A 142,441-nucleotide genomic window follows, 5' to 3' on the forward strand; every position below is an offset into this window, starting at 1 on the left:
TCGAACAAGACTTCGCCTCAAATAAACTTTGATATTTCAAATGTAATTAAAAACTATAGTATTCATATAGTAGATGAAGTACAAGATAAAGAGAGCGAGAAACCGCTTAGAGAGCAACCTCCCAAGAACGATGCCAGGCTCAGAGTCCTTCAGGAGTTCCAAGAGAATTTCAGTAAAGACAGTGAGCAAAAGCAAAGGCAACTGCAAACGGTTCATGGTGGCCAATTGCAAAGTAATATTAGTAAGAACCAGAATACAACAACAACTTTGAACAGTGAAATTTCCTCAGTTCTTTCTCCCAAGGACGAAGAGACAAGTAACACAATTTCTGAAATTCTCAATACTTCTTCCGTTACCTCAGCATCGTCTGATTGTGTATCAGGTAATAACGCTCCTCAAGACACTCAATTTTCATCCTCAATGCGGATAAATAGTTTTGATAAAGGATCTTCAAGTTCGTTCCAAAATCCGTCATGTTCATCGGTACAGACCATTACTTCTAGTCCAAGCTTTGAAGAACAGTTTTATTCATCATTGAAAGTAGAGCCTGATGAAAATGAAACTCATTCGACTAATGATATAGATGAGGAAGAGACAAAGATACAAATGGAGTCTCAATGCTCCATTAATTTGAAAAATGAAGGTATTTATCTATATAATACGCTTCAGATAGTTTCAGCTTTCATATTCTTTGAAGGTTTTCAATAGATATGTGTTTTTTCCTTTATTAGATGATTGTGAATGCAAACATTGTCACAGTGAAATTAAACAGAACAACGCAATACTTCAGGAAATAAACAAAAAGTTGGATTTAATGCTAATGAACCAGGCAATAATTCTTCGGTCTGTCAATCCAGATTACGCTACATCCATGGTAGCTCCTAATATTCCACTTATTCCACTGAACACAAAGGAGGACTTTCAAAAGATGGAAAAATTTGTGGCAGCTAATCCTATTAATTATGAAACTGTAGTAAGTTCCATATGATGTTAATTAATATATGTATATTACATATAAAAAATGTATTAAACAATCAAGATAATCATCCTATATTTTTCGTGCTCTGACAGCGAGATTTGCTTTATTCTAAATGCGCCAGTGCTTTTGGCGCATCATGTGTTCCCTCAGAACGCACCATTACAGGGAACATTTTATCCAAGTTGATTTCAAACGGTCTTGCCAAATTGATAAGTTGGAGTGGGTCGGAAGGTGATAAAATCAAATTCTCTGATACAAAACTGTGTGAGGTTGTATTTGGTAAGATGTGATCTCAAATGTTTTTTTTTAAATTCGTAATATATGTTCCATAGTTCTCATTCCACTTGCATTCAGTTGTTTCCTTAGTATCCATTTGATACATGAAATATACATTAGTGAGTTTCTTTAGTTGATAATATCATTTTATTACAATTGCTTCGTTTTTTGTGTACAGGTGCAGTAAAACAACGATTTCCTGATAGCTTTCTTACTGATGCTGAAGCCAAAATCAAACGTTGGTTTCAGACTGCTAATGGAAGGAGAGTTCCTTCTGTTACTGATGTTTAAAATATATTAGCTTTTCATTACCTATATTTTGATTGCACAGTTATTGCTGTTTTGTCTGTATATTTGTACTCCTTGACAGAGCTGAGCAGCTTAGGATTAGAGAGACTTTCATAATTTGTTATATGGATATTTTACGCAATATACGTAATAGTTTATTTTTATCACAAGGCTTGTGAATTTTTGTTATATAACTAATATTATTCCATTGTGCAAATAGTATAGCCCTAAAAAGCCTGATCTACAATGCTCTTTGCGTCTTGTTCCTTGCTCTTTTCGCCTTCTTTGATTTCTTGACACTATTTTAAGATAAAAGTTGAACTTTGGAATAGACGAGAAACACGCAACAAGAAACACAATTGTTATCAAAACAGATACGTCGAGAAAGCACCAGATAAGAGAAAAAGTTCAAGAAACAAAACGCAACGAGTATATTGTAGATCAAGTTTAAAATATAGAGAAGCGCGAACTTGTTTCCTCTTTCTAATTGGTCGCCATGTTAGATCCGCAATGACCCGCGTTGTTCAAATGTGATTCAAATATGGTATTGATATGAAGTTTAAACGAATATATTATTATTTCTTTTGACCACGTAAGTAGAAATATTTTTTCTGTGTTATTGAGTAAAGTGCCTATTTATTCAAAATGAGAATAATATCGAATCGAGAGAATTGGAATCGAGCAATAATAATCGGATTCTACAAAATGCTTACTGCATATACGAAGTGATGTATATTTTTCATACTTCTTTATTAAATGTTTTGGAATATGGTCTACAGGTGGAAATCTAAAAGATAAATTTTTATAAGTACCATTATTGTGATTAATTATACGAATTATTTCATTTGTACATATACCGATGAAAAGTTAAAGCAGTGTTCGGGGTCCATATGGATTTACAATTGTTTATTACACAATAGCGCACCATTTCTTAATTTTTAATTAACAAATGTTTTCAAAAACTTCTATCTCGTAGAAATAGGAAGTTACACTGCATGACATTACCGATGTCTTTGGTAAAGTTTTTACATCGCTAGAGAGAGACGAAGATTCACCCACCAACACAGCGTGTCATATCACAGGATTAATAGACAGATAGCCAAAGGCCCGGGTTAAGGCGAGACCAGCATTTCCGTACTTCGATTATCGACACACTTTGCCCTTTACCGACAGACTCAGTGAGAAATGCTGGTCTCGCCTTAACCCGGGCCTTTGGCTATCTGTCTATTAATTTGTGGTCATACACTCACTGATTTTACACTACACATACAACAATTGTCTCATTGGTCGCTACCAAAAAAATGACAATGCGCAGAAGGGATCGACGCAAAGTCAAACAAATGACAGAGTGCCCATACTAGTTATACTATGCTGTCAACTGTTCTGAATTGCAGTTGGCAGCAATACGCTTGCTCTAGAGAAAAGAAGCATATATCACTATACGGATACAGTGGGATACAGGTTCCATGATTGACGCAGACGGATAAAATAAACGCTGTTGAGAAATCAAATCAACGAACCAAAGAAGTGCAAAACGAAGACTTCAAAATACTGTGCAAAACTAATCGTCAAAAATGATTGCCAGGGACTGTCATATCGGAATATGTGCGCTTCTGGTCATACTTTCATTGTTTGTAGAAACAGGTGAGGTTTAAAGCACATTACATTTTTCACAATGTGAGGACTGGAACATTGTTGTTTTATGTTCTGGGCGGGGCATGTGCACTACTGTTCCTTAATTTGACATTTTTTAGACCAGACAAATGCCGAGAAAATATTAATTATTCCGAAGGATCATAATGAAACGTTAGTGAAACAACTAAACGAACAATGTACTCTTTTTAACGATAAACGAGAAACGTGAAATTGTCTTACATGGATGTTCAAAAAGTTGCTCATTGCGTTTCTGTGAACATAAAAACGTGATATTTTGATTTGAATTTAATGTGCAATATGAACAGAGATGGTTAGGAATCGCTGAATGTTTTTCCCTGAAATTGAATACAAAAGTTTTAAAATTCTGATCTCTGATATTGGAAACTGCAATTTTATTGCCAAATATTTTGGCACCATATTTGTCACGAGAATTAGTATACATTAGTAGAATATATGATATGCATCGGATATTACATTTGTTACACGTATTGGAATTGTGTTTCAGGTAGCACAAATAGTCTCAATGTGTGCATATTATGAATCATGATACTTCATCATCTTGTTGCAATTATATCTTTAACAAAATATCAAATATAGAAAATAATGCAGGGTTTTTGACGAGATTTGATACTTTATAGCGTTAGGTATTTGTGAAATATGATTAGTAGTAATTATCGATCAACAATGAAGCCAGTAATATGTGTATATTTCTGCTATATCGAAAATACACAAGTGAGAGATGTGTAAAATACTCGAGATTCTGATAATTACAAAATAATATCTTTATCAGAATAGTAAAACTAGGGAATAAAAGATGATGACTCGGAAATACGTAAACACGATGCAAATGTATTAACTTTATGTACAGTAAATAGTAATACCAATAGATATCTATCAAAAATTTCGGTAAGACTGCATAAAAGGTTACACTTTGCGGATCTTTCTCATTTTGACATAATGTTATGAAGGGTAAAGTTCTAAACTTACTTCACTGCAACTTCAATGCGTCAACTGAAATAGACGTGCTGCAGAAGTCAAATATCTTGCGCGGCTTTCAGTTAAATGCTAAAACAAGAGCAAGACACTAATGTATGATTGAATAATAAAATTGTCAGGCGATTTGACAAATGATATTTATATTTAGGTCATAGCATTCGTTGCTACCAGTGTAACAGCACCAGCAACGAGTATCCTTTTCAGTGTAATGAATTTCTAACGGGCGATGAACATCTTCAACCAGAGTCGTGCGATTATGTTTATGGGGCGCAATATTGCGTTAAACATATAGGCCGTTTCGAGGGTAAATAATGATCAAAACATTTTACAGCTTGAAAATCTAACATAGCGGTACTAGGGGGAAAGGCTATTAATCTCATTGGTGATCATGCTTCAGATCCCAGTCATTCCGGCATGTCGGTAGCCTTATACTAAACCGAATAATTTTTTCAGATCTCTTCGACAACTCCTGAAACATGCTTTCCTGTGTGTATGCATGATATCTTATATTTATAAAGGCAAATCTCGTCTTTTAACATATTTTTAACATATTAAATTGTTGCGAAATATTTGTTGAATTTTTGTTTGTTGCGAGATGATTGTATGAAATGTTTGTTCTACATTATTCGAAATTTTCCATTTTTTCAATAATTTGTTCTGTTAAATATTCTATCATGCAGTTGTTACTTATTTTTATGATATGTGAAAAATTCTGTTCTTTAAGAACTGTGAATGTTTATAAATTTTCTTACGCATTACACGCGTTTTATTAATATTTAAAATAGATAACAAATAACAAAAAAATTGATGAATTTTTTGTACGAATTCAAATTCATTTCATTAATAAAATGTTTCATACTATCGTGAAACTAATCTGAAACAATAATAAGACGTTTGAGGAAACCGATATGAACGGACGAAGTATTCGACGTTATTGCGAAAATTTCAATCGCGCAAATAAATCTTAAAAATATATTTTATGGTCACATGCAGGAATTTGAAAAGTTACTAAATTAAATATTGCTCATGACATTGTAAAAAAGATGGGTGTACATTTTGTTACTATTTCTCGGTACCTTAAAAGGGATTCTGTGTAGAGAGTATAGAGAACTTAAAACAAGATGTTTTTTAGATGAATTGTCTTTTTTAAATTGGATATTACCGGGTTGCAAGCATTGTATTTATGAATATTTTGAGAGTTCTGAATAATTCTTTTCTATGCAAAAATCAAAACTAACCGGTCCAGAATGCTTTTATTTTAGCCAATTAAAAAAAAACATAAAATATAAAAAAGTGAGAATTTATTTAAAGTTTAAATAATAATATCAGAACGCTGATAAAAGACTAAAACTTTTGCATATATAATAATACAATACGAATCTGATGACATTCAATTGAAAATATATTAAATATAAATAATCTATTAAATATTAAATAAAATATATTAAATTAATTTCAATGGATTATTGTAACTACTAAATATGTGAGAAAACAAATATAAAAAAATATCTTCTTATCTCTAATTTATCCTACAACATATTCAAGACGTACTGAAGTTAATAAGAGACAGTTTCTTGGTAAGAGACTGTCTTTATTAATTTCACATAGACTAAACACGTTTAACATTTCTTTTTCTATGTTTCCATCCATATAGAGTTCATTATTACATTATTACATATTTAATATAATTATTTAAATTAATATAAACAAATTACATAAATTTGTTCGATAATTAATCAGATTAAGGAACACCTCGTCAATAATTTTGACTTTCTTCAGATATATTGTGTTTTATATCGTCATTTATAAGTAAAATGTGAAAATCACTTTCACAAACATATATTTAAGACAGCTATCGTAAACTTATTATTTTATGATGTATGATTTGAATACTTGTGCAATACGAGAAATATACGATCTGTTCAGGCTTTGGTGCGACTAACACTGAGAAAAATACAAGACGTCAATTATTTTCTTTTTTTTATTTTGTTTTTTTCTTCAACATAGACTGTTGACTGTTGACTCAATACAACGTTGGAAGTGATTAAAAAATTTTCCGAGACTATAATCACTATATCATCATTTTCGGAATCGCCTCTAAAACCGTGATCGAAGCCCTTTGTATGTCCTGAATAGCGTCATAACGCTTTCCTTTTATCGCCAATTTGAGTTTTGGGAATAGCCAAAAGTCACACCAGGAACAAAATCAGACAGCAGATGAATACGAAAGGTGCGATGCTTTTTCTGATCAAGAAATCGTGTAAAATCTTGGATTTTGTGCTGATTATCGTGCAGAAGCTATCAAAATCCTTGTGCTCGATATTTAGACTGAATTCTGTCCCACAAACATCCGAGGAATCTGTTCCACAGACGAACACCCAAATAATAATCAACATTCACTGTTTGGTTTATTAATTTCTTATGAACAATTCCTTTCGAACCGAAGAAAGCCATAAACAATACCTTTTGATTCAGCTCTTCTGCACGAGCACTTTCTTCGGTTTTGGTTCTTCTGGACTCTGCCGTTTTGCAAGTGGCAAATATTCAAAACATGTTTCTTCATGAGTTAGATGTTTTTCATAAAATCCGGATCAATATCGACCGATCTTAACATGTCTTTGCAGTGCTTTATTCTGGTATCTGTTTGATCCTCCATCAGCGTGTGCGGTACGTGGCCGTACATTTTTTCGACGAGCTTTAATAAGATTTTATTTATTATTAAATTAAATTTATTAATTATTAGTAGTAGATTTAATTTATTAATTTATTATATCACATTTAATGTCAAAACTAATGACGCAGATATGTTAGCGCCTCAACAAGTGATTATAGCTGAAACGTGAAGCTTTATAACGAAACCACTTATCAAGAAATAGCGCTGAAGGAAAAAATTAAAGAAAAGCAGTTGCACCAGAGCCTTGACAGACTATATATTACATGCATATCAAATATCTAATAATTACAATTATAATTATAAATTTAATTATTACATTTTTAATTAATTAAGCGGTGACCTTGGATTGCTATCAATGCTCATCAGAAACTGAATGGAAATGTATGGACGGTGAATTGGTTGAAAGTTTTTTGATGCCAACTAATTGTAGTCATATTTATGACGCGCGTTATTGCGTCAAATCGATTGGCCGCTATGGAGGTTCTTACTTCAGTGTTTCTATCGTTGTGTGTGCACGAGTATTTTTCCTATCGTTGTGTGTGTATGTGAATGTTTTTTCCTAAATCACTTTATGCGGAAATGATTACAAAAAAATAAAGATTGTTTGCTTATAGATATGTATATATAAATTTTTAAATTATTAAGTATTTTAAAAGTTATTTTATAATATTTGGTATACGTGTTATTTTTTTAAATAAATACAAGCCGAAAAAATATTGAGAGACGTACGCGAGATACGTAATATTTTTGAAATTACGTGATCTTGGATTTTTTAATCTTTTTTTCTTGTCTTCTGTATGCTATATACATTGTTTGCTTAAAAAATTTGAGAACTAAAGCTGTAAAAAGCACAGTATCCGTATTGATAAAACTTTTATTTTACTCGAAGAATGTTTCTCCAACATTGATACTAGAGATGTCGATATCGAGAAAAAATATCGAATATTACATATACAGGGTGTCCCGGGTTTTAACCGACAAACTGCGGGAGCATATTCTACTAGTGGAAATAATAAAAAATTCTTATATCGAGTTTGCTTAGAAATGCTTTATTACAAAGTTATAAACCAATATTGAAAAGAAATATGAGATAAGTAACAACGGATTACGTAATTGCAAATGGGTATTACTAAACACAGAACTATCTGGCACTCTCCTGTTAGGAAATCTACGTTGATACTCTCGTACGGCAGCTCGTGCATTTCCGTCACAGAATCCGTACACGAAATGAATATCAGTGTATTCCTCATTTGAAAACACTTTTGGCATTCTGATAGTAATTGCTAGTTGACACGACGATTGAAATCTAACAGCTACTGTTGTGAAAGTAACAATCATACTGAATCGTTTCAACATAGTGAACATGAATACATGTGAATACACATAACATAAACATCTTCGACCTTCCAAATTCTACACTATGTTCCGTTGTTACTTATCTCATATTTCTTTTCAATATTGGTTTATAACTTTGTAATAAAGCATTTCTAAGCAAACTCGATATAAGAATTTTTTATTATTTCCACTAGTAGAATATGCTCCCGCAGTTTGTCGGTTAAAACCCGGGACACCCTGTATATTCATCAATTTTAAAAGTATTTATATTAATATCGAATGAATAGTCAATATATCGAATAAAATATCGAATAATCAATATCTTTTCATAAAAGCTATAAAAACTTACATAATAATTATATATTAATTATATAAAATTATAAAATATTTTTACAACACTGTGCCTTATTGTTATACTTATTAAAAATTTTCTTATGAAAACAGTCATAGCCGTCAGTTTAGTATTTTAAGCATTTCAGTTTTACAAGTAAAGTCTTACCGAGTTTAAAATAAAATTCGATGCCTTTTTTGCGTTTTTCTGATAACATTATCATGCTACTGACATATAAATGCCATATTTCGATAATATTTATAACTATTTTGTTTTTAATTGACAACTGTAAAATGATTTGTTCGGCAGACATAAATGTGTAAAATAGATCGCTCATAGTAAGAAAATATGCTACAGCCAGTTCTCACACTTTTCGAACAAACATGTATATACATACTACATTTACAAGAATATAATTGCATTGATACTATATTAATTGAAATACCAATCATACATGAAAAAATTATTTATTTTATTTGAAATGTAAATCTATTCAGCATTAATATAACTTAAACACAACAATCCATGAATAAATTTCTAAATATATATAATATATTTATATTTATAAAATGTGTACACATCATGGAATATTTAAAACAAATTGAGAATTTTTATAATTTTTATAATTTTATTTATCATAATGAGTTTTCATAATTTTTATGATATAACATTAAAATGTGAAAAATATGTAATAGGAAAAAAGATAAGTTGAAATAATACAATAATATAACATAGTTTATAATCTTCTTATCACTATTATGAAATAATAAACGATATTCAAACATCTTATTCAAAGTAATATGGCAAGCAAAAATATAAACAGTGCAATAAAATAAAGAATAAGACTAACATTGTTTTTATCAAGGCTATTAAGACACATTTTAAAACTTGCAGTAGTAATGTCGTTTACAATTTTACTTTACTAACACTAACCGCAATAGTTTTGTCATTGTATCATGTCATGAAACTGTTTTATTTCACTAAACTTTATTTTAGTTTACATTTGCATGCATATCGATTAAGTGATGGAACTTTTATGGTAGAACTTTCATTATCCAAACTAAGATTAACCCAAGGATTAACCCTTTGATTGCAGCACACACGAATATCTTTTATGCATTCTATTCGTTGTTTATCACCCACTAAATATTCCATATTTTCAATTTTGATATTCATCCACAAATGAGTCAATAGTATTTTCAAATATAACAAATGGCGATTGCTAAAAAATGCTTAAGCAATTTATAATCAAATTAATTTAATTTATACTAAGAAATATATTAATTTTATCGAATATATCATATTCATTATATACATCTGAAACTATTTCTGACCGACAATAGAAACACGATAAAAATATTCACAAACAGTGTTTAGAAAACTTAATTATTTGAATAAACGAATTAATAATTAGTAGTTTTTTCCACATTAGTTTAATATATTTCAAGAATAATAATAGTAATAATAGATATATAAAAAATTATGTAAAAGCTCCTATTAGAAATTCATAAATCTTGTATCTGTTAAATCTTATATCGGCATATAAATGTTTTTTGAGCATTTTATCTAATTGTGTAAAGTAACAAAAACATTTTTTTCGAGTCACTTTTTTATCTAATGACACAAATCTTTTAAATTGAAAAGATTTATTGTACAAAATGTTCTGTGCTTTAAAAAAAGGAAACCAAACATTATTTATACGGGATCTTTGTGGATGATAAGATGCTTGAGTAATAGAAAATTCGGATAGTAAAACGTTTGGATAATGGAGGTACACAAATAATGTAAATTTTAAAAATAGCTTATTAAATTTGATAAAGATTTTTGTACCACCATCTACATTTTAAGCATTGTAGCACCATTTACATTTTAAGAAACAATATACAGATGTTCCAGGAGAGTAGGTCAATATTCTGGGAAGTGATAATGTCGATCATTTTAAGCAAAAAAATATTCGTATGAACTTGCGTCCTATTCTCAACAGTTTCCGAGATGGAGCTATTTGAATACGCAGTTTTAAAATTCTTGAAATTGCACTGGGAAGCATATTTTCACAAAATCTATTGAAAACTTCGAGAAACACTACGATTCGGAATTCTGTGCGCAGAAAAGCATCAGGATATTCTTCAAGAACAGTAGAAGCATTACGATCGAAGAAATCATATACACATATAGCATATCTGCATTATTCAACTGCAATTTGTGAAGACTTGCGGCATTTTTAACAACTTCCACAATGTCATTATCAATAGCCACAACAGTAGACTGATGATTCACATCGATTCATACAACAGTGTTGCAGTGGGAGGGAAGGCAAAAACAACCAGCAGGCGCAGTGGCAATATTGCTCGCCAAATTCAAATTATCTCGGAATAGGACACATTTTGCTTATAATAACTGATACTATCACCTCTCAGAATATTGATCTTTCCTCCTGAGACACCTTGTAGGTAGTGGGATAGTTTAAAATATGAAGACCTAATTTTTATGTCTTTATCTGTAATAAGAAACATACACATCTTTAAATAAAACTTATTTTATTTAAGATGGAATCCTTCTATGAAGCATCTTTTTTAAATGGAGTAGAATCTTTATATAATATCAATATATATTTTATAATATTTTAAGAACTATTTTTATTATAATCGTGCGATATATATTGAATTACTGGAATTGCTCAAATTTGCTTGCATATTGTTAAAATTATTTTAAAATCATTGTGGCTAAATAAATGCATTAATATTAAAGAAGAAAATCATAAAGTTAACTTTGCTGTGTGAAGAAATGTTCTAAGTCTCTCTATTAGGTAAAGAAATAATTATATGGTCTTGCTTATAAATCATAACTATACAAATTGTATGATTATACATTAAATTAGGTGGTATCGGTACAAAACGATTTTGCTCGCCTGTGCATATGGGAAACTACTGCGACTACGTGAAGCAGCCAGGTGACAAGCTGACTTATCGTACCTGCGTGTTTACATGTTCCGGCGATGGATGTAACTTGGCCATATCTTCTTTGCCAAATACAATTTATACATGGATCATGCCCATGAGCTCATTGATAATCTGGAGAAGCCTGTTTTACACGTAGACAATTTTTTATGGTTTCGATAGACTTACCAATTGTTTGAAAGCCTGCCGAATTTTTAATGTACATTTATTGTTGCAGTGAGTCTCATGTATAATTCTTCCTTTTCAGTCAATTCATTCTCAATAACAAATTATGTTGTACTTTAATTACGTTTAATATCTTTAGTTTTACTCGGCTAATAGTATTCCAAATATCACACAGTACGATGCTCAGATGGATGTTCAATTTGAGCAATTCGTTGCCTGAATCTCGAATCACATTTTTATATTAATTTTCTTGTTGTAACTAAATAAGTAATTTTCTTTTGACGATTTATTATACTTAGTAATTCTCTTATATGATTCCTTAGATAGATTTATATAAATAATTTACAAATACAAGATATCTCTTATCGATATATGACAATACGTAATCTCGATATATGCAGACTTCTTATGGAACCTTATATGTATTTATTTTACTTTGGACATTATAATGACACATTGTTTTACTTTTGTAAACTACAATATTTTAATTATTTTTTGAGTTATGAAATGATTGACCCATAATAAATTTTTATTACTTTGTGCAATTTTTATGCGATTAAATTATATCAAGCTATATTGGACTGAACGTAAAGTCTTTTACATTCAAAAATCAAATCATTGATTTCAGAAAATTGTTAAGTGTTTTATAACTTTTCATATGATGATGATAATATACATATTAAAATATGTTTATTATTTTAAGATTAAGATCCCATAATTTTGTAGAACTATAATATATCTGCATATGCATTTTTATTAAATATATTCTAATACATGTATACAGGGAGTCCCAGACCTACCGTATCACCGGTTAATGGTAGATTCTTGAGGTGATTCTGAGACGAATGTTCCTCTTGCAAAATGTCGAGGGTGGCATAGTTTCGGCACTACGAAGGGTTGTAGTTATCCTATCCTTGTGTAGAATTTTCCCGCGTTCAGTGATGGTAGATTGAAGGGGTCCCGCGCATCGCGCACACTTTAATTTGATCTTAATTTTTCGCGGCTGTTCAAATTGAAGTGTGCGCGATGCGCGGGACCCCTTCAATCTACCATCACTGAACGCGGGAAAATTCTACACAAGGATAGGATAACTACAACCCTTCGTAGTGCCGAAACTATGCCACCCTCGACATTTTGCAAGAGGAACATTCGTCTCAGAATCACCTCAGGAATCTACCATTAACCGGTGATACGGTAGGTCTGGGACACCCTGTATATATGTACAGGGTGTCTGGTAATCTCCGTGCAACCGATTAATGGCATATAGTTCAGGCCTAACTGAGTCGAAAAGTCCTTTACCATTTTGCAATTTGCGCAATAGTTAACGAGTTATTAATTGTTAAAAATCGTTGTATTAGTCCGGCCTACCGCCGAATGCAGAGCGCGCGGCGAGATGCGACCGCCTAGCGATCGAGTGCCTAGCGATCGCAGTGGCAATGGCTAGGCATGCCATTTGTAATAAACGATTCTCGCGCCTAGCAACTTCGATCGCTAGGTAGTCGCATCTCGTCGCGCGCTTGCATTCGGCGGTAGGCCGGACTAATACAGCGATTTTTAACAATTAATAACTCGTTAACTATTGCGCAAATTGCAAAATGGTAGAGGACTTTTTAACTCAGTTAGGCCTGAACTATATGCCATTAATCGGTTGCACGGAGATTACCAGACACCCTGTATATATATTGATAAAAATTAGTAAAAAAAATAATGTACACTAAGATTAAGCTAAAGATTAAAATACATGTCCGTCCATTTTATCCGTCCAAGACACTAAAAGTACACTATGCTTATGATTCAATTAATTTATCAGAAAAATGTATAATTTGCTACTGATAAAATGTATGAAAGTAAATCGATTATAGATTTATACCTACACACGTAAATTTCGATTATTTTTGTTTCTTATGTTAGTAATAAAACACTTATGACAAAATGTTATTCTATTTCATTGTCGAAGATTTCTGCTTATTATGTATCATACATATACAATGTCTATCGATATCTTTGTATATAGATTTAAGAGATGCTTTTATACTGAAATAAATTTATAAAATGATATAAAACGATATAACACTGTTTGATCATTTTTATTATAATTTAGATATATTTTATTTCATATATGAAATATATAATAATCTCGCTTAATGTATAATTATTACACATAAATTACATATCAAATTATCAAAACTATTTTATTATATTAATGACTATTACAAAAATTATTATTTTATAAATATGTATAAAAAAAGTAAATATACGTACTATACTGTATTGTATTCGAAATATAAATGCCAAAAATATGTACGTATTACTATTATTACTACTATTTCACGCAACATATATCTTACTATAATAATATACAGAGTGTAACAAAAGTCTGGAAACGGTCGAATATTTCATAAACTATGCATTTTAGAAAGAAATGTTTCAGACAAAAGTTGTTTGGTTCGAAGAGGCACATAAGATGGTGTCATCGGTTTGACCTTGAGTGAACATGCCAAAGTCAGAAAGAGTTCAGCTTTGTTTTTTTAAATTGAACACCCTATTTATTATTGCATATCCTTGTAGTTTACCTCGAGAGCTTTCCAAAACACTATATGAAAGTATTTTTTCGCTCATTACTCTGTGAGTTATGAGGCTTGAAAGTTATTAGTACCGCCGGCATTAGCATTACCCAATGAATCAATGAAAAAAAGACTAGACTCGTTACGTCAAAAAAAGGTACTGCTGTATCTGTAAGTTCCAGTTTACTTTTGTTATATTGTATTATTATATTATTATTATTGCGAATAATGAAATCTTAGTCTCACCTTGACATGCGCGAAATGTGTAACATCCAGATAGAGTATTTATCAAACCATTACATCATTATACACAGTATGAAAAAGAATGTTTGTGTATGTATGTAAAAACATAGAAATTGCTACATTTAATAAATTTAAATCAGTCTAACGCATTTTTCGTTTGCAGCGACCGACTTGTGAATATTATTTTATTTTTATTTGCATATCGAAGGGATTAAAGCACGCGGCAGCTAAGAATTAAGGATAAACTTATATTTTTTTTATGTTTCTTAATTACGAGATTAATATAAAGTTGTTTTAGTGTATTCATTACATAGTTCCTTTGAATTAAATCAATAAAACCAAATAAACATTATACATATAATAGATACGTATGTTCATAAAAATATATGTAAAATACATAAACATATATAGTATAATATATTCGCAGCACTTTAGTTGTACGATATTTAATTCTTTTATTACGAATAATTCAGAAGCGACATATAAGGTATGTGCGTTCTTATTTAACTATTTGTTCTTATATTTGTGTAAATATATAAGTTTAATCAAAGCTATTCTCACATTCGCATGAATTAATTATTTTTTTCTCTCGATTGTATTTCTATAGCAAATATCTAACAATGCAATAAATCAAAACAGAGGTTGAATAAAAGATATACAGCAAAAAACGTTTTATAGAGAAAAATATAATAAAAATATAAAAATTAAATTTTATTTTGACATGAAATTTTGTCGTCATTGAAAATTCTTATGCGCTTGAAATTTCAGTCAGAAAACTGTATTACGTCACAAAACTCGCTATGCTGATTACGCTGATTGCATTTATGATTCGTAATTGATTTTGATAATTAATGTTGATAGATATTATAACTTAAGTTGTTATAAAAATTGTTTTTATAGGCATAGGTAATGTTATATATAAAAGGAAATCCGTGAATATTTGCCGATTAATATATGTGCCGATTATTCCAAGATCCAAAAGTTAAAAATAATTGTTGGATATATTTTCTGGATATTTAACGATAATAATTTGTTGTAGTAATTAATTACAAAGCAGCTGATTTACTTTCTGAGATAGGTTTGAAGAGTTTAGTAATATTTATCATTTTTTCATAAATTTGTAATTAGGTGCATGCAAAATTTTTAGTCTTTTCTTGTAAGTTTTACTTTATTTTTATATTATATATAATGTAATACCTTGTATTATTATCTATAACTCTGTCATTTTTCGGGTAAGTTCTGGATTCCGCCATGAAAGAAAAAAACATCAGTTTGAGAACTGAGTTTTGAATGATTGGAAAGAGGGGAAGCAAATTATGCTAAAAAACTAAACTTGCTGCATAAACTAAACACTATTCTTCCTAAACAATATAGTCAAATTTTGGAGTCGTATATAACAGATTCTTCAGAGTTAAGCAAGAAGATGAATATTCTGAGCTTAAGGAAATAACAGCAGGAGTTCCTCGAGGAAGTGTATTAGGACCGCTCTTATATTTGCTATGTACACATCATATTCCAACTCTAAAAACAGGAAACAGCATGGTTGCTATCATGGACAAATTCTCTAGATAATTTTTACATTTTTTCTTGATTAAATAAGATAGATTAGAGTTCTACTGATCTAGATATTGCTGACAATGAGATATGATATGCTCTCAAAAACAGTATACTTGGAATTATTTATTTCATTCCATTCATCTCGATCGTTAACATTTACTAAAAAGGCATGGTATCTGTAAAAGATCTTTTTTTTTTCAAGAAAACGTAAGAAGAAAAGAGTCAAGTACACAGTGAAATAATTATCTATGAAAATTCATATTAAAAGATTATTTATATTATATTTAAGGAAATTATATTTATTAACAAAATTATCATTAAATTATTTGACTTGCTGTACTTTAAAATGTTTCTTTACTGTGTTACGTAAAATTCTTTTTGCAATTATATCTTATTGAATTATTGAATTTAGAATAGCTAAATATGATTAGCATGATTACATTATTATTAGTATTATTGTATAATATCAGGATTTTTATAGATAATTGTTTCGTGTGTACTTTTTTCAATTAAAAAAAAACAATGAAATAAAAAACAGTTTCGATGCTATAAATGTGAAAATTTATTTTCAAGAAATTATAAAAATATGTTCGAGCACTGACGACAATGTGATCAACAACGTCGCAATGCTCATAAGAGCCGGTAATAAAAAGAGCAATGGTCTTGCTAATTGTTTTTGTACGTTGCTGTATGTATTATATAAAAAAGTAGCTTGTAAATTTAGACACTTCTTAAGCATCATTACAAGTTTCAAAGTCTAGTCGCGTTGACATCGCAGTATAAATGGCAGTGAGAGATATATGCGAATGCGAAATATTCGAAACAGTAATGCTGATTCACTCAACATAAAAGTCGTAGCAGCGTTGTAACTTGAGTTAGAGTTCTGCTGTACTATGAGAGTATGTATATATACAGGGTGGCCCACATAACTCTTAACAGCTAAATATTTCGGAAACTATTTGTCAAATCAAAAAGTTGTTCATAAGAAAGTTTTATGTATTCGAGGGGCCCCTTTCTAACTACACAAATATGAAGTTACCCCCTGCCCCCCTTTGAGGGGGGCAGGGGGTAACTTCACAATTTCAAACGGGACCCCCTATAAAATGTTAGATGGTTGGGTTCTACGGGTAAAAACAAGTAAATTTTGTTAAAAACATTTTTTTGTCAGATGTTTCTGTTAAAAGATATGACGGTGTAAAGTTTCGAAGCTACAGGAAACGTGAGCGTCGCGTATCCTTGTCTTTCGTCGGTGATTCAAACATAAATATACACATTCATACATTCATTGAGGTCAATTTAACTATTCATGAAAATCTTGTCAGTTGTAAGTTACTATTCAAACAGTTAGCACCGTGAAAATCATAGCTATCACTATGTTTGATACGGAAGTGAATATGTTATTAGTGTTAGGTGAATGCCAAAAGAATTATCGGCGTGCAGCAGTAATGTTTTTTGAACGTTATGGGATTAAAAAATCGCACGTGTCATTTTTTAATTTAGAAAAGCGGCTTCGTGAACATGGTAAATTGCGTACAACTCACAATAAACGTAAAAGTATTACTAATGAGAGGAGCAGTGCTGATGTTCTTGGTGCAATTACATTAAATCCTCACGTTAGTCAACGTGAACTTGCCAGAGCATCGGGTATCAGTCGTTCTTCAATTCAACGAATTTTGAAAGAGAATAGATATCCATATCACTTAATTCCATCACAAGAACTTTTGGTGACAGACTACGAACGCCGCATAACATTTTGTGAATAGATACATGATGCTATGGAAAATAATGACTTTCTGTACAAAATACTTTTTTCCGACGAGGCTACTTTTATGAATTCAGGGCATGTGAATAGACATAATATGCATTATTGGGCCGTTGAAAATCCTCATTGGATGCGATCAATTCCATTCCAACATCGGTGGTCTTTAAATGTTTGGTGCGGAATAATAGGAGACCTTGTGATTGGACCATATTTTTTTGAAGAAACTGTAACGAGTAATAGTTATTGTAACTTATTACAAAACCATTTACCTGCGCTTTTGGAAAATGTGCCACTACACATCAGAAGGAAAATGTGGTTTCAGCAAGACGGCGCTCCGCCACATTTTGCAAACATCACCAAATAGTTGTTATACGAAAAATTTGGAGACAAGTGGATAGGTCGTGGTGGACCTGTTCAATGGCCTCCTCGATCTCCCGATCTGACACCATTAGACTTCTTTTTGTGGGGATATGTGAAGGAGAAAGTTATGTTTGAACCGCCAACGACGAAAGAGAATATGAAGCAAAGGATACGCGACGCTTGCGCTTCAGTGACTTCCGAAATGTTAAAAAATGTTAGGAGTAATTTGTTGCTTCAAATAAATACATGTTTACAAGTCCATGGCGGACATTTTGAACATTTAATAAATTGAATAAATAAACAAACAGTGTGTTGTGATTTTGATTTCGTGTAGCTTCGAAACTTTACACCGTCATATCTTTTAACAGAAACATCTGACAAAAAAATGTTTTTAACAAAATTTACTTGTTTTTACCCGTAGAACCCAACCATCTAACATTTTATAGGGGGTCCCGTTTGAAATTGTGAAGTTACCCCCTGCCCCCCTTTGAGGGGGGCAGGGGGTAACTTCATATTTATGTAGTTAGAAAGGGGCCCCTCGAATACATAAAACTTTCTTATGAACAACTTTTTGATTTGACAAATAGTTTCCGAAATATTTAGCTGTTAAGAGTTATGTGGGCCACCCTGTATATGTGTGCATATACACATATACAGAGCCAGATTAAGGGGGCGGGAGACTATAGCCCCGGGTCTCACTTATTAAAGGGCTTCACTCGAGTATCCTTCAAGAATACTTATTTTCCGAATAACTAAAAATATTTTTTAAACGCTAATGCAAGACTTTTAAATAAACTAATTACAATTTTATTAGACTTATTTTATTACTAGCATTTATTTCACAAACTTTGTACCCCCGCCCCCCCCCTCACTTTTTCGTTAAAGAGCTTGTATGGAGCCAATAGCCCCGGGCCTCAAAACCTTAATCCGGACCTGCACATATCTACATATACATTTTTTTGTATTCTGAATGAAATATGCAATTAAGGAGAGATATAAGAATTGAGAGAAAGTACAAGAGATATGCAAATAAGAAAGAAACAGACTGAACTTGTAGATTGTAGAATAACACATGTTCATCCATGTAATAGTTTGTTCATAAAATTTCGTTTATTTGCTGCTAAATCTAATATAAACAAAAAGAAAAAATCTAATAAGGTAAAATATACTGTTCACTTACATAGAGTATAAAGAGTAAGTAATATATTAAATAATATATTAATATCAAATAATCGATAAATATAAATAGTAATCGAAAATTGCAAGCACGTAAAAGCTAATAAACGGTTAACTAACAGACTAGTATCAGCGTATACAATATCGTGTACAAGAAAGCAGGATACGTTTTTTGACGTGTAATTTAATTTTATGTTGTCATTCATATAAAGACGCTATATATATGTTTTTTCAGTTTCTTGATCATATATAATTCTTCATTAAATGTATATACACAAATTCAACTTGTGTATTCATGCATGTATGCGAACAGGTACAATTTTTCTGTAATAAACGCGGCTTTTTCTTTCCTATTCTTTGTGTGAAAAATATCGACGTGATCAATTTTACGTTTCCTTAAGGTAGCTTCTTCTTTGTAAACTAACGGGGAAAAATAGAAAATTGTTGTTAAAATTTGTTCTATGCAAATACGTTTTTGCGGGTAAACTAGCAGCCTCAAGCGTCTCGGTAGAAAATTCTAAAAAGCTTAGGCGCTTCATTACAATTAGCACACACACGCACACAAGTGTACACAAATGCTCTACAAAGTATCAATCGCTTATCATGATTACGTTTAGCGACAAAATTGCAAAAGTTTTGGTTCGAGCTAATATTAAAGCAAATTTGTAAGTAATTATTGATTATAGGTTTATTTTATTGGCGTTGCAGTTTTCGTATTTGGTCCTCTAATTCCTTGACGCGCAGTTGGCTATTAGCGAGCTGCCGTCGTACCAGTCTCAATTCGTCGGTTTGACGAGCGAATGCTACTCGAAGTTCCGCCTCGTTGTTCGGAACATCGATAGTTTCCATAACTTTATTGTCGTTAAGCGGAGATGACAGCATATTTTTCTGAAAAAAGTATCTTCTAAAAAATCTAATAATATTTCAAGTTCAGAATGTACCATTTGCATTAAACTTATCTCTTTCAGATTTAATAATAGAATTAATAGAATTAATAGAACAATGAGTTGAGGCTTTCGCGATGATCACTATTAGTCTATTACTAGGTTTCCGGTCAATTGAAGCTAAGGAACCAAAGTGACCGAAAACACAGCTTCAACTCGAGAACCAGAACTGATAATGAATTTATTGTTAATAACATGTCTACATACCTGTATGACGACATTTCCAAATTTTTGTTGAAGTTGTTGAAACTTCGTGCTCTGATTACTGGATGTTTTCTGACTTTTCTCCGACATGTCGTGCAATTCCACCGGTCTATAATCGGGAATGGTTTCCGTAGATAAGAACGCAAACTTTTTCTTATTATTCAGATCGGTGGTCGGCGGTAATTGCGGCGGCTTGTATATCCGAGGCTTGTGTGTAGAAATGCTTCCACCTAATAATTAATTATGCTATATTAGCATAATCGCGTGGTCTTATCGTGTTAGCATACCAGATCAATAAGTGATGCGAAACCTGTTTTAAGGGAGATCAGAACTGGCGGACTATTCATACCGCTGATCCAATCTTTAGCTGACAATGCAGGACACGTGCCTATTGTGTCGGGATACAGATCTTCTTGAAACTGATCGCTCTGTAAAATAATTTAATTATGATAATTAAATAATTAAATTATTTTATATTATTATATAAAATAATTTAATTATTATAACATCGACAAAAGATTCTGATACGAAGCGCGCTTGCCTTTCGAGGGACTATCATAGAGATTGGCTCGCACATCCCACGCGTTGCATGTAACTTGTAAAATCTATACACCTCACATAGAGCAGTGGTAATGCCTCTTTTTGGCATTATTCCCAACCCTCTCTGAGGATTTCCAGATATGAACTGACTAAGGTAATGCATCCATGGTGCTTCGTTAACTACTTCATAATATCTAATATTACCGTCCCCCTGCAAAAGATAAGACAATGCGTTAATAATAGAGTTTTCTATTCATTATTATTATTTATATGATGAGGGAAAGGATCAATCTGCATATGGAGTTTATTGTAATGACTTTTATTGTTTTAACACAAGTTCATAAATTTGAAATTTATGTATTTTAACGTGACATTTGGTGAAACAAGTATTTTGTATTTAACATCTGGTTAGTGAGCGATTTTTCTAATGAGACTTTTAGAGACTATTACCTCTGTACTAGAAGTTTCAAAAACAGAAGAACATTTTCGAAATCAATTTTAAATTAAAATAAATTTATTTGACTACGATTTCCTACAATAATGTTGTAGCATTAAACATGGTCTTTCTGGGCTCTGGTGCGACTGGTACCGAAAAAATACAAGCCCTCAATTATTTCTCATTTTTACTTTTTTTCGTTCAAAATACCCTCCTTCTGAATCAATATAACGTTGGAAGCAATCGAAAAATTTTTCAAAGCAATCACTGCGTGTGTGTGCAGTTGGCGTAACATTTCGTGGAAACTCATTAATTGTTGAGAGTTCTGGCTTCCTTTTTAAAGGCAGGAGCACAGACTATTGCATAAGCGCATAAACAGATGCATAAGGAATTTGATTGGTCCATTTCCTTATGCACATGCTTATAGACCAATCAAATTCCTTATGCACATGCTTATAGACCAATCAAATTCCTTATGCATCTTTTTATGCGCTTATGCAAAAGTCTGTGCTCCTGCCTTAATAGTTCTAGAGTTCCTGATAGATTAAACGCATAGTTCTGACCATTAAACCGAAAAAATTGCATAGTGCAAAGTGAGACACCAACTTCACGCAGCGTCTCACTTTGTCCTGCGACACTTTCCGCCATCCTTCCGGCTAGATTTTAAAAGATCTACAGTTCAACATGAGTTCTAAGAAGAGTTCTACCTTCTAAAAGCAAAAAAACATAATTAAAGTGAAATAAAGACTAGCGACTTGCTTTATCTATATACATCGAGGTGAGACGCCGGTAGATTTTCAAGAGTTCTGCTTATTCTAAAACAGTTCTCGTATAGTTCGGGACATGTACAATGCCTTTCCAAAGAGTTCTGATAGGAACAACGATTAGAAAATTTTTAAAAAAATTATTTCACCCGAAGAGTGGACGTTTTCGACTTTACCAGTGAGACGCTGGCCGAAATGCCGGAGTTCTGGCTTTCCTAAAATAGTTTTCGTATAGTTCCGAAGGTACTTATGAATTTCCTAAAGAATGCTATGCGCCAGCGACATCGAACAATTTAAAAAAAAATTAAAACTGCTCGAAAAGTGCACTTTAAGACAAAAAAGGGTGAGATGCTGGCCGAACTGTCGGAGTTCTGGCTTTCCTAAAATAGTTTTCGTATAGTTCCGAAGGTACTTATGAATTTCCTAGAGAATGCTATGCGCCAGCGACATCGAACAATTTAAAAAAAAATTAAAACTGCTCGAAAAGTGCACTTTAAGACAGAAAAGGGTGAGACGCTGGCCGAACTGTCGGAGTTCTAGCTTTCCTAAAATATTTTTCGTATGTCCGCTGGTGCATAGAACTCTTTAGGAAATGCATAAGTACCTTCGGAACTATACGAAAAATATTTTAGGAAAGCCAGAACTCCGACAGTTCGGCCAGCATCTCACCCTTTTTTGTCTTAAAATGCACTTTTCGAGCAGTTTTGTTTTTTAAATTATACAATGTTGCTGGTGCATAGAACTCTTTAGGAAAGTCGTAAGTACCTTCGGAACTATACGAAAAATATTTTAGGAAAGCCAGAACTCCGACATTTCGGCCAGCGTCTCACCCTTTTCTGTCTTAAAGTGCACTTTTCGAGCAGTTTTAATTTTTTTAAAAATTGTTCGATGTCGCTGGCGCATAGCATTCTTTAGGAAATTCATAACTACCTTCGGAACTATACGAAAACTATTTTAGGAAAGCCAGAACTCCGACAGTTCGGCCAGCATCTCACCCTTTTTTGTCTTAAAGTGCACTTTTCGAGCAGTTTTAATTTTTTTTTAAATTGTTCGATGTCGCTGGCACATAGCATTCTTTAGGAAATTCATAAGTACCTTCGGAACTATACGAAAACTATTTTAGGAAAGCCAGAACTCCGGCATTTCGGCCAGCGTCTCACTGGTAAAGTCGAAAACGTCCTCTTCGGGTGAAATAATTTTTTTAAAAATTTTCTAATCGTTGTTCCTATCAGAACTCTTTGGAAAGGCATTGTACATGTCCCGAACTATACGAGAACTGTTTTAGAATAAGCAGAACTCTTGAAAATCTACCGGCGTCTCACCTCGATGTATATAGATAAAGCAAGTCGCTAGTCTTTATTTCACTTTAATTATGTTTTTTTGCTTTTAGAAGGTAGAACTCTTCTTAGAACTCATGTTGAACTGTAGATCTTTTAAAATCTAGCCGGAAGGATGGCGGAAAGTGTCGCAGGACAAAGTGAGACGCTGCGTGAAGTTGGTGTCTCACTTTGCACTATACGATTTTTTCGGTTTAATGGCCATAACTATGCGTTTAACCTATCAGGAACTCTAGAACTATTAAAAAGGAAGCCAGAACTCTCAACAATTAATGAGTTTCCACGAAATGTTACGCCAACTTCACACACATAATCAGTGTACTTCATTTTCGGAATCATCTTCAACACGGCAATGCTTTTGAATCTTTCAGTATCTCGGAAGCCTTTTGAATCTCTTGAATGGTCTCGTAATGCATTCCTTTCATCACTAACTTGAGGTTTAGGAATAGCCCGAGGTCACACGGAGTCAAATCAGGCGAATAAAAATCAGGAAGTATCCGAGTACTGATATCTCTTCCAGCCAAGAAATTGCGCAATCTTGAATGTATATGTCTTGTTCCATTTAAAGCTTTAATAACGAAACCATTCATCAAGATGTAGCACTGAAGGAAACGATTCCAAAAAAACCAGTCGTATCAGAGCTTAGACACGCCGTGTAGATTAAATCTCATTTATAACAAATCAATAAATTGAATTTTATTAGTTAAGATGTTTTAAAAATTCCAGGTCCCAGCAAGATTAGAATAAAGAGAATAGAAATAGTAAGAAGAATTCTTTATGTATTCTTTATGTATTGTATGTATCATATGTTTTATGTATCATTTTTTAAAATATATTCTACAATATTTTTAAATAAAATCTGCTTGATTGATTAACCATTTTTCTGATGTAAAAACACTTATATAACATTATTAATTACAGATTCCACTTTTGCTCATATAATTAAATTATTTATATATTGTTTATATACATAATTTACTTCTTTCATAATTTATTTATGAAGTAAATTAAATAAATAAGTTCAAGCAAATAAGAATATAATTTTACGTATTTAGTTTCAGTCATTGTTGTGCGCTATGAAAATTCTTACCTTTCCAGCTAAAAAAACCATATTAGTGTCATTATCAAAAAATGGGAAGACCACTCCGCTCGATGAATCTATCGTTTCGCATATCAAGGGAACAGTTAGGTCATGTTGACTCCATATTGCATATTGTCGATCCGAGTGTCTGCTAAATCCGGTAGTCAAGAGACGCCCAGAGCTGCCAAGGAATACTACTTTACTTGCTTTTGTGCCAGCATGACAAATTCCTTCCTGTAAGGATTTACAAGATATATTGTATAATTAGTTCTAGTGTTAATATACCGGCGAATTAGCAATAAAATTAATCTTTATTGAAAATTAAATATAATTATTGTATAAATGAAATTGTTTTTTTTGTTTTTAATATTTACTTACCGAGACGACAATACCTGATCTGGGTTCAAAAACGCGTAACTTCTTATCCTTACAAGTGGTTGCCAATAAACTGCCATCACGGTTTAGAGACATGCTGTAAATGACATCAGGATGTCTATCGATGACGCTCACTGCCTCGCATTTATTTACATCCCATACAATAACGAGATGATCGAAACCAGCGCTGAAAAGTACATTTTCTGCAACTGGATGCCACTCGATGTAAGCGACGCGTCGTTTGTGCCCTTGTAGCTCCACCAACCACTCGGTTAAATTTCTTGACAATCCGCCATCAGGTATGTGCCAAAGTTTTATCTAAATAAGAATAAAAATCTATATAAAGAATTGTAAAGAAATTTCTACACACAACTTCGCCATAAAAGTTATTTGGAGATTTTTAAATCTTGGTTTTCAAATGTTATTATACAAATTTTTTAAATAAAACAACGTGGAATAATATATATTTTTTTTCATTTACATATACAGGATCAAGCACTTAACTTAACTATCTTGAATAATCCAATAACTTACTTAAAATGGGATAGCTATTCTGCACATGCAGAGTAGATATCTTGGAAATATGTATTGAACTTTTTTTGAAAATGAGATAATTCGGAATTTAAATGCCAGATGATAAATCTAAGACAGAACGAAGACTTACGGTGCAATCATCAGAACAAGATGCGATGATGTTGTCATTGAATGGATTCCATTTGATGTCCAAAACGGGACCAGTATGTCCAGTTACTCGACTAGCATTGAAGTCAAGACGTCCAGTCTGCAAAATTAAAATTGATTTTCAGACTAAATAATGCGACTTTTACACCTATCTTATCTGATTTTCAGAAGAGAGCTTCTCACATTCAATAACCTAATAACCAATTTACTCAAGAGATACAAATGTCGGTAAATCTTTTACTATAGCGGACACCTCGTCCATGACCTTGACCTTGACATATGTTGTCAAGGTCAATGTCCTGAATAACCTTCAAAAGGTTTTAGCCGGCAGTCATTATTTATTAAATATCCATGTTGTTGCACAGAACTTTTCACACTGAAAATTTTCGGGAAACTTTTCTAGAGCACTCGCAACCAACAGTGGTGCTAAACGTTTTTCCGCTTGATTATATGATATCGGTACCATATCTCCGTCTCTTTCCACCCTGCAGCCGAATATCAACCCTTGAGAAATAAACTTCTCTAATACAAGTGACCGCTTATTTCCAAACGTGACGCCTCTCTTTCCGACCGCGTGTCATCACCCTTGAGAAATAAACTTCTCTAAACAGTCCCATTCTTAGATCTGTATATCGCCTCTTCTCAATTGCTCATTGACAGCAGCTGGGTATCGGCGCTAGAAACCAAATATCGCTTCTATAAAACAATCTCATGGTTCCTAGAAATATGTTTAACTAAACATCTCTTTGATAGCAGCCGGCTATCGGCACTTGACAAATTAAGATATAAACAAATGTATTAGACGCGCGGTTTGTTTACATAAACAGGCAACACCCTCGACCGCGGAGGACCCAGAGACCCCCCCCCCCCACGTGATGTCATACCTCCGCGCCCCGGAATATCCCCCCCCCCCCTCGGAGCTTCCGAGTTAGAATTGGTACAGTATACCTACTGTCATTGACGTGTTGAATAACACCAAGGTTTACAACACTTGTAACACTGCATTGTAGAGATGACACGGCTAATAAGAAAAGGACAAAGAGCTCAAATAGAAAAATAATAGCCTGTATAATATTTTCGAAAATAGTAATTGTAATTAATTGTTTATTAGAACCGATATTAATTAGACTTTTTTTATCAATATCTGCTCTCAAAATATGTGACTCTTTTTTTAATACCCTGTATATATATATATATATAATATAACAATAATAATATAATAATAATATAATGGCAGAACAGAGGTTTTTAGAGAAAAGATCTGCTGTATTCACTTATAACTCAGTGAAAAAACGTAGCGTAATAATTAAGGCACACTTTAAAACGTAAATGTTAAGTTTTACGACACGATCGAAAAAGGTTGAAGAAAAACTTTTATTCTTCCCACGCACGTCGTCAAAGGTAAAATGTATTCTTCAATTTTATAAGCTTCACTTTAAATTAGCACCACTTGTAGAAAAATCTTTCTGAAGAAACATACTTCAAAATGCGCATGAAAAAACATCGCTTTTCAAAAATCGCTCTGCGACTATTTTTCGCAAAGATACGCGAGTTTAAATTTTATTCTCTTTAGTTTTAAAATCTCTTTGGTTTTAAAATGATCCTTTAATTTTGTTGAGAAGTGTAATTCTTTAGATAATTGATTGATTTCAATACTTTGAAATAAATCAGAGACGTCAAATAATTTGTTATACAAAACCGGAAAAAGAAATTGACATGCTCTCGCTTACACATTTGGTTGTGACGGCCGCATTAGTTAATAGCTTCATTATTAATAAGCAAGACATCGATAACTTAATGTAATTATAAATAACTCACACGATCCAACGATAGCACTAGGAATGCTCCACCACCTGCGACTTCCGTCACGACAGCCAGAAACTTGGGATTTACGGCGCAGAATTGCGAGTCGTGGGCATTCTTTGTGATCTTGATGTTGTCGTAGCATTTCTCTCTCTTGGCTGGCACACCGTAAACGTGGCGGAATTTGCTGCTGCGGACTCCGCGAAACCACGACTGTGAATATCATAGATATTAGGTAAATTTATTTATGTCAAATACATTTTATTATTTCAATCTCTTTACAGGAATAAAGTGCGAATGAATAATTAAATAAATTATTCAATAAAATAAATATTAAATAAAAAAATAAAAAATGATGCTAAATTTTTAACTCAATAGGCAAAATGTTATCAAATGCCAAAATATGTCAACAGATTCGCTCATATTATTAAATCAAATCCAGTATATCTGTATCTATGTTAAAATTGTATTTTGCCCGCAAAAGTCTGCGGACATAATCCAATATATATTGACAGCATATATAACAGATATATATAATATATAATATACAGGGTGGTCCACTTAAATCGATCATCTTAAATATTTCACTTGTTTTTGATGATACGAAAAAATGTCTAAGGAAAAAGTTGCACCGTTCGAAGGGGCTATCATGATGACAGAACAACAATTTTTTCAAGGCTATTTTTTTCGGAGATTCAAAGATCAAGATAATTTTTTTAAATGGAACTACATATTTTTGTTTGCGCAATTATATAGCCAACATCGAGAGTTCAGCGACCTATGACAACATGACCTTTTAATGATCTCGAACGCGGGAAACAGAAAAATAAAACTTTATGCTCTTCAACACAAAAATTTATTTAAGGAGGTGTTCGAAATGATGTCCTCCGACTTCAATACATTTTCTAAGGCTCCATGGACGTTCTACTCATCGAAGCCACCTTAAATTTTCGACGGTCCAATAGTTCATATTTCTTCTATTTACTTGTCCATGGTTAGTGAACATTGATTCATCGGTAAACACTCTCATGTTCTGGAATTCAATGGAATGTAAGATTGAAATAATTCCATACATGTATTGTGTGCGTGTGTGTATGTGTATGTAAATATTTATGATCGTGAAATGCTTTCGCAGTTCAGTTCATTTCCTGAGCTTCTCGATATCAGAGTTTAAATATGACTGATTATACGAAAGAGGAAAGAATAGAAATGCTTCTTATTTACGGTGAAAGCGGAAGCTCTACAGAGGCGCAGAGAATGTACGGCCAAAGATACCCTGAAAAGCGTTTACCGTCTCGCGCTGCTTTTGACCGTCTTATTAAAACATTTCGTGAAACTGGAAGTGTTTGTTCACGTAAGAAAATGCGACCTCGTTTGCAAACTAATGAACCAGCAGAAGTTACTGTTTTGGCTGCAGTGGCAAATAATCCACGTATCAGTTCTCGACAAATACAAAGAAATACTGGTATTTCCAAGACAAGTGTTTTACGCATTCTTAAACGCCACTCATTTCATCCATATCACATTGCATTGCATCAAGAACTTCATGGAAATGATTTTATTAATCGAATAGAATTTTGTCAATGGGCGCTACAACAGTTGGAGGTCAATGAATTCTTCTTCAACAGAATATTGTTTACCGATGAATCAACTTTCACTAACCATGGACAAGTAAATAGAAGAAATATGCATTATTGGTCCGTTGAAAATCCAAGGTGGCTTCGACAAGTAGAACGTCAACGTCCATGGTCTTAATGTATGGTGTGGTGTTTTACACAATCGAATCATTGGCCCTTTCTTTATTGATGGTACATTAAATAGGCAAAAATATGCTAATTTTTTGTCCCAACAATTATCAAACTTATTGGAAGAGGTGCCGTTAGAAACTCGTTTACAAATGTGGTATCAGCATGATGGTTGTCCGGCTCATAACGCACGTGTTGCACGTACAGTTTTACACGAAATGTTTCCGGAACGCTGGATAGGAAGAGGAGGACATATCAGTTGTCCAGCACGTTCTCCTGATTTGAATCCTTTAGACTTTTTTGTGGGGAATGTTAAAGAACACTGTTTACAATGATGTACCAACTACACAAGAGAACATGAGAGAGCGCATTTTGAATGCATGTGCTAGTATAAATTCAGAAATGATAGAAAGGGTAAGAGTATCATTTGTGCATCGTATTAGAAAATGTATTGAAGTCGGAGGACATCATTTCGAACACCTCCTTAAATAAATTTTTATGTTGAAGAGCATAAAGTTTGATTTTTCTGTTTCCCGCGTTCGAGATCATTAAAAGGTCATGTTGTCATAGGTCGCTGAACTCTCGATGTTGGCTATATAATTGCGCAAACAAAAATATGTAGTTCCATTTAAAAAAATTATCTTGACCTTTGAATCTCCGAAAAAAATAGCCTTGAAAAAATTGTTGTTCTGTCATCATGATAGCCCCTTCGAACGGTGCAACTTTTTCCTTAGACATTTTTTCGTATCATCAAAAACAAGTGAAATATTTAAGATGATCGATTTAAGTGGACCACCCTGTATAATACGTCCAGTGTTGCATTGATACGAAGACGATTTGTGCATTATCTTTAGTAAGACTTTCTCTTGCCCAGAAACCATGAAAAAGAAAGTTGTTAGCGTCATAAAGGAGATAAAAATAGCAATATATCATATTATCAGCTGATAGTTACAAAACTTTTCAAGAAAAACTTCTTAAATTATAATATATTAAATTCTGAAGAGTAAAGATTAGAACAAACAATGTGCGCAAAAAAGCATGATTAAAAATCGAAATATGATTGCATTATAAAAATATAGCATAGGTTTAAATTATTTTAATACAACCTCTTTTGTATTTTTTTTATCTTATTGATTTAATTGATGAGAGATTTATACTACCATATTGATATGTTACTTTAAAATAGTCTCTGCTTTAATAATGTTATGAATATCTTAACTTAGATTTTTATAATACTATTTTTCTGAGAAGTCGTACATACACACCCTAAAAAAATGATGAGTTATTTATAAGGATCACATATTTTATGATGTAAAATATAAAATTGTCAATTTTTCGGCTAATGACAATTGTTCATAATTAGCAAAGTTAATATCAGGTATACTTCCAGTTGTATTACTAATAATATTTAAAGATATTGTATTGCTTTTCTTTGAAGCGAAATGTTTTTGTTGTTATTAATTATTTTTCATAAGAATAGACAATATGATTTTGACGAAAGAATAAATACTTTTGTTCTACGAAGTCAAAGTGGATTACAATGCAAATGGGATAGCTGGAAACATTAAATTGGCCTTTGGTAAGGCCCCTATTAACACATTGCGGACGGATAACAAGATATCTTACATTTCATATTGCGCATATAATAATTTTAAAATTTGTTGAATATAAATATGACAATAATTTCTAATTATTAACAAATCATAAATAATTTTAAAATACTTGACGCAAAAAAATAGCTGGCTGCTGATTATATTTAGCTAAAATGTCTGATCCGTAATATGTTAATAAAAGGATTATTCAGTGGTGATTCGAAAAATTTTGTTTCCGAAATTTGAGTAAGATGAATCTTTTGAGTAAGAGGAATTCAGTTTTAAACAAGAACTAATTGAAAGTCACACTAAAAATTGACTCAACAGTTCGAGAACTTGCAATAGAACTAGGAGTTCCCGCTATGATATTTTCCAATATCTGGCTACAGGAGACGAAGTATCACAATTAGATAAATGAGTTGATAGAAGAAAAAATTCAGATTATTCGAAAAGTGTCCACTACTTAAAATTCGAAATAGTAGAGATCCACTTTCAAAGAGGATCATAAATTATGACGAAAAATAGATTCTTTATGACAATCGGAAGCGATCGGAAGCGATAGATGATGATAGTTGATAAGGCTCCTAAACATATGTATGTGAACCGAAATTAAAGTAGCAACCCGCATTAATTAATAGATGTAGATCCATAATTACTTACATAATTACTTACATAACTTTACATGATAATGTTCGTTTGCACATATCATAAACCAATAGGAAAACTAACTAAATTAAGATATGAAATTTTGCAGCATCCAGTATATTCACCAGAATCATCTTACACACATTTCTGCTTTTTGACAAATATACGATGCTAAATAAATGACAGTGACTAAAAATACATACAACTACCTCTTTTGAAATAATTTTATACAAAACAATTATTATAAATTGTATAACAGAAATACATTCTTCTCATTTGTATCATATACTAACATTATTGCAAGAAAAGTATTTCGTAACAAAATTTATTTATTTTTAAAAAACCGATCCAAAAGAATAGAGAGAGTAAAGCATTATTCTTATTTCATAAATTCAACAGTGTATCAGTTCTTTTCACTTTTATATATATTATGGTTTAATTAATATTTCTCATTATGCCTCTATATTTGTATAATTATCTGTAACAAACATGTAATGATAATTTAAGTAATAATTAAATCATACAAACACAAAAATTATACTCTGTAAGCATCATTTATTCTTTCTATTATTTCGGGACTCAAAAATGCTTCCAAAATTAAAAGCAACATATTTAAATATGTTTCTTCTTTCCTTCTATTTCTAGCACATAAAGACTTCATTACAAAAGAAAAATAAAGATTTTTAGTACGCTCTATATACACTTTTGTGCTATCATGCTGCTATCATGCATCTAGAAAAAGAATAATGAGTCATACGTGATTGAAATAAATTGACGAACACGAATGTGAAATCTTCTACATCCTCGCGAATTAACGTGAAACAACGTAATTTCATTGCCGAGTGCAGTGTAGTGTAGTAAGACAGATCAAATTATGCGACTTTTTCCTATAGAAAGCAATTAAATGTTTTACAAGAACTAAAAACAACGGGCAAAAAAATATCGATATATTTCTTTGCTCTAAAAATAGAAGTGTATAGGATATTCCAAATCTTACGAATTACTTTTTGTTTATTTAATTCTTTTATTAATTTAATTTATTTTTATTAATTTAAATTTTAACCTGTTTTTCAAATAAATATCCCGATAGGACTTACCATAACAAACCATAATATTCTACATTCAGTATCTTTCGAAATAATTCTGGCATTATTAACCTGTTCACATAAAGTTTATTTGATCTTAATTTGAAAATTTAAATTTTTCCAATTTATAAAAAAACTGTTAAATTTTTGGAATTTTTGAAATTTATGGAGGAATTAAAGGAAGTATGTTCCCTTTCCAATTTAATGAACTTAAATATATTAGAACACAGCTTAAAATAAGGAATATGAATTTTTTATACGTGTTTAATTTCATAAATAAAAGTTCAAACAGTCTAGATCTTTTGAACAGTATGTCTTCTTCTTCTAAACAATTAGCGAGTCGAAACGATCAGAAATGTGATCAAATATTCTCAACAAAAGTTTTATTGCTTCTAATGCGTTTTATTGGGCTGATCGATAAGTCCGTGCGAATTCTTGTCAAAATTTAAACACAAAACTTTGTATTAAGAATTAATTTTATTGAGCAAAATATGTACCTTTTTACCGATGACCTGTTGCCATTCCTCAACTGTATTATATGTACACCACACTCTAAAATGCTTGATTTTTATAAAAGAAATTGGATCAAATGATTTTTGAGATCCTTTAAAGAATGAAACTACAAATCATTGAGGAAGTTCTACAGAGACCGGAGTAAGTGGAAATCAGATGGTGCAAGATCGAGTAAATACAGTGGATTTGGCAAGACATCTTAGCCAAGTTATTATAATTTTCATTGAGTCTGTAAAAAAAACTTGTGGTCTAGCATTGTTGTCTAGGAACGCAATAGTTTTTCTATTGACTAATTCTGGACGCTTTTCATCGATTGTTGCCTTTAATTTGTTTAAATAGGAACAGTATTTGTTTGAATTGTTTGATTGTTCGGTTGTCCTCTTCTATATTTCCTCTTCCCCACTTCCATTCTGTTCTTTTTGTGTATCTTCTTCCCGTCTCGAATACCAATATTTTGATTTGCTGGCAAAAAGTGAGGAAAAGATTGAACAAATTTTGAATCCAGAAAAATTTCTGGATTCAAAATTTGTTCAATCTTTTCCTCACTTTTTGCCAGCAAAACTATACATCCGTGTGTATGATCGACCACAATTTTTCTTTTCCTATTTCCGTCTATTCCTTCCTCATCTCTATCTCCAAATTCTTGATATACATTGAGCACATTGAGCAATGTACATGACTCATAGGACATCCCTGTCTAACTCCGCTCCTTATCGAAACCTCGTCCAATCTTCTGTTTCCTATTTTTATCATTATTTTCACCTTATGTTTCCATATTCCTTCTCAGCCGTTCCCCTATTTCTGTTTTTCTCAGCATTTTCTCAACTTTACTCTATCTATCTTTAAATGCTACCTTGAAGTCTACGAAGAATGCAAAGATTTGTTTTTCTTCTTCATTATCTTTCCGTTTATCACGTAGTTCAGCATGTATGCTGCATCCAAATCATCTCTCTTTCCGCTCAAAAGCCGAACTCTGTCTTTCCTCCAATTTACTCTCCATTTAATTCTTCAGTTTCTCATTCAAAACATTCGCATGTGTCTATCAAAGTCTCTTCCCTATGGTTCTTTACACTTTTCCCTCCTTTCTTGTGTATTGGGCCAATTAGTCTTCTATTTTATTCTTATTTTTCCTCCTCTCCATATCTTATTTAATAATTTGAAGAAAACCTCTTTTATCTCTCTTGGCATTAATCTCCAGCTTCTTTCCCGGTGCTTTTCCTTTTTCCAATTTTTTTCAGTTATTTTATTAATTCTTCCCTCGTTATTTCCTCTTCCTCTTTTCCATTCTCCTCTGTCTTTTCTTTTTCTTCTTTTCCATCCTCCTTCTTTTCCTTGTCAGTTTTTTCTTGATTTCTCCTAGTGACTTCATGAAGTAAACGCTTTCCAAAGCATTCTCATCCATTTTCTCTCTCATATATTTCCATGTATTTTACTCTGTTTTTATTAATCTTCTTTCGTCTTCTTCTTTTTTTACGCTTTCTCCTTTTATTGTCACACCATATTCTAAACTCTTTTCTTCTTTTAATATATTCTTCCTTCTCCGACTTACCTTTCTTTATCCTTCTGAATTTTCTTCTCAATTCTTTTTTTCTTACTTTATTCTATGTTATGCCATTCCTTCTTTCCTAGTTTCCAAAGTATCTTTTTCTTAATTTTCATAATTAATTCCTTTATTTTTTTGTTTTTTTACTTCTCTCCAAATCTCTCCGTTTCCCATCTGTGTACACGACCAATTATTATTATATCATCATATAAATCCATCTCGAATCAACAATGTGGGAAAAAACTACAATTGATGGAAACTGAAACATGATGCAGTATCAACAATTTTTGGATTTCTCGCCATGACTATTTTAATAAAACCATGATGTCGCCAACCTAATCTCTTTTCATGACTCTAATTAAAGAGTCATTCTTTTTTATTAAATATAATTGGTAGCCAATAGGTACAAGCCTATTTGACTATTAAGGGATTTACTGTTTCCCCGTCATTGGCGCTGTCATCCCTCTTCTCCACTATCCTCTCGCCACCTTTTCCGTCTGCTTCTTGCTGTTTCCTAATGCATTCTCTTCTTTCTTGCCTCTTTTGCTACTGTTTTTTCTTATATTTGCTTTGCCTTTTTCTTCCTCTCTATCACTCTCGCGTTTCGCCCACTTCCACGTCTGTTGCTCACCTTTCTCTTTCATTTTTCTAACTTTTTTCTTTCTACTTGCCCCGCCTATGCACACTCTGCTCTCGCCCAACTGGTTGAGGTTTTTGAGGTTGAGAATTTTGAGATTGAGAATTGTTTTATAATATTTGAAAAAGAGTATAATAATCCGTGCTAAAGGAGCGCGAGTGGCGTGTGGCATAGTGGATGATCTGCTATGCCGAACGTCCCGGGTTCGATTCCCGGCGGAGCCGAAAAATTTTCATACGCTCATCGTCTCCTCCTCGATGGATTGGCAGTCCATCAGGAGTATCCTTGCTTAGAAATTCCCCATCCTAGCAGTTCGGAACCGGCATTAAACTGTAGGTGTATAATCCACGTGCGCCACGAGTATATGTTATTGAGAGAAAGGCCCTGGTCCGACTTGGACTGTAGCGCCATTGGAAGAAGAATCCGTGCTAAAGATTATCATTACGAATATCACGCAAATTAAATACATCGAAGATGATTCATACCGCATTGGATTAAGTTTTCACGAACATCAAAGGATTATTTTCATTATGAATTAAATTTCGTTTTTTTAACTTTTTGATATATTCTACACATATAGGTAACAGTCTACTATAAGTACTTTCGGAAGGCTGTCATGTTTCAGCCATTTGACCAATTCTTGCGAAACTTGGAGAAAGTATTAAGAATAAAATTTTTATTTGGCACCACTGGTGATAATCATGAGCCGTTGAAGAAATTTTATAACTTTTGAACCGCTTGTCGGAAAATTATGAAACTTGGTACAAATTGATAACGATTGAGGAGTAAAAGAATAGCACACCAAAGATAATTTTGCGCATATTCACATCAAAAATTTTACATTCTTTTAGTTTGTGGCCTGATAAAACTATCAACGACGCTCAACGATGATTATTCCCAGTAATGGCAAATAAAAATTTCATTCTTCCTTGATACTTTTTCCAAGTAAGAATTAGTTAAGTGGTTGAAAAATGGCAGAAAGTATTTATAGTTGATTGTTACATCTTATAAAAATAACGTTTAAATTATTAACAATAATTACATGATTTTTCCGATTTATATACAAACGTACAATAATAAAAGATACAATAATAAAAATGAATAAAAAATTTTGATAAAAATAATATTTTACTTGCAACATGTATTGCGAACATATTACAAAGAATTAAGAAATAACGTATTTCCACTTCTATGTCCGTCTCAATACTGTAATTAATATATGTTATTTTATTAAATATTAAGTTAATTAATATATTAAACCGAAAAACAAAATAAGGGTGTCAGTTTTATAGTCATTGTTAAAGTTCGCAATAGTACCAAAAAATGCGGAAAATTATTTTTTGCTAAAGTATTATTACATATTCATTCTTCTCATTCCTTTCGGAACAGTAAAAGTTTAATACATTCCTAAAACGTCTAAAGAATTTTTTCCGATCTCTTTTAATCATTGTGTTCTTCAATTTACATCTCGCGTTTGTATCTATTTCATTAGATATAAATAGAGATATAGATATAAATATATAGATATCTATTTCTAAGAAAACTTAAACACTTTAAACACATATGTCCACAGTCAGTTTGACAAAGTACGTATTGGATCCACTCTTGTTGCAGACGCTGCGCACTATCGTCTTGATAATTTTAATTTCTACGTACACATAAAGCTATATAAAAGCTATATAACTCACCTGTTTATCATTCGTCATGTCCGACGTTAATCAGGATCTTCACGTCTGAGATAATCGGTGCTCGATGAATACACGTGCGCGATGAGACGACCGTTGCTAGTGCACAACGGAGACGCGGTAACTGATAAGTTAGGTCCCATGCATGTCAGGTAGTTGGCAAGAGAGAGAGAGAGAGAGAGAGAGACAGAGAGAAAGGGGGAGGGGAAGAGATAGAGAAGGGAAAGAAAGAGACAGAAGGACACAGATGTGGATAATATTGCAACCAACTACACAAGTCGTTCTCTCACGGTGTGCTCACGCTTACTAAAAGAAACAAAAGGAAATGATGTACGCGTCTAATTAGCAACTCATAAAATTGTATAAAATAAGCAGGACATTAAAGCGCATTGCAATTCCCAATCACATCCACTAACTGAACGCTTGAGAAACAAAAAACAAAAAAAGACTGATTAACCCTTTCAGGGACACTGGCACATGTATGTACCACTTACATTGCCGCAGTTTTATTATTGTTGCTCTTATAATTTGGCCATAATAATCGTATCTTTTTATTTTTCTGACTTCTAAATACTTGTCCTCCAAGTTTCATTGATATTTTTATTTATTATAATAATTAACAATTATTATGAACAAATGAAGTTTAGAAAATAGCGTTTTTTTCATTTTAATTCGTCCCTGACAACACAAATGAAGATGGGAAGCTAAAGATTACTCCTACTATCATATATAATTTTTGCAAATTTTTTCGCAGGTACAATTTTTTTTATAAATAAATAAACAATTATATATTTTTGCGAAATAAGCGAGAAACATGACCTTTTGCTCAAAATATTATATATTGAAATTATATATTGAAAAAATATTACAAGTTGAGGTTTTTACTTTGAAAATCATGATACATATAAATAATATTGAGATAAATATAATAATGTAAATATGTAACAATGTAAAACATTTGGAATCCTTTATCTTGCTTCTAAAAGTGTGATAGGTCATTTCAATAGTATTTTTTCCATCGATTACGAATCTGAAAACAGAAATGTTTTATCACGTTTTTGAAAAAAACGGACTCCAGAAGTAAAAAAGCGGCGGCCATATTGGATCCGCCATATTGAATTTTGTAAATCCGACTTCAGATTCGTAATCAGCGATCAGAAAAACATAAAACTACATATTTTCGCAAAAATCCACTGAGTCGTTTAATTGTGCCCCTGAAAGGGTTAATTAATAGCGCGCATATAATCGGATTCGAGCGAAATTATTAAAACGAGCTTCGAGACTGTTTCTGTCAATTATGCATGCGATTGGTTTATGCGTCGAATGTGTAACGTTCAGTTAAGTTAAAAACAATTAAAGCGTTATTTTGAAAAATTTATCAAAGTCACAGGTAGCTTGCCACAGAAAAAGCACAACACGTACATCGACGCAAATTGTACTCTATTCTGCATCGTTTATAGTTTCATAAAAGAATCAATCTAAAGTTCCGTTTAATTTGATGCTTTACCAGAATCAGAAGGATCCAAAACATTTGCATGGAAACATTAAATTTGTGTTAAAAACATGTCATAATGTATAAGATGTAATGTGGTTTACTTCTGTTACACTTCTATTCTGTTAAAATATCATTCAACTGCAAAACAGTCCATCCCTTATAAACATATAAATCAAACGAACTATTCATTAATAATTATTATTTAATTATTATTAAATTATTATTATGTACAGTAAATACAAAGCGAACAAGTTTGTGAGAATAGTGGTGCTGCATGCAAAACTACATTGTACTGTACAACAACCACATACACATATCATAATCTTTACGTACGGTTTTGTTATATACTGTTAAGTAATCATAAATCATGTAAATACGTTTAATTACTCGTTTACCTTGCCGCTAGGTTTGTAACAGGCCCTCCCATCTACCATGTTGTTCATGATCACGTATTGATTCTCAGCACCATCCAAGCTCAATTTCTCTATCAATTCCTCCTTTGTGCGTATCATCTCCCAGTTGACGACGTTGTATCCCATAGACCTAACTTCATCCACGCAAAATTTTCTTTCCCAACTCACTCTCACACCAAACACTTTGTTCTTTTTGTCGGCAAACTACAAATTTCGTTGCCCCCGTTCAACGCGTTATCTTGCTCGCCTTTACCTTTATTGTTTATTAATTATACGATGAAAGTACACGCGCAATGGCAAACCAGGCACGTATGTACACTTATGTGCCTAACCAGTAATTAGTAAATCATTACAATTTATTCACATGTATATGTACACAGTATTGATCTGACGTTACAGATGTAAACACTGCAGCCATGATGGTGATCCTGGAATGACTAGTGAAACAGTGTTGCCATTTGCACGTACGCACAAAATTGAGACGGTCCCATATCGGAATAAAATAAAGATATGGACCGCCGCAATTTTGGGGAGCGCTTTATTGGACACGGTGCAATTGGACACAAGCCAATCAACTTGCTTAGTTTGGTTAGGTTAGGTTAGATTCCAATCGAAAAGTAGGCAATCGACACCCACCCCGCAATTTTGTGCGTACAAACAGAGAGAAGCCTGAGAGCGGTCACGCTCGCATTTTAACTGTAACGCCTCAAACGTGGACATTGAAGTGATTGAAGTGATTCTGTCTTTATTGCTCACTGAATATTGAATAAAGATAGAATGACGCCGCGAGCGTTGGGAGCGTCAAGTGGAACGCGTATGTCCACGTTTGAGGCGTTACAGTTAAAACGCGTGCGTGACCGCTCTCAGGCTTCTCTCTGGTACAAATTACGAAATTTTTATAAAACATTTTTGTGCAAATGGCAACACTGTTTCACTAGTCACTCCAGGATCACTAATGGCTCATGCCCACAGGACGCGGTAATGCGGCAACGCGGTGGCCAATCACCGTCTTGCATTTCTGGTAATACCGAAGTTATATATTTAGTATTACCAGAAATGCTGGTGCATTGCCGCGTTACCGCGTCCTGTGGGCATGAAGGTGCCTTTTCATGCAGCAAATTTTTCCCTGCGAATGATTTTTAGCGAGTAGCGAATAATTCGCCACGAATAGTTACCTCAATAAAGTTAGCCGGACAATTTCAACTTTAAACATTTTTGTTTATATGAATCGTTTGTTAGTGGTTTGTTGTTGATTGTTAGATTAATTAAAACATTTGTTAGACAATATTTTCTATGTAAATACGAAAACAATTTTTAATGTCAAGATAGCCGGTAAATTACAATTTTTGTTTCAAAATAGGTTTAATCGATGCGGAATCGTTTGTTGTTTCCGAATAAACTAATTAAAACGTTTGTTTCATAATGAAAAAAGATCATGTGCATGGTAAATGGAATGCAAGTTCACATTCGGTGTTGTATTTCTCAAATTTCTCAATGCAAAAATATGGGCGTAAACGGCGGCCTGGCCGCTCTCAGGTTCCTCTCTGGTTCGGCAAAAAGTACAAGAAGGTATTGTTGTTCTTAATATTGACGGAATATATTGCTGGATTTATAGTAAAATAATTAAAGAGAACGATAACGTGTATCATATGTGCAAAATATTTGGAGGCAAATGATACTACAAACTTATTGCTACTAAAAACAAGTAGAGGTATGTTGATTAAGCTATCAAAAGATGTTCATTATATTTGTACATGGGCAGAAAAAATTATTAGACAAAATCAAAATGACATTTTCAAAAAAATATGAAATGTAATTTGAAACAGTATTATACAACGTGTATTACCTCATGTATTTTAAAATATGGATTATCATATTCTTTCTCAGGAACCGTTTAATAATCATAAAAAACAACTAATTGTATCTATTGCAGAATATTATATTAAAATATAAATTTCATTATTTGGGAAAAATATATAACAAAGAAAAAAAAGATAGACAGAAATTAACAAACCTAATTTTATTTCAACACGAATAACAAATAAATAGTATATAAAGTATAATTTTTGTATTTTTATTTCTATCCATAAATCTCTTTAGTGAATTATTTTTATTATATCGTTGTTATCGTGGATAAACCTTCTATTAAGCATCTCGTAATCACGTGTTTATAAATTGAATAATGCGTGAAAGATGATTGTAGCTACATAGTAAAATAGATGTAAGGATATATTGATTTGTATTTCAAATTTATTTCCATTACGCTTTAAAGATTTAAATCAATTCCATATGTCATCGAGAAAGAAGAAAGCATAGTTTCACTAAAGTTTCCAAAGGAGATGCTTACGGAAGTAATTCAGGAGCAATCCGGCATTTCAATAAACCACGTAATGCGAGAGGACGAGATGCCACCAAGCACAAAAAGTCGATTATCAATTAAAATTAGTTAAAAATAAAATCAAATTATCCTTTGCGACAACAACCGTGAATAAGTAAATTATTCGATTTCAGGAATTAAGCTTTTAATGGACAACAGCGAGTGCGCTGCAACGAGGGAGGTATCCGCAGAAAAGAAAGCGATTTTCGAGTTTCTACTCTATCAATTGGGAGCCATGTCTCTTGATAGTTCCCCGTTGCAATGGTGGCTTCGAACGTCCACGAAGTGCCCGAACTTGACGAAGTTGGCGAACAAATATTCCTGCGTGCCCGCGTGTTGCGCACCGCCAACACGAATTCCGCAAATGCAATACTATACGAGGCGAGCGGCATTACCTCATCATTTGATTGACAAATTACTCTTCTTGCACGGCAATTATACATAAAATTAATATTTTTATTTAGTATACCTATACTGTAATACAAAGCAAATATACATATACATGATACATGGTACATATTTAAATTTTATGAAATAACGTAAGTTAATAGATTTCCACATCGTATATATCTTAATATACGTATCCCATTTTACTTAAAACCAAGTAAAAAATAGTTTGTTATATACAGTATGTAAAAAATTTCTATTAACAAGTATTTTTGTACTATCACTAAGATAGAATATATGAATAGAAGATATGATAGAAAAGATTTAATAAAAATTGAAATATATAATACTTAACCCTTAATCCGAAGGGTAATCTGTCGTTTGTGTCCGAAATCGACTATCTTCGGTACCTCACCTAAAAACAAACAAATTGTTTAAATACTGTTTACTTCCGTAAGCATCTCCTTTGGAAACTTTAGTGAAACTATGCTTTCTTCTTTCTCGATGACATATGGAATTGATTTAAATCTTTAAAGCATAATGGAAATAAACAGTCTAATCAGTATACGCAAATACGATACGCGAAATTCAACATGTTTAAAGGGATTTCTTCACCAATATACCTGGGATCCAAAGTAGCTGTCATTTGTAGAAGTAGCATAACGTTGCCGTCCACATATCACTCGCATAACATATCCAACAGAGATTTCTTGAATGACTTGGCAGTCTCGCTGTTGGATTCTTGCACTGTGAGATGTGAGGACACAAGTTGCTCAAGTAGTGGCTTCAATAATGACACCTGCGGTATTCTTTCCTCACTGAGTGCTATAATGGTGTCTTGAAATGGTTGAAGGACACTCACAAGATCCTCGATAACTGTCCACTGGTCGTTGGTAATCTCGAGCAGTTTTTGATCTATTCCTTCTGTTTTCTACTATAGTTGTGATACTCCTGCGATGTAGCACCATTTGTTCCAGCATGTTGTACGTAGAGATCCATACGCCAGGATAATCCAGCAACATAGCATTTTCTTTCAACTGTAATAAGAAGGATAAATTATGAAGCACAGAATATAATTTTTGTTACGCATATTAAATTATGCATGTACGGACTAAAAAGCAATTTATTAATATTAATTTGTTTAAAGTTTATTAACGACCCAACTGGCAATATAAATTAATTGGTTTAACGCAACGTTTCGGCCGTAGTTTACGGTCGAAACGTTGCGAACGTGCCACGAAGGCTAAAGGGAAAAAAAAACATTTCTGCGATCTCACGCTTTGTTTTTCATAATAATGTTATCAATTCGCAGAGAGACACGGGAAACTTGCCTGATACATATGTAAGGAGAGTCGGGAATGGCCGTAATAACACGTATAACTGCTTTTGAAAATCTCTTTTATTCGCGATGTGTCTCGGAAGACGACTGCGGAAGTGCGGACAGACTGCTCGACGAGCTCGCTCGCTCGCGAATGTTAGAAAAACAAAAGACATTCGTCGCTATATGAAGAAAGAATAAACGCTATGCTGCAATACCGCCAAAGGATAGCGGTCCCTCATACTGATTACAAACGGGCGGCATCGTCGCGCCGTTAATCGTTCGGTCGGTTCTAATATCTCGTGCATATATATCTCACATATACCTCACACATACGATAATATTTTGACACTAGCTTAACTTTCACTAGCTTGTTTTTCGACCGAAAAGTCCTTTCGTATCTGTTCAGAAGCCATTTAGCATTTGTACTAACTTTAAACATTTAATTACTGGCAAATTACATATTTCTTTTGGAATATTAACTTGTGTCATAAAAATAACTTACCACTGACGATTGTTCCTGCAGTGATGCAGGACAACGACGCTGCCACAGACACGCAGAAAGTCTCTTATATCTTTGGTATTATCTCCTCCTCTAATTTTTTCTTGCTGGGGATTGCACAGGGTGGGCGCAAGGTAGTTACAAGCCTCTAAAATTCGCGATCCTCTGGTAAATGGAGACCCATTATGATGAACTCTGCAACAGCGTCCGACAGGGTTTTGCCATCGATCTCCGATTGATTCGTCGTGTTGTCATCTGACTCATCATCACTCATCACTATCAACGGCTGGCCAATAGTGATATCGTCTTCTATGTTCGACAATGGTATTTTAGGATTCATGACGAATTGTATGTCACCATCTATCTGGACCGTGTCGTCCACATTGGTGGTGTAGATGTATTTCGTTGAGCTCAAACCTGCCTTGAGCAATCTCTTCTGTGCCTTGCGCTCCTTGTGATCCTGCGAGACGATCTGTCTGCAAGGTGCGTGCGTGGAGCACAAACAAAAAAAAAATTAAACACGCATGCAAATCAAGAGACGAACATGCACCTCTGTGCAGAACACGAATTTACACAAGTATTCGTCGCAAAACACGTGTTCTTTTGCACGAATATTGTCCGTTGAAATATTCCGAGCAATATGTGATACACTTACACGAGTCTATCCTCACTGAACGGCGTTTTTGCCACTTCCGACGTTCTGACGAATTTACCCGCGAACACGCGCGGCACGTGTTTGCGGGCAGTGTTTCAGCCGGGCCGCGGTTTTCGGTCATGTGCAGTGGAAATGGCCGTAACCAACATCGTATGATGCTGACAGTATTTCTTATACCTTAAATCATTCAATAACATAGAAGGGAAACTACTGATGGAATTTCGGTCTCTTCTTTTGAATAAAATTTCACTTTTTTAAGCGAAACCGTGATCCAACAAACGTTTTAATTAGTTTATTCGGAAACAACAAACGATTCCGCATCGATTAAACCTATTTTGAAACAAAAATTGTAATTTACCGGCTATCTTGGCATTAAAAATTGTTTTCGTATTTACATAGAAAATATTGTCTAACAAATGTTTTAATTAATCTAACAATCAACAACAAACCACTAACAAACGATTCGTATAAACAAAAATGTTTAAAGTCGAAGTTGTCCGGCTAACATTATTGAGGTCGAATAGTTTGTGAGCGTCACATCTGTATGGTTGCATGTCAACAATAGTAAGAAAATATTATACATAGTTATTTTGAAATGCTTTTAAATATTATATTTAATAAATATAGATTAAATTATTACTTTGTAGGAAAATCTTGAAATCTTTGTAATGGACGACGAGTCGGTTATAAACTGGACTTGGTATAACCACCAACTGCAGTGGTTATTGCAATATGTACAAGCAAATTATTATTATATTGTACAGAAAAGGAAAGCTACTGCAGTTGCAGCTACACTTTTACATTTGAGAAAAAGTGGAAAAAAAGATATTGTAAAAAGAAATATTGGATAGCACCCATTTTTCAAGAAAGGAAAGTGCAAGGTCGGTAGATGGAGGAACTGGCGAAGTAAGGTCCTCACATGACCGCCATTTTCGGGACAGCGCGTATGTGTGTATGTATGTATGTACACCATAGACTTATACAAATGGAAGGGGAATAGCATATACTTTCCGTAGCCGAAACTGTGTCTAACATCTGTGCGACAAGGATAGATAGAACATGACTTTGGTTCGCTATGCGCACGCGCTAAATAGTTGACGCATGCTCATAACCTGTCGTGTAGCAATGTATATAGAACAGTTGTATGATATGTATAATGTATGTGAGCACTTTATTATATATTATCTTTGGAAGGAACATACATATTGAGAATGAAGAGATACGAATAATGTTTTAATTTTTACCATAAATGTGTAATAAATGAAATATGTATTGTTTCTTATTATAATACAATACTTGTATTGTCTATTACATAAATAAATAGAACATTAAACAATAAAAACATAAAATAAAACATTAAAGCACAACTGAGATTAATACGAATGCCATATAATAATAATAACAATAACAATAGTAACGATACAATAATACTAATTATTCATTATGTTTTCATTGATGTGAATTCCATAAATTATTTACAATTGATGTTATATTATAAATTCGTAACAATTACAATTATATTTCATTTACAATTGCAGTCATCAGTATATTTGCAACGCAAACTTACCATAAAATTGTCAAAAGCACTTTCAGAAATTAAATTCTTTCGATTCAACTCGGTTAATAAGTCTTTTATGCTTTTTATGCGCGCACGTAATCTGTTTCGTGACTGCTGCAATGGTCCTCGTATGTTGACTGATAACTCGTCGTGTCAGAGCTATAGCTCGTTTTGCTCGTCGAGGTGTAGCTAAATGTGACGTTCGAATGTCACCAACGTATCGAGGTTCGAGAACAGGTGTTGTCCTTGGAGGTGTTCTTGGAGATGTTTGACAGTTCACTGAAGAAGTGTATAATTATTAATATTGCTACAATGTGTAACTTTATTATTTATAATTATATAAATTATTACAAAGATATAAACATAAAATGGCTGAACTTCCGAAAAAAATCCATAAAATAATTATTACCTTCGATCAATGTAGATACGGTATTAGCTGCTGTCTGAGAATTGTCAGAGGATGTACAAGCAACGGCATAAATGCCTTCCTTCGGTTATGAGTAACGGTCGGTAACGGCAAATGGCACGACTATGATGTGGACGGAGGCGGCGCGGCGCACACAGGCGAATTCTCACAAATTCAAAACCTAAAATATAAAATTAAGGTGTTTTCGAAATCTAGTTTAATAAATAATGTATTGACTATCAAAGAATCATTTGCAGTTATGAACAAAAATTAACCATTGTTTTTAAAAAATACCACTTTTAATCTGACGAGTTCGTAAGTTTTGCAAAAATTAAAAACTAAGTTATTGTTTGTATTTTAATAACATTAAGAACTTATCGATTAAAATGATAAGAACGTGCTAATAACATAAGCATCGCCAGCGTAAACATAGTATGTATACATACTAATATATTTTTATGTATATATACTATATATTGTTAAAGCTAAATAATAAATAATAATAATATAAAATTTATTAAGAATATTTTTTAAAATATCTATTTAATATATATAAGATATATATATATATATTTAATATATGATATATGGAAAGTTATTCAAGAAATATGTTTGAGACTGTTTCGACGTTATTAAATCTTTGGTGGCCCTGCAAAGGACCGATTTTTGGCCCTGAAAAGGACCGATTTTTTCCGGTAAAGAGGTCGATAGTGAATAGTCCGTCAGTCAGTAATCAGTCCAGTATCCGTCACGATCGATAACTTGATTGAGTTGATCAGGAATCGAATCAATCAAATTTGCGAGGAAGTCGGGTTGAAAGTTTCACTTGAAACATGACTTAACGCGCACTTGCAATAAGTCACAAGATAAAACGGGAAGTGCTGCGGCTCATTTTCAGATTGTGCATTGTTTTTCCGTCAAATCGTAACATTGGACTCGCTAATTAATCGCCAATAGGAATTGAAGAATTTGTTATATGCATTTCATTGGTTCGCATCGACACACCCCGTTGGGTATATAAACGATGCGCGAGTCCAGTGATGTTATAAACAAAACGTCTTCGTCGAGAGAAGACGGAACTCTCCCTGCTTATTTCTTCTTTTCGAGGCTGCGTAAAGGTTGTTCTATATTAGTTGCAAGCGATTGACCACATGCACATTAATTGCAAGTCGCACGAGTCTTATCCCAGCAAACACAAAGTAACAGGTAATATACATGTTACTTTGTGGGAAATTATAACTAACAGGTAATATACATGTTAGTTATAATTTCCCACTCATTAATATAAATACAATATAACATACGTGTTATGTAACAATTACATTGTTGAGTGGGAAATTATAACTAACATGTATATTACCTGTTACTTTGTGTTTGCTGGGAATATATCATATAGTTGCCATGATAACAAAGCTCGACACTCAGGTTATTGCAAATCGCAGAGACACAAATGTCAAATTTGACCAAACTTTGCGACTGCTGCTTGCGAGCAGTTTACGATCGGAAATAGTGCAGCTTACGTTCATGCGATTGCTTGCTTGCGTCTAATGTAGAACGACCTTTACTCGCAAACAATGAGGCTGTCATCACTGTATGCAACTAACTCGCATTATCTGCAGTAATATATATTATTTTTCAGGGCCAAAAATCGGTCCTTTTCAGGGCCACCAAAGATTTAATAACGTCGAAACAGTCTCAAACATATTTCTTGAATAACTTTCCATATATCATATATTAAATATATATATATATATATCTTATATATATTAAATAGATATTTTGAAAAATATTCTTAATAAATTTTATATTATTATTATTTATTATTTAGCTTTAACAATATATAGTATATATACATAAAAATATATTAGTATGTATACATACTATGTTTACGCTGGCGATGCTTATGTTATTAGCACGTTCTTATCATTTTAATCGATAAGTTCTTAATGTTATTAAAATACAAACAATAACTTAGTTTTTAATTTTTGCAAAACTTACGAACTCGTCAGATTAAAAATGGCATTTTTTAAAAACAATGGTTAATTTTTGTTCATAACTGCAAATGATTCTTTGATAGTCAATACATTATTTATTAAACTAGATTTCGAAAACACCTTAATTTTATATTTTAGGTTTTGAATTTGTAAGAATTCGCCTGTGTGCGCCGCGCCGCCTCCGTCCACATCACAGTCGTGCCATCTGCCGTTACCGACCGTTACTCATAACCGAAGGAAGGCATTTATGCCGTTGCTTGTACTAGCTTCCACAACGGACATTTCATCCAAATTGTGTTTTTTCATTAGTGGCTGATATTTGTCATCTGTTGTATTTGATCTGCAATATATTTTTGTTTTATAATTGTACATTCGTGACACCCTCAAGAATCACAAAGTTAGACACACAAACAATTACCACATTATTTTTATTAAATAGTACCTTTTCTTTCTTTTTTGTGTCTTGATGGATGGTATTGCTCCACGATTTATAATAACACAATTTATTCTCTTCGTTAAATCCTCTTCCTTAAAATAATTAGAACATAGGAAGGTAGCGGTATTGAGATCCTTCTCTCCGATTCCACAGAAAGATAACCATTTTTCTCTACTATGCCTATCTTTCGGAAACCTGTAAAGCACATATGAGCATTTTAATTTTCAATGCCAAAACTATTAAATTTCACAGTAAATAAACATATATATTCTGAAACATATACATAACCTATACAAAAATAATTTTTAATTTCTTTACCGGTGATATGAAACGATTTTATTCCAATTGCCGCACAGCACACAATAAACTCCTATTTCTTCTTCTCTGACAATAGTACACAACCTATAATCACAAACTGACACGTGGTACACAACCTACAATCACAAATACAATTTCACACTCTCGCTTCGGCCGCTCATGTGCATTGCGAGGAAAAGTAATGAAACGAAACAGGACTATAGTTTTCTGTCTCACTTCTTGGACACAGTTGTGCGGGTCCTTTTCCCCTTCCATATGTTAAGTGCTATGATGTACACGTAGTATCATGTATATACATGTGTATTGATGTGTATGTCAGTCAGCAGGCAAAGTCGACAACAAAGTGAACAGAGTGTTGTGAAACAAAAATGCCAGGTTGTTTTGCCAAAACCTGCATTTATGCAAAAATACTTCACCGTTCTTATTCATGTATCCCGCATAAAACGAGAATAACCTACATTTCGCCGCCATTTTCGGGTCAAATCGTGTGAAGTGGATGCGAGGACCTTACTTCGCCAGTTCCTCCATCTATCGACCTTGGGAAAGTGCATGGATTCTTTCATGCTGTGCTACCTAAACTCGTTTTAGAAGATTTGAGATTTAATAATTACATACGCATGTCTGCAACTCAATTTGAAAAGTTAACATTCTTAGTTGGAGCAGACATATTCATTCCTTACGAATATTCGCTACAAGCTGAAACTTTTCAGCGAACAGCGATTACTCGCTAGCGAACAGCGAATGATCACGTGACCTTCATTCGCGGCGATTATTTCGTTGCATGAAACGGCACCTTGAGCCCATAAAAAGTGTGACGATTTGTATCAGAAAGAAACTTGAGAGCGGTCACGCTCGCGTTTTAACTGTAACGCCTCAAACGTGGAGATTGAAGTGATTCTGTCTTTATTGCTCACTGAATATTGAATAAAGATAGAATGACGCCGCGAACGTTGGGAGCGTCAAGTGGAACGCATATGTCCACGTTTGAGGCGTTAGGGTGAATTCACACCTTGGCAGAATAGCAGAAAACAGAAAAGCAGAAGCCAATCAGAACTCGCGCTGGTAGTCGACAGTACATTCTGCTTTTCTGCTTCTATCTTTCCGCCAACTGTCGACTATCCGCGCGAGTTCTGATTGGCTTCTGTTTTTCTGCTTTCTGCTATTCTGCCAAGGTGTGAATCCGCCTTTACAGTTAAAACGCGAACGTGACCGCTCTCAGGCTTCTCTCTGTTTGTATCCAGACTCTTATTATAATGTCTCTAGATTCACCTAGAGACTTACAAGTGCCTTGCTGCTAAGGTCTCTAGATTCACTTAATTTGCCAACCTGACGATTTTCAGACTTCATTCTGTTGAGTGTTGACCATCAACGGTACAACGTAGCAACCGACAAATGAAAGCGTGACGTGATCTGTGGCACGCGCGTCACTGTAGAATTATACGTCGCGAGAGGAGGATAATGTTTTCGCAGCGCATAGAAATCGAGAAAAATCGTCTGTAGGACATCGATATCGAATCGCACCCTGTGCGGCATCGTTCCGTACGCTAGACGACGAGAAATATGGAAGCTGATTGCCAGTCAACGCTGAGTCCGTCGCGGACACTGACAGGTGAGCTGATGATGTTATTGTTGACGGTCGTCAACATGAAATTTCTGTAGAACAAATTGCTTGTCCAAAATTAATAGAATCGTTGCATTCCGGGAAAGCCACTTCGTCGTTCCTCGTAGTCATTGCATTGTTCCTTCAATGTAAATCTGTTAGGCTGTAATCTTCATTAACAGAAAACGTAAACGTCACAATACAATGCGGATACTCTCTAAACTATTTCCGTTAAATCTGTACCAGTATCATCGATTTGTTTCACGTTTATGTTTGTGCTTATGTGTTATCAATTAATTTATATCGTTGCAAATGTTCAGGGATAGGCAATGATTGTGAGGACCCATACCCCAGCTTGTCAGATTACCATGATTATGAGCCGAACTTGGAATTCGATGATACCGAATTGCAAACCACTTCGAACAACGGTGAGACGTCTATTCTGCCTTAAAATGGAGGAATTCCTTTTTTTATTGTTAATTTCCTTTACATTCACTATCTATAATTATAGATAAGGATATACATAATTACACATGTCGCAAGCTTAATCATGCTAGTTTCTGTTCTGTTATATTGAATAAAGTACCAATAAAATAAATTTTATTTCATCTTATTGATTTACATTCATTAATTAAAATTATATTAGGAAATATATAATTTTAATATTATTATGTAATAAAAATCTGATAAACATGGTTATCAGTATATATATTTTTGCCATTTATTATTTTTCATAACTGTAAAATATAAACATACTAGGGTTCTACTTGTCCATGTAGTCTCAATTAATAAAATAGAATCTTTAATTAACAATATTTTATTTTTATGTAGGTGAAGAGGTAATGCAGTGCATTGAAATTAACAATTATTTTGAAAGAAGAAAGATATCAGCAACAATTAGTCTTTTTTGCATAAGAATATTTAATAATCTTTGTAAAAATATTTATACTTATGGCAACTAATTTTATAACAATCAACTTTATCCTTTTGTCCTTTTTACGATTATGAGCAGTATCACGCATATAATCTAATTATTTTTAAAACTGTTATGAAAATTACACTATTATTGCAATAATTACAATAATATTAACTTAGAAATTATCTTATAAATCAATAATGATATTTTAAAGTTTCTTATGCTCTACTTAATATAATGTGCAGTATAACGTACCATATTATATTCAAATCTTAGCGAACTTGATTGAGAATTTATAATAATATTATATATTATATTTACACAAAACTTAATCCATATTAGATAGTTAGATACTGTAGCAATGTAACTGTTTTTGATCCAAGAATGCATTTTGTGTGCAGCTGTACAACTCCTAGAAGCAAAATTGGATTTGGTGAGCAGCAGTGCGGGTACTGGCTTGGATTATTTGGAAAGCCCAGTGAGCGATGGGACGATCGAGGAGAACTTTGAGGAGGCTTTAGTAGACGCTCCGGTTATCGAATCTGGTGTGTGACCTTTTACCTTCTGTTAGTAGCCACTAAATGTCATGGCATTCTTGGGGCATAGCAGGTGAATTATATAGAACCTTGTATAGTTTGTTTTATATTGCATGATGTAAAAAGATGGAGGAGGAAAAGTAATGTAACAAATGGATTTTTTGCCTTTTTAATCCTTTTTGCGATAATGTTGCATATAATTCGAGCCCTTGAAGCGGAATGGTAATCGACAGCGGTGATAGTGATCCTACATTTACCTTGTTTTGTGGAATTTATAATTTTTGTTTTATAAGACAAGATTGCTCCAAGGGATCGAACTATTTCTCTGCTCGATTTTTTGGTATTTTTGAGTTGAAGGAAGTTTTTATTGCGAGTATGCCTGAAACGTGCCGATCTTGAGATCTTGTTACATTGAGCATTAATGAATTCTTTTTGTTAACGAATAGCGGAAGATTTAGCTGCTTTAGATCAAGAACTCGCCGATGAGGAGGATTATCTCGACATATCTAGATACGGTATCGTGGAAGTGGTCGGTGATGACAGTGCTGGTCGCAAGATAATTGTTGTATCAGCTTGCAAATTACCTCCCATCGGGAGGGAAACCTTCAATCATGCGAAACTCCTTAGGTGAGTTCGCGATACCTTGTAAGATGACATGCATCGTAGGATGACATTCGCATCCAACTGCCAACAATGAGTTACAATCTATCCATGTATTATTTAAAGATCGCGTAACGCTGTTATATCTAGTAGTTTCTAGTAGTATTCTTACATTCCCTGTCCAATCTCTTGACATTACGACTGAATTCAATTTTTTCTATCGTATTCTTCTTTTCTTTATTGAAGTATTTATTTGTTAAAGTAAATTTCATATTCTGCTGTAGGTATCTCACGCATACTTTAGACACGTTCGTGGAGCAAGATTACAGCCTCGTTTATTTCCATTATGGCCTTACGTCGAAAAACAAACCACCATTATCATGGCTGTGGCAGGCGTACAAGGCGTTCGACAGGAAGTACAAAAAGAATCTCAAAGCTCTTTATCTAGTACATCCAACGAACTTTATTAGGATCGTATGGCAAATATTTAAACCTGCTATTAGGTATGCAATTAATGTTTTCTCTTTTTTTTTCTCATATTGTAATATTATATAGAGTGTCCCAAAATAAGCGCAAAGTACACCAGAAGATTTCTGATGCCAAACAACACAACTCTTTCCTTTACTAAAATTCAGAATAGTTTTCAAATGAGAGTTATTTCAAGTTTCCTAATTAACGTACTAGATTGCATCAAGAAGCAAGGAATCAAGAGCTGCACAAGCCGCGCGCCTTGTCGCATCATAAAATATCATGTCGGTCATATAGATTATTTTTTTCTATCTTATTAAAGATTTTATTATAAATATTTACTATAAATAATATCTGATTGTATAAAATTATTTTGAATATAAATATCTGTTATGAAAACATTTCTCACGGATATTGAAAAACAAACAAAATAAAATAATATGCTTAAACGATACATAAAAATATTTTATGCAAAGAATAATTTCAACCTTTTTTGAAATACTTGTAACCTTGTAAAGGACTGATTGAATATTATTTATCTTTTTTCTGGCGTACCACTTCATAATAGTAGACTTGTCAGACACAAGGTTTCCAAATTCTTGGATTGGTTGAGGTAGTCAACCAATTTAAAAAGTTTTATTTATAAGAGTCCTGTGAGAAAAAAGAACGACTTTTCTGTGCAATTGCAACTATTACACCGGAAATGCTTCAACGTCTACAGAAAACTCTCATCTGCATAGCACAATGTTTTCGTAACTTATATTCAAAATAACGGTGCGCGTCTTGTACCGCTCCAGACTCAAACGCAATCTAGTATGCTAATTGGATAACGTGGAATAGCTCTTATTTAAACATTATCATTCGGACTAAATTGTGTGTAAAGGAAAAAGTTGTTTTATTTGTATCAGGAATCTTCTGATGTATTTACTTCATATGCGTTTATTCTGAAACACCCTGTATATTACACAACATATATAAATTTCTTGTATAATGCAGCGCTAAATTTGGACGAAAAATGATGTATGTTAATTATCTGGAGGAATTGGCGCAATATATTAACTTGGACCAACTAATTATACCTCCTCAAGTGATAGAGTATGTAAATCAGTTATATAACGATAATAGTCATCTTTAAATTATCTTACAATGAATCTTATCTTATTAATTGCTTAAATTATTTTAGACACAACGAACAGTTATTGATAAAAAATAAGAGAAACTTACCAGCGAGTCCGCCGCCAAGCGCAGTAGTTACGCCAGTCGGCACGACGCAATTCGGTGCTAGCTTGCAATTTATAAAAGAAAATAACAACGGTGATCCAATACCACCGATCCTAAAGCAATGCGTGGAATTTCTTGATACGCCTGACGGTATGCTATTTCAACGAGAGGTTGTTTTGCCCTGCAGAATAAAATAACAGTAATTGCTCTATGTCGTTCTAGCTTTGGAAACAGAAGGGATATTTCGAAGGTCAGCTAACGTGGCGGTCATCAAGGAACTTCAGAATCGCTGTAACCAAGGCTTAACCGTTGATTTTCAAGGAGATCCGCATATCGCCGCCGTTCTACTCAAGACGTTCCTTCGCGAGTTGGACGAGCCTCTCATGACCTACGAACTGTATGACGAGATCACGCAATTCCAAAGTGAGCCTTATATTAGATTCTTCTTTCTTTTTTCAAATATTAAGGGGATTCTGGAGTCGTCTGTTTTACCATGAAATTCATTCCAATCAAACTTTTTTTTGGTTGCATAAAACAACAAATCCTCTTCCACAATTACAATACACATAAAAATGCGTGTCAATAACTTGGACTTTATGTCAAAAACGGAAAAAATTTCAAAACTTACAGTTTTATTACCGACTTGTAGCTTGCCTCGTATGATAATATGCTTATAATATATAAGTTGTGCAGTTTGTACATAGCTATTGGCAAAGAGACAGAAGGAAGCTTTTAAAAGAGACTTCAGAATTCTAGTAAAAAAGATTGATTGGAATAAAAATTTTGAGCATATGTGCATCTCTGAAATCGTGACCAAAAGTAAAACAGAGCACAAGATTAATTCCTTGATATCGTGCAAAAGGCTTTTTCATTCCGCGCAAGACAACCAATGAAAAGATCTATTAAAAAAACTCATTCATTCCGTCGGTAATATAGACGATTCCAGCTTCCCCTTAATAGCAGGATTAGGTATCTATTCTCTTCTTTCTTTAATCTATATTGCAGCATTGTCGAAGGACGAACGTCCTCGTAAAATTAAGATATTAGTACTGGAGAAACTTCCCGAGGACAACTACCAAGTTCTCAAGTACATCGTACAATTTTTGTCGAGGGTACGTTGCCAATATTTTGCTATAATAAATATATCGGCCTTATATAGAAAAAAACTGATATATGTATTCCTTCTCCCGTGACAGGTAATGGACCGATGTGACTTAAACAAAATGACTTCGAGTAATCTTGCAGTCGTATTTGGGCCAAATCTAGTTAGAGCGCCACCAGCGCGTGGATTGTCCCTCTCCGCGATAGGACCCATCAATCAATTCATTGATTTCTTATTCACTTATCAAGATAAGATATTTATTATTTAAAAGTGATTTCCAGGGCCTAATAACGTGCAACTGTCGACTGTGTATTACTGCATGCATACCACGTCCGCATTTTTGTTTACCGAAATATTTTTCTATCTGATACGTGATAGCAAAGTAGAAGAAGATATTCAATGTTCATTTTTACAGAAGTTTTGCACAAGATTTTGTAATACAGGTAGGCGTAATGATGTTCGGACAAAAGACTAGAACGATGGATGTTGGTTGTGTAATATTGAGATGCCAGTTTGAATATAGACAACATATGTGTATATTTAGAAAAAAACTTACGACCGAATACCAAAGATATACAAAGCGTCATACAGTAAATATAATGTGTAAGGATTATTTAGAAGCAATGCTTACTTATTTAATAAAACGTAGAAAAGTATATGTTTGCGAATGAAAAAATATATTGAAGAATATTTTTGTCATTGTGCGATTTTAGACTTAATACGCCGCCCGCTATTTATCTTAATTTTATTTCAATTAATTTCTTTTAACGTTAGATTTATAGTAAAAGTGTTTTAAACAATTAATTTTTTTCTAACTTTTTAACTCATACCAACTATGTTATTTTTTATCCGTAGTTTTTTTCAACTTTGATGATATTTTTATTTTGTTGTTTTCTCTTATGCTGTCAATTGAAAGAATTTACATTTATCAAGTGTTATTTAATCAATTTAAATTGTTGCTTCGATTAAATTCTTAATAATTAAATTAAATTAAATTATTAAATTCTTAATTCTCGATTTAATCTTGTATTATAAATCAATCTTTATTCTTTATTTTCATTGCACAATCGGGATCATCGAATTATGTTATATAGCTTCAAGTTTGAAATAAATTTTTCATAAACTAGATACACAACACACACACACACACACACACATTATTTATTTATTGGATTGAACGGAAAGTTCGTTCCGTTTTTGGCAAGAAATTGGTGAAAATAGGCGTGTCTAACTTTATTCAAATGACTTTAAACAAACAGAATTTCGGGGATGACAAACCGATAAAAAAATATATAAAATATGTAAATATGATTGTGTTTTGTGTAGTTGGCATCAGTCCAAAAATGGAGACTAATAATGTGCATTTTCGACATCTCATGCTTTTCTACTTTTAAAAAGACAAGAATGTAACTCAAACTCAAGAAAAGATTTGCGGTGTGTGGAGAGAATGCGGTAAACGAACGAACGTGCCGAAAGTAGTTTGCGAAATTTCGTGCTGATGATTTTTGTCTCGACAACACACTACGCTCAAAACGGTCGATCGAAATTGATGAAATACTGCAAATATTGCAAATAGTAGTTGTTAAACATTTACATGATTGCGTGATCAGTCGTCTCGATGTCAAAAAATAATTTTTTTTACAACAATCTAGAGCACAAGATAAACAATCATTATCGACTCCGAAAGGAGGAATTCCGAAAAAGGTCATATTTTGCACCTGACGGTCTTGAACAAGAATCTTGCATTATAAGGTCCTACCAGGCGACCAAACAATTAATTCAAATATACTGTTCATAATTGAACCGATTGAAAGTAATAAGTAGTCAAGCAAAACCGTCCAGAATTGATCAATCTTAAAGGCGTCAGCTTCCACTATGATAATGCCAGACCGCATGTCTCTTCGGCGACTTGGTAAAAATTAGTACAGCTTGGTCGGGACGTTCTATCCTATCTACTATATTCCTCGGATTTAGCACCCTTGGATTATTATTTGTTCTCTTCAAAACTCTCTTAATGAAAAAACTCTTCGATTTCCCAAAAACCACCTTGAGCAGTTTTTCACTCAGAAAACTGACAACTTCTGACTATGGACGGAATTGTGAAACTATCTGAAAGAAAGCAAAAAATTATCGATAAAAATGGTTGCATATGTTGATGAATAAAGTTGTATCTGAAGAAATCGTCTTTCAATTTTGACAAAAAATCGGAATGAACTTTCTGTTCAAGCCAATATTTCAAACGTTAAGATGTTCTACATATATATTGTAAATAAAATTAATCTTCACTCTTTTGACATTCTTCAAATGGCAATGTTATGTATATATATTGAAGAAATCGTAATGATAGTATGATAATAATTGCGGTCTAAGAAATATAGTATATCTGATATTATAATTTAACTCGGAGAGATTAAATATATTTAATATATGCATACACACACACACATACATATATATGTATGTATGTATATATACACATACGTACATGCGATGAGACTTTAAGTTTCAAATCGCTGAGATTGTTAATGGCAGATTCCTGATGAAATCGTAATATGAAAAAGTATAGGGTATAATAATAACTTTTGAATGAGGCATTTAATTGGCCGCTCAGCAGATTCTGCCAGCATTGGCGACAAAAAACGAGCAGGATCTGCAGTACGTTCCATTTAAATACATACATTGGAACGACAAATTCTGCTCGGTTTCTGCTGTCAGTCTGTCACTATATTCTGCTATTAAAACCTGTTGTATTTCTGCTAGCAAGTTGCTGACAAAGTCTGTAGTAGATACTACATAAAATCTGCTCTTTAGCCATCTGGGATAATAATAGCGACGTAAATAATTTACTGATTTTAACACATCAAACTATTTATAACAGTTTGTGCAGCATATTATAACAAACTGATATGTTCCCTCACGATAGAATTTTTTATTGTGATAAAATTTTTCTGATAAAATGCCAAAACAAATGCCACTCAATAAATTACTTTTAGAGATATTCTAAGGACACTTGTTATGCGAATATATTCGAAAAATCACATAACTTACTTGATTATTTAATTAATCATTAATTCAATATTATAATAAATTATTAACTGATTACAAAATTGATCATCTAATATTTGTTATTAAGAAATTGTTATGGTATTAATGGCTTTGCATCAAGTGTTTATCTTTAAATCAGAAATCTGCTATGACATCTTACACTGATCTGAGTCTCTCCCTCCTCTTTTCTTCTTTTTCTTTGCCGTTCTACGTTTTTTTTCCACTCTCTTCTTTTTTTTCTATATGTGAGTACATGCATAGAAAAAGAAAGAAAAAGGAGCAAGAGAGAGGGAGATATACACATATACATATATAGAATAAGAAAAACTTTATATTAATCCTAAGCAATATAAAAGAATTTAATCATCTTTAAAAGAAAAAGACATTAACCTGATTAAGAACGTGCATAATATTACATATATTTCTTCTAATTTTATCAAGCATAGTACGTGAACCAAATGTTTCAGTCCTGTTTGGAATATCGTTTTCTCTTGCTCTTCAATAAAGCATTGCACTGCACAATATACGAAAGTGTTACAACAATTTTAACAAATCCAACGTTATTTAGTTCGAAAATATAAAGAAAAGAATATTTTGATTAATGAAAACGTATTAGAGTATATTTCCTATCTAATTACTTCTTTACTTTTTGTAATATCCTATTAACAGATGTAATGTCGACATAATGGATGTAATGAGAAATGAAATAATTTATGTTGTTTAGGATTAATGTGTAATATTAAAAATGAAGTGATAACGTGGTGAAACAATTAGCGTAGCTCTCGTGACCACTCAGTCATTATGTATAAGTTCTATTAAATTAAAGAGATATTTTTTTCCAAAATTTCATCTCAGAAGAAAAAAAGTAATGTTTTATCTTAATAATAGTTGCATTCGAGTATCATAATTGAAAGTTTATATACATTTGTTACTAGCATTGTGTATGTGTGGTATGCACCGATTAAGTGCGAAAGATCAGCGTCACACATATGACAGCGATTTTTTTATCTCATTTCCATAAAGGCAAAGAAAAAGTCTATTTTTTCAATATCAAAAATAAAAGAAGAAATGTAACACATAGGTTTCCTAACTGCACCGTGCTTGAGTAAATGTGCTAAATAGAAAAAAAAGAAAGAGCTCCGTAATGTAATAAATGTCAGGGTACTGCATACCATTTGAAGTAATTTATTTCTCCATTGTTTAATAACCGGTTTGAAGAACAAAATACTTCTCAAAGTAAACTCTGCAAATCCATTTTTCTCTTGCCAGTTCTGCCATTATAGGTAATTGGGCTAATCTATAGTCGACAGTTGAAATTTTCTTGTTTTGCTAAATCATCGACTCAATCAAAATGACTATGCCAGATTTGTATAGAACCGATGTGACTTTCAACTACATTCCTCGTTATTGCGAATAGAAGGACATATAATAAAATATATTATTTTGGCTGTTTTCCAGCAAGGACATGGAAAATTGCACTGTGTTACACCGTGTAAAATTCTTGTTGGAACGGCGAAGTGTAGGTTTAATTTCTGAAAATCTCAGTAGAGAGTATTACGGTTCTTTATTTTTATTGTACAAATTTTGGAAATCACCATTTAAATATAAGATTTCTTAAAATATTGGTAACGCTGGGACATTTTACACGCTTGTACTTAGCTTTTTACTGTGTCGAGCAGTGTGACACAGTGTCACAGTTGGAACATTCCATATTGGACACAGTGTCATCTGTGTAACTTGCTGGAAAACCCACTTTGTAGGTAGGTAGACATTTTCAATCTTGTATACAATCTCCACAAGTAGAACCTAGATTTGATTTCTAAACGCGACGATAGGATTCAGACAATTCAGGAAAATTGGAAAACATTTCCTCGTAACGATATTACAACTTTACCATTTTATATTTGTGAAATAACTTACAATAACAATAATTTAAATTTTACACAATAATTCTTATATTACTAATCGTATAATTTTGCAGAACTGAAGGTATTGCGAATTACTTACCGAACACTCTAAATCCTAGTATGTTGTATAATAAAAATATCAGCACTTAATATGTACATCATTTTTTAAACTATCATCTTTAACGTAAAAACCAAAAGTCGAGTGGTTTCCTAGTCTCCCTGAAAGATAATTCCTTGTCTCACAGTGCCGTATCGTCTTTATTCAGCGTTATTAGCTAACGTTTAGTGGCCAATTAGCTTGCTGCGATTCTTTAAAGCAAAGATTACATATATTGGGATACACATGCACGCATTCACATGTGTAATGTTCGTACACACACAGACACACAACATACATACACACACACAATGACAAATCAGTATTTTCAGAATGCACTATTGAAGATACTGATTTGTTAGTTGAAAAGTCCTGTACATAACTCATGACTTATCGAAGATTAGAGATTTTCTTATTTTGATATTGAATACAAATCGATTTCGAAAATTTATGGAGAGTCACCACTACCACCTCCGCCGCCGCCACCGCCGCCGCCGCTGCCGCTACTACTGCCACAGCAAGAACTTCTACTGGGTTGCGTATGTTGCGTCTCATCTTCGACCATTACGACATTGCGACGCGTGCTATTGGTTCGGGTGAGAGTAGACTTCTGCTCGGCCTCGTCGGCGCGTTGCATCATGCGTCGCGTGAGATTTAAAAACATCTCTTCTATATTTTGGTTCAATTTGGCTGACGTGTGAAAATGCATGGCGTCCACTTGTTTGGCATACCTGATAAAAGGGAAAAGCATTTACAAACATGCAGCGACGTTCCGTATTCATTCGTTCAACAATTCAACGAATCGCAATAGCTTATTAAACTTACTCCTCTGCTTCCTCTATGGCAACGTTTCTGTCCTTCTCTAGGTCCACTTTATTACCCGCTATAACTAAGCAGATTTCGCTACCTAACATCTTCTTAAGCTCCTTCACCCAATTTTTTACCTGATAACATTGAAATTCATATATTACAAACTCGAAACTCTAACAAACTGAAATGTTATGATACATGGATCGTTGTTTTACATAAATGCAATGAGCAGAAAACAAGTACTATTCATTTGATAATATCAATAGTACAATTATGATTTACTTACGATGTAATTTTTATATTATCATCAGTTGTGATCATCACGATCATTATACTATATCATATTTGAACTATCTCTTTTACTGGGTCAGTCAAAAAGTTCAGTTCAATTTTTGCTTCATTTCATTCAGTCCAATTCAAATTTTGCTTTATTGCATTTAATAGAAAGAAATAATTCATCAACCAAACAAATTGTTATCAAGCAAGTAATCACCATAGTTGATAATGTCTACATCATAGACAATAATATCTATAATAATTAGATATTATTTATGATGTAGATTCAATCAATATTGTTGCCTGTATTACATGTAAAAATCTGAACTGAACTTTTCGACTGACCCAATACATAACTGATACGAATTGTACTTTTTGGAAGGTATCTTCATCCGTAATATCATAAACAAGAATGGCACCGTTGGACATTCTGTAATAGATTGGTCCTAATGCGTGAAATTTTTCTTGTCCAGCTGTATCCCATATTGCCAGGTTTACTCTTTTGCCATTGATATTTAATTTCTTATTCAAAAAGGATGCCTGAAAAAGCGTAACGTTCAAACTGTCAAAATTAAATATTCTAAAATGATCATTCCAGCTATAATAATTGTAATAGAGGCTTCTTTCTTTATGTTTAAACATGTTTTTGCACAATTACACGTGCATAAATTTCAAAAATTTAAGCGTTATTAATAAGCATCTTGCAAAAAAAGCTTTCAAAGGTTTCTTTTCCTGTAGAAAGAGTACAAATTTATTTTGATCTACAATTATTTTAATCTACATTATCAATCTGAAAAAGCCTCCTTTACGCATCAATAATGTCCTTAATTCAACAAACGCAGGATTTCCGGATACATTAGTCTCTTCTATAATCAAATGATTTGAAAGAAAAATTTAAAATAAAATAGAGTATCAAAATACATAATCCATTTGTCTTCACGAAAAGATCAATATATTGAGGTTAGGGCAGGAATAAATAAAAAATTCATCAGCGACATATCGGATCTCGGAAAATGTACGAGTTACCTGCAGCGTGGTGATATGCTTGTCGTTGAACTTGTCCTCGACGTATCGGAGCGCAACCGAGGTCTTGCCAACGCATCCCTCACCGAGTAAAACCACTTTGAAATTATATCCATTGGCGGTGCTGCCGAGCGGACTGGCCATAATTCTGCGGAGCAACCAACTCTGCGCTCGTGAAACAGAAAATCTTAGCGGAGTAGAACGTTAACACGCAGACGAGTACGCGAGCGTGAGAGCCAGCATAGTCTACGCGACTCAACAAGCTCGCTTTATGCACCTTTCATGCGCGAACTATCGACGAACGACGGTGGTTATGCCATGATAATCCGGCGATTTGTGATTCGATAAGTGGAAAATGTCGTACGACCGCGCTCGTACTTCGATCCCCGCCGTACCAATGTCGAAGCGCGACAATCAGCTGTTCGTCCTGCTACATGTCATCGCGCGCAGTGGTGCGCTACATCAAAGGCGCGTTTTCCTACTTTTGGAAATGTAATGACCCTTTCACACAGGGCTGCGTTCGGAAACATCACCCGAGTGCCCCAGTGTATCATTTTATCCTTATTCATTCGCTGAACAACAAGGATAAAATGATACACTGGGGCCAGAGAGAAGCCTGAGAGCGGTCACGCTCGCGTTTTAACTGTAACGCCTCAAACGTGGACATTGAAGTGATTGAAGTGATTCTGTCTTTATTGCTCACTGAATATTGAATAAAGACCTCCGGGAAGTTAGCCGGGTAACTTTTACTTTTTTAATTTTTGACTTTACGAATCGTTTGTTGGTCGTTTGTTGGTAATTGTTGGCCTAATTAAAAGGTTTGTTGGCTAATACTTTTTTTTTTTAAATAAAAGAAAATTGTGTGGAAAGTTAGCCGGACGAAACTTATTTTTTTACCATTTGCGGCTTAATCGATGCGCAATCGTTTGTTGGTCACAGATAAACTAATTAAAACGTTTGTTGGTTTATCTGTCTTGAAAAAAAAATAAAAAACTTATGTGCACTCCCGACTCCGTGAAACGGTGGCGTCATCTGCGCAGTCAGATGCGCAGCCGTATGTAGCACATCTTTATCTTTATACGTCTATGATGGAATGTTTACATTGCTTTTTATTAATCCCTTTGAGGACTGTAAATACTCCAAAGTTATTATGCTTGTGAACCCCAAGTGCAAACAGATCTCGGGGTTGTATCATACAGAATTGATGCTCTCGACAACATCGCAAATGTTGTAAGAAAAACCTTGGCCACGGAACCAAGTATAAAAAAATACGACGAAATGCACGAGCTGCAAGGGCAGCACGTATCCAACTGTAGTATTAGAGCCAAATCATAAAATTATTGGAAAAGAAGGCTTTAGATCTCTGGAGAAATCTTTGTTCTTTCGATCGCCAAGTTATCACATACGTTGTAAAGATCCATGCTTGGGAAAGTATACGTTTAAGGAGCCAGGAATTCACATTTTCATCGAGCTCGATATACGCCCTAATCTTCAAAGTAACAGTTTGAGCTGTATGCTGGATCGATTGCCGACAACACTCGGTCTTCAATGCGACGAAAATACAATCGAATACAGGTAAGCACAAAAACTTTTTTATTTGCAGATACATATACAGATATATTTTTTAAATGTATAAAAACTGGATTAATTACTATTTTAAGGTTAATCGGAGTAATAGACTACACATCGGGGCACTACATTGCATACTGCTTGCGTTCTAATGGATTTTGGCAGATGTACGACGATTTGCGAACAAGTGTGGTTCTAAAACTATAATAACTCCACATCTTGTAGTATATATACAAAAATCAGTTTAAAGATGGAAAACCAACTGAAACTGAGGTTCCTGTGAATAATGCAAATTCAAAAGCAGAAAGTGACAATGTTGATTGGACAGAAGGTAATGATACAGATCACAAGTAACATTATGTGTATAGAGTATAGAGACAATGTAAAGAACTAGTTAGAAGAATCGCATACATGGCATAGGCAAACGAGGCAGAATAGTGAGAATTACAACGATGTTTTTAAGATTTCTCATTACAGAAGTTATTCCATTGACTCAAGCTCTAACTCTAGAAACTCTTCAGATAATGGTAAAAAGCATATAGAGCGTGAAACGGATTCAGTTGTATTGACACGCAGGCAGAAAAAATAGTTTATGGAAAGAATACTATTGGGTATGACAGATACATCGAGTTGGTGCCTAAGTAAGTGTTCAGGATTCTGTAGATCACTTGTGTTTAAGGTGGAATACCATTGATTTATTTATCGACTTTTATTTCAGAAAGAAACGTACACGAGAACATCCGAGGACACCTCCAAAATATATAAAATACAGCAGAAGAGGCTGGGATGGCATGATAAGATTGTAGCGGAAACAACTGCATTCTTGGAATTCTCCTAAGGAGGACCAAACAGATTAAGAGGCTGTCGTTTCATTGAATTACTGCTAATCACATTTTTCTTAATTCATATAATTATTGCAAATTTTTTCGTACTTTCTTGTTTGTTACGTACTACTTCAACAACGTCTATAATATACTTTAAAGCTTAAATACATTAAATGTAGAAATAATGATTTTAAAATAATCGTGTCACGTTTTAGATTTTTGTTTACAGTATTTTATAATCATTTAAAACAACTTCGCTCATAACTTATCAGTTTAACATACTATCACATATACATATATATTTTTGAAGCAATATTTTATGCAGATTATTATAATCATATAAATATAGAGTCCGTCAAAAAGTTCGATTTTTGCGTCAAATTTTACTGCACTCAATAAAAGCAAACTATTCATCAATCAAGTAATCACTTTTTCATATAATCATTATTTACGATTAGTCATTTTCTATGAAGTAGACATTATCAATATCGTTGCCTGTGTATTACATGTGGCATCATCATAAATATTGAAAATCGAACACAATTTTTTGACTAACTCGATATTTTGAGGCAAATTGAATTGATAATATACAAGTTAAAAATGTTCGAATGTTAACTTGTGAAGTTGTGCAATGCTTTGGATACAAGATTTAAATATGGTAATAAATAAAATGTATGAATGTCCATATATACTTGAGAATTGTAATCTAAAAAATATACAAAAATAAAAAATGAACTTTGTATCTTCTTAAAATTACTGTACTTTTTTATTATATAAATCAATATCATCACACTAAGACGAATTTGTCATATATAACATATTACAAATGTTACTAAATAATCAATAGATATACATATTGCTTTTATATCATAATTCTGTTATTCTGTTGTGTCTCGTCCACTTGAAATAAAAGTTTAATCAGAGACATTTTTATATTTTTAATTTAGCTGTGTTTCAAGTTTACTCAAGATGGTATCCAGTTTCTGATTGGTATTAGCTTCCATTTCGTTTCTTTTCCTCAATCTTTTCTCCATTTCATAAAATTTGTTGGTAATGTACATTCTGATATCAATATTTGATTCCTTATTAACCTCCTTATAGTTTGGACTTTCACAGTTTTCACTGTCTTTCTTTACGATCCCATTTTGAGATTCAAGAGAATTTGGCTTCTTATAATTATTTCTGTAATTCAAGCAATTCTTTTCATTAGCTTTTTTTCCAATTTCATTGTTACCTGTCAGATATTCCAAGTCTGCAACAAACCTTTATAGACTTTTTTGACAACATTGTTCCTTGTTCCTAGTTTATCATAATATTCAAATACTCTCCTTTCTATATCATCCATTTTATATGGTTTGCCATTGCCATTGCTAAGAAAAGTTTCAATAATATCAAAATTAAAAGCATCTAACTTTGCCTCTTTTGTGGCCTCCGTCAGAAAGTTTTATACCAAATACCCATACTAGGATCTTTATTTCTCGTTCTGGTAAACTGTTGTAAAGAAATAATTATCATTATTATTATTATATTGTACAGATAAGAAAAATATTTACAAGGACATCTAAACACTACCTTCAGTCATAGGTGGTTGTATCATGATCTCTCCAATGAAAAAAAGTTCTTTCATATTCGTCTATAAAGTCTGTGAATAGTGATATTTCATATTCTCCAGATTGTTTGAAAATTTCAAGGATGCTATCTTCCAACAAGACGTAATACGTGCTATTTTCTGGCAGTTTGTCAGTTTCAGTTGGTTTTCCATCTTTAAACTGATTTTTGTATATATACTACAAGATGTGGAGTTATTATAGTTTTAGAACCACACTTGTTCGCAAATCGTCGTACATCTGCCAAAATCCATTAGAACGCAAGCAGTATGCAATGTAGTGCCCCGATGTGTAGTCTATTACTCCGATTAACCTTAAAATAGTAATTAATCCAGTTTTTATACATTTAAAAAATATATCTGTATATGTATCTGCAAATAAAAAAGTTTTTGTGCTTACCTGTATTCGATTGTATTTTCGTCGCATTGAAGACCGAGTGTTGTCGGCAATCGATCCAGCATACAGCTCAAACTGTTACTTTGAAGATTAGGGCGTATATCGAGCTCGATGAAAATGTGAATTCCTGGCTCCTTAAACGTATACTTTCCCAAGCATGGATCTTTACAACGTATGTGATAACTTGGCGATCGAAAGAACAAAGATTTCTCCAGAGATCTAAAGCCTTCTTTTCCAATAATTTTATGATTTGGCTCTAATACTACAGTTGGATACGTGCTGCCCTTGCAGCTCGTGCATTTCGTCGTATTTTTTTATACTTGGTTCCGTGGCCAAGGTTTTTCTTACAACATTTGCGATGTTGTCGAGAGCATCAATTCTGTATGATACAACCCCGAGATCTGTTTGCACTTGGGGTTCACAAGCATAATAACTTTGGAGTATTTACAGTCCTCAAAGGGATTAATAAAAAGCAATGTAAACATTCCATCATAGACGTATAAAGATAAAGATGTGCTACATACGGCTGCGCATCTGACTGCGCAGATGACGCCACCGTTTCACGGAGTCGGGAGTGCACATAAGTTTTTTATTTTTTTTTCAAGACAGATAAACCAACAAACGTTTTAATTAGTTTATCTGTGACCAACAAACGATTGCGCATCGATTAAGCCGCAAATGGTAAAAAAATAAGTTTCGTCCGGCTAACTTTCCACACAATTTTCTTTTATTTAAAAAAAAAAGTATTAGCCAACAAACCTTTTAATTAGGCCAACAATTACCAACAAACGATTCGTAAAGTCAAAAATTAAAAAAGTAAAAGTTACCCGGCTAACTTCCCGGAGGTCTTTATTCAATATTCAGTGAGCAATAAAGACAGAATCACTTCAATCACTTCAATGTCCACGTTTGAGGCGTTACAGTTAAAACGCGAGCGTGACCGCTCTCAGGCTTCTCTCTGCTGGGGCACTTGGGTGATGTTTCCAAACACAGCCCAGGAGGTGACAACGACGCGTCATCGCTTAATGAGATGCGACGAATTTAATTTTACACTGCTTTCTGAGAAAGCTATATGAATTGATTATCGAATTACTTTTTATCATGTGCACGCGTTATTGCCACTGATCTATATAAATCACTGATCAATGGCCGGTATTCATAGTCGAATCACAGTATAATGATATACAGTAGGGACAAAGAGCGTCGGCACTTTTGATCTTTTTCAGCCGATCCGCCATGTCTTCGGGCGGCAAGTAGCGTATCAATAATATTAGAAACCACCGCTATCAGCAAATATTTTTAATGTGTTTTCTTAAAACAAATTACATATTTTATAAATACATAAGTAATGCATACCTTTCTTTCTCTTTTGGAAAGCGAAAAAATGATATATTATCATCATTAATCATTGTGAAAACAATTTTGCACCTCACACACTCGATGTATTCTCTTAGACATTGTTTTTAACAAAAGCACAAAACAAACAATACAATACAATATACGAATTTTTATGTTTGGTTATGTTTCTCTATCTATATGTGATCACAGTTACGGAGATAATGTGCGTTCTTTACTTTGAACGGGATTGGAAGCCGCGAACATGGCCGCTTGGGATGCGCAAGCAAATCTGCGCGGCTGACTCGAAAACGGGTGCTTGTCCCTACTGTATATCCTTATACTGTGATCGAATTTTATATTTAAGACCGTCTTAAGTGTATCTTCAGATACTCCATAGCCAATGAAATGACCGCCGTATAGTTAGCAGACAAATATGATAAATCTTTTTTTTTATTGCAATCGTTTGGGAATCGTTTGGGAAAGTTTAGGAAACCACTTTTAGAGTTTGGAAAATAATAGTTTTTTAATAATTAATGAAAATTAGTTGAGCGTATAGTTATCATTCCAAATAGTGTTCTTTTTCGCTTCTTTCAACGCCAAATCATTTGGGAAATACGCCTGTAATGTTTTTAGAGTTTGGGAAATAATAATTGCATCTCCAAATAAAGTTTCATGTCATCAACCAGACTTCAAGCCAAAACGCTAGGGATTTTTTGACCATACCCTATATAATGGAAAATGTTTATAATCTTCGATATATCTCATTGTTTTCTAATGTTTTCTATTGCAATCATTTGGGAATCGTTTGGGCAAGTTTAGGAAGGCACTTCACAGTTTGGGAAGCAATAATTTTTATAATTAACGAAGATTAATGAAGCGTATAGTTAGCAGACATCATGCTAAGGGTCAATTTCTTATTCTTTGATCGCAAGGAAAATAGCAAACTGTGATTGGTCAATTCTACGACTACATTTACGACTACAATTCATTGTAGACGGTCCTTTATGTGCTTTGTGCTTTGACCTTACACCTACGTTGTATCCACTGGACCTCTTGAATCTCTAGTAGGATATTTACAATAATTTTTTCATAAATTTCGTAGAGCTTTCGAGAAAGTTTGAGTTAGTTATATCCACATTGATCTAATAACAAAGAAAATTCTAGAAAGATTAAGTAAAATGCAGACGTTCATAAAATGCAAAACATAATGAAATGAAGAAGGAAACATGACATTTGCATCGTTTATCATGTTTCTATTATAAACAAGAAGTTTGCCCTAAAAGAACCAATCATGTTCGATTGCTACTCTAGCTAAAAAGTATATACATGCAACAAATTTAGTGATATTTATGTCAAAATTACATATCTGACATGAGATACTAAACATTTCAACATTTTTTTGTTAAATTATTATTGTATTATTTCAGTGAACAATATAAGATATTTTTGCATAAGATAAAATAATTTTATTGTAAGTTTATAGTTTTTCCCATCACAAGTTTGTTATATCTTTATTTTTCACATCACAGGCAGTCTGTATACAGAGCATATAGAAGGAAAACGTCTAAGATATATGTTAACTTATAAAAACATTAACAAACAACGCGTATTATATTTTAATTTCCATTATAAACTGAAACTTTGTATCTATGTACTATGTGATGTTCTCGATATTAAGACGTTTCAATTTTGATACATTATTTTTTGAAACAAAAATACCAAATTGAAAATATAATAATATTGATTTTATTATGTTATATATACATTAGATACTATAATAGAATATTGATACAATATCAGTTACCTGCATTTTAATTATCTTAGTTTAAATCAATTTGTTTAATCATCACTGCATATTCTGTACATTAATCTATCTATACATGTATTTTTCTCTTGTAAGGATCCATGGTTTTCTCCTACTTTTGATCCTAAGAGAAGATCAATGAATCTTAATTAATAACAACCATCATATTATTACCAGTAGTCAGATCTGTCACAACATTCCACGTTTTTTCAACGTCTAGTCCAATTAGAAAATGAAAATAAATGTTAAGTCCTAACAAGGTATTAATAGAGCTAGCTATGATTTAAAGAGTTTACCGAGTAAAAGTTTATAATACACACTTTTACACATGCATCATTTAAATCTTTTAGAAATTTTTATATCTCGAATTTAGCATTAGATTGACCACAATGTGTACAAGAAGACTATGCCGACGACAGTGAGATCCACACATAGGTATATGCAGCAATCAGAAGATATCAGGATTTTTCATGCTGCCAAGGTGAGGAAGTAGTAATGCACATTATGAATATTATTTTTAATTGCTATTGCTGTTATTGCAAAATCAAAAATTCTGAGGAATACTATATGCTGAATTGCTAGTTTTATTTTCTAAAGGTTTTCATAATATCAGAAAAGTATGTCGAATCACTATTTTTTCTCGCCCATCATATCTCTTTGTTTATTATAATATCACAACTTCCGGCTTTCGATATAAGTGTAAGATCTGGAAAGATACTCGAGACTGACAGGTCGTATAGAGGATCGGAATGAAAACAAGTTGATCACAACAGTAGGAGTATTGGCCGTACAGCCTAAGACCTAGGCGTGTGAACCAGGGATCCCGGAGAGTTCGAGTTCAAATCTAAGGCAGTCTCCTAGTTATTTTTCGCCTCTTACATAAGTTTAAAATTTCTGACATATACATAACTTATTCAGGATTCTAATCAAATATATTAACATCACGTGTGCCTAAAATTCTGCATAGAGTATTTTATCACTATAAGTATTTGTATGACGACGAAAAAATGTTAAAAAGTGAAAAATTCTTCGTGCTTGAAATGTACGTTAAAGTAGAACTTGTTAAGAGTAATACAAGAAAACAAAGAAAATCTCTCTTTCTTCTGGATGAAAATCCATAGGATTCACGTTGTATTAAATATGTTTAGTAAAAACATCTGACGCACTGTACATTCAATATTATGCTTACAAATACGGTCATTTCCGCCGTCTTCACAAGTATGTTTTAATCATCATTTTCATTGAAAATCTTTACATACACATATTGCTATTGACTACCATGTTTCCACACATGCACAATTTATCGATCGGCATATTTTATCTTCCTTTTTATCTGTTGTACTTTAAATGACGCAATGACGATGAAATGTTATAAAAGTTTCCAACCCTAATTGTCATGTACATAAGAAAAAGTAAATTCGCCTTCTTTCTTGAAATATTCTTCTTTGAATAATATGTACAATGGAATTCTTGTATATAATGTAAGAAAATAACACCACGCTCGGTCGATCCTGATTGAAGACAATCATCAATGATCGCCTTTGGGGGGATAAGTTCTTCGTTCACGTGTGTGGATCATAAAAAGTCTTTATATATCTTAAGAAATACCCATGGTGGGACTCTCAGCATCCTTTGGCATGTATTGATTACAATAAATAAATAACGAACTGTTTGATGAATCGAGTGACACATCATTTCCATGAGGTAAACTGACGAAACAGCTCAGGCTCCTTCACCGTAATCGCGGTCACCTACATTAATACGATCGGGTGCCGCGGTTACACTGAAGCCAAGAATTCTGTTATCTACTTTGAATATCTATCCCTTCTTTGGTTTCTTGGATTTTCCCTGAATAAGAAAAGAGATACTTAATATTTAACATTGTGTACACATCTGCCACAGACTACGTTTACACGGCCAAATTTACGTCGAAATTACAAGATTGATGTTATAACAACTAACGTTAAATGCCGTGTAAACAGTACTTTACGCAGGAGTTATTATACCGGTGTAATAACTCCGGCGTAAAACATTGTTTATATGGCATTTAACGTTACTTGTTATAACATCAATGTTATAACTTCAGCGTAAATCTGGCCGTGTAAACGTAGTCACTGTGTGACATTATGATTCTATTCTTACTTAATACTTAAAAAATATTAATATTAATGTCTAATTTACTTTCTACTTTGCGAATATACCTTTACTTCCTGAAATTGTGCAGGTGCATTTGGATTAACTGCCAGCGCTGGCTTACACAGATCATCCGCTTGTGCCTGAGAACGTTGCGCTGATCGCCACTTGCTTCGTTTCTCCAGGAATTGCTTATCAAATTCCGTGCTCTGCTTAGTGTCACCAAGATACAGGCGAACGTAATTTTTAACCTCATGTGCCGATTCAACGTCCCGCACAAATCCAAGAAATGTAGGGACTGCGAATGCATATGTACGTGTACAAAAATTCAAAAATACATAAGAGAATTGTAGTTGTAGCACAAGACTTACTATCCACAGACGTCTGTATGCTACTCAACGCTTTATTGCACCATTGTGTAAACTCGTCGGTCCTTGACTGTCATCGAAGATTATAAACATAGGCTAGGGTCAAAAAATCCCTAAATTTTTGGCTTCACGTCTGGTTGATGACATGAAACTTTATTTTGAGATGCAATTATTATTTCCCAAACTCTAAAAGTGGTTTCCTAAACTTTCCCAAACGATTCCCAAATTATTGAAATGGAAAACAATGAAAAATATCAAAGATTATAAACGTTTTTCCATTATATAGCCTATAGTCAAAAAGTCCCTAGATTCTGACTGCAGGTCTGGTTGATGACTTTAAACTGTATTTTGAGGGGAAATCATTATTTCCCAAACTCTGAAAACATTATAGGCGTATTTCCCAAATGATTTGGTGTTGAAATAAGCGAAAAAGAAAATTATTTGGAATGATGTCTGCTAACTATACGCTCAACTAATTTTCATTAATTATTAAAAAACTATTATTTCCTAAACTCTAAAAGTGGTTTTCTAAACTTTCCCAAACGATTCCCAAACGATTGCAATTAAAAAAAAAAAGATTTATCATATTTGTCTGCTAACTATACGGCGGTCATTTTTGGCTATGGAGTATCTATACAAATACACTTAAGACGGTCTTAAATATAAGATTCGACTATGAATACCGGCCTATATAAATGGATTGCAGACAGCCTTTATTTGCAGGCCACCGGAGTGTACTCAAATGAAGGTCGACCATCCTGTTAGTTACAGGTCCGCGCATGCGCGTCGGTTACCACTATTAATACGTCTATGGATACAAGTATGATCCTGTATCGATATTATTGTACGGTTTACGTAGTTTTAAAAGTTTTCTATCTGTTTCACAATGGTGCGATGTTGTTTTTGTAATAGTATTTTAACAAAAGGATGTAGACGGACATTTCACAGGTAAGTATAGTAAAATTACATATAAAAGGAAATAAAAAGTAAGAAGTGCAGGTTATGTTTACAGGATAAATAATTATGATTAACTATATTGTTTCGTTCAGTGTATTTAATAAATAAATAAAATTAAGTATTTTTTATTTTCTTTTTGTGAAGGTTTCCTTTATCAGATAAATTTATGTTAGAGCAGTGGCTCAAGCAAATACCAATGAAACATTGGACACCAAATAAGGATAGCCTCCTATGTTCAGATCATTTTACAGAAAATTGTTTTGACAAATCTGCATTTCAAGTACGCTTAAAATCTGATAGTGTCCCAACACGTCTTGGAGATCCACAAACAGCTTGTATAATCTGTAAGCGGAAACGTTCACATGAATCGATGCACTCATTTTTCAAGTATGGTTTTTAAATATTGTTATATTTTATTTGTAAAACTTTCTATAATTCTAATTCTTATTTGATGTAGGTTTCCTTTAGATAAACCTGTACTTCTCAATAGATGGCTGGAAAATTGAATTTGTTAAATTGGACACCTACTCAGTTAAGCTGCTTGTGTTCAAGCCATTTTGAAGTATCCTGTCTAAGGAAAGTAAAAAATAAATACTGGTTTTTAAAGGAAAATAGTATCCCAACGATATTAAATCCCAGTGATTGTGATCCACTGTATCAAAATATTGGTAAGTTAAACTTTATAATGTTTAAAATTACTTTAAATACTACATTTTATAATTACAACTTGAAAAATTTGGAAACTCTTGGGTAGAATATGTATGATAATTTACATCGCATATTTTAAGTTTTATAATAAAAATATTATTTTTTGATTTCGCAAATGCAATAAAACGTAAAGAATTCCTATATTTTTATTTTGCAGAATTCGAAAAATCTATGGAAAATACTCTGCATTTAAATGAAAACAAGTCCACATCAAATTTTGTAACAAATAATATTTCGCATAATGTACCGTTAATAAATGTAGTTATTACTGAAGATGCAAAGAAGGAAAATCTTCAGAGTTACGAAGAAGGAGCAGTGGAGCAATGTAACAATTCTGGTAAGCTGTGTAATAACAAACACATAATTACAATAATAACAAAAAGAAGAATACATATAAAATTAGTAAGCACTTAATTATTTTGCTAATGATGCAGATCCATTTCCAATATCTATGCAGTTCGATCTATCATCTCCAGTTTCCAAATTACGACGAACCGTACACCACGATCACAAATATCAGAGCTCTCCTACAATAATACGTCGTCGACTATTCGATTGTGAACAACGTTTAAAAGAAAAAGAAAAAAAGATCAAGTTACAGAAACGAAAAATCAATCGACTACAAAAAAAAGTATAATCTTTTCGAGAAATGATAGACGAGCTTCGTAGTGCTCGTAAAGTTTCTGAAAATTGTTTACATTGTTTAGAATCAATAGTCGATCCAGGTGTTAAAGAATTTTTACAACGTGTTATTGAGAATGGTGAGTCAAACTCTGTCTCAAGAAGGCAGTACCCACCTGCTCTGCGTAGTTTCGCACTAACGCTATTCTTCTATTCACCAAAAGCTTACAATTATGTACGTGACAAAATGTATATACAGGGTGTCCCATTTTAAATGCCGCAGGCAAAAATCTCAAAAAATATGGGACATACGGAAAAATGTTTCGAACAAAAGTTGCATGGTTTGAAGGGGGCCACATGATGAAAATATGTACTTGACCTTGAGTGACCTTTTCAAGGCCAGGTCAATGTGATGGATGTTTTCTTAAATGGGACCCCCCCTTTTTATTGTATATTCTTGTAGCTTAGTTTGAGAACTTTCCAAAACACTACCTACTTTTGTTTTTTGCCCAAGCAGTTCCCAAGATATGAAGCGTCAAAGTTGACATACCGCCGGTATTCGCATTACCCGATGTACACCGCGGGGAGGTTGCTCGGTCGGATTTGTACATCATAGTGGCTCTAAAAAGGGCCGAGTTAAATATAAAATATATAATGAGTAAAATATATAATGCAACTTATATATGTATAATTACTTTTTGTCAGGTCACTGTGATCCATCACCCTCTGAGGAATGCACGATTCGTGTTGCACAAGGCAATGAAATTACCTTATACCATTAAATCAATCAATATTTTTGTATTATATTTTTGCATTTGTATAGATACATTCGTTTGTAACTATGGCTATACTTAATTTAATTAAGGCCCGATTGTACAAAAGGGTTTTAATATCTCTACATTACTTTTTTAATATCATAAAGATTATTACTAAACTTTTCAATTGTATTTCAAACGTTTTTTTGGTAATACAATAAATCTTTATGATATTAATAAAGTAATGTGGTAATATGAAAAACCTTTTATACTATTTTTACAATATTATACTTTTTTAAAAATATTATATTATTTGTTGCGATATTTCAATATGTATTTGTGGAAAATAATATTGAATATTTACATTTTTACTAAAATTCAAACATGTTTTCATCTTTTAATATCCTGCGTCCAGTTACACGGCAAATTGTCATTCATTATTCATTATATTACATCATTAATATACATCAGTGAACCGACCATGATCTGTATATATCATAGACATAGTAAGAATAGACCGAGCGTGTTTTCAACTTGGCAGTGAATCACAGGTAGAAAAAGAGAGAAAGCAGGCGAAGGATTGCTCTCTCTCTCTCTCTCTAAGGAAAGAAGAGTGGGGGTAAGAGCGGAGAGTGGGGAAGACGCGACAGAGAGAGAAAGAGATCCTCCACCTACTTTCCGTCCTTTTCTAGCTGTGCTTCACGTTTTGCGCTTCACACTCGGTCTATTCTTACTATGTCTATGGTATATATGTATACATATATATATATAAACCGACGCGCATGCGCAGACCTGTACATAACAAGATGGCCGACCTTCTATTGGGGACGTTGTTATTCAGCCTGTCTGCAATCCATTTATATAGATCAGTGGTTATTGCACTCCCTGTATAAGAGGCGTGATGTTTTTTTCTGATCGATGATTACGAATCTGAAATCAAATTAAAAAAATTCAATATGGCGGAACCAATATGACCGCCGTTTTTTTACTTTTAGAGCCCGTTTTTTTTTTCAAAAACGTGACGTGATCACTGAAATGTAAAGCCTATTACACAATGCAAAGGAACAGGCAACAGGAACAGGGAATAACCAATCGCGTTACACGATTTGAGTACGGATGACCAAATCGAGCAACGCGATTGGCTATTCCCTGTTCCTTTGCATTGTGTAATAGGCTTAAACCTCGCTTTCCCAGTGTTCCTACCACTTTAGGGAGGGAGGATACGTCAAGAGCAATATAGGAGTATTGCATATACGATCTAATGTAAAATGCAGGAATATTACATCCTGTGTGTTGAGTAGGTGCTTGGTCGAGTTTTCTGAGCGCATTTTACGTGATTATGTAAATCCATTTGGACAAGTCTTAAATCGGGAGACGATTACGTGAGTTTGTTTGCAATTTCCTGGCTGTCAAGTTTGCCATGACAGAAGAAACGTCAAGCTCACAATTCGGATTGTAAACAGACGGGCTGGCGCGCCCCGAATCGTTACCGCACATTTGATCTTACGCAAATTTTGTCACTTTTGTTCATCGTTTATGTACACACAGATTATCAAAATGCCCGTTCAAAAGGATTCTAACATCGTGAAGATCGCTGTTCAGATGACCGATCAAGTGCCGCAGCTCATCGAATTCAATCAGAAGCAGCCCCTGGCTGGAATCATACAAGTAAACAAAATTTTATTAAATGTGTCTTTATTTTTCATTTAATTTAATTTAATTTTATTTTATTCATATTTTATTTTATTTTATTTATTTATTTTTTATTTATTTTTAACAAAATTTTATTACAGTATTTTTTCATGTTAGAGAAATCAAGGGTGGTGTTTGTAATAATATTAACAATAATATTAATAATAAAGTCTCTTTTCTTCCTTAATTTTAGGAATTGTGCAACGGATGGGGTTTATCTGATGCGGAGTCGTATTCTTTACAATTTTCGGAAAGCAACAATCAGAATTATATCACAGAGAAGAATAGGAACGAGGTGAAAAATGGCAGTATTCTCAGATTAGAATTTTCACCATCGAAAACAGCGAGTGACATTCTGGCTAAGCTCAATAATGGATCGATGGAGAAGAAAGTAGCAGCATTGCAGAAACTGATAACGCTTAGCGCTGACATGACTTTTGCATTAGAATTTATAAACAAGAAAGGATTAGCATTAATCATCTCGCAGGTGAGCAAGTTTTCAAACGTGTGATGTATGATTCAGCATCAGTAACTCTTATTTCTTTGATGTCGCAAAATGATATAATAGAAATATCAATCAATCATTCCTATTGGTTCTCCTTAGAGTTACATTGCACTTCCGTTTCGCTCTCTTACATGTTCTCTTAATTCTAGCCTTACATCAGCTTAAACTTAATTAAACTTAAATTTTACATAATAGAAATAACTATTTAAATTGTTAGGTTGAAGATGGAAAGTACAAGGGAAATGCACTAGCTTATTCCCTCCAGTCATTTGTTGAGTTGATGGATCATGGAATCGTATCGTGGGACATACTGGAATCGCCTTTCATCAATAAAGTAGCTAGCTATGTAAATAATCAGTCGGTAACTCAGGATACCAGTATAGTGGAAGCGTCCTTGAGCATCTTGGAGAACATAGTCTTGAATTCGACGGGCAAATATGGTCAAGTGGAGAAGGAAGTCACTTTTCCTAATCTCGTGATGCATCTGCAATGTATGAATCCACAGATTCAACAGAACGCGATAGCCTTAATAAACGCGTTGTTTCTGAAGGCCGATTTACATAAGAGACGTGCAGTTTCTGCCACGCTACAATCCAAGCAAGTCAGAAATGTATTTTTGACAAACATCATACAGTCTACTGGACAGGTACGATGGTATATCAATATATTACAATAGTGAAGATGTTTTTGATCTTGCAATTTTCGCTTTTATTAATACGCTTACAGTTGTTTGTGATAAAATTATTCAATACGCACACGTCTTTATTCCACATAAAATTTCGATTTTCATAGGTCGGAGCAGAGATGGCGCATCAACTCTATGTATTACAAACGCTAGCACTGAGTCTGTTGGAGCAACGAATGATGACGAAAATGGATCCGCAGGATCAAGATGCGCACGACAAGATCAAGGAGCTTCGAAAAATCGCCTTCGACACGGAGGGCACGGCTGGCGGTGACATAACTGCGCGCAAGCAAGGACTCTTCGCTAAAGATTATAAAAAATTGGGCTTCAAGTACGATATCAATCCTGCCCTCGATTTTACCGAAACTCCGCCGGGTATGCTTGCGTTGGACTGTATGGTATATTTTGCGCGCAATCATACAGAAGCCTATACGAAAGTCGTTCTCGAAAATTCGTGCAGAGCAGACGAGCACGAATGCCCTTTTGGTAGAACGAGTGTAGAACTTGTTAAACTACTTTGCGAGGTAAATTTTCGAGGAATTTAAACTATAAGCTATTTAAAAGAGTATGATGTATAAAACGGATGAATGTTGTTTTAATTAGGTGTTACGTATCGGTGAAACGCCTAGCGAGCAAGGTCAATCTTATCACCCAATGTTCTTTACGCATGATCATCCCTTTGAAGAATTTTACTGCGTCTGCATAGTGCTGCTGAATAAGACGTGGAAGGAGATGAGAGCGACTACGGAGGATTTCGTTAAGGTCTTCTCGGTCGTGCGTGAGCAAATCACCAGGGCTCTTCACTGCAAACCCACAGGATTGGACAAGTTCAAAAACAAATTGCAACAGTTGACTTATTCAACGATAACGAATCTTTGGCAGCAGGAGAGAACCAGTAGAGAAGAATGGGAAAGCCACGCGAGGCCAATTGTCGAACTTCGAGAACAGATCACTCCTGAGATAATAGAACTGATCCAGCAACAGCGATTGGGATTTCTAGTTCAAGGCACCAGATTCATGAAATACAGTGCCAGAGGACAAGTAAATAATGTCTTCATCAAATATACTGATGTTATACGTTACATAGTCATGTAAATGAGTTGTCAAATTTCTAACGGCTGTCAATATTTTCAGAGAATCAAAGATAAATTTTGGTACGTCCGTTTGTCGCCAAATCACAAAGTTTTCCATTACGGGGACTGCGACGAAAAGTCAGTGCCAACGATAGACGAACTTCCTACGAAGCTGGCGGTGGTCGAGATTCGAGGCTTGTTAACTGGCAGAGACTGTCCGCATATGAAGGACTTGCAGAGACGGAAGACCACGCACCAGTTGGCGTTCTCTTTGGCTCTGGACTCGGTTGAAGTATCTAGTCTTGATTTTGTCGCTCCTGACGAACAAGTTTTTGATTATTGGACCGACGGCATCAATGCTTTACTTGGTACATCGCAAATTTCACATTTATTTCTAATAGGAGTAAATACAGGGTGTCTAGCGTAAAGTGTCCAATTACTACTTCTACAGGTAGATCTCGTTAAGCTGAACTAAAAAGTCTTATATCATTTTGCAATTAACCACGTAAAATTTTGAGATATTAATAAAAGAAGATTAGCGAATCAATACGCGCGATGCGGTGGCACGAGTCTTGTAGGCGCGACTTTTAGACGCGTTGCTAGGGACGCGTAGCGTAATAGACACTCGTGACGGTATTGATAGATAATAAGACGGAGTCTGATTGCGAATGGAACAGCATGTTTACAGCGTAGAGGGGATGTGTTGACATCGCACGTTAAACGTGAGATACCCTGTATATAATGTATGACATATAATGTATGAGAGGTTTCATTGTATCTTTTTTTTTTATCTTTGCAGGAAACAGAATGACTAGTAAAGAGGCTGAAAACGATTTGGAAACTTTATTATCCATGGACATTAAATTAAGACTTCTCGATGCCGAAGGAATCGATATTCCGCAAGATCCACCTACGATTCCCGAACTACCGCCGAATTACGACTTTTGCTATGAATTGAAGTAAATATTGTAAATTTATTGACCCTTATATAACATACACTACGTTTCAGTACATCTATTTTGTAGGCATGTTAGTTGATATTAGCATTTCCGCTGTCTTTTTAATATTTTTTTTTTCGACCTATATAATTACTATAAAACCGGACCTCTGCTTGTAATCCATTTATTTCACATTTGTAAGAACGACAGTGAGTATCTTACCAAAGAAATAATTTAGAACTTTTATATATACGGATTTTATGCAGATATTTAAACATATTTCATTTGTATCCATACAAAAATCTGACGTAATGTAAGCTTGACGATCTTTTTACAATAATTTTATTAGATTTGGAGAGGTCTGACAACACAATCAGTTTTGTTGACATTATTTATACAAGATTTTTATCTATTTAATTGTCAATATTTTTATTAATGCACGTAATTAATACAGTATGATATAATTCATAAATTGTGAGACTCGAGTTTACAATTTTATAAAAACTTTAACTTATAAAACTATACACTTTTGCAAGCTCTTGTGCTCTAGCAGCATAATTTACACGTCATAAACTATTGTATAAGAGAATTTTTTGTAAGAGTGGTAACAGTATAATATATTGAATATGCAAATATACATATACATTGAAAAAAATAGTATATCTTTTATGTTCAGTGCACTTAGTAGATGTGCTTAACGCTTCTCTGTGTAGGAGAGTGCGTAAAAGAGGTCACACGACGACTCGTCGTATAGCTATATAATATCCTCCGAAAGAATATAATAATGTTGAGGATCGTTCATCTGATGATCCGATTGACAAAAGAAAAATTCGATGAAATTAAGCACGGGTCCCCGGCTGAAAGGGTTTAAGTATTTGCCCTTCTTGTCCCTCAAATACGAGTATCTTTTATAATTGAACATCTCATTAGTAGTTAAATTCATGCAGGCGTGTAGAACCTATTAGAAAACACATAATGAAAGATTTGTATATTAAGTACATAGTAGCAATGCGAGTGGGGTGCGTTTACCGAGGTGCACGTGAGAATCCAGCCGAGTCCGCAAAAGATGAGAGCTTCTAACACGCCGAAAACGTATAACAATTGAATCCCCTCAATTGCGATGCAGTAGCATGCGAAGTATAAGGTAAACGAACAGTTTATTGCTACGCACATCACGAACAGGAAGAACCACATTCTGAAAACGAAGTATGTGCAGCATTAGAAAAATTTAGTAATTCCGATGTAGCGTTACCTTATATATTAGTATCGATACCTGTTTCTTAGACCGACGCAATTGTATATAAAAGGACAATGATGATCGAAATATGTGACGCATCTGTTACAAATTCTACAATGTTTCGCTCGAAGAGGTCTGAAACACCTGCAACTGTGACACAATCGGGATAGTAGAACATTTCGTTTTTTCCATTTGTCGAAGTACGGAATCTGAAACGCAATGCAAAGCATAATGAAATCGTGCAATGATACCGTCCGTCACAATTATACAGAATTGGGTAGTAACTAGTTAAATAGTTAAAAGTTAAGTTAAAAAGTTATTAACTTTTAACTTAACTTAGTTATTTTTAAATGCATTAACATTAACTTATTAACTTTTTTTATACGAGTTAAAATAATTCATCAATATTAAAGTCGTGTGAAAATGGTTGGTCGTGAAAACAATACATGTTAATTAACTTTTAACTTTAATAAGTTAATTTAAGTTTTTGATTTAACTTTAATTAAGTTAATTTTTGTTTAAAGTTAATTTCTCGGTCATTAACTTTAAACTTAACTTAGTTAAAGAAACAAAATGAAGTAACCCAACTGCAATTATATCTCATATAATACCTGTTTAATCGCTCTGTAGTAAGTATCGCTGTTCTGCGGTACGTAACCAGGATCTCTTCTGTTAGCCACAATCCATGAAATCCACATGAGGATGTTCCAATAAATGAAAAAGTAGTGACTGAGACGCAGAAGGTTCCATGTTAACGGAATGCACTTCAACAAGTACATTGGATATCCCCATAATAGGACAGATATCATAAACAGCAACAAAGGTCCCTTGCTATTGCCCGCTCCGCCAAACAGTAACGCCCTTAAAATGAATATGCATGTGTGTTTTACGATTTATTGTATAATTTTACTTCCTAATATATCTCAATATATTAAGCAACTGTTTTCAACTTAAAAACTTACTAAATAAAAATTGAACTAAAAGAAAATAATAAAAAAAAGAAACATTAAAAACAAACGAAAGGAAATCAAAATAATTGATTGTATTAATATTTAATTCTATAAGTTATTAGTATTTAATTCAAGAAGTTATTAGATGTTTGCAGAAGTTCATACAATATCCATCTTCCTTCCTTCTGGATATTTCCCATTACTTTCAACTGGCGGGTGCTGTTAATTCGTTAAAATCAAAGCTGCCCTGCAAGCTCTTTTAATATTTGAGACAATTTTTCGTTGAGCAATGCTTCCAATTCGTCGTAGTCTTTGCAAACGTACTTTTGCAAACACTTAATAATATAGCAGTGCATACAGTATTCGTTAAAATATAAGGCAGCCAAAACACAAAAAAAACCAAATACAAAAATTTTCTTGATCGATCAACAATGTATCAATCTCTTAATTCTTCTTTTAGGAAAGGTATTATCACATGATCATGAACCATAGCTCATTGATGGGCGGTATCCATCTGGCACGCCGCTTCTGTTCCGCTTGCAAAATACGTATGATCTCCAAATGATGATGGCTCTTGGCCAGTTGTAATGGTGTTTTGCCGTTTTTGTCGCGCGGTTCGAGTTCAATTTTGCTCTTCTCACAAAGAATTCGCACGCAGCTGACGTTACCGGATAGACAGGCTAAGTGCAACGGAGTCGAACCAAAATAATCGGGCTTCTGCAGATCTACTCCACTGTACATCAGTAGTTTGATCAACTCAGCGTGGCCCTTATACGCAGCCCAGTGTAACGCAGTATCGCCGTTTATATCTGTCAGGTGTCCTTGCGCGCCAGATCCTAATAGGAAAGCGGCCGTTGCAAACTTGCCGAACATGCAAGCGGTCATCAGAGGTGTCAAGCCTTTAAAGTCAGCTGTGTTGACTGCAACTCCCGCCTGAGAAACAGATAGACATGATAAGTACAAAAGATTTTTCACTTATCATTTTCATTGTCATTTTTTGCATTTCACTTATCATTTTTTGCATTTTTCTGTACCTACCTTCAATAATAATTGTACAATTACGCTGTGCCCTTTCCGACAAGCCCAATGTATTGGTCTGGGTCCTTGCGTGCCAAGACATGGTAAATCGACAGGCCCATTTCGTTCTATTAAATACCGCATGACCTGTTGGAAGAGATGTTTTTAACTTTGCACTTTGATAGTTTCAAGAAATAAAGAGAAATAATATTCAAATCTAACTTCAATATTGCCATCCAAAGCAGCCCAATGCGCAGGTGTATATCCCCATTCATCTCTTGCGATGAGTATGTTTAATCCGTTCTTTTCGACCAATTCTTCGATTGCCTCAATTTCACTGCAAAACAGATGATTTCATTAGATTGCTATCTCAGATAGTACAAAACGTCTCCAAGATCATTCACAATATGTCCAGGATGCCCTGGGATATTTGGTGGACTATTTTTTGTTGTGTCATGAAAAATACTTTTTATCAATATACATGACTATTTTCATATTAGGCATTTTATTTAATTGAAAAATGTTATTGTAATAAAACAAATATCCTATAAATATCTACTGAACATTTGCTGGATGTAAATTCGATATGTGTTACATTTATGTTCAATATAATTATTTTGTAAGTTTACTGTTTTTCGGGACATTCAGAGGAGATCCTCTGAAGGACTAAAATATCCTCAAGATACATGTATATCCTGGATGTGCCTTGGATACTCTTGTGTTCTCTGTGATATATACTTTTCTCGAATTTTTAAGTTACTCCTTTTGCCTTTTATACGTATGAATTTATTTGTCTTAATGGAAGTTTATAGAGATTTCTTTCTTCAAAATAAAGCATTATCTAACCCAGCCCTGAGCAGTTCAAAGATTCGTTTGGTTTCATCGGTGGGACTCTGACCAGTACTGGTTTCGTCAGCATAGATATTGTCATCGGGACGATGCCTGTGTTGCGTATCTTTCCTCGAACCATGATTCTGATGACCTGATATAGGATTGTTCGGTAGATGCCCGACCATGTCGGGATCGGGACTTAACTCCCATACGGATCGTGCCGCACCGGGCCCTGCTACGGGGTTCACGGGATACACCTATGGCAAGATGTGTGCAAATCATGTAATATATTCTATGGAAAATAAATAAATAAAGATTGTCATAAGCTGGACAATATTGTTTTCTAACAATTAAAGCTATTTACTTTTATTTAGTTTTTTAATTATATATATATAATAAAAAAAGAATATGACAAAAATTTATAAATCATTATTTTTAATATTTAGTTTCATTTTCGCCCTATTTGAAACAATCGTAGTAAAGAATTTTGACGGAAATTATTATTTAATAATTTGAGAAAGAATAAAAGAGAAAGACATAGGCCTACATCTTTGTTTCTGTTTTATATTTTACCTTACACAGCGTCGCGAGTTCTGTATTTGTACGCTCGTGTTCGGAAGGCGTTCTGAAAGATGCACTTTGCGTTGGAATCACTCCACCCTCCGGGACGGTTAGTCACAAGGAAATATTTGGTCCAACCATGATTATCAAATCTCACCTGACAACGCAATTTATCCTCCAGCCCTAAACCTTCTATGGAAAAAATTCCTATGTAAGAAATAACAAAACAGTTCGAAAAGTTACAGCTTTCTTTACAACGAGTGAGGTCCACGTTTTTTAGAACACCATTAACAATCACTATGCGACGTTTTACGCATTCGAATCAATAACGTGGCGATAAGAACGCCTGCGCGTGAACGAGGGAACGCACGAGAAATTGGGACGCTTGCACACTTTCATAGTATAGATATTTGGATATTTCAACCCTTTTGTGGCACCATTTTCTAATATTATTGCATTTATGGGACATTTTTGCATATACGAATACTAAAACAAAATATAGCTGTTATTCCTTAGATATAATGGAGATAATACATATACAATAACTAAAGTTCTCTTTCACATGCTAATCCTCCTATTCTAAAAAAGGCGTGTTAACTTCGTGAAGTTCTTTTTTATCAAATATTGAGACCTTTTCCGCTGATTGGTTCTCTCGCTTGGCTCGAACTTCGTGTGACTTGAACTTCGTGTTGCGAATGTCAGAATGTCATAGTGGCTGTCACTGCTGTCAGTGCGGTTATATTGACAATTTTATTTATTATTTCTTAGGAACGTGAAAACAGCAGCTGTCAATTCTGTCAAATTTGTATTGATGAAACACGATGAAATAAATAATACCTTTAACGCCTTTTTTAGAATAGGATTTGTGTTATTTATTATTATATAATAAATAATAAATAAATATTATTATTCGAAAACATAAAATAAAATAGCGCGCGCCTGTGTTGTTAGTACTACAAAAAATAAACTTATTCTTTATTCGTTAAAAATTTTTTCTATATGATAGATTAATTTTTTTAGATATATTATTTTATTTATATTCATATTTATATTATCTATATTTAGATAGCACACATATATTTCCTAGTATTACGATCATAGGTCAACCATAACTAAAATCAAAGTTTCCGAAACCGATTTCGGAACGCAACCTCCTACTTCTAGGGTCTCTACGCAGTCCATACTTGTAGTATGTTCTAACCTATATTTTCTTTCTTACATTTTCCATGAACGTAATATAACAGTAACAATAAAAAAGTCTTGTATGTACAAGAAAATGCTGCAGTCTGCATGAAACACAATCTGAAATCTACCGCATGGTCAATTGAACATTTCTTTATATGATATATCTAAAAATGCATAATATGCATAATATGCACAATTTATTATGTACTAGTATCTCTCGTGCCATCCACAATGTAAAAGTTTTCAAGCAACAAAGGTTATATCTTTTAATAAAAATTTTTAATTTAGAGCGAAAAAGTATTACGGAAATAATATATGTTATATATGTTATAAAACCTTGTTTTTATTTTACTTTTTAGGAGATGGATATATTCATCAAAAATATGTTTTGCCGCACAGATAACGACGGACGTGGAATATGATATATCAGTTGAAGCTATTCGTAATTTTAGCATAGTAGCACATGTCGATCATGGCAAAAGCACACTCGCAGATAGGCTACTGGAATTAACAGGTGCTATAAAAGTGAACTCTGGGAAGCAAGTTTTAGACAATTTGCAAGTTGAAAGAGAACGTGGAATTACCGTGAAAGCACAGACAGCTTCGTTAAACTACATGTATCAAGGAAAGAAACACTTGCTAAATCTTATAGATACACCAGGTCATGTGGATTTTTCAGCAGAAGTTCAACGATCATTGTCTCCCTGTCAAGGGGTTATACTATTAGTTGATGCAAATGACGGAATCCAAGCTCAAACAGTAGCTAATTACTATCTGGCACGAGAGAAAGATCTCGTAGTGATACCAGTAATTAATAAAATAGATTTGAAGAATGCCAATCCTGAAAGAGTACAGAATCAATTACAGGCATTATTTGGCATAGAGGATGTAGATGTCATCAAAATATCCGCTAAGTTAGGTATTGGAATCGATAAAGTTTTAGATGCTGTTGTTGAAAAAATTCCACCACCCGTGGTATGTAGGGACGAACCGTTCAGAGCGCTAATATTTGATAGCTGGTACGATAAACATAAGGGAGCAATTTCTTTAATTTATGTCAAAGATGGACAATTGAGTGTTGGCAAATACATTACTTCTACATATATGAAGAAATCATATGAAATTAGAAATATTTCTCTTCTTAGACCTCGAGAAGAAAATGTGAAGACAATGTAAGTGAGTATCATTTTCATGCTTTTTCTTTCAAACAAAATTGTATTTTATATTATGCATTAAATGAGTATATAGGGTAGGCCCAAACATTCCGGCCTTTGAGATCTTATAGGAAATTTAATTCTGAACAAAAAATTTCCTATAAACATGGGTCGCAAAATGCTTCCTTAAAAAGTGAGCACTCAAAAACCTCTGCAATCATGAATCACGAAGTCAAAACACTTTTTTGTACATTTGAAACTGGTTATTTCAAAACCTATGGAACGTACTACAATCATTTTGATATCATTTAAAAGATAATTTAAATCTCTACAACTTTTGTTTCGATACTTTTTGGTAAAAAACGCATACTTGTTATTTGTAAAAATGTATAAAATAACCGTGATTTCAGATGGTTTTGGGCGTTAATTTTTTGAAGAAGCATTTTTTGATCCATGTCTATAGGAAACTTTTTGTTCAGAATTAAATGTCCTATAAGATCTCAAAGTCTGGCTGGAATGGCCAGATAATAATAATAATTTTTATTATTTTGCACAGAGAAGAAATATCAAGATTATTAAGAAATTAAAAATTTATAAGACATTTGATATTTTACTTTGATGTAGACAATGTAGATGATGTAAACAATCCTACTTATGGAAACCTATAGAAACTGGATGCATAATTATTTTCTGTTTTTGGCAATGTGAGAAATATTTCAGATTTAATTAGTTTTGATGACTGAATATGATATAATAAAAATTTTGATATATAAGTAGAGATTATAGACGAACTGCCTGCATAGACAGTTATCAAAAATTCTTTCCAATGTCATTTTTTTAAAGATGTTAAAATGTTTAAATTCTTTAATATTTCATTTTCATTGTTTTGTTTCCCATCTTAATGCTAATAGTGATGCTAATATGTATATGTACTTTACTGTTTTAAATATTATTGTGATTATTTTAAAATAATCGTGAATTTCAGACATACAAAAAGTTTGAAGCTACAAATTAACATTTAGTAATACATTTATAAAAAGCAAGTAAATCCTTCAAGAGGATCCTTTTATCTATTTTCGTTTATTTTTAATATTGGGAAAATTTATGCAGATTTTTTTTAGCGAAATGCAAGCCTAAACCTTTGTATTAAGAATTATTATAATATAAAGATTTGCGTTTAAATCTTGCTAAAAAAATCCGCAGAGACTTTCCTGTCAATCTAATAGAATAAAATCCGATTATTGTTTATCTAAAATTTATTTAAAACTTTGTATTAAACATTTTTTACAGTTCGTACTGTGTTTATTACTTTGTCATAATCCAGTGTTGCTAGCATATGAGTTTCAATTGATCATATGTATATGTGTTTATTAAATTTTCTAGTTTTATTTCTTTTTTTCTTAAATATCTCATTTTTAAAAATTGATTTGAAAAATTGAAAATCGGACCGAACCTTTTGATTAACCCGATACAATAAATGTTAATATATTTTTACTAAATATTCAATATTTTGTATAATAATTTGTAATAATTGCGATATTTTATAACATCACTGTGGCATAAACAAATGACCACATGTAGCTTATATATATTTAACATTTAGATTTGCAGGACAAGTAGGCACTATATCGTGCAATATGAAATCTAAGGAAACTCACATTGGTGATACTTTGTATCTCCGACATCAATCTGTCGATTCTTTAGAAGGATTTAAACCACCCAAACCGATGGTATTTGCAGGAGTATATCCAATGGATCAATCACAATTCATATCTTTGCAAGCAGCTATTGACAAACTTACATTAAACGACAGTGCTGTAACTGTTGCACTAGAATCAAGGTATAACTTTGATCAATTTAAAGTTTAATTGTATAGGGTATCCTATTTTACATGGATTATTAAGAACATTGTTTGTAAATAATAATAATGCCATTTTTAGCATATATAGTTATTATACTTGTATTTGAAGTTATTATATTGCTTGTTTAAGTAATTTACCATTTTTATTAATTCTACACGTGTGTCAATCTATGTAACACTAAAAAACGCGAAAAAAATTTTTATTTCAATGATATTTTGTTTTTCTCCCAAATTTCTGCCACAATTTCTCCCAAACAATTTGGATAGGATTTATGAGCATTCCTAATTTGACAATAAACGTTCTAAACTAATGTGAGTTTACTGTAGTTGTATTCAATTACATTGATAATTGTTTTTTACATGATGAAAAATTTACAAGCGAAAATGTTACAGCGTCGCACTTGGAAGAGGGTGGCGTCTTGGTTTCTTGGGCTTACTACATATGGAGGTTTTCAGTCAGCGACTTGAACAAGAATATGGGGCGCAGCCAATAATTACAGCTCCCGCCGTTACGTATAAGGCAAAACTTTTTGGCAGTAAAAGCATAGCGAAATATCAAAGCGATACAATAACTTTTAATAATCCAACGCATTTTCCAAACCCACAAGTTGTCACCGAATTTTACGAACCCATGGTCATGATAACTGTGATAACGCCAGGTATTTTTCATTAATATTAAAATATATTAGCACGAAGCAAAAAAATAGATTTGGAAATGAATGAAAAAATTATATATTCAAATTTTTTCATTTCAAAAATGCGAAAATAGAGTTTGTAATTTTCATCTTTATTATTAACACTTCTAGAGTAATCCTAATGCTTTATAAAATGTGTAGTTGATTATATGAATGGGATTACGTCACTCTGTCGAGAAAGACGGGGCATAGAAAAATTGAGCAAGACTATTGGCAGTGACAGATACATGCTACAATATATAATGCCATTGTGCGAAATAATCCTTGACTTTCATGACACTTTGAAAAGCATAAGTTCTGGTTATGCTAGTTTTGATTATGAAGATTACGGCTATCAACCGTCCAACATCGTAAAAGTAATTAAATATTATTATTCTGCTATGCAGTTTCATAATAAATTATATCATAATTTAATTTTTATGTATACATTTTAGTTAGATATCCTTTTAAATGGAAAATTGGTGGAAGAGTTAAGTACAATTGTGTATAAAGACAAAGCAATGCAGACAGGTAAAAAGTTGTGCATCAAGCTTCTAGAGACTATTCCTCGACAACTGTTTGAAATAGCAATTCAAGCAGCAATAGGAGGTAAAGTGATCGCAAGAGAAACTTTAAAAGCTTACAGAAAGGATGTAACAGCGAAATTGGTAAGTAATTATATGTAATTACCTTTTTTAAAAAGGGTCAAAAAGATGCCAAATGTACACGCAAAAACGAACTTCATAAAATTGTTTTAATCATATTTTGTTTTCATAAAAATGTTTAAAAAAAAAAGTGAAATCAGAAAATTGCACCAAGTAGAAGATACGCAAAAAGAACTAGATAAAACTCAGAAGAAAAAGGAGATAATATATAATATAAAGCAAACAAATTTAATACAAAGTTTTTATTTAAAAATTGCATCATCAATATTTAAAATAATTGTTTTCAGTATGGCGGTGATGTCACTAGAAGGAAGAAATTGCTGGCGCAACAAGCGGAAGGAAAGAAGAAAATGAGAAAAATAGGAACAATTTCTTTACCCCGAGATACTTTTATAAGCGTGCTAAAAAAATAATAGAGTTTATTCTGTCATTAGGATTGAAAACAGGCTTTTACAGTTTTACATTTGAATTTTGACCATACGTGAATTGAGTAGTAAAATATTTACTAAAAATTAGTTGAAAAAGTTTCCTTATTTCTTGATTATTTTCATTGTTGAGTTCATAGATCGCAAAACGATGTAAGATTTTTCTGTTCAACTCAAACCTTCATACGAGCAAGGATTAGATTATTATCGGAACTTGTATATTCTATGTAAAATAAATTATTTATATAAATTATATATATATATATATATATATATGAGGTATTTACAGGATGTTCCATTTTATTTTCGATAGTCAAACATCTGGAAATAACGAAGTAGTAGAAAAAAAATGTTTCAGACAAACGTTGTAGAATTTTAAGAGCTACATAATATCGTGACCTTAAATTGCTGTTAGGTAACATTTTTCAAAGTTATTTGAAGATCAACTTCATTGTTTTAAATAGAAATTGGTATTTTTTATTATAAAATAGGAAGGAGTGTTTAATTCTACCTAAAGAAATACTAAAACCATCACTTTGGTAAACTCATTATTTGTATAAGATTGGCTATCTCAAAACCATCTTGGTTTTGGCATGTAAAGTTTTGTTGCAAAGTGGAAAATAACATATATATATTTTGCGCAAAATTGGTCAGTTACTTCGTCAAAATGGTCGGTCGACTTACATTTAACTGTGTGATAGTCTGAAAGCTTTCTATGCTATGGAATAGATATAATGAGAACGAAAAAATGTTATATACATTTTTCACGTAAACCTTAAAAGTGGCGTTGAATTATTGTGCGATTAATTAATTAATGGAACAGTAATATTCTCCTTTTTTCAATTTTGTTAATAGTAATAATAAATCAATTAATGTAATAAAAAGCAGGAAATTTCTTCCTTGAGGCTCAATATTTTGCTCAAAGCACATTTTTATTACTCACATATGTAGCGTTTCATATTTTATAAATATCTTATCTTATTATTCTTAATATGCTTGCTTTAGAACAATATACGAAAATAAAGTCTTAGAAAACTGCAATTTCCTTCGCTACTGGTTCCTCCTCGCAATTCATATCATCTTCATCCTTCTTTTGTTGTTTCTTCTTCGATGTCGCATCCTTTTTCTCCTTTTGTACTTTCCTGAAGTTCTCCAGCGATTCCTGAAGCGTATCTACAAACTGATCAAACTCAATGTCCACCATTGCCTGAATCACATCTGGTCCACTGATCGTCTTGCGATTGCCCTTCTTTGCTATTACATTAGCGGAGGATGTCAGATAGAGAATAAAAATTGATGCAGCCTTCGCCACCGCTATTCTAGCATCTTTTCCAATCGTTATTCCATCTGGCAAAGCTTCCTTGATGATCCTGGTCACGACGGCATTAGGCAAGTTCAGATCCTCTAGTCGCTCAGCCATCTACCCATCATTTATATATCATAAATGTTCTAATACGTTTCATTTATTATAATAATATTTATATAAATATATATTAAACAAAAAGTATAAAAATTTATTATAATTACCTCAATTTTTTTAATAATTAGGTTAAATTTAGGTTAAAGGTGAGGTTATCCGGCACAATGTGAGATTAGTTTTTTTTCGCAGTCAAATTATGTACACAAATCCACTTCATAGTTCCTACATGCAACGGAAGTAAACATAATGGAATAAGTAAAACTTTGTAGCGATAATAGTAAATAATAGCAATTGCTTTCTTACAAAATAAAACAGATTGTATAAACCAAATTGAAACTCGAGAAAAGTAATCCCACAATCGATGAATGAAAATAGCATAACGTAAAACAAATTTTCATGTATTTTTCGTTTTAAACAATTCAAAAAGTTTGTTTATTCTATTTGCACTCTCTGTATCTGTTAACAAGTACACAACAGAAAAAAGACCAAGATTTACTCGAGCTGAAGAAAGCCATATATGTAATACTTAGGGTGCGTTCACGTTGGACTCTTTAAGCCAATGACCAAGTTTACACGGCAACATTAATCGGGTTTAATAACATTCGTATACACTTGACCGGAATTGAACGTAATTTTAAGGTACTGTTATATGCAATCGTTTGCATTTCATTTGAAGAATAATGAAGTGTGATTAAAAAGGTTTGTGAGTCCTTCAGTTAATTGTAATTAAATGTTTATTACTCAGTAGTTAGCCGAAATCATGGTGGAAGAATACCAGATGTGTTCATACGCATCTTTTTGTAAAGCCCGGTGTCCACGATGCTAGAAATCGGTCCGAGAAATATGTAGCCAATCAACTTGCGGCTTTTTCGTAAAAGTGCAAGTTGATTAGCTACATATTTCTCGGACCGAGATCTCGAACCGATTTCTAGCATCGTGGACACCGGGCTTTACAGCCAATGAGACATTGAAGCCAGATAGGTCCGTATTCATAGTCGGATCACAGTATAATGATATACAGTAGGGACAAAGAGCGTCGGCACTTTTGATCTTTTTCAGCCGATCCGCCATGTCTTCGGGCGGCAAGTAGCGTATCAATAATATTAGAAACCACCGCTATCAGCAAATATTTTTAATGTGTTTTCTTAAAACAAATTACATATTTTATAAATACATAAGTAATGCATACTTTTCTTTCTCTTTTGGAAAGCGAAAAAATGATATATTATCATCATTAATCATTGTGAAAACAATTTTGCACCGCACACACTCGATGTATTCTCTTAGACATTGTTTTTAACAAAAGCACAAAACAAACAATACAATACAATATACGAATTTTTATGTTTGGTTATGTTTCTCTATCTATATGTGATCACAGTTACGGAGATAATGTGCGTTCTTTACTTTGAACGGGATTGGAAGCCGCGAACATGGCCGCTTGGGATGCGCAAGCAAATCTGCGCGGCTGACTCGAAAACGGGTGCTTGTCCCTACTATATATCCTTATACTGTGATCGGATCTTATATTTAAGACCGTCTTAAGTATATCTGCAGATACTCCATAGCCAATGAAATGATTCATACAGCATCTGCAGATAAACTTAAGGGGATGCTGGAACTGCTAGTGAACTATTTTTTCACTATAGCGATGGTAATTGCAGTTTCGAAAATTCTCTTTATTGCTTGTGCAGAATAAAAAATCCTTTTCCACAAATGAAGTATAGATAGAAAGAAAGTCCGCTCTACTGGACTTTATATTCAAAATGGAAAAAAGTTAAAAACTTGCATTTGTCTTTTCTAACTTTTTTCCATTTTAAATATAAAATCCTGTAGAGCGGACTTTCTTTCTATCTATACTTCATTTGTGGAAAAGGATTTTTTATTCTGCACAAACAATAAAGAGAATTTTCGAAACTGCAATTACCATCGCTATAGTAAAAAAATAGTTCACTAGCAACTCTAGCATCCCCTTAAGGGGATCCTGGAGTGACTAGTGAAAAGTGTTGCCAATTGAACACATACATATACAAAAATTACAGTTGAAATGCTTTTTATAAAAATTTCGCAATTCGTACGCACAAAATTGCGGTTGTTTACAATCGGGATAAAATAAAGGAATGTAATGAAGCTTTTCGAAGTGACTTTAGAAGTGTAATAAAAAAGAATAGTATGAATGAAAATCTTGTACATACTTATACATACATGCAAGATTTTCATTCATACTATTCTTTTTTATTACACTTCTAAAGTCACTTCGAAAAGCTTCATTACATTCCTTTATTTTATCCCGATTGTAAACAACCGCAATTTTGTGCGTACGAATTGCGAAATTTTTATAAAAAGCATTTTTTTTGTGCAAATGGCAGCACCATCGCGAAAAAGTTCCCTAGTCACTCCAGTATCCCCTTAAGACGGTCTTAAGGCGATCCTGGAGTTGCTAGTGAACTTTTTTGTCACTAGCTCTCGTTACAGCAACCGAGCGGAATCACTAAATTTTCCTACACGCTAATCTTTTTATTAGTTGCACAGAATAATAATTCCTTCTCCACGATTAAAGTACACACAATAATGAATTGTAAACTGGTCGTTTTTATCTTCAAAATGAAGAAAAATTCGGCTAGCCGATAACAAAACTGTAACTGTCAAATTTTTCCTCATTTTGAAGATAAAAACGAACAGCTTACAATTCATTATTGTGTGTACTTTAATCGTGGAGAAGGAATTATTATTCTGTGCAACTAATAAAAAGATTAGCGTGCAGGAAAATCTAATGATTCCGCTCGATCGCTGTAACGAGAGCTAGTGACAAAAAAGATCACTAGCAACTCCAGGATCGCCTTAAATATAAGATCCGACTATGAATACGGGCCATAGAGATCCTATAACAGAGATCGGACAACGTGCCACCATAGGGTAAAACTGGATATGATGGTTTTGTTGAGCCTTTTGTATCTATTTGATTTAAAAAAAAAAATATTGGACTTACTTTTGAGCTTACATTAACTAATAAGTTTACATTAAAGTAATGATAATGTGACGTGGAATACATATCTTATTCTGCGTTTAAAGCTGGAGACACAATGCGAGGCGATAGCGATAGGAACAGGGAATAACCAATCGCGTTACACGATTTGAGTACGGATGACCAAATCGAGCAACGCGATTGGTTATTCCCTGTTCCTATCGCTATCGCCTCGCATTGTGTCTCCAGCGTAAGCCTATTACACAATGCAAAGGAACAGGCAACAGGAACAGGGAATAGCCAATCGCGTTGCTCGATTTGGTCATCCGTACTCAAATCGTGTAACGCGATTGGTTATTCCCTGTTCCTTTGCATTGTGTAATAGGCTTTAAACGTTGCTTTGACTCGTTTTGAAAGACAGGTATGGTTAAGTCGGCTAATATGTCTTTGTTAGATATATACAGGGTGATTCGTATAAAGTGACCGATTTAATTATTAGTGAAATTTGAAGACATATGAAAAAAGAGTTTATACCGATATGTTCAGTACAAAGGGGGACACCATATAACGGATACGATTATTTTATGAGTGGAGGCGTTGAGGACATTTCAAAGTCAACTTCTTTTTTTTAATGGGATGCTGTATTTTTTATTTTATAGGATAGTAGCCCTTTTTAATATAAATTCAATGATACATTACATAAAAACATTCAAGGTCCATCAAGACCAAAAATACATGATAAAATAAAATTCAAATGTATGATCTGTATATCCGTCTGTCGTTCGCTTTGGCTCTCAGTATGTCTAGGTCTATGTTTATGAGCTGTGTTTTCTTTGGAAACTGCTATCATAATGTTATTATTACGAAGATTGTAAGGAAAAGTGATGCTTACAAACGTTGTGAGTGCCAAAGCGAACGCAGCCTTAGTATGAGATTAGTCGTAGCACTGAACGTAATGGCTAATTACAATAATTCACAAATTGTAGACATTTTGATAACTTTTGGTGAATGTGGAAAAAATGCAGCTGAAACTGCAAGAGTATTAAATGAACGATATCCAGATCGACATAGACATAGTGCCCGTTCAATATTACGGATTATATCACGAGCAAGACAATTCATCTGTGTCGTCGAGTTCAAGGTCAAAACTTTGAACATTTATTGTGAAGAACAGAAATACAGATCATACATTTGAATTTTATTTTATCATGTATTTTTGGCCTTGATTGACCTTGAATGCTTTTATGCAATGTATCATTAAATTTATATTAAAAAGGGCTACTATCCTATAAAATAAAAAATACAGCATCCCATTAAAAAAAAGAAGTTGACTTTGAAATGTCCTCAACGCCTCTACTCATAAAATAATCGTATCCGTTATATGGTATCCCCCTTTGTACTAAACATATCGGTATAAACTCTTTTTTCATATGTCTTCAAATTTCACTAATAATTAAATCGGTCACTTTATACGAATCACCCTGTATATAAAAATAAAAAATAGTAATGCTAAAGAACTTGGCGCTGCTACATCATCAAGTAATACGTTAACTGACAATGCTAACTAATGTTTAAATACGTTAATTGACAGTGTTCACTAATATAATATTGTTATTTACTGAATGAATATTGTTTTATGTAGCATTCGATTGACGCTGTAACTTACAGCCTGTAAGGGGATTCTTGAAAAGAATTAATCGAAGAATAACACCTTGATTTGCAGGATGAATTGTGTGATTTACACACTGATATTTCTCTCAAAACGATTAAAGAAACCGGTGCTGATTTTTATAAAATTTTATCAACATCATCATATCCCAAGCTGCGAAATTCCGGACTTCGAATTTATTCCATGTTTGGTTCCACATATTTATGTGAAACTTCATTTTCGAAAATGAAATTGATAAAAAACGAAAAACGTTCTTCTTTAAGTGATGATTCTTTACCGCGTCTTATGCGACTTGCTACATGCAATATGGAAATCGATGTTTCTACTCTCGTCTTTAAAAGATCTCGAAAATTGCCTTCATAATTTGAATTGTTCGAATAGTTTTCATTTAATTAGTAATTTCATTCTTCTATTTTATTCCTTAAAAGGTTGTTTTAGGGTCATAGGGTGGATTAGGCCTACTAGGGATACCACTTAAAAAAAAAACGCGTCAACAATACCTCACGGGTGACGTGGAAAGCTATTGGAAATATATGTAGATATACACGTGTCATACGGTCCTGAGCCGCGAGCAGCTTGTTGACTGCGCGCGGGGCTCGAGGTAAGGGGAATAGCGCGAGGCGGCGCTAGCTGAAAATCGGCTGCCGCGTGCAAATCTTGCCGAACTCTGGTTTACATTATCGAAACGTAAAAACAGATAATACATAAAAATTTATATATTTTCAAATAAAGGTGTTTTTTTCTTATGTCTTTTAATAGTATGCAATGTCAGCGCTCTGAACCCATTCTGTCATCAGAGCGCTGACATTACATGGCATACTATTAAAAGACATAAGAAAAAAACACCTTCATTTGAAAATATATTCTGTACATGCACACAATAAATTTCATTATTCGTAATATTATTTAATGATTGCAGGAACGAGTGGCGTAACAAAAGTGACCAACGATTAGATCGTATGGAGGCAGAACTGAAGTAAGTATGCAATATATTGTATTTATTGGATTGAATTAGTATTTTATAAATATAATTAGTATTCTACAAATACGCGCTGTAACTTTGCCAACTTGGATTGATAATATTATAAATAATATTATAAATAATTTATTTTTATCTTCAAACATTTATTCAATGTAATTTCTCTCCTTTGCAAAAATCTAATAATACTTAGCAGCGTCTGTTTAAATATCGCCGCAACTTTCTGACTCATTTCATATTAATAAGTGATAGTCATCTCAGTGAGTGAATAATAAATGATAATCACCTTTATTTTTCTTTATCATCTGCAGAAGGATGAATACCCTACTCGAAGAGATAGTGAGGCACCAGCGAAATCGGGATCGCCCTAATCAAGTGCGGAAGCCAAGGATCCTACCAATATCGTCCATAAGAGAAATGGACGCTTTTGAAGGTGCAACCGACGATATCTTTTTTGATACCGTAAGTAGAGAAAGAAAAATTTTACATGCAACAGCGCCAAGTTCTTTAGCATTACTATTTTTTATTTTTATATACAGGGTGTTAAATTTCAAACGTAACAGGTGGAATATCTCGTAAACAATGCATTTTAGAAAAAATTGTTTCCTACAAAAGTTATAAGGTTTCGGAGGGAACATAACATAGTAATATTCATATAACCTTGGGCGGCGCCTCCAAGGTCAAGTGGAGGTGAGAATGAATTTTTTAAATGGAAACCCATATTTTTTATTATTACATTTTTTTCTACTAATTAATTTGAACAACTTTTGTCTAAAGCATTTTTTTATTTACCTAATATTTTTTAAGATATTCAAGAAAAACTTGATAACTCTTTCAACATTCAGTTTACGATATTGAAGATTAAATGACGGAACGAAAGGATTCAGAAAAGAAAAAATAAAATAATTAATGAAGCAAATAAGAAATAGACTTTATTAATAAATCTTAATTCAAAAATGAAAGAATTTTTGCAAAAAGAATTTGTAGAAAAAGTAACGAAGTCAACCAAATTCTTTCATTTTTGAATGAAGATTTATTAATAAAGTCTATCTCTTATTTACTTCATTAATTATTTTATTTTTTCTTTTCTGAATCCTTTCGTTCCGTCATTTAATCTTCAATATCGTAAACTGAATGTTGAAAAAATTATCAAGTTTTTCTTGAATATCTTAAAAAATATTAGGTAAATAAAAATATGCTTTAGACAAAAGTTGTTCAAATTAATTAGTAGAAAAAAATGTAATAATAAAAAATATGGGTTTCCATTTAAAAAATTCATTCTCACCTCCACTTGACCTTGGAGGCGCCGCCCAAGGTTATATGAATATTACTATGTTATGTTCCCTCCGAAACCTTATAACTTTTGTAGGAAACAATTTTTTCTAAAATGCATTGTTTACGAGATATTCCACCTGTTACGTTTGAAATTTAACACCCTGAATATATGAAATTTTTTTAAGAGATTAATTTTTATTTGGTTAGTTGTGACTGGTAAAGTATTACTTGGTACCATTTTTCGATATCATATTTTTTATAGGTTTATATACATTTTTTTAATAAATTAATTTTTACTTGGTTAATTTTATGTATATACATTTGTTTAATAGATTAATTTTTATTTGGTTGGTTGCGACTGGTACGTGTACTTGGAGCCTTTTTTCCCCTTTTTCAAAAAAGGTAATTTTTGTGAGATATCATTTATTTTTTTATTATAATCGAATGTCAACACTCAGTATATTATAATTAATTATCGGTATACAGAAAGTTCAATTTATCATGTCAAATATTTCTGGAATCACAAATACAAGTTTTTCTCCGTTGGTCAATAAAATTCGGACACCCTATATATTACAACCAAAAGTCGATACCCAGTATATTATAAAATCGCAAATACAAGTTTTTCGGTTGGTCAATAAAAATCGGACACCCTATATATTACAACCAAAAGTCGATACCCAGTATATTATAAAATCGCAAATACAAGTTTTTCGGTTGGTCAATAAAAATCGGACACCCTATATATTACAACCAAATTCGATACCCAGTATATTATAAAATCGCAAATATAAGTTTTTCGCTTGGTCATTAAAAATTGGACACCCTATATATTAATTAAAAGTCGACACCCAGTATCAATATAATTACTCATTGGAAAAAATAAAGTTTAATCTATCGTGTCAAATGTTTCTAGAATAACAACTACAAGTTTTTCGGGTTGGTCAATTAAAATCGGACACCCTATATATTATAATCAAAAGTCAACCCCTAGTATATATAATCCGTATTAAAAACTTAATTTTTTAAAAGTCGGGTATCATACGTGGTCAGGTTCACATACGTGAGACACTATCGTCTCTTGATTTTTGTTATTTGAATGAATAAAATAATATTGATAATTGATAATAATATATACCCGTAGTAAAAACTTAATTTTTTAAAAGTCGGGTGCCAGGTTCACATACGTGAGACACTACCGTATCTCTTGATTCTTGTTATTTGAATCCCCGAACACACCCCGCAGTCGATAATAACTCGTAAACGCCATCTAGTATACAAAGAATGAACTGTACATTTTCGTGCCAAAACGACGACGACGACGACGACAAGAGAGTTTCTTAATGAAAATTGTCACGATGTGGACTTTGCATTGTAATATCTCCCTTCACCGGGCATGTACGAGAAAAATAAAAACACTTTCATTATATAATTCGAGTACGCAGAATCGATTGAGCCTGTTCTTAACTCGATCGATCCACGCGTTATTAAGATCCGCAAATTTCAGCTAGTTTCAACTAGTCAGCTCGCGTAAAGATACACGGTCCGTCTCTCGCTGCCATTGCGCTGCGCGTGAACTTGGCGCGAGACACTACCGTGTCTCTTGATATCTTTCAAATATAATTATAACATGACAAACTTTTATATGTAGATTTACAGGTACAGCAGCTCATACCAGAGATTCAGAGAAGATGAAGAACCTGGGAGAAGCTGAACACTGGAAGAACTGGAACTGGAACTAAAACTGGAGCTGGAACTGGAAGAAGATAAAGAAGAGGATATGGCTTGGACAAAAGATCTCTCTTGGTCCTTATATAGCAAAATCGGCACTTTTCAGTGCCCATTTTTTCATGATTTTAACGCGGATCATCATCACAGTTAACATCAATCGACACTTTTCAGTGCCACTTTAATTCAACGTTGCGAACATCACAATTTACCTCTAAATCAATCGGCACTTTTCAGTGCCTTTTTTACGTGGAAATGTCGCGTTAAATAATTATTAATTTTGTTATTTTTCTGCCTAGGAACTTCAACGACATATAACAGCTTGCTGCAAGAAAACCGACCGACGTCAACACGCTTGTCATCCCATTCGTGTCAACGTTATCAGTGTCCAGTTTTTTTTATATTATTATATTTATATATCATACTTATATTTATATCTTATTTATATCTTTATTATTTATATTTATATCTTTCTTTGTATTTAAATCATATGTATTATTTAATATATCTTATAATTTTGAAAAAATTTGGAAAAATTATAAAGAATTGTATATATTATTATATTAAATATTATTATATTAAATATTAGAACTTTCTACACGCAATTTATTTTAGCAGAAAATTATGGGAGTAACTTTAAATGGCACTTTACTGTATCAATGAGCTCACTTTCTCGCAGAGCCTGCTCTATTTCTGCCGCCAACCTGGCACCAGGTTATGTCCCAGTGTGCTTACTGGGTGGATTTTGTACCCAATCTGTGGCCTCTCTGCTCACATATTTTGTCGAACAGATTTTGCCAATGTCTGTTCTTCGCAGGTTTGACTGACTGGGCAATGACTGATACTCGAAAGATGTTGGTCTCCATTAACTCTTATAACTCGCGATTCGTATACGATCAAATGTCTCTCAAACAGAATTGACTATGCAACCAGCACGAAAACCTGCAACGTATGAAGCCAAACCAACAACATAGCTAGCAGCACTGCCAGTGCAGTTGCCCGCATGGTAGCAAGCACGCAAATCCATCTAGCGATCTAGCACGAAAACAAGCATCGTGTGCCGCTGGCTTAACTCTGGTCTCTAAACTCCTCTGGGTCTGCCCCACATACACTGCATTGCATACATTACAATTGATACGGTAAATCAAATTAGTCTGTTTACAAGGCGGTAATTTATCCTTACCTTTATGGATAATGCACTTGAGAAGGACCACAACCCATATGGTCGAAACGTTGTGAACGAATAAAGAATTTTTTGCCAGTTGAGTCGTCGGAATTTTGTTATTGGTTATATATTTTCTATATTTTATCATTTAATCTTTGAAGCGAAACATTCTTTATATGCATCTTATTTTTTATTGTGTACATTCCCAGATAGCAAACGTGCGGCTCACATTCCTCTCACCGCGTGATACTCACGTCGTGAGCGCAAAAACGCATCATTCTCGCACTCACGCTGTGATGATCACACGCATGCATGCGTAAAAGATCGCACTGTAACATCACGTGTGTAATCACACCATGCCGCAAATATGCGACCAATGTGTGCACACAACGTGACACGGTATATATATATCTACGTGCGAGAATACAATTAGACCGCAGTTCTACAGTACGTCGTAACTGTAAGTCGTAAGAGAATCGACCAATCACGGTCGATTATTCTTCGATCGTATTACAGTTACGACGTATTGTGACTTTATAGACATTGCCATTTTTGGACGCGGCGTAATGTTCCGTATGTCCCGCCATTACTCGCGCTGTTGACAGTGTTCAGTTCAGTGCATCAGTGTTGACCGCAGAGCCACAGCCAGCTTCGCTCATCCAAAATCTGAATTTAATCTAAGGTATAATCTTTCATTTTCATTTATATCATACAAAACGCAAAGCAACATAGCAGAATATATTTCAGTTAATCTAGATATTAAGTACTGAGCGATCATAGAGAAAACGGCATGCACAAATTATAAGGTTATGTTGACCGCGAATTTTGTTCTATACTTATACTCAGCAAATTCACACATATTTTGTTAATAATAATCTTGAAATTTGCGTGTTTCCACTAAGCCAGGATGCATGAGAAAGGATCATGTTCAAAATCGAAATGCAAGTTGCGAAGTACAAAACAAAGGTTCCGCAACAGCTTGACAAAAATGAGTAAGTCAGATCGTGACACCGATGGTGACGATGTAGAACTCATGGAGGAAATGCAGCCATTGCAATTACTAGAAAACGAGTTCGAAAATGAAGACGTCGAGGACATGATGGATGACTCGAATGACTAGCAGGAAAATAATTTTACTGCTTTATCTCTTTCTTTTAACCATACAGTATTAATTTGCGCTTGATATAATAATTTATATTCCAGAATTAATGCAAGTTATGTGACAAGATAAAAACGTGCAATATAAAAAACGTACATATGTTACCGTTTCGCAATTATAGTATATTCTTTATTTTTCTATCGCTGTGCATGTTTTCTTGTCGAATATTATATGTATTTCATTACCATTATAATTATAAAACTATAAATGTTTAAAAATGTTACAATTGCAATAAAAATTTTGTATAAAACATTCCATTTTCTTTTATTTCACAAGGTGGGGAATACTAATATATTTTTATACAACCTGAAAATGTATTTACACAACGTGCGAGCGATATGCGTGCGAGCCATATGAGCCTCAATTGAGGACGCATCTGTCTGCTGCTATGAGCTCACTGTGCGTGCATTTTGTTATCTGGGTTATATTCTGAAACATTTTCTTACAGGAAATTTTACTTTAAAATATAATGCACATTATATTTTATAGATTGTCAATAAACGTTTTTTCCAAAAAGACACGTTTCAGAACATAACCTTAATACACATACATCTTAACCCACATAAAACGAAAACCTCCATCGGACGTCCAATGGACGTCTGTCATGGAGGTTCAGACCATCCAGTGGACGTCCTTTAGACATCCAATGGACAACCACTAGAAATCCATAGTTCCGCTTTGCGCACGTCCAATGGACCTCCATTAGACATCTTCACAGACGTCCATGGGACGTCGATTGGACGTTTTGTGGATCATTAATAGAGGGTTCACGGAGCCTCGGTGGACGACTAACCGACGTTCCGTGGATCATTAATGGAAGCTTCATGGAGCCTCAAAGGACGACCAGGCAGCACACATTGGTTTCAAAGCCGTTATAAACGTTTTAACGTAACGTTTCATAACCATTTTATTGAAACGTTTATTTAGGAGAAAAATGTCCAACGAAAAAACGTTAAGAGGAACGTTTCTTTTTCGGGAAAAAACGTTTCAGAAACCATCAGAAAAATATTTATCAATTCTATATATCAGTGCCTCAAAGATAGACAGAGTTAAGTCACATTTTTGTAAAAAAAACTAGATTTTTATATTTTATGAATTACTCTAAATTTCGTGTAGTGAAATCTCACTCTTTTGGAATGAGATATCACTTCAAGCAATAATGATTTCAAAAGAAAAGAAGAAGAAAAGAGTACTGGATCGGTTTTCCGGATGGTTATTTATAAGGTGATAACGCAAATGTTTCTTGCGAGAACGTCACGCCTGGCCTGGCCATCTATCGGTCGCTTGGTGAATCAGAGGCGGGAATCTCACACACACACTTATGTTGATTTTTGTCTCTTGTTCCATAATCGAGTACATTGAAACGTATGATGTAAAAATAATTTTATGTGGGTTAAGATGTATGTGTATTAAGGTTATGTTCTGAAACGTGTCTTTTTGGAAAAAACGTTTATTGACAATCTATAAAATATAATTAATACTCGCAAATTAAGTAGAAATTACTATTTTTTTCTATATTAATTATATAATTTTGAATCAATTTAATAAAACACATTTTTCGTTTCTGTGGAAACGTGAAAAATACGTTTTTAAAATTTAGGTCTAAAAACGGTTTCTATTTAAACTGTTTCTTAAATGGTACTTTATGTTTCTTAGACATTAGATACGTCTAAGAAACATATATTAGACTAACATGTGCTGCCTTGGGACTAACCGACGTTCCGTGGATCATTAATGGACGGTTCATGGAACATCGATGGACGTCTATTAGACGTTCCGTGGATCATTAATGGACGGTTCATGGAGCATCGATGGACGTCTATTAGACGTTCCGTGAATCATTAATGCTTCATGGAGCCTCGATAGACGACTAACCGACGATCCGTGGCATCGCGGTTCATGAAGTTTCCATTAATGATCCACGGAACGTCTAATAGACGTCCACCGATGCTCCATGAACCGTCCATAAATGATCCACGGATCGTCGGTTAGTCGTCTATCGAGGCTCCATGAAGCATTAATGATTCACGGAACGTCTAATAGACGTCCATCGATGTTCCATGAACCGTCCATTAATGATCCACGGAACGTCGGTTAGTCCCAAGGCAGCACATGTTAGTCTAATATATGTTTCTTAGACGTATCTAATGTCTAAGAAACATAAAGTACCATTTAAGAAACAGTTTAAATAGAAACCGTTTTTAGACCTAAATTTTAAAAACGTATTTTTCACGTTTCCACAAAAACGAAAAATGTGTTTTATTAAATTGATTCAAAATTATATAATTAATATAATATGCGTAGTGCAATTCCTCGATACGGCATTAAGGAGAAACCATTGAACTATATCCTAACTGGAATGAGCACTGCTATTGTTCTCGGGTCACGTGACCCGTTTAGAAAGAGAGGGTGAAAGCAGGGTATAGCTGTCCTTTTTCAATCTGTACCATAAGATAGGTTAACGGTGATAATAGTGTTCATAGGTTATAGATACTGGGTTTAGTTGTTACAATGGTAAAGAATTGTAGTGTTACAGGCTGCAAAGCACTACGTGGCAGCCAAATAGTAATATCACGTACCATGCGTAAGTAAAAAAATAGATATACAGGGTGTTCCAGAATTGTGTATGAAGCTCTCGTGAGCGGGTAGAATGCATCGAACTGAGAAGAAAAGTCCTTTGCCGTTTTGTAATTTTCGCAATAGTTAACAAGTTATTAATTATTAAAAATCGCTATATTAGTCCGGCCTACCGCTGAATGCAAACGCGCGGCGAGATGCGACCGCCTAGAGATCGAGGTTGCTAAGCGCGCGGGACTAGACATCCATATGTCTAGTGGATCTCTACTGGATGTTCCGAATCTCCATGACATACGTCTAATGGACGTCCATTACAGATTTTCGGTGGATGTAAATTTATGTAAAAATAACTTCAATTATATACATATATTATTAATAATTAAAAATAAATTCTATAATATTGTGAATTTCTAAATGTTAAACAAAATTAGCTGAAAAATTGTAATTAATAATGAAACTTAAATATTAGGTTATTGGAAATACTCTATATGTTTAATAAATCTATTATACATCCATAATGGATGTCTATGAACCTGCAATGGATTATGGGACATCTATTATGGAGATGGATGGACTCTAATGGACGTCTATCTGACTTACACTATGGGATATATATCCCATGGAGCTATGGAGTATCATGGATCTCTAATAGACGTCCATCTGACGTCTATCGTAGATAGATGTCCCTGAGCTATGGAGTTCATGGACATCCACTGGATGTATAATTTTATTAGAACGTACGTAAAAATTTATTTCATATATAATTACATTTTCCAGAATTGTGTATGAACATTTAGGAAATCACAATATAAGAAATTTATTTTTAAATTTTGAATAGTTAACGAAGTATTTTATTAAAAATTTATATCCCACCGAAAATCTGTAATGGACGTCCATAGACGTATGTCATGGAGATTCGGAACATCCAGTAGAGATCCACTAGACATATGGATGTCTAGTCCCGCGCGCTTAGCAACCTCGATCTCTAGGCGGTCGCATCTCGCCGCGCGTTTGCATTCAGCGGTAGGCCGGACTAATATAGCGATTTTTAATAATTAATAACTTGTTAACTATTGCGAAAATTACAAAACGGCAAAGGACTTTTCTTCTCAGTTCGATGCATTCTACCCGCTCACGAGAGCTTCATACACAATTCTGGAACACCCTGTATATCTATTTTTTTACTTACGCATGGTACGTGATATTACTATTTGGCTGCCACGTAGTGCTTTGCAGCCTGTAACACTACAATTCTTTACCATTGTAACAACTAAACCCAGTATCTATAACCTATGAACACTATTATCACCGTTAACCTATCTTATGGTACAGATTGAAAAAGGACAGCTATACCCTGCTTTCACCCTCTCTTTCTAAACGGGTCACGTGACCCGAGAACAATAGCAGTGCTCATTCCAGTTAGGATATAGTTCAATGGTTTCTCCTTAATGCCGTATCGAGGAATTGCACTACGCATATCACGCCATACTCTTACATTACATATTACAACCTGGTTAGGTTAGGTTAGGTTAGGTTAGGTTAAAGCAGAGAATACTTTGTATTTAACTGTTTGGGCTTTCAATATTCAAAATAACTGCTATACTTTCGAAACTTCTTTTGTTAATAACTTTTTAATAAACAACAATCCACGATTGAAACTTAGTGCGGGTTATTCGGGGAGGTGACCTTTGTAATATATATCAAATTCAAATTCTTATTTCGTGTGGGCAGCTGAAAATTCCTGCAAAATCATTAAAATTCTTTTGTTAATAACGTTTTAATAACCAACGAGCGACGGCTAAAACCTTTTGAAAGTCACTCAGGAGGGCGACCAGGACAATATATGTCAAGGTCAAGGTCATCAGGGCTGGTCCCCTCATCGGCATATTTACCGGCATAATATAAATTATACTATAATAAATATTGTTGTGTCCGGGTTGGCCACCCGGTGCAATACCGCCGGTCGTCTCAGCTGAGAGTTGGCTGCAAGACAGAAGACGCGAATCTCCGAGCGACGCGGTCTCCAAGGAAGAGTAAATAAACAAGACGGAACGACGAGTTGAAGCTCAGCTGTGATCTCAGCTGGACGTGCCGCGAGCCGCTCTGATTGATTTACACATTACAACGCTTATTGTTTCGTAGAATAAAATTCTGTTCTTTTCTAAACGCGAGTCTTATTTCCGCGAGCGCGCGAGTGAAAAGGAGTGAGTGGTGGAAGCGTGTGTGGAGCCGAGGCTGACCGGACACGTAACAATATTATAACATTCGATATCAAAAATCCTAAACGATGCTGAAGCACGCCAGGTGATAAGCAAAAGAATACCGTGGTAAGAAGTGTAGTTGCAAAACATTTTCATAGGTCGACTGTTCGAAGAAGACTGTTTAAAAAATCTGGACAATGTGATCCCTACAAAAATCTTTTTTAAAAAAGAAAAAATATTTACGCCAAGTACATAAAACGTATCGAACTTTCTAAAAACAGTGTAATTATAAAAAAACAACCTTTCTAAAAAGTGTATTATGAAAATGTATTTCTTCAAAAATATACATGAAATCAATGCAATTAGCCAAGTATATCATTATTTATTGAAAAGTGAATTGTTCACAAATGGATATGAAATCATAAAACGGGCTTAAACTGACTCAAATGAGCAACAGAATCATAGTGAAGCAAAAAACTTGGCGTGCCCGGATCGCATTGGACATGTCTTACAAAATTCTTATAAACTTGAGTAACAGTATTTTGATTTGTACTGTATTTTGTATGGTGAGCTATTGCATCGTAAGACGACCCGGGCACGCCAAGTTTTTTGCTTCACTATGATTGCATAAATATATAATATTAAGGTAACTTAATATTATATATCATTTTTTAACATTATATATCATTTTCTAACAGTAAGGTTTTATTTAGTGATTATTTGTATTTTATTTTTATTGTTTTGGTTCTTTGTACTTATATTATATCTTGTTTACAGAAAATGATGTTAATTGGTTTGCACTTAATAAGGGCTTCAAATTAAGCCGAAACATTGTGCGTTTTAAATATATTTTTAGCCAGTGGTGGTCGAAGAACATTTGTTTATTATTTGTATTCATTATTTCCTGGCGGTTATAAATACTTAGTTATTGATTATTATTTTTATTATTAATTATTTGGAAAATAAATATATAAATTACAAAACGCTAAGTTTGCCATTTGTTGAGATATCTCGATTCAACTACAAATGAAACGAAAAGCACTACAAACAACTACAAACGATTGTAAAGAAGACTGCGAAAGCGGATTCGCGATATCTCAACAAATGGCAAAGTTAGCTTTTTGCAATTTATTTAATTGTTTATTACTTTTAAATGGTTCAATTACAAAGCATAAAAAACAACTAGAAACGATCCTGAAAAAGACAGCGCAAGCGGATTCGCGATATCTCACCAAATGGCAAAGTTAGCTTTTTTTAATTTAAACAAATTTTAATAACTTTTGAATGGTTCAATTACAGAGCACTACAAACAACTACAAATGATTCTGAAAAAGACAGCGCAAGCGGATTCGCGATGTCTCAACAAATGGCAAAGTTAGCTATTTTTCATTTAAACAAATGTTAATTCTTTATTCAATATCTTTATTTAATAGTCAGTGTATTATTCAATTTTAGTGTATCTTGTTTCAATATTCAGTGAGCACTAAAGATAGAAGACGCTCGTGTCGTGGCGAACGTCAACTGAAATGTACTCAACGTATCAGACGCAATGTGAATTCTCCATAATCTAACGCGCCTATAATGTGAACGTACTTTACGAACAAACTCGCTTTGCTTGTGTGCGTGCGAGCATACGTACGTGAGTCTGAAACTTCTGACTCTGATGGAACTTAAGGAAACCGGAACGTCACAATTCTAGCATACGATTACGATATCTCAGGATAGACTGCACCAATCGCGTTCGGAATGGTCGCGATCGAAAGCTTGCATCCATATTATGTTATTAAAGTGCCGTTTGATTTTTGATTACGGCTTTAGATCCTGAGATATTTTAATCGAAAGTTTGTGTGACACGAAATTCCGGATAAGCTATACGGTAGCGCCTCGACGATGCCGTGCCAGTGCCGTATCAAGCGGCTATTTCTCATGCGGCTATTTTTTTTATGTACTTGGCGTCGCGACGCTACCGCGTCGCTTGATAAATAGATTGCATTTTTGCATTACAGAGAAATTGATTATTTTGAAACGCATCATTACAAATACAAAGATTTCAGTTTGTCACATAAGCATTTAAACTAAAGCCGAAGTCTCGCAATGATACGCTGCATCATCAGTATTAACTTCTTCCTCGAATTAGATAATCACGCATCTGCTTTGATTCGCTGTAAAAAAATGTAATGCATGTTACTTTTGAAGTTATACACACATACGCTGTTTGCTATTAAAACGAATATATCAGATAAAAGATTATTTTTTTCTAATATACATATCTTCATATTGTTTTAATTGTTACGGATAATTTTTTAAATTATTGATAATTAAATTAAACAATATAACTACAATAAAACAATAAGAAAAGAATTTAATAATTTTCCATTTTCAAAAAATTTACGAGAAATCAGTTTTCATGAAATTTTATATTCAATAACACATTTGTAACGATCAAAATTTAAAGTAGTAGAAAAAATTCAAATTTTTATTAAAAACAAATATGTTGTACAGATATGTGTAAAAACGTTCATTTTATTAGGTGGTAAACTTAATTCTTGCCATTTTGTCGTCTCCAAAATTGATTTGTTTCGAAGGGAAGATGAATGAACCTCAATCAAAGTAATTTCCTCCATTTTCTACTACTTTTTCCCATCTCTCCGGCAACAGGGCAATCCCACGATGATAGAACGCGGTGTCTTTCGAGGCGATCCATTCATTCACCGATTTTTAGACTTCTTCGTAACTGGAGAAGTGTGTGTCCGTAAGTGCGTGTTTCATCGACCGGAAAAGATGGTAATCCACGGTGCCAAGTCTGGAGAGTACGCTGGATGCGGGAGGACTTCCCATTCAAGCTCTAGAAGTTTCTGCTTCACGCTTTTCGCAACATGAGGTTGAGCGTTATCATGCAAAAAAATGACTTTGCGTCGATTGTTGGCTACGGATGGTCTTTTTTGCATCAACTCGTCACTCAATCGGCATAATTGCTGTTGGTAGCATTCAGCTGTAACGGTTTCATTTGGACGCAAGAGCTCGTAATACAGCACACCCTCCTGGTCCCACCAAATGCAGAGCAAGGTCTTATGCCCGTGAATATTCCTCTTCGGCGTTGAAGTGGATGGTTAGCTGGGGTCCACTCATGATTTCCTCCGCTTGGGATTGTCAAAATAAATCCATTTTTCATCGTCAGTCACAATACGCCACAAAAAACTCTTTTTTCTTTGCCTGGCAAGCAAAGAAGTCGCGATAGACAAACGATTCAAAATGGCATTTTCTGACAACTGGTAGCCATATCGCTTCCTTATGAATTTTTCCCATGGCGTACAAGCGTTTTGAGACAGCCATTGGAGTAACATTTAATACTTTCGACAACTCTAAAAGCGTTTCAGTTGGATTCTCATGGAGCAATTCTTGTAGCTCAACATTTTCAAATTTTTTCGGCTGCCCAGGACGTTCTTTGTCTCTTACGTCAAAATCACCGTTTCGAAAGCGTTCAAACCAAACTCTACATGTTCTTTCCGATGGAGTTTCATCACCATACACTTCGGATAATAAGCAATGCGGTTTTCTTGAGGTCAAAGTAGTGAAGAAGCACATGTCGGAAAAACAGCTTATCGCGGTTCATTTTCAATCGATTGGAAAATCTCTTTGGCGTCGAGAAATCTAACCTGTGAGGACTGAATCACTTTCAGCAATGTCTAAACTACAAAAGACATGCGATTTCACCGTCGAAACTCGCCAGCGTTGGAGCCGGCACCATCTAGTAGTGAACGGCAGGAATTAAGTTTATCACCTAATAAATAAAAGTTCAATTTTTTAAAAAAGAAACACCGAATTAATTTGCACACCTAATAGTACATTCTTCTTTTAATTTTAAGCGCGCAAATTTAATTCGGTGTGTTTTTAAAAAAGAAATTAAGCTTTTATTTATTTTCTTTTTACGCAAATTATAGATTTGAAAGATCGCTTTCTCATTTCTCGTCTTATTATTGTGTAATTTAACGGAAGACCAAATCGCGAAAGAGCCGATCTTTAAGATTAAAGTTTTAAATATTAAAGTTTCAATCCGAAAAATTTAATACTCACAAGATTCAGATTCTGGTTCTGACTCTTGAATGTGTAACATGTCAAATTCTGCGTTATTTACTGTAATAAAAATTTTACAATATTTCATTAATACAATATTAAATCTTAATGTTAAGTTTAGTGTTAGCAATTCTTTTATATAGCAGTAAATAATTAAATATTAGTTTTCTTATCAACCCTGCATAATTTTATATCTGCATAATAAATTTTCCATATGATACGTATAGTATATTCATACTCATTTATTATATAATTAATTTGTACTTATTATTTTATTTATGTACTTATTTTACAAAACATAAATACTTACAAACATGTCGAGCTATTACGTATGGATCATCTCTGATATTTCGTTTTATATCTTTTATGATATTATTTAATCTTCCTTCCATATTTTGAAATTCCGCATCACTGATATTATCTAATAAATTCAAATTATTGGTCCAGTAGGAGTTTAGTTTTCGATCATGAAAAACAATAGAAAGTTTCTCCAACATCTACACAAAATTAATTACTATTTTATGATCTTTACTAAAATAAAATTTTCTGAATTATAAAACATACCGTAAAAAATAAAGAAGTACATGATACTCTATCGGAATTTTGAAAGATGTCCAACTCTTGTAAACACAATGTTTCGATATAATAGCTTGAGATACTCTTCCATTGTTGAGTGTCCCTAAATTTCTAAAGATAAAAAATTATATATAACATATAATAATATAATATACAGGGTGTATCTTAAAACGCGCCCACCAAGTACATAGTGTTATTCCTGAGGTGATTTTAAGACGAAAATCCTAATACCAAAATGTCGAGGCTATAATAGTTTTTAAATTGTAAGCATCTGTAATTAGCAAATTAGACTGCCTAAAGTTGGTGCGCTCAGGCGCGGTACAACGCAAAGTGCTAAAGACGAGAACTGACTGTTGCCCCTCTTGTGAAATTTCGATATGCGAAGATAAGATTGTTTTTGATAATGTTTTCATGCACTAAAAATTGTATTCCTTCTGTAAATATGTAAAATATTAAAAAATAGAAAAGATTCCTTTCTTTATAAAAACAATTATCTTTTATTTATAGTATTGAAGAAAATTGTATGGTAAGCGGTTTTATTTTTTAATAACATAAACATAAAAGATACTTTCTCTAAAACTCGTAAAAAATAATTGTCTAAAACAAATTACTATTTATCTTAATGAATTAAAAATATGTCGACACAATAATAATTCCGAATTTCTATTATGTCCCGACATAATTTTAATTCAATTATAAGAACTAATTCCTTTTAGAAAACCATGTTATAAGAGTTTGACATTAGAAAACGTATAAGAAAATATGTAAAAAGTTAATAATGGAGAAGCATTTCTTTCCTTATAAAAAAGATTTATCTCTTTTTCATAATATTGAACAGAATTTTATGATAAATTGTTAATTCTTAGTTAATTTTTCATGACATAAAAGATACGTTTTCTAATGTCAAACTCTTATAACATGGTTTCCTAAAAGGAATTAGTTCTTATAATTGAATTAAAATTATGTCGGGACATAATAGAAATTCGGAATTATTATTGCGTCGACATATTTTTAATTCATTAAGAAAAATAGTAATTTGTTTTAGACAATTATTTTTTAGGAGTTTTAGAGAAAGTATCTTTTATGCTATTAAAAAATAAGATAAATTTCTATATTAGGGGACTCACCTCCGATTTTGTTCAAACTTTGCACAAAGCTTCCTTTTGGCCTACAATTAGGAGTTATGATATTGTCAAAACGGGCAAACAACATGACAAGGTCATCTTCAGGGTCAAAATGAAGGAAATGCATAATTACCCTGCAGGGGGACTAGGAACGAATGACATAGGGGGCGGTGTGGGATGGTATCGGCATCGTTTTCAGCCCGCTTCGCGGGAGGGCGGGGGCAGGGGCTTCGCCCCCCCCCCCCGCCGGAGCCAGTGTAACAAATTTCACACAGATTTTGATCACTTGGTACACGGCACGGATCCCGGCGGGGAGAGGGGCGAAACCTAAAATTTATTTAAAGCAGTGAATTATTAATATATAGAATAGTTTATTTATAAATACAAAGTATTCTTTATTTTAACCAAAAGCACAAAACAGGTGTATACAAATTATTTTCTGCTTTAATCGAGTTAATGTTAAGTTTAATTTCTGTTAATAACTTTTTAATGAACAACGAGCGCCGGCTAAAACCTTTTGAAGGTAACTCAGAAGGGTACTGTTGACAACATATGTCAAGGTCAAGGTCATCGGAGCTGACTCCCCTATAATGCATAATTACCAAAAATAAAACAGCTTACCATAAAATTTTCTTCAATACTATGAATAAAAGATAATTGTTTTTATAAAGAAAGGAATCTTTTCTATTTTTTAATATTTTACATATTTACAGAAGGAATACAATTTTTAGTGCATGAAAACATTATCAAAAACAATCTTATCTTCGCATATCGAAATTTCACAAGAGGGGCAACAGTCAGTTCTCGCCTTTAGCACTTTGCGTTGTACCGCGCCTGAGCGCACCAACTTTAGGTAGTCTAATTTGCTAATTACAGATGCTTACAATTTAAAAACTATTATAGCCTCGATATTTTGGTATTAGGATTTTCGTCTTAAACTCACCTCAGGAATAACACTATGTACTTGGTGGGCGCGTTTTAAGATACACCCTGTATAATATATAATATTGTACATATAATACATGTAAGTACAATATAAAATATGCACTGTTATATACCTTTAAGTGCCGTATTATGGGCTTGGCACGTCCATTGCAAGAGAGTATATCTTTTTCGTATTCATAAAAAGACATACGCCAATAACGATATTCTTCAACGCCAAAATAGCCTCTATCGTTGTTCAAAGGTTTAGGTACAGCAAACCAATATCTATTAGGAAACTGCAAAACGCTGGCAAGTTAATTGCAGCTAATAATGCACAATTTAACTTATTTATTTAATAAACGAGTACAAAAGATTTGTTCTTTACCTTTTGTACCCGTGTTTCGAGTAAATGTTTTAATTTGATTTTTTTCTGAAAAATCATTCAAAAACTTTTTTTAATTAGGAAATTATGTTGAACTAAAATTATGGAAGCATAATTATTCTAATAAATAAATATTATTCTTGAAAATTGCAATTTCATGTAATAAATTTTAAATTTTGTTAATAAATACAATAAATTTTTCGTACTAATGGTTCTCTTGTCATATTTTATTTTTATGTTACGCATATTTTGTAAAATAAAAAGTTTGGTAATCACATGCATTATAGAGGAGGCAGCTCCAAAATCTTAATATATTGGGTTGTTTGGAAAATGCGTGTGGTTTTTCACACAGCCAAGTGTTCCAAGAAGTGCTGTGCAACGGTCAAATTAGATATGTGGAGTATCTTCGCGATGTCTTGCGTCGTGTAGTGTGGATTATTTTCAATTAATTAAATGCTGTAATTTGGTCGTCATCTACCGCTGAAAGCCTACCTGAGCGTCGTTGGTCTCCGTTAAAATCACCATGTTTAAAGCGAGCAAACCACTTCTCAACAGTTTTTTCAGCTACTGCATCACTTATATAAACGGCACAAATCTTTTTTGTTGTCTGAACAGCATTCTTGCCTTATTTTATAATAAAATAAAATAACATAATGTGTCGAAAATGCATCTTATTTTCTTCCATTTTTAAATTGATGTAAAATTAACAAAACTCAATGAATCCAAATGTTTTTATTCGTAAATGATGCGTTGAAATGTCCTCTTTCAAAATATGTATATATAAGTTAAAGTTATTCACGACATAGATAAACATGTTTTAACGCCATCTCTTAAAAAACCGCACGAACTTTCCGCACAACCCAATAATATATTGTCGAGTGTCCAATATATATTCCTTGATTCTTGTTTTTAAATGTCTCTTGGTCTGTCCAATGTAACAAGAATTATGCCCGTTAAGGTCTCGTCCGGATGGATAACTATGTAGTCGTGCTCCTGCACGCACCTCGACAACAGTGTTTATAATACCGCCAAAAGCAAAAGCAATAACTCGCGCGCTGCGCCGCGCCTCCCGCGCGCCTCACGTCTTCACTGTGTTCTGTTTGCTTTCCTTGACAACAGTTAAGTTACTCGCTTAGGTTATCTGTGTGTTTTTTCAGTTTCTTTGTGAGTTTCGTGTTACGCCATAGCATATTAGGGCAAAAAGTAAAATGGAAATGCTCGAGAGAATAGAGGCTCTCGAAATCATCGATCTGCTTTCCTCTCATGCGTATAGATAGCGAGATCGCTCGCTAGACAATTCGCGGCCAGATAGCCCGTTGAGTTCGCGTTCGTCGGCGGAGATGCAGTCTTCCATGATACCTCAGGTGAGCTATTACCCTTATTTGGTATCAGCGGTCTTGTGTGGCATGCGGTAGCGTTGCTAACCGCGAGAAACGGAAAAGTATCACGCTATTTTTCAGACGGAACAACGAACATAACCTATACTCGCGCTAGCGGCATCGAGGGATTAGGACACCGAGGGAGAAGATTACGCACGTGGATGAGGTTCCAGCAGCGGGTTTTGTGGCTTTGTCACTGGCCTTTGAGCACACCAAAGAAGAACCGACGGTCGCACAAGCGATCGGGGGCGTTGTACCAGGTATGTCCTCTTGTTGACCCAGTTTTTCTTGGCAATATCTGGCGAAGAGAGGACATAACCGACGGTTTCTTCTGCCCCCCTCCCCCCCCACCGTTTTTGGGTTGTATTGACACCGATCGACGCCAGTGAGAATAAGGCCTCCGTTTATCTATGGCATGCTGATTTACGGACAGCGAGATTTCGGATTCTTAGGATCTGTTAGGATTTCTTCTTCAAACCCACAGGCAGTGCTTTCTGCGTTTTTTGGGAGAGCACAACACCCGCTGCATTTTCTCGTTTTCGCTGACCGGCAACAAGGACCGGCGATTCGAATGACACACGCTCTCTCTTGGAATGCGCTGATGCGATGCACCCGAAGAGAAGACGCAGACTCCGCGCGCGTCGCTTCTCTACATGAGAGCAATCCGGCGCTTTCGAGCACATAAAGTTGGAACCTTTCCGTGCTGAATCCTTTTCAGACAGACAGTCATCAGTCGATGAGTGTTCTAGGCATAGACACTTGTGCTAAACTTCTGTCTTATTTTGAGGTATAGGATCTGGCAGTACCGACCTTTTTTGAAGCACCGGCCTTATCAGATAATAGGTCAATTTCTTCGTGCAATCTTCTTCAGCCAATAGGCGAGAAGAGTACCAATCACTTGCTCAGGCGTACCAATCACTTGCTCAGGCACAAGTGGATCCCTGTCGCATCTCCGCAACACCTCCGAGCATCTCAGACATGGCATTTATACAAGGCTGAAAACCGTGCAGGACAAAAATCGTTTTAACGACGACGCACGATCGGTCCTGGCACGTATACATTTTAGCAGTATACATTCATTAGCTCAAACCAGGAAGGTTTTTTGTAATCCTTCCCTGGTCTTTATGGGCCCAGGAGCCCGTGTTTGGTCAGTATCTCGCTGAAGTGCTGAAAGAAGCGCGAGTTTTTGAAACTGACAGCTGATTTTGCAGGGGCCACGTTATACTAAGTTTCGTAGCACATTATTCAACAGTGCCCACAGCAGCAGCCGTCGTCTGCAACTAGAAAAGAGGCTCAACCGGTTCGCCAGACAACGAAACAGCGAATCCAGCTTCGTGTTTTCAGTCATTTTATTATTTGGAAAATCGGAAGGTCCATTATTCTCCAGCCAGAGGACCCCGTTCACTTGAGCTGTCACCATCTTTCCCAGTCGCGATCCCGGCCTCGAAGATCTGCCGATCGCCTGGATAAATATACGCATTGGCTGAATAATGCCATGCTCAACCATGGAGTTGGACGCATTACGAGATCTCTGATTCATCTTATTTCTTTGCGATCAACGAGAGTCTTTCTTTTTGAGCCAGAACTTTCATTACTGTTATATTTCTGTCTCTCGGAAACCTCTATGTTTCAGGAGAGCCTTTGTTCCTGCGGCACCTTTTTCTTAACGTACTTTACGACTATCTTATAGATATCATCGAGTGACAGTCGATCTATCCTAATCTGCGCAAAGTATACAGGGTGTCCCAGACCTACCGAATCACCGCTTCAGGGTAGACTTTTGAGGTCATTCTGAGACGAAAGTTCCTCTTGCAAAATGTCGAGGGTGGCGTAGTTTTGGCGCTATAAAAGGTTGAAGATATCCTATCCATGTGTAGAATTTTTCCGCGTTCAGGGACGGTGGATCGAAGTGGCCCTGCGCATCGCGCACACGTCAATTCGATCGAACTATTTCATGGATCAGATCTTTTCTCGTCGATCGTACTGCCGATGTCGCAGAAAGTCGAACGGTAACGCGCGAAAATCCCGGTGCACGCGGAAGTGCGTTTAACGAGATATACACGGATAAATGGATCGATCGCGGAGAAACGTGTGAACTGGCCGGCGAGGTCTTTGGATTTGACTCTGATCCATAAAATAGTTCGATCGAATTGAAGTGTGCGCGATGCGCAGGGCCACTTCGATCTACCGTCCCTGAACGCGAGAAAATTCTACACATAGGATATCTTCAAACTTTTATAGCGCCGAAACTACGCCACCCTCGACATTTTGCAAGAGGAACTTTCGTCTCAGAATGACCTCAGGAGTCTACCCTGAAGCGGTGATTCGGTAGGTCTGGGACACCCTGTATACACATATCGAGCTGCCTCTTCTCTAATTAGAGGACGCGCGAACTGTTATTCATGCTCCCAGGAACGCAAATTGGTTACTCTCGGCTCTGAAGACGCCTTATTAGCCTGAATTTTCTCACGTTTGTACAATGAATTTCCATGATTTTCAAGGGCGTTGAAGTTTGTGGGAGCTCACCGCGTTGCCTTCCTGCTTCCCTACGCCGCTTACACTTTTATAATGAGAAATGGAATATCAAAATCCAACTATATGGCGAGGGAGATCGTTAGAGACTTTCGGTGCTGATATCATCACTGTCTGCATTCCAGGATACCAACTAGATCGGAGATATTTATGTGTCCCGAGGAGGTGAATTGGTCTTCGACTTCCAGGTCATATAGACCTCATCGTGGTTTCCTTGCAGATTATTTAATCCCTAACGTAAACTTTGCAGAAGGTTAGGGAATACGCCTGTCTTCTCTCTCAGAGACGACGGAAATGCGCTATCGGTTGTATCGGTTGTATGATGGCAAATGATACGCTGATGAAAACATCATCGAGTCTGTGTTCCACGAAGAATTTTTTCCTAGAAATAAATTTGGACTTATTAGTCATTAAGACATCATTAATGATAACATGGGTATGCATTAAAGCCGCTCAGACGCGGTGCCTCTATGTGAACCTTCTTATATTATCCTATGAGGTATGAGTGGGAAAAACTCCTAGTTTTTGATGAAACTAACGGAGTCTCCTCAGCATTTTTACTTTGAACGTGTTTGGGCGCTTCTTGTGAGGATTCAGATACTCGACTAGTGACCGCTAATCCGCAATATTCCTTTCATTATTCTATGGGAACTTTACTGCCACTTCTAACCATGCTTCGTTTCGCAGCAGATTACCAAGACTGCTTTCTATTAATGCATCGGTCCTTTCGTATATTTGCAATTTGGTTTCTAACCTTGCCTTCAACCGGTCGGTTGTCCTGGAAGGGAGCACCGCACTTGGACATATTGAAAATGGACACGTTGCAAATGGACACAAAACTTTGTACACGGTTCAATTGGACACCGTTCAGTTGCGCACTATTTTATTTGGACATAGTGGCTTTTGGACACGTAAGAAAATTTGTACTGCTCAGTCGGACACCGTTCACTTGGACACCATTCAATCGCGCATCGTTTATTTAGACAGGGCAAGATATGCACCATTCATTAGGACGCTTAAAATATATCGCGTTTGTTGAAATATATACACAGTTGAAAAATTTGTGTTAAATTTAACAGATATCACATGTCCCAAACGGTCCACATAAATTTTTGTGTTAATTTAACATAATATGAATATGTTAAATGGTGACACTAATATTATGTTAATATTTTAACCCAAAATGAATGCAAACTGCGAAGTAATTTGAAATAAATTTTGTGTAAAATCAACATATTTTTAATGATAAAATTAACTCGAAAAAAAAGTTATTTTTACATACATCTTTACTCTCAACATAGTTTTCTGTAAATTTTAACAGATAAAACTTGTCACTAATAATACGGAACATATACAGGGTGTTTCTAAAAGGTCTGGTCAAACTTTAACCACAGATGCTACGTATCAAAACAAAGCAAAATGTCCATATAAACATGGGTCCGGAAATGCTCCTCTTCTGAGATAACACAAGATAGTCACTTCATAGACTTCTTTGGCTCAATTACTGTAGTAATGTTTTTTTTGTTTCGTCGCGGAGAAAACCTGCGCCAGGTTCGATCCCGGCCTTAGGGGAACGGGGGATATGAGGATTGTTACCACTCTAAAAATCCCGTCGTCGCCTGCCTCGAGCGAGTGGCAGAGGGACACCGGAATCTCTCACGAAAACGCCGTGAAGTCCGTCCTCGCCTACGGGGAGTGACGCCCAGTTGCACACAGAATAAATTGGACACAACAGGTTCAGTGAATCGGACACGGACCCAATCGGACACAATAAGAAACGGACACAGTGATAATCGTACACAACGCTAATCGGACACAATGGCAATCGGACACATTGTCAATCGGACACAGTGGTTGCCAATTGCACACAGTAGGAAACGGACACAGTGGCTGCAATCGGACACAGTAGGAAATGGACACACGGGGGTTGCAATCGGACACAGTAGGAAACGGACACAGTAGGAAACGGACACATGTTCCGTGACAGTTTCATTCTAATAAGGAAGAGTCAAAATTAGATGTAGAGTAAACATTGCTTTGTCTTGCAAAGTACATGCGTGGATACAGTGTGGATACTTTCCCAGTATACACTTTCTTTAATATTATTAATTTTTTATACTAGGAAAGTATATGCTTGGGCTTTGCCCGTCACCTAGTACTCTTCCACATAAAAAAATAACAAAACTTTGGGGTAACCAAAAGTACTGCGTGGAAGTTACAATGTAGAACTTTGCTTTGCGTGGAACCTCGCTTCATATACTCTCAGCATATGCTTTCTAAATTTATTAAATATTGCACGTATGCGCAAAGTAAGCATGGTAGCATTGCTACGCCATATAAAGAAATTGAAATAGAAAAGTCCTTACAAGTAACATTTCCAGGTTAGGAAAACTGTCACGGAACCTGTGTCCGTTTCCTACTGTGTCCGTTTGCAACCATCATGTGTCCGTTTCCTACTGTGTCCGATTGCAACCACCGTGTGTCCATTTCCTATTGTGTCCGATTGCAACCACTGTGTGTCCGTTTCCTACTGTGCGCAATTGGCACTGTGTCCGATTGCCACTGTGTCCGATTAGCGTTGTGTACGATTATCACTGTGTCCGTTTCTTATTGTGTCCGATTGGGTCCGTGTCCGATTCACTAAATCTGTTGTGTCCGATTTATTCTGTGTGCAACTGGGCGTCACTCCCCGATTCTTAGAGTGGTAAAATTCCCCATATCCCCCGCTCCCCCAAGGCCGGGATTGAACCTGGCGCAGGTTTTCTCCGCGACGAAACAAAAAAAAACATTACTACAGTAATTGAGCCAAAGAAGCCTATGAAGTGACTTTATCTTGTGTTATCTCAGAAGGGGAACATTTCCGGACCCATGTTTATATGGACATTTTGCTTTGTTTTGATACGTAGCATCTATGGTTAAAGTTTGACCAGACTTTTTAGAAACACCCTGTATATTGTGTAAAATTAAAAATAGGTGCACAATGTGTAATTTTTACACTTTTTTTAGTTGTTTTAAAAATTTAACACTTGAGTTGAATTAACACAACAGCAACATGTTAAATTAACACATGAATGTGTTAAATATTTAACACAAAAATGTTAACCGGCATATTTTTTAACAAGAAAACACAAATTTTCCAACTGTATATAACAAATGGAAAAGAATAAAAATTAGGTAAATGTTAAGTTTGACCCGCTCACCTCAAATTTGGATGAAAATGTACTCAATCGATGTGCGTAAAAACAAAGGTTTGAGAAGAGAAAAGTGTCGCTCTGCCCTACAAAACGAAGATAGTAATTGTTAAAGTTGAGCAGTGCATATTTTCTTAAGTGTCCAAAAGCCACTGTGTCCAAATAAAATAGTGCGCAACTGAATGGTGTCCAATTGAACCGTGTTCAAAGTGTCGTGTCCATTTGCACCGTGTTCATTCGTAACGTGTCCAATTGTACTGTGTCCAAGTGATATACACTCGTCCTGGAACAGATTGAGCACCAGTATGTGGATCGAGATATCTCTCTTTTTGCATTTTATACGCTTCTTTGATGTCTTAGAGACAATTTTATTCTTGAATCTCGCATCGCAGCTCCTGTTACTGAAGGTTTTTTCGGGAGGAAGGGTTTGTATAGCGGCCTGGATGCGTTTTTTTTAGTTAAATTTACCTGTATCTTTTTTCAGCAATGAGTGCAACACTTACGTGTCTGAATCAATTCCTGATGCAATTGCATGGAGTGCGTTTACTATCCCAGGGAAAGGAAAATTTTCACACCTAGGCAGTGTTGCTACGAGGATGGCGCTGAAGCGTCAAGCCTATACTCTGCCATCAGCGGCAAGGGCGGTCGCGAGGCAGATGCGGAGACGGGTGATGCTTCGGTAGCTCTTACAGGCCGAACTGTCTTTGTTCTGTCACCTTGTACTTTAGGTCACCTCGTTTTTTTCGACCTCGTATTTTTTGCGCCTTCATCTTGTCCTTTTCTTCTTTCACCTTTCGGAGGTCATCTTCCGGCGTGGACGGTCTTTTCCCGGAAGGCTGACAGAGTATCAGGGAAGCACCCTCACGTGTCACTCGATTTTACTAAAAAATCAACTGTCAAGCAGCACTCCGCCAGCGTTCGTGAGGGTATTTTCGCCAGCATCAGCGGACGCTTCTCTATTTCCCGTTGATTTCCTTCAGTAATTAGAATTTCCAGCTAGGAGGCACTGCAGTATTCAAACCGCAGTGATTGCGTCCATTTTCGGATGGATTCCGACCTTCGTGATATCCAGGCTGTCCGTTATTTTACCCTTATGATTTTCGCCTGGATTGCTATCGCAAAGAGTCTAACTCTCCCTGCCCTCGGTACGAGTCATCGGACTCAATCTTTTTCTTCCTTTCTTATCTCCCATACCTCTTCTAATGAGGGATGAATATTTCCTTTTTAACTTTCCGTCTCGAATTGAGTTACTATATCAGGGCTGCCCTCAGGTTTCACTCCGTTTCTCTAGTGTTGAGAAACATGCGAATCCTTGCATTGTTCCATTTTAGGGAACATTACATGAATAAGATTTTTTATCTCTTCTTTGGCCCTCTTACTTTATCCTAATAAATTACATCTGTGTAGAGAGATCTTCGGTTTATATTTCGTGACATTTATCATTTACAGCGGCTATTTTACAGATAGTAAGTTTCTGGTTTAATCAGGGCCTAGTGGAAAGTGGAGTGAACGCTGTGGTATTCTCTGCGCTTACGTCTAGTCAGTCTGTGATGTCTGGAGCTGCGGCCCAGGAAAGGAATCTTGATTTAGTCACAGAGAGACACATCGGATTGACTTTGAGGAAAGTCAGGAATAAGGATGCGTATCAAGCGACGCGGTAGCGTCGCGACGCCAAGTATATGGATCATGTTTCCAAAAAAAAGAAAAACGGAAAAAGGACTTTGCCTTTATCACTGTGGGATCATACATTTGTTAATACCGTATAGCCTATAGCTTAGGTGCATACGCGTATTCCTCTTATGATGGCTTCTTATGCATAGCATCTTGTTGCAGATTTGTAATATGTCATTTTCACATTGATTTCCTGTCCTGGGTGTCATGTTTTGCGGCAAATCGCTGATTTGAACAACTACATAATTATCTATCTGGACGAGATCTCAACGGGCATAATTGTTAGATTGAACGAACTTACCTAAGTGAAGTTCGATCCTAATTCCCTTGGTCTCGTCCGGATGGACCTTCCACCCCTTTCTATTTCTCCCTCCCTAAATATAGCGATTTGCCTAGGATTATATGAACTTATGAGGACGTGAGACACGCGAGATGCGCAGGCGCGCGGAAGGCGCGGCGCAGCGCGCGACTTATCGCTTTTTACTTTTGGTGTTATTATAAACACTGTTGTCGAGGTGCGTGCACGACTACATAGTTATCCATCCGAACGAGATCAAGGGCATAATTAGGATCGAACTTCACTTAGGTAAGTTCGTTCAATCTAACAATCATAATTTAGATAGTCAATTTTGTGTCTTTTCCTCATTTGATAATACAATCAAACTTCTTGGTATCATGTATAGAAATATTGAAACCAAGACGCATTAAATTCCGTCTATTGTTCTCACTTAAATTTTTAACGTAAGGAATTTCAAACTTTAATTTCATATATTTTGTTAATAACTTTTTAATAAATAACAAGCGCTGGCTACTACCTTTTGGTATTATAATTGCTCAGGATTGTCATCTAAACGCCACATGTCAAAGTCAAGGTTATTCGAGCTGTATCCTTTATAATGCATAAGTATAAGGTAATGGTTTGTAATGTTACCAAATGTAATGTTTTACAGTTCGGTGGCTGATTATGAAATGCCAAGACGGGGACTAGATCGATGGCAATTACTTTGTAATTTGGAATCTCCACCGATAAAGTAAATGCTGGCCCCGATTTTCGTACCTTTATTCGTACCTATGAACATAAAGAAGAAATATAATTTAAATTTTTTAATTTAGATTTAATTTAATTTAGATTAAGCATTATGTTTTGCAAAAACTACATTAGTCATATTATCTAGTAATAAATGTAAACATGCGGAAAAGGAAACACGCTACATCCTTTTTTAAAATTTTCTAATAAACTTCTGACGTGCTTGCTTAATATATTAACCCATTAACGCCCAACAAGCTCGAATTCTTTGCTCATTTTCCAGCCTCATTCTCGGAAAGAATCACGAAGCATACTTTTACCAAAACAATTATTCTTACTATTGTTTGGTGTGCTCTTTCAAATTCCGAGGTCAAAATTGAGCCTCCGTGCCTCAGAAAAAAATATGGCGTATTAAAAATTAAAAAACACCAAAAAATTGAAGACATTTTTTTCTAAATGTTTTTTCTTGTACAAAAAAAGAGTTACAATCCACTTCTAAATTCAACTATCGGTGCATAAAATAGTTGAACTTTAACGACGATTTTTTTTTGTTTTTCGAAAAATCGCGTGATTTCCTAAAATGACGTTATATGAGGAAATTTTCGAAAAATACTGATTTATTGTAAATAATCTAATAAAGTTCGAAATATCGAGGTTTCTGACACTTGAAACATTACCAATTGTTGAGCTCATTTCCGTAGTTCATGTTTCAACGTAATTTGTAACTTCAAAGATGACAGATCCAAGATGGCCGCCAAAATATTTCAAAAATAATCGGTTTTTTTGTTGTTACTCGCTTCTGGAACTTCAATCCGGTAGAATTCATACTATTGTAGGTGTTTTTAACATTGCTGATTACGAGTATCAAGTTAGATTTGCAAAATCAGTTTGTTTAAACAAAATTGTTTAAACAATTTACTGCAAAATTGTATTTTTTCTACACTTTTATGCCAAAATCTTATTCTACGGAGACAATTACGTCGGAAATATGCTCTAGTTCTTCCAATATATTTTCGATGAAGCTGTAAATTGACGAGAAATAGCGGAGAGAAAAGTGTTCATACTTCCATGTGATACGGCCAAGAGCTTTCATCCGTTAACTGTTAATGTTTAACGTTGCCCAACTCTAACCACGTGGAGGTGGACGTTTTAGAGTTTCTTTATTTTTCTTGTTTTTTTTATTTTTCTCAATTTTCAAATTAGAAAATTGAGAAAAATAAAAAATTAAAAAAAAACAAAAAAATAAAGAAACTCTAAAACATCCACCTCCACGTGATTAGAGTTGGGCAACGTTAAACATTAACAGTTAACGGATGAAAGCTCTTGGCCGTATCACATGGAAGTATGAACACTTTTCTCTCCGCTATTTCTCGTCAATTTACAGCTTCATCGAAAATATATTGGAAGAACTAGAGCATATTTCCGACGTAATTGTCTCCGTAGAATAAGATTTTGGCATAAAAGTGTAGAAAAAATACAATTTTGCAGTAAATTGTTTAAACAATTTTGTTTAAACAAACTGATTTTGCAAATCTAACTTGATACTCGTAATCAGCAATGTTAAAAACACCTACAATAGTATGAATTCTACCGGATTGAAGTTCCAGAAGCGAGTAACAACAAAAAAACCGATTATTTTTGAAATATTTTGGCGGCCATCTTGGATCTGTCATCTTTGAAGTTACAAATTACGTTGAAACATGAACTACGGAAATGAGCTCAACAATTGGTAATGTTTCAAGTGTCAGAAACCTCGATATTTCGAACTTTATTAGATTATTTACAATAAATCAGTATTTTTCGAAAATTTCCTCATATAACGTCATTTTAGGAAATCACGCGATTTTTCGAAAAACAAAAAAAAATCGTCGTTAAAGTTCAACTATTTTATGCACCGATAGTTGAATTTAGAAGTGGATTGTAACTCTTTTTTTGTACAAGAAAAAACATTTAGAAAAAAATGTCTTCAATTTTTTGGTGTTTTTTAATTTTTAATACGCCATATTTTTTTCTGAGGCACGGAGGCTCAATTTTGACCTCGGAATTTGAAAGAGCACACCAAACAATAGTAAGAATAATTGTTTTGGTAAAAGTATGCTTCGTGATTCTTTCCGAGAATGAGGCTGGAAAATGAGCAAAGAATTCGAGCTTGTTGGGCGTTAATGGGTTAATATAATATCCAAGCAGTAATTTGTTTGTAACAATAATATAAAATGAAATATACAGGGTGTTAAATTTCAAACGTAACAGGTGGAATATCTCGTAAACAATGCAGTTTAGAAAAAAATGTTTCCTACAAAAGTTGTAGGGTTTCGGAGGGAACATAACATAATAATATTCATATAACCTTGGGCGGCGTCTCCAAGGTCAAGTGGAGGTGAGAATGGATTTTTTAAATGGAAACCCATATTTTTTATTATTATATCTTTTTCTACTACTTAATTTGAACAACGTTTGTCTAAAGAATTTGTTTATTTACCTAATATTTTTTAAGATATTCAAGAAAAACTTGATAACTCTTTCAACATTCAGTTTACGATATTGAAGATTAAATGACGGAACGAAAGGACTCAGAAAAGAAAAAATAAAATAATTAATGAAGCAAATAAGAAATAGACTTTATTAATAAATCTTAATTCAAAAATGAAAGAACTTTTGCAAAAAGAATTTGTAGAAAAAGTAACGAAGTCAACCAAATTCTTTCATTTTTGAATGAAGATTTATTAATAAAGTCTATCTCTTATTTGCTTCATTAATTATTTTATTTTTTCTTTTCTGAGTCCTTTCGTTCCGTCATTTAATCTTCAATATTGTAAACTGAATGTTGAAAGAATTATCAAGTTTTTCTTGAATATCTTAAAAAATATTAGGTAAATAAAAAAAATACTTTAGACAAAAGTTGTTCAAAGTAATTAGTAGAAAAAAATGTAATAATAAAAAATATGGGTTTCCATTTAAAAAATTCATTCTCACCTCCACTTGACCTTGGAGGCGCCGCCCAAGGTTATATGAATATTACTATGTTATGTTCCCTCCGAAACCTTATAACTTTTGTAGGAAACAATTTTTTCTAAAATGCATTGTTTACGAGATATTCCACCTGTTACGTTTGAAATTTAACACCCTGTATAAAAAACTTATTTTTGTGTTTTATTATATTTATTGTATCAAATAAGTCTTCCTTTTGTCGACCACACACTGGCAAATTTATTAAAATTAACGGCTACACAACGTTTCGACCCAAGTTCAAGCCCTTTTCAAGTGTCAAGACTCAGTTATTTTCTACAAACAATATTCAGAGAATTACAAATTGAACAAAAAATACACATAAAAACCGATTATATGACATAAAATTTACGGAAAATTTACAATGTAGGAAAGTTTTACAAATTTATTTAAAATGTCGCCGCCGTCGATGTTAACGTTGTCAACCGACTAGCCCTTGTATTTGATCTCCTTTATTCTTTTGTTTGGAAATATCAGTGATGTTCTGAGAAAAAATCTTAAGAAATACGGCTTTAACACTGTTTTTTCTGTCACGAACAAATTAAATCATATTATAAGACTAGGTTAAGACAAAATCACGAATAAACAAAAGATGGGAGTTGCTTATCAGTTAGATTGTAAAAGCTGCGATTCTTGTTACATAGGCCAAACGAAGCGAAATTTAGAAACTCGTATTAGGGAACATATGACGGACATTAATAAACATGTAGATTATCACACAACAAAATTACCTTTTTAAAAAAAGGTACAAAAAAGCGCCAAGTATACGCGCCTGAAGTTCTTTCAAAAAAGGACTCTACAAAACTAATGATATGAACAAATTGCGCCAACTACAATGGGTATTTATGCAAACCAGAAAATCTATTACTTTATTATTACTCTTTGGCCGATATTCATTGTTGATTCTGATTTAAGACCATCTTAAGTACAATTGTAAGATATTTGAAACCAATCACACAGTCGTGTTAGCATCTTAAGACATTACTTCAGATCGTCTGGAAATAAGAACGGACTATGAATATTAGCCTTTGATATTAAAAAATAAAGGACATAATAATATTAAGCAGATATTTTTATACGAATAAATATTTTAATATATAGAAATATATTTATTAATACAAATAAGTGTTTTTTTCAAAATACTTGGCGCTACTAAACCGAATCAAAAATTGTCCTAGTATCAAGCGACGCGGTAGCGTCGCGACGCCAAGTACATAAAAAAGTAAATAGCCGCATATAATCAATATCGAATGTTACTAATTTAAAAAAAATTATTAAAAATTAATAAAAAATGTGATACATAGGAAATGTTTTATTTCACGATAAAGACATAAATTGCAAGTAATTGCAAGCAACATCATCGACGACGACGACGATGACGTTGCACCACGTCGATGACGACGACAACAACGACGACGACGTTGCACCACATCGACGACGACGACAACGATGACGATGACGTTGCACCACGTCAACGACGACGACGACGACGTTGCGACATAAATTGCAAGTAATTGCAAACAACATCATCGACGACGATGACGTTGCATCACGTCGATGACGGCGACAACAATAACGACGACGTTGCACTACGTCGACGACGACGATGACGTTGCACCACGTCGATGACGGCGACAACAATAACTGCAACGTCGTCGTCGTTCGTCGTCGTCGTGCAACGTCGTCGTCATCGACATACTGCAACGTCGTCATCGTCATCGACGTGGTGCAACGTCATCGTCGTCGTCGTCGTCGTCGTTGTTGTCACCGTCATCGACGTGGTGCAACGTTATATTAGTTAGTGAGAAAGGGATTGACTGCACCAATACCACGAATTTCATTACATAACGTCGAGCGCTACCACATTCATTGCATAAAATTATAAAACTCATAAAAATGATTTATGTGAAAGTAAAACTATATTGTTAAAGTTATAATAAAAAATATTGTAAATCACATAGAGAAATTTTGTTAGCAAAACAGAAAAAAGTATAAAATATATAAAAATAATTTACATTATATAAAAATCAAAAGATTATTTTTAATAAAACTTATTACAAAGTGCATCGGAACGATGTACGTGTTAGTATGCAAAATAATTGATAATAAAACATATCAAAAGAAATTATGTAATACTAATTATATGTTCAAAAGAATGTAAAACTAAAATATAATCAAATTTTAAAAATTTACAATAAAGAGTAAGATCCCTAAAAAACCTTTTTAAAAAAAGAACAAATATATACACCAAGTACATAAAAACTCCCAACTCGTCAAAACTCAAAACTAAATATGAAATCAATAATTAATTAGCCAAGTATCTAGAAGCAGTTTGAGTATTTTACCCAAACGTTTTCCATGCATACTTTCTTATCGCATGACGACATTGAAGTACTTGGCGTGCCCGAATTACATTAAAACGTCCTGTCCTACCTATAAGAGACACAAAATCATTTGCGAGTCATTATTGAAAATCATGAAGATACAAGATACAATACAAATCAAGATATTGTACAAATTTACAAGAATACATGACCACTGCTATTCGGGCACGCCAAGTACTTCAATGTCGTCATGCGATAAGAAAGTATGCATGGAAAACGTTTGGGTAAAATACTCAAACTGCTTCTAGATACTTGGCTAATTAATTATTGATTTCATATTTAGTTTTGAGTTTTGACGAGTTGGGAGTTTTTATGTACTTGGCGTATATATTTTTTCTTTTTTTAAAAAGGTTTTTTAGGGATTTAAATAATCTAAAGATTACAATAATTTCCTTAAACTCTAAATTACATAACAACTCGCTGAAATACATATATGTACAACTGTAGTTAAACTTATTCTATGCTTAATTCTAATGTCACACACATACACACACATGCACACATTCACAAGAGAGAAAGAAAGAGAATGAGGCAGTTAACATAATGATTCGGTTTAGTAGCGCCAAGTATTTTGAAAAAAACACTTATTTGTATTAATAAATATATTTCTATGAGTAGGTTAGGGGGGCTGATGATCTAACCCAGGGATCTGAGGGGGGGCTGAGTCAGCGGGGGAGGGGGGGTACGACGTCACACGGCGAGAGGGTCGCGGGGGGGGAGGAGGACTGTGACCTAACCCACACGCGACATTATTTGCTGGCCCAACCCGCGGGAGGGGGTTTTCGCGGACCTAACCCGCGGGAGGGGGTGGGAGGACCGTGACCATCTAACCTAACCAAGGGGGTTTTCGCGGACCCAACCCGCAGGGATCGTGACAGTTGTTTGCTGACCCAACCCGCGGGGAGGGGCGAGGGGGAGGATGCACGGCACGTGAGCGATGTAAGAGAAACCCCCATTGTGCGCAACGTGCGATGTAACAGTTAGCATTTTGTCAACGAACCGATGTCGCGGTTAGCACGTGCGCGACGTAACCGATACCCTCTTCGCTGTACACGTGTTTCGCGGTGATAAGACGCGAGCGCCGACGTCCGGCTGCTATGAAATCGGATGAGTGGATGTTAAAGTATGATTAAAGATGACACGTTCGCGGCGAAAAAAATGCATGCGGAGAATATTCCACAACGCGAGCACCGACGTCCGGCTGCTACGAAAAATGCGCTGATTGCCCAATTCGACGTCTCAGGTCCAAGTGGACTGCTATGGGTTAGGCTCGTAAGTGTGCGCGAAGAGGAGGGAAGGGAGGGGGGGGGGTTAAACGTATATTTAAAGAGAAGAGCGAATGTTACAAACATTAGTTGTTCAGTGGAACGAGCACGATTAGATCTGAAGAGAAGAAACTAGAAGGAACAATGTGGAGCAAGAGACACATGGAGCAGAATTGCGATACAGCAGGGAGGAAGCGAAGCTAGTAAGTATATTTAGCAATTGATATAATAAGCAACGATGTGATGTCTAATATACCTATAATATTTCTCCGCAGTGCTAATTCCACACCGGCCGTCACTTCCGAAGTGCGTGATACTGCAGCATCGCAATCACAACGCCGACGACGATGCGTTCGTATCCTAGGAAGAAGGTACGCGCTGACAACGACGGAACACAAGTATTTGGAAGTTGGCATAAACGTGGGATATGGTCCGAGTCACATGGAGATTGCTGTGGGAGACAAACGTGGGAATGAATTGATCCTCGGAATGAAAACCTGGAAAGGTCTCGTGGAACATCAGCATTTAATCCAGGAGTATTTTTCCAAAACTGATAAACGACCCGTAGATCCCATATATATCGGGCCGCTAACTATAGAATTTATTACGTTTAACGATACGAAGTGTGTTCGGTTCGAAGCAACAAACGTGCGATCAATAATGATGGCATCGACACTAACAACTCTGTTTAATCTCGATAAATGTATCGATTACATGTACAATTGGTTAGTGAGCTGCACCGACCATGTAGATGACAAGTACGAACAGTTCTGTAAGATCGCACGTTGTGTACCCAGATAGCCAAACCTGCACGAACAAATTCTGAGCAGTGTCTGCTGACAGGCAATGTGAGCAGATTGGCAGCAGAAACCGAGCAGAATCTGCAGCTTTTGACACAATTCAAATTTAAACAAATAGGTATGCGGTTTCGTTCCGCACCGCTATGCGGTGCACACGTTGAGTTCTTACTCGACGTTAAGATTTAGCCTGACAGTTATATAAGTTAATATACGTGCCTTGGCATGATAATATTAATTTTTCTGAAAATTTTTGTACTTGCGGCACAAAGGCTCCCATGGACAACGTCCACGCACACCGCAAGCAATCTGAAGTTCGAAAGCAAAATTCGGACTTCAGATTAGAATAAATTAACAATAAAAGAGAGATTATGAAACGAACTGTCAGAAAAACACATCAAGCCAAATGTACTTTAATTTAACCATATTGTTCACATTGTTTTTACTGGATATATATTTCATTCTTATTATTGTGTATTTCTTTTCAATTTTGCATTTCTTTCCCATTGAAAATAAAGAAAAATAGCAATTTAAATAGCAGTATGGATTAGGGGTCATTTTAACAGCTGATTATGTACAGAATCTGCTCAATTTCTGCTGCCAAACTGCTCTCAAGTTATGTGCGCAGGCTCTGCTTTCAATCTGCTGACAATCTGCTACTAGGTTATATGTACAGACTCTGCGCGATTTTTGCTGCCAATCTGCTCACATTACCTGTCCAGCAGGCTCTGTCGGCAGAACCCAAGCTTAATGCGGACACAGATGGCTACGGTTTTGGTTTGGGATTCTGATCGAATTTGCTACCAATCTACGGGCATGTTGGTATCATTTTGCTATCTGGGTAGATAATCCTAATGACATAACCGTTGCCATACAAAACAGCGAATATTTCGATGACAAGGAACTTATCGATTGTGAGTTATTGGCATTAGCTTTTTGAAATACGTTGTTAATATGTAACAAATATATGCAATAAAAAAACTTTTACTCCTAAACGTTGTAGTGCACTTTTCTACAGTCCTCAGTTATTTGCATAGGTTAGACTTATCTAACCTATGCAAATAACTGAGGACTGTAGAAAAGTGCACTACGTTTAGGAGTAAAAGTTTTTTTATTGCATATATTTGTTACATATTAACAACGTATGATACTTAATCATAGAAGGTATCAAATGACGCGATCACATTTTTGTATAGCCTCACGAAATAGTAGGTATATCATCACATTGAGACACGTGCAACTTAAGCTGCAAAATATGCGAGCATATTCGATATAGCCTCGCAAGATATTTTAGATGCGGTAAGGAAAATTTTTCAACACGTGTGCATTAGAGTGAGGCAAAATATATAGGGTGGTAAATCATATAATAGGGAACGATATGCAATAGCATATCAGTATACGTGTCAGAAGTGCCGCATGTTACATCGGTCACGTTGAAGGAGTGGAAAGGTGAAAAAAAATGGAGAACCTCATTCAACTAGAACAGAACATTGTGGCACAATCATCGCGTGTATCAAACTTGGGTGAATATTTCGCATGGACACAACAGTGTGATGACCTTATCAAGCAATTGGAAGAACGCAGTCGCGACGCCAAGCAGCCGCGACTCTCTATCGGAAACAAACAGTCCTTAGTAGCTCGAATCGCGCGGCTCGAGGGACTGAAGAAACGATTAGAAAGACGCTTTATCCATATTGGTGGCGAGTATGCAGGGTGGAATAACGGTGTCGAAGAACTCTCTTGGCGAGAGATAGAGACCGCGTTCGAGAGCCGCATTTTAACCAGTGCTGTGATAAATTCCGGCTATATCGAACCACGGCGATTTCTGGAAGACGCTAGCATTCATAGTGCTCGATCATGTGCAAAAGGTAATAAATGAACATGACAGTGTGAAATTGAATACCGTGTTCAATGGCGAGTTTGTGGCGGGTGAGAAGACCGCCAATAAAAGTATCAATACGCGAAACCGAGCACTCTTTCGTACGTCCAATCTGAAAGAGTGGTTTGCACGATACGTTATCGAGCCCACCTTGGCGTCTCTTGAAGAATTCCAGGAACGCGACAATGGATGGGCGTTGTCGCGTATACTGGACTTGACGGTTAACGTTAACAAATATAACCCTATGCACGCGGGATGTCACGTCAAATTGCCGAAGAAAATTATGGCGAAGAAAGCAGTGGTAAACGTGCAAAGTAACGATGTCGCATGTTTTGCATGGTCAGTGGTTGCCGCTCTGTACCCGGCAAAAAGACACGTAGAGCGGCAATCATCGTACCCCCATTATACCACAGTACTCAATCTCCAAGGCATAGAATTTCCCATGACATTGAAGCAAGTCGATAAGTTTGAAGAGCTCAACAATGTCTCAATCAACATATACTATATGAATGAATGTCGGAAACAAAAAATGAAAAAAAAGGATCATTAAGTATCGTTCCATTGCGTCTCACCGATGATAAGAAGGCCCGGCACATCAATCTACTGTACGTGCCACAAGATAATGGCTTGGGCCACTTCACGTGGATCAAGAACCTGTCTCGGCTAGTTGGCATCCAACTTAGCAGCAATAAACGAAAAAAATATATTTGCGATCGGTAAGTACGTTGTATTATAATAAAATACGCTGTCTTTGACCAGAAGTAATAGATCTCTTCATTCATGCAGGTGTCTGCACTACTTCTCCTCCAACGGGAGATTGAAGGCCCACTCCGTTGATTGCACAAAACTAAACGATTGTGTCATTGTTTTACCGAACAAGGACGACAAGTGGCTGCGTTTTGGCAACCACAGCAGGAAAGAGCGGATGCCGTTCGTCGTATATGCCGACTTGGAGAGTGCATTGGAGAAGAGAGGAGCGGAAAAATCCGGCACATACCCATATCACCATCACAAGGCATATAGTGCTGCGTACTACGTGCGGTGTTCATACGACAACTCATTATCCGCGTATCGATATCGTCGCGGCACCGACTGCATTTCGTGGTTTTTCGAAGAACTGAAAGCTCTAGCATTTCGCGTAAAAGCAATTCTAACCGCTAATGTGCCCATGGAAAATCTAACGAGAGAACAGGAAGTAGCATAGCGTGACGCACTGTCATATCTGCGAAGAGCCATTCGCGCAAGACGAGACGCGAGTACGCGATCATTGCCATCTGACCGGTCGGTACATAGGTCCTGCGCATTCAAATTGTAATCTAAATTATAAAGAGTCCTATACTATTCCGATAGTATTTCACAATTTATCCGGCTACGATTCACATTTTATAATCAAAGAATTGGCTAGTAACTTCAAGGGCACAATTGCGCTACTACCGATTACAAAAGAAAAGTACATTTCGTTTACCAAAAATGTTAACGAGGCAGATGCAGTATTTCGGAACCACGTAAAATGGCGCTTTATTGATTCGTTATGATTTCTGAGTAGTAGTCTGGATAAATTGGCATCGTTTCTCAGCAAAGACAAACTCAAAATTTTACGATCAGAATTCTCTAATTTATCAATCGAGGATTTCGACCTATTGACACGAAAAGGCGTCTTCCCGTACGAGTACGTGGATTGCGCCGAAAAGTTGCAAGATACCCGCTTACCACCGCGAGAATCGTTCTACAGTTCCTTAACGGGTGACTCGCGTAATCGCTCTCGGATATCGTTATCCGAGAGCGATTACGCGCACGCCGAGAACATCTGGCAGCGGTTCGCCATTCAAACGTTAGGTGAATACAGCGACTTGTATTTGAAAACAGACGTGTTATTATTGGCCGACATGTTTGAAAATTTTCGCGACAGTTGTATCACGAGTTATGGTCTCAATGCGGCATATTACTATACGCTACCGGGCTTCACGTGGGACGCGATGCTCAAGCATACGCGTATAAATTTCGAACTGCTCACCGATATCGATATGGTTATGTTCATAGAACGCGGCATACGCGGCGGCCTAGGTCAGTGTTCAAACAGGTACGCCCGTGCCAACAATAAATACATGGAGTCGTACGATCCATCGAAACCATCGTCGTACTTGACGTACTTTGACGTTAAGAATTTATACGGTTGGGCAATGTCTCAACCTCTGCCCTATGCAGATTTTCAATGGGTCGACGACGTCTCGGACTTCGACGTGAACGCTATCGCTCCTGATTCGTCCACCGGTTACATTCTCGAGGTCGATCTCGAATATCCACAGCATCTGCACGATGCGCACACTGACCTACCATTCTGTCCGACGCGCGATAAGCCGCCGGGCAAGCGCCAGAACAAGTTGCTCGCAACGTTAAATGATAAGGAACGTTACGTGATACACTGTCGCAACCTGCAGCAGTGTACGCGTCACGGTCTGCGGATAATAAAAATTCATCGCGTATTACAATTCGCGCAATCCGCATGGCTTCGTAGGTACATTGAACTCAATACACAATTTCGAATGCGCACGACCAACGATTTCGAAAAAAATTTGTACAAATTGATGAACAACGCGGTATTTGGAAAAACTATGGAAAATGTACGCAATCATATGGATGTAAAGCTTGTAACGAAATGGAACAGAAGGTACGGTGCCGAGGCACTGATCGCTAAACCAAATTTCCATAGCCGGAGCGTCTTTTCGAAAAACCTGGTCGCGATTGAACTGCGCAAACTCCAGGTGAAATTCAACAAACCAATCTACGTGGGTATGTGCATACTCGACATATCTAAGACGTGTTTGTACGAATTTCATCACGAGTATATGGTACCTCTTTATCGCGAAAAATGCAAGATCATGTACACGGATACGGATAGTTTAATTTACCATATCGAGTGCGACGACGTGTACGAGCAAATGAAACATGATGTTGCGAGATTCGATACGAGCGATTACGAGGTCGATAATGTGTATGGAATGCCACTCGCAAATAAAAAGGTACCCGGTTTGATGAAGGACGAAAACAACGGCGCGATAATGACAGAGTTCGTCGGGCTTAGAGCGAAGATGTACGCTGTGAGAGTGGCCAGTAGGAAAGACGCCAAAAAAGCGAAAGGTGTCAAGAGTAATGTCGTATCGAAAGCGATAACATTTGAAGACTACACGCGGTGTCTGAAAGATCATACGGAAGTGACGCGACGCCAATCATGCATAAGATCAAAATTGCATGAGGTGTACACTGTGTCAGAGCCGAAAATCGCTCTAAGTCCGTACGACGATAAGCGTTATGGTATAGCCGGTTCTAACGACACGTTACCATGGGGACATTATCGGATACCATTGTAAATAGGAAATACAGGTTTTGTAATGTTCATATGATATTGTATATATTTTTTGTCGTAGATATTCCACTACAATACGAAATATATTTCTAAACTACATTATCCTTGTGTATCCATGAATTGTGCGAATCATCGAATCCCAGCCATTTCACGTAAACCTCGGCACCTTTCCTGCGTAACACCTTTTCCACGAGATATATGTTCGGATTAGCAACGTGATGCAATTCGTGTTCGTAGAATCCTCCGGCGATTGGCTCGCCGCGCGAATCCTCGATGAGATAGGTCACGGGATTAGTCGTCTGCACCTTGATGATTCTGAATACCTCGGTCGTCCAGTTTAGCGTGTAGCCCTTGTCGAAGACCGTCTTGTACTTGCTGACGCGTACCGGTCACCTACTGTGAATCGCGCCGGGGCTGCAATCTTTACGTTGCTGTACACCGTGGCCAAGAGTTTATCGCGATCTTGGCCGTTACATCGATGGGTCGCATACCGATCGTCCGATGTTTTCGCGCGTTGTACTTTGCGACGAGCTGCTGTAGTTCGTCGATCATCTATAGTTTCCATTGAGCGTAAACATTTTCCACATGTTTTTAGCGACCCGTCTTTACGACGAGAACGTTCCACGACCGAGGCTTTCATGGGTGAATACGTAAATAGTGATTGATATCATGTTTCATCAGGAGCCGCTGCACGTCAGCATTGTAGAATTCCTTTCCTCTGTCAGTATGCAAATTGTTGGACACTTCCATTCTTTCGAAATAGCTTTGCAAACGCATCGGCTGTCTCGCTCCCGCATTTACTCTTGAGTGGTACGGCCATGCATACTTGCTCAACACGTCTATAATTGTGAGTATATAATTGTAGCCTTTGTTGAAACGTGAGTATGGGCACATCTCCACTATGTCAGCTTGCCACAGGTCATGGTATCCGCGGACTATGACGGTCTTCGTGGAAAAGTTCTTCTCGCCGGAGCATGCAGTTCCTCGACGAGTCGCCGTTTCTCGGAACTGACAATCTTTTTACGTCCATCGGATTTTCGCGATCGCATGTTTTGGCGATACAATCAACGACTGTTAGACGTGTAGTTATATGTCTCAAACTGTTTATAAACGTTCGACGCCTTTCCAGAGCCGTTCTTGCCCCGTTCGTCGCTGTTCTAGTCCCGTCGCCGTTCAGCCCGTTCCTAAGTCGTTCGTGAGCCGTTCGACACTTTCGTTTCCGTTCGTTGCCGTTCTATTAGTCGTTTCTGATGCAGCAGTAGTCGAGCAGTAGGCGAAGTCCTTTATCGCAGCCCATAACGCTTGCGTTCCTTCTCGAACGCAATACTCAGCTTACTCTCAAATTCTGCATGTTGATTCCGCACACTTTACCATACTGTTCCACGTATAATTTGTTGACAGCGTCGGTATCAGCCTCGGCTGGCTACACGACGAATTTTGCGCGATGTGCGTTAAAATCAGCAGCGTGGCGACACAATGCGTTTTCACGTACGTAGTTTCTCACTACTCCACTGAACTGATAATACAGAATGTTCATCGGTGCTCCCTTCTTCTAGTAATACACCAAACTTGTTGATTGGCATGTTGGTCACACGAAGACTGATTCATTTCGTTGATGTACTGTTTAATTTATAATGAGACCTGCCTCGCGAAGTTTTCGATAATCGACAGAATCTCATTATCATGGCGTTATTTCCCGCTTGGTGCGAAGCTTCGAGCAATCGCAGACGATCACCAGTTCGTTGGGATCGTTTCAGTGCACGTAATCGATCACATTGTCGTTTAGTGTCACATTGTCGTTTAGTGTCACATGGTCACAGCGCGAGGTAATCCTCTTCCAGATCGCTTCTTAGGTACGATTGGCAGTAACGGTGCGATTACGCGGTTGTACTTGTAACCCTTGTTGCTCTTTATTTGACCGTGCGCGATGTGTTTGCGTCTATGCGCATTCGTCGTCAGCAGCATGCTCTTGTACGCGTGCATATCATTAACCATGTACACGACTTTATTAGGACGTTTCATGAAGATCAGTTCGTAAAGACCGAGTGTACCGCTGTATTGCACGCCGTCGACAAATATGTTATCACGGGTGTCCACGTCGAAACGTTTATTACCGAACATCATTCCATCCTGACCGAGATAAACACCGTACACGTTATCTATGTCGCTCTCTCGATCACCGCTCAGGACAGGGCCTATGTATTTTTGTCCTAGCGGCCTAGCTGACTGTGCAGCATCTCCCGACCCTCCGGTGTTTGCAGCGTGCATTGAACGGAAGTTCGTAGTGATTCGTTCTTGGTTTCGAAATCTTCATCGGAAGAGAGTTCGATCATGGACCGTTCAAACGATTGCGGCGCTACTTCAATCGGGGTAGAGGTTTTCACGTTGAATGTAAATCGTTTTCGCTTGGGCGTTGACGTTCTCGGCGATGCGCTCAACGAGAGTTTCCGCTTATTACTATTATTATGTACCACATTAATCTCACTCTGCGGGGATAATGTTTCACTCTCTGTGTCTTCGGTATTGCTCATCGGCTCGTCTTTCTGTATGAGCGGGCTAGATGTATCGTCCGTGGTATTATCAGCAAGCTTCTGCAGAGGCTCGATGATCGGTCTAAAATGTCTCTCCAACGCGGCATCTTCCACCATCTTGCCAGTCTTTAGAGCGCGATGCTTCTTGCGGATCGAATCACTGGTTTTCGTAATTTCCTTCACCATCTTCTCGAGCGCTTGACTATCTGTATCGCGAGTGAACGTCGCCATGTTGTAACGCGGGAATAAACAATTACAGACGTTTCATCGAACACGTATTAACGGTGACTAACCATTTTATGGTATCGCAAACTCATTAAATCCGTTTCTATACCGTCCATTAGTGATCGAGCTGTCCTTGTGTATCAATACGAAACCGTACTTGCGTTGCCAACAACTGCGATACAACGCGCAAAAATCATCGTACGACATGTCGGTATTCACGTGATTGTTGTACACGTGTTTCAAGTTGGTACTATCCTGTTTAAACAGGATCAGCAGGTTCGCGTTGTCGCGTATAAGATGCTTGGGTATCTTTGCATACGTCTGACAGAGATAGAAACAGTCGACGTTCGAGTGTCACCCCATCGCAAAGTATTCTCTCACCGTATCCTGCTTATCGCACGCTACGTCATCAAAGACGAAGATCGAGTTTGGACGCGCCTCGCTCGGTGGAATAACGTCACTGTTATTAGAGAACGTGAAATAGCCAATCTCTTCAATCGGTGACAATACATTTTCCAAGTACCGATATTTGGGCTGTTGCAACGATTTCGAGTACACGTACACGTTCTCGAAACGTACACCGTGCGGACTTTCCAACAGACTTATCAGCACGTTGGTCTTGCCACAATTCGAGAGCCCACAAACAATCGCGCGTATCGTGTGTGGCAACAGTTTTCCATGTCTGCGTACTTCCTTCTCCGATAGTACCCGCGTTCTATCGTCCAAATTTGTGACGCGTATCGTCAACGGTTTTCGCACGAATCTCATATTTGCACTTGCTAGGAGGAGGGGAGTCAAACGACTATTTATAGGTTGGCGGAATCGCGAAAGCCATCAGTACCACAATGTGTTTCACACTGTCATGTCCTTCTGATATTTACGACTTAACCGCTGAACAGTTACAATTTGTGTCGAAGATCGTTCTGTTGCGAGTGTGTGGGAACTATATCGACTACGTGTGGAACAAGCTTCCGGACCATATAAAGACGGATTCGGAGGTGCAGACTTATCGCCGCTGTTACGAACATTACAATCAACCGTGGCAGCAAACGCACATCGACGGTCCGGCACCGTTGATCAGGGATTGTTACGCATGCCAAAACCGGTAGTGAGAGGTGGAGGTTTGCTGAATCGTGCGATAAACGCGCTTCCCTACGCACTACACATTCCGGGCTATCAGTTTTGTGGTCCTGGAACTCGTGTGGAAGAACGTCTAGCTAGAGGTGATCGAGGTATCAATCCCTTGGACGCGGCGTGTCGCGAGCACGACATAGCGTACCTACGTAGCAACGATCTTGACAACAGACATGCGGCGGATAAGATACTCGCCGAAAGGGCGCGAGAACGCATTTTCGCGATGGATTCGACTCTGAGAGAGAGAGAGAGCCGCCGCTACAACAGTTTGGGCAGCTATGAAAGCCAAGACCAAATTGGGCATGGGTATGAAGACGAAGAAAAAGATGACTATCAGAAGAGTACCGAAGAAACGAATGCTTCCGATAGCGAGACGCGGCGGTGTCCTGCCACTGCTGCCGTTGCTGGGAGTAATCGGATCGTTGGCTGCGGGGGCAGCGGGAGTCGCGAAAGTGGTGAATGACAACAAGGCCGCGCAGCATCAGCTAGATGAAATGCGCCATCACAATCGCGTTATGGAAGGTCAGGGACTTTATCTCGCTCCGTACAAGCGTGGAAAGGGTATCTCGAAGAAGAAGAATGGTGGAAAAAAACGTCAAAAAGACGATAAGAATGCCTACGGGTATAACCACCAATATACAATTGGAACACTTGGCTAATCGTATGCGCATACCGTTCTTCAGAGGTGTATTTATGCGTAATGCCCTACCGATGGACGGAGTTGGTCGAAACGAGAGCGGTGTTGTGAATTTGGATGACGCGGAAGGCCCAGGCACGCATTGGGTAGCGTATGTGAAGCGAGATCGCGTTATATATTTTGACAGTTTTGGGAATCTTCGACCACCGAGGGACTTGGTGCGCTATCTCGGACATAACGCGGTGAAAATTGAGTACAATCGTACCGCGTATCAAACGT

General features: G+C 34.9%; 15 protein-coding genes, 4 long non-coding RNA genes, 1 other non-coding gene and 1 pseudogene across 37 annotated transcripts in view; 12 read left to right on the top strand and 9 right to left on the bottom strand.

Annotated features, from left to right (window-relative positions):
- Positions 1–1,707, top strand: part of LOC105284609 — a 5,678-nt gene extending 3,971 nt beyond the window's left edge. For both annotated transcript variants that reach the window (XM_011348265.3, XM_011348266.3), the window contains 4 exons: positions 1–643; positions 732–973; positions 1,072–1,258; positions 1,434–1,707. The exon at positions 1–643 is cut by the window's left edge and continues 230 nt beyond it. In XM_011348265.3, coding sequence (XP_011346567.2) covers positions 1–643; positions 732–973; positions 1,072–1,258; positions 1,434–1,546 — 1,185 coding nt within the window. In that variant the 3' untranslated portion in view covers positions 1,547–1,707. The remainder of the gene's footprint in view (positions 644–731; positions 974–1,071; positions 1,259–1,433) is intronic.
- A 106-nt stretch (positions 1,708–1,813) lies between these two features.
- LOC105284605 lies at positions 1,814–12,346 on the top strand. Of its 3 annotated transcripts, XM_026969348.1 has the most exons (4): positions 2,745–3,187; positions 4,344–4,499; positions 7,203–7,349; positions 11,414–12,346. In XM_026969348.1, the coding sequence occupies exons 1-4, from the start codon at positions 3,118–3,120 to the stop codon at positions 11,629–11,631; spliced, it is 591 nt and encodes a 196-aa protein (XP_026825149.1). In that variant the 5' UTR covers positions 2,745–3,117; the 3' UTR covers positions 11,632–12,346. The 3 variants fall into 3 exon arrangements, with proteins under 3 accessions (XP_026825151.1, XP_026825149.1, XP_026825150.1); XM_026969350.1 differs by lacking the exon at positions 4,344–4,499 and having other exon boundaries at positions 1,814–3,187; XM_026969349.1 differs by lacking the exon at positions 7,203–7,349 and having other exon boundaries at positions 2,903–3,187.
- A 6,885-nt stretch (positions 12,347–19,231) lies between these two features.
- On the bottom strand, positions 19,232–39,357 carry LOC105285352 (coronin-2B). Of its 4 annotated transcripts, none has more exons than XM_011349505.3 (10): positions 38,820–38,925; positions 36,933–37,235; positions 27,500–27,697; positions 25,665–25,781; positions 25,004–25,318; positions 24,635–24,859; positions 21,009–21,218; positions 20,778–20,895; positions 20,471–20,697; positions 19,232–20,207 (listed from the first exon to the last, which is right to left on the bottom strand). In XM_011349505.3, exons 2-10 carry the CDS (start codon positions 36,948–36,950, stop codon positions 20,013–20,015), a joined length of 1,623 nt encoding a protein of 540 aa, XP_011347807.1. In that variant the 5' UTR covers positions 36,951–37,235; positions 38,820–38,925; the 3' UTR covers positions 19,232–20,012. The 4 variants fall into 4 exon arrangements, with proteins under 4 accessions (XP_011347807.1, XP_011347806.1, XP_011347804.1 ...); XM_011349504.3 differs by having other exon boundaries at positions 36,933–37,959; positions 38,820–38,919; XM_011349502.3 differs by lacking the exon at positions 36,933–37,235 and having other exon boundaries at positions 38,820–39,357.
- Positions 39,358–39,956: 599 nt separating this feature from the next.
- LOC105285354 lies at positions 39,957–41,722 on the top strand. Of its 3 annotated transcripts, XM_011349507.3 has the most exons (4): positions 39,976–40,169; positions 40,270–40,406; positions 41,110–41,261; positions 41,349–41,722. In XM_011349507.3, the coding sequence occupies exons 2-4, from the start codon at positions 40,273–40,275 to the stop codon at positions 41,657–41,659; spliced, it is 597 nt and encodes a 198-aa protein (XP_011347809.1). In that variant the 5' UTR covers positions 39,976–40,169; positions 40,270–40,272; the 3' UTR covers positions 41,660–41,722. The 3 variants fall into 3 exon arrangements, 1 of the variants encoding a protein (XP_011347809.1); XR_002193732.2 differs by lacking the exon at positions 41,110–41,261 and having other exon boundaries at positions 39,957–40,406; XR_895050.2 differs by lacking the exon at positions 41,110–41,261 and having other exon boundaries at positions 39,960–40,548.
- Positions 41,653–44,214, bottom strand: LOC105285353. Its single transcript, XR_895049.3, has 4 exons — positions 44,077–44,214; positions 43,425–43,897; positions 42,225–42,638; positions 41,653–42,016 (listed from the first exon to the last, which is right to left on the bottom strand). It is a non-coding gene; the product is annotated as an uncharacterized LOC105285353 (long non-coding RNA).
- A 124-nt stretch (positions 44,215–44,338) lies between these two features.
- On the top strand, positions 44,339–44,883 carry LOC113561767. Its single transcript, XR_003406433.1, has 2 exons — positions 44,339–44,640; positions 44,724–44,883. It is a non-coding gene; the product is annotated as an uncharacterized LOC113561767 (long non-coding RNA).
- Positions 44,884–45,449: 566 nt separating this feature from the next.
- Positions 45,450–49,635, bottom strand: LOC105285358. Of its 4 annotated transcripts, XM_026968946.1 has the most exons (7): positions 49,247–49,345; positions 48,987–49,179; positions 48,789–48,904; positions 48,477–48,665; positions 48,313–48,374; positions 46,044–46,109; positions 45,450–45,913 (listed from the first exon to the last, which is right to left on the bottom strand). In XM_026968946.1, exons 2-7 carry the CDS (start codon positions 49,041–49,043, stop codon positions 45,666–45,668), a joined length of 738 nt encoding a protein of 245 aa, XP_026824747.1. In that variant the 5' UTR covers positions 49,044–49,179; positions 49,247–49,345; the 3' UTR covers positions 45,450–45,665. The 4 variants fall into 4 exon arrangements, with proteins under 4 accessions (XP_026824747.1, XP_026824745.1, XP_026824744.1 ...); XM_026968944.1 differs by lacking the exon at positions 48,987–49,179 and having other exon boundaries at positions 46,044–46,103; positions 48,307–48,374; positions 49,247–49,635; XM_026968943.1 differs by lacking the exon at positions 48,987–49,179 and having other exon boundaries at positions 49,247–49,634.
- A 486-nt stretch (positions 49,636–50,121) lies between these two features.
- On the top strand, positions 50,122–57,403 carry LOC105285356 (rho GTPase-activating protein 1). Of its 2 annotated transcripts, XM_011349510.3 has the most exons (10): positions 50,122–50,397; positions 50,709–50,816; positions 51,706–51,849; positions 52,287–52,467; positions 52,725–52,943; positions 53,905–54,003; positions 54,092–54,279; positions 54,352–54,552; positions 55,135–55,241; positions 55,326–57,403. In XM_011349510.3, exons 1-10 carry the CDS (start codon positions 50,349–50,351, stop codon positions 55,497–55,499), a joined length of 1,470 nt encoding a protein of 489 aa, XP_011347812.1. In that variant the 5' UTR covers positions 50,122–50,348; the 3' UTR covers positions 55,500–57,403. The 2 variants fall into 2 exon arrangements, with proteins under 2 accessions (XP_011347812.1, XP_011347813.1); XM_011349511.3 differs by lacking the exons at positions 50,122–50,397; positions 50,709–50,816 and having other exon boundaries at positions 51,776–51,913.
- Positions 57,404–59,849: 2,446 nt separating this feature from the next.
- On the bottom strand, positions 59,850–63,964 carry LOC105285355 (ras-related protein Rab-21). Of its 2 annotated transcripts, XM_011349509.3 has the most exons (5): positions 62,667–63,964; positions 62,393–62,554; positions 61,739–61,906; positions 61,106–61,224; positions 59,850–61,011 (listed from the first exon to the last, which is right to left on the bottom strand). In XM_011349509.3, the coding sequence occupies exons 2-5, from the start codon at positions 62,531–62,533 to the stop codon at positions 60,729–60,731; spliced, it is 711 nt and encodes a 236-aa protein (XP_011347811.1). In that variant the 5' UTR covers positions 62,534–62,554; positions 62,667–63,964; the 3' UTR covers positions 59,850–60,728. The 2 variants fall into 2 exon arrangements, with proteins under 2 accessions (XP_011347811.1, XP_011347810.1); XM_011349508.3 differs by having other exon boundaries at positions 62,393–63,964.
- Positions 63,903–65,535, top strand: LOC113561772 (annotated as a pseudogene).
- Positions 65,536–68,730: 3,195 nt separating this feature from the next.
- On the top strand, positions 68,731–70,466 carry LOC113561795. Its single transcript, XR_003406444.1, has 2 exons — positions 68,731–69,441; positions 69,551–70,466. It is a non-coding gene; the product is annotated as an uncharacterized LOC113561795 (long non-coding RNA).
- A 554-nt stretch (positions 70,467–71,020) lies between these two features.
- Positions 71,021–72,547, bottom strand: LOC105278906. The gene is made up of 3 exons (XR_003406443.1): positions 72,432–72,547; positions 72,129–72,358; positions 71,021–71,775 (listed from the first exon to the last, which is right to left on the bottom strand). It is a non-coding gene; the product is annotated as an uncharacterized LOC105278906 (long non-coding RNA).
- A 646-nt stretch (positions 72,548–73,193) lies between these two features.
- LOC105287372 lies at positions 73,194–75,852 on the top strand. The gene is made up of 5 exons (XR_003406442.1): positions 73,194–73,376; positions 73,530–73,772; positions 73,843–74,053; positions 74,251–74,430; positions 74,528–75,852. It is a non-coding gene; the product is annotated as a THAP domain-containing protein 1 (transcript).
- An 814-nt stretch (positions 75,853–76,666) lies between these two features.
- LOC105286817 (engulfment and cell motility protein 1) lies at positions 76,667–81,008 on the top strand. Its single transcript, XM_011352043.3, has 7 exons — positions 76,667–77,137; positions 77,355–77,648; positions 77,884–78,312; positions 78,459–78,875; positions 78,955–79,392; positions 79,486–79,792; positions 80,224–81,008. Exons 1-7 carry the CDS (start codon positions 77,006–77,008, stop codon positions 80,385–80,387), a joined length of 2,181 nt encoding a protein of 726 aa, XP_011350345.1. The 5' UTR covers positions 76,667–77,005; the 3' UTR covers positions 80,388–81,008.
- LOC105286818 (probable protein S-acyltransferase 23) lies at positions 80,772–85,285 on the bottom strand. Of its 4 annotated transcripts, XM_011352045.3 has the most exons (10): positions 85,116–85,285; positions 84,971–85,022; positions 84,413–84,654; positions 83,789–83,903; positions 83,588–83,713; positions 83,037–83,482; positions 82,211–82,460; positions 81,636–81,808; positions 81,392–81,557; positions 80,772–81,320 (listed from the first exon to the last, which is right to left on the bottom strand). In XM_011352045.3, the coding sequence occupies exons 3-10, from the start codon at positions 84,580–84,582 to the stop codon at positions 81,117–81,119; spliced, it is 1,650 nt and encodes a 549-aa protein (XP_011350347.1). In that variant the 5' UTR covers positions 84,583–84,654; positions 84,971–85,022; positions 85,116–85,285; the 3' UTR covers positions 80,772–81,116. The 4 variants fall into 4 exon arrangements, with proteins under 4 accessions (XP_011350347.1, XP_011350346.1, XP_011350349.1 ...); XM_011352044.3 differs by having other exon boundaries at positions 84,971–85,285; XM_011352047.2 differs by lacking the exons at positions 84,971–85,022; positions 85,116–85,285 and having other exon boundaries at positions 84,465–84,601.
- A 1,013-nt stretch (positions 85,286–86,298) lies between these two features.
- LOC105286816 (translation factor GUF1 homolog, mitochondrial) lies at positions 86,299–91,178 on the top strand. The gene is made up of 7 exons (XM_011352042.3): positions 86,299–86,399; positions 86,503–87,315; positions 88,901–89,137; positions 89,552–89,817; positions 89,995–90,209; positions 90,288–90,500; positions 90,785–91,178. Exons 1-7 carry the CDS (start codon positions 86,299–86,301, stop codon positions 90,908–90,910), a joined length of 1,971 nt encoding a protein of 656 aa, XP_011350344.1. The 3' UTR covers positions 90,911–91,178.
- A 655-nt stretch (positions 91,179–91,833) lies between these two features.
- LOC105286815 (DNA polymerase epsilon subunit 3) lies at positions 91,834–92,857 on the bottom strand. 2 transcript variants are annotated; one of them, XM_011352041.3, is made up of 3 exons: positions 92,646–92,857; positions 92,450–92,564; positions 91,834–92,342 (listed from the first exon to the last, which is right to left on the bottom strand). In XM_011352041.3, exon 3 carries the CDS (start codon positions 92,340–92,342, stop codon positions 91,950–91,952), a length of 393 nt encoding a protein of 130 aa, XP_011350343.1. In that variant the 5' UTR covers positions 92,450–92,564; positions 92,646–92,857; the 3' UTR covers positions 91,834–91,949. The 2 variants fall into 2 exon arrangements, with proteins under 2 accessions (XP_011350343.1, XP_011350342.1); XM_011352040.3 differs by having other exon boundaries at positions 92,450–92,857.
- Positions 92,858–97,889: 5,032 nt separating this feature from the next.
- Positions 97,890–100,972, top strand: LOC105279247. Its single transcript, XM_026968955.1, has 3 exons — positions 97,890–97,952; positions 98,267–98,457; positions 100,890–100,972. Exons 1-3 carry the CDS (start codon positions 97,936–97,938, stop codon positions 100,970–100,972), a joined length of 291 nt encoding a protein of 96 aa, XP_026824756.1. The 5' UTR covers positions 97,890–97,935.
- Positions 100,973–110,052: 9,080 nt separating this feature from the next.
- LOC105279211 (cyclic GMP-AMP synthase) lies at positions 110,053–125,079 on the bottom strand. The gene is made up of 8 exons (XM_026968956.1): positions 125,071–125,079; positions 124,845–124,982; positions 115,144–115,188; positions 114,893–115,054; positions 112,699–112,821; positions 112,445–112,631; positions 112,135–112,194; positions 110,053–110,222 (listed from the first exon to the last, which is right to left on the bottom strand). The coding sequence occupies exons 1-8, from the start codon at positions 125,077–125,079 to the stop codon at positions 110,194–110,196; spliced, it is 753 nt and encodes a 250-aa protein (XP_026824757.1). The 3' UTR covers positions 110,053–110,193.
- A 9,174-nt stretch (positions 125,080–134,253) lies between these two features.
- On the top strand, positions 134,254–135,475 carry LOC113561773. The gene is made up of 3 exons (XM_026968959.1): positions 134,254–134,778; positions 134,811–134,987; positions 135,058–135,475. Exons 1-3 carry the CDS (start codon positions 134,516–134,518, stop codon positions 135,473–135,475), a joined length of 858 nt encoding a protein of 285 aa, XP_026824760.1. The 5' UTR covers positions 134,254–134,515.
- A 2,249-nt stretch (positions 135,476–137,724) lies between these two features.
- On the bottom strand, positions 137,725–138,275 carry LOC113561774. Its single transcript, XM_026968960.1, has 2 exons — positions 138,127–138,275; positions 137,725–138,010 (listed from the first exon to the last, which is right to left on the bottom strand). The coding sequence occupies exons 1-2, from the start codon at positions 138,273–138,275 to the stop codon at positions 137,725–137,727; spliced, it is 435 nt and encodes a 144-aa protein (XP_026824761.1).
- Between the last annotated feature and the right edge of the window lie 4,166 nt (positions 138,276–142,441).

The sequence above is a fragment of the Ooceraea biroi genome, chromosome 4 (assembly GCF_003672135.1).
Source record: "Ooceraea biroi isolate clonal line C1 chromosome 4, Obir_v5.4, whole genome shotgun sequence".
NCBI lineage: Eukaryota > Metazoa > Arthropoda > Insecta > Hymenoptera > Formicidae > Ooceraea > Ooceraea biroi.

Coding starts and splice junctions, on each gene's coding strand:
- LOC105285355 (XM_011349509.3), bottom strand. CDS start 62,533: ATGGCCAGTCCGCTCGGCAGCACCGCCAATGGATATAATTTCAAAGTG. Junction 61,907..62,392: donor AGCATATCACCACGCTGCAG/GTAACTCGTACA, acceptor ACGCTTTTTCAG/GCATCCTTTTTGAATAAGAA. Junction 61,225..61,738: donor ATGAAGATACCTTCCAAAAA/GTACAATTCGTA, acceptor CAATGTTATCAG/GTAAAAAATTGGGTGAAGGA.
- LOC105279247 (XM_026968955.1), top strand. Junction 98,458..100,889: donor TTTACATGCAACAGCGCCAA/GTTCTTTAGCAT, acceptor GTAGATTTACAG/GTACAGCAGCTCATACCAGA.
- LOC105286815 (XM_011352041.3), bottom strand. CDS start 92,342: ATGGCTGAGCGACTAGAGGATCTGAACTTGCCTAATGCCGTCGTGACC.
- LOC105284605 (XM_026969348.1), top strand. CDS start 3,118: ATGATTGCCAGGGACTGTCATATCGGAATATGTGCGCTTCTGGTCATA. Junction 3,188..4,343: donor TTCATTGTTTGTAGAAACAG/GTGAGGTTTAAA, acceptor ATTTATATTTAG/GTCATAGCATTCGTTGCTAC. Junction 4,500..7,202: donor ACATATAGGCCGTTTCGAGG/GTAAATAATGAT, acceptor TAATTAATTAAG/CGGTGACCTTGGATTGCTAT.
- LOC105286818 (XM_011352045.3), bottom strand. CDS start 84,582: ATGGTCGGGCATCTACCGAACAATCCTATATCAGGTCATCAGAATCAT. Junction 83,483..83,587: donor TTGTACAATTATTATTGAAG/GTAGGTACAGAA, acceptor TCTGTTTCTCAG/GCGGGAGTTGCAGTCAACAC. Junction 81,558..81,635: donor TGCGTCGGTCTAAGAAACAG/GTATCGATACTA, acceptor CTTCGTTTTCAG/AATGTGGTTCTTCCTGTTCG.
- LOC105279211 (XM_026968956.1), bottom strand. Junction 112,632..112,698: donor GTACTTCTTTATTTTTTACG/GTATGTTTTATA, acceptor AATTTTGTGTAG/ATGTTGGAGAAACTTTCTAT. Junction 110,223..112,134: donor AGAACCAGAATCTGAATCTT/GTGAGTATTAAA, acceptor ATTTTTTTACAG/CGAATCAAAGCAGATGCGTG.
- LOC105285356 (XM_011349510.3), top strand. CDS start 50,349: ATGGAAGCTGATTGCCAGTCAACGCTGAGTCCGTCGCGGACACTGACA. Junction 54,004..54,091: donor ATACCTCCTCAAGTGATAGA/GTATGTAAATCA, acceptor AAATTATTTTAG/ACACAACGAACAGTTATTGA. Junction 54,280..54,351: donor ATTTCTTGATACGCCTGACG/GTATGCTATTTC, acceptor ATGTCGTTCTAG/CTTTGGAAACAGAAGGGATA.
- LOC105286817 (XM_011352043.3), top strand. CDS start 77,006: ATGTACACACAGATTATCAAAATGCCCGTTCAAAAGGATTCTAACATC. Junction 77,649..77,883: donor TAGCATTAATCATCTCGCAG/GTGAGCAAGTTT, acceptor TTAAATTGTTAG/GTTGAAGATGGAAAGTACAA. Junction 78,876..78,954: donor TTGTTAAACTACTTTGCGAG/GTAAATTTTCGA, acceptor TGTTTTAATTAG/GTGTTACGTATCGGTGAAAC.
- LOC113561774 (XM_026968960.1), bottom strand. CDS start 138,275: ATGAAAGCCTCGGTCGTGGAACGTTCTCGTCGTAAAGACGGGTCGCTA. Junction 138,011..138,126: donor GCGAAAACATCGGACGATCG/GTATGCGACCCA, acceptor GGTACGCGTCAG/CAAGTACAAGACGGTCTTCG.
- LOC105285354 (XM_011349507.3), top strand. CDS start 40,273: ATGTGCATGGTAAATGGAATGCAAGTTCACATTCGGTGTTGTATTTCT. Junction 40,407..41,109: donor TCGGCAAAAAGTACAAGAAG/GTATTGTTGTTC, acceptor TACGCTTTAAAG/ATTTAAATCAATTCCATATG. Junction 41,262..41,348: donor GATGCCACCAAGCACAAAAA/GTCGATTATCAA, acceptor ATTCGATTTCAG/GAATTAAGCTTTTAATGGAC.
- LOC113561773 (XM_026968959.1), top strand. CDS start 134,516: ATGCACGCGGGATGTCACGTCAAATTGCCGAAGAAAATTATGGCGAAG. Junction 134,779..134,810: donor TCAATCAACATATACTATAT/GAATGAATGTCG, acceptor AAATGAAAAAAA/AGGATCATTAAGTATCGTTC. Junction 134,988..135,057: donor AAAAAATATATTTGCGATCG/GTAAGTACGTTG, acceptor TCATTCATGCAG/GTGTCTGCACTACTTCTCCT.
- LOC105285358 (XM_026968944.1), bottom strand. CDS start 49,351: ATGAAAGAATCCATGCACTTTCCCAAGGTCGATAGATGGAGGAACTGG. Junction 48,666..48,788: donor AAAATCGTTTCATATCACCG/GTAAAGAAATTA, acceptor TGTGCTTTACAG/GTTTCCGAAAGATAGGCATA. Junction 46,104..48,306: donor TTTGGATGAAATGTCCGTTG/TGGAAGCTAGTA, acceptor TTTATGCCGTTG/CTTGTACATCCTCTGACAAT.
- LOC105285352 (XM_011349502.3), bottom strand. CDS start 38,963: ATGGGATACAACGTCGTCAACTGGGAGATGATACGCACAAAGGAGGAA. Junction 27,698..38,819: donor GTTACAAACCTAGCGGCAAG/GTAAACGAGTAA, acceptor TGATATTCACAG/TCGTGGTTTCGCGGAGTCCG. Junction 20,896..21,008: donor CTATGATAGTCCCTCGAAAG/GCAAGCGCGCTT, acceptor ATTATTTTACAG/AGCGATCAGTTTCAAGAAGA.
- LOC105286816 (XM_011352042.3), top strand. CDS start 86,299: ATGATATATCTAAAAATGCATAATATGCATAATATGCACAATTTATTA. Junction 86,400..86,502: donor AAAGTTTTCAAGCAACAAAG/GTTATATCTTTT, acceptor TTTACTTTTTAG/GAGATGGATATATTCATCAA. Junction 89,138..89,551: donor ACTGTTGCACTAGAATCAAG/GTATAACTTTGA, acceptor AAAATGTTACAG/CGTCGCACTTGGAAGAGGGT.